Source organism: Hordeum vulgare, chromosome 7H (genome assembly GCF_904849725.1).
Source record: "Hordeum vulgare subsp. vulgare chromosome 7H, MorexV3_pseudomolecules_assembly, whole genome shotgun sequence".
In the NCBI taxonomy this organism is placed as follows: Eukaryota; Viridiplantae; Streptophyta; class Magnoliopsida; order Poales; family Poaceae; genus Hordeum; species Hordeum vulgare.
In genome coordinates this window covers 157,423,894-157,568,072 of record NC_058524.1, presented here as the reverse complement: position 1 = coordinate 157,568,072, position 144,179 = coordinate 157,423,894, and positions in this window count along the sequence as shown.

The following is a 144,179-nucleotide window of genomic DNA, read 5'->3' as shown; positions in this document are numbered from 1 at the left end:
ATACATGGATCCTCTCTCGGATTTCATGGTCTCCAGCCATTTGCCGGAATCCTAGCCCACCATCGCTTCTCCATAGCTCGTAGGTTCATTGTTGTTCAACAACATGACCTCCAAGACAGGGTTACCGTATCACTCTGTAGCAGTACGCGACCTTGTCGACCTACGAGGTTTGTAGAACTTGATCCGAAGCTTAATGATCACTATCATCATCAGTTTCCACTTTAATTGGCGTAGGCGCCACATGAACAACTTCATGCGCCCTTCTACACAGTGGTTGAAGTGACAGTTCAATAACCATATCAAGTTCCACCACCCTCCCACTCAAATCTTTTGAGAGAAACTTTTCCTCGAGAAAGGACCCATTTCTAGAAACAAACACTTGGATTCCGGATCTTAGATAGGAGGTATACCCAACTGTTTTGGGTGTCTTATGAAGATGCATTTATCCGCTTTGGGTTCGAGCTTATCATGTTGAAACTTTTCCACATAAGCATCGCAGCCCCAAACTTTTAAGAAACGACAGCTTAGGTTTCTCCAAACCATAGTTCATACGGTGTCATCTCAACGGAAATATGTGGTGCCCTATTTAAAGTGAATACGGTTGTCTCTAATGCATAACCCATAAACAATAGTGGTAATTCGATAAGAGACATCATAGTATGCACCATATCAAATAGGGCGCGGCTATGACGTTCGGACACACCATCACACTATGGTGTTCTAGGTGGCATGAGATGTGAAACAATTTTCACATTTGTCTTAATTGTGTACCAAACTCGCAACTCACATATTCATCTCTATGATCACGTCGTAGACATGTTACCCTCTTGTCACGACGATCTTAAACTTCACTCTGAAAATACTTGAGCCTTTCAATAATTCAGACGTTTCATCAAGCAAATACACTAGTATCTACTCAAATCATCTGTGAAGTAAGAACATAATGATATCCACTGCGTGCCTCAGCACTGATTGGACTACATACATCCAAATGAATTACTTCCAATAAGTTACTTTCTAGTTCCATCTCACTGGAAAACGAGGACTTCAGTCATCTTGCCCATGTGGTATGATTTGCATGTCTCCAGTGATTCAAAATCAAGTGAGTCCAAACGATCCATCTACATGGAGTTTCTTCATGCCTTTATACCAATAGGTATGGTTTGCATGTCTCAAACGTTTCAAAAATGAGTGAGTACAAAGATCCATCAGCATGGAGCTTCTTCATGCATTTTATACCAACATGACTCAAGCGGCAGTGCCACAAGTAAGTGGTACTGTCATTACTACTTTGTATCTTTTGGCATCAATATTATTAACATGTGTAGCACTATGATCGAGATTCAATAAACCATTGAAGGTACTTATTCAAGCAAATAGAATAACCATTATTCTCTTTAAATGAATAATCGTATTGCAATAAACATGATCTAATCATGTTCATGCTCAACGCAAACACCAAATAACAATTATTTAGGTTTAACACTAATCCTGAAGGTAGAGGGAGCGTGCGATGTTTGATCACATCAACCTTAGAATTACTTCCAACACACATCGGCACCTCACCCTTGCTAGTATCCATTTAATCCATAGCTATAATTTCGAGTTACTAACACTTAGCAACTGAACCGGTATCTAATACCCTGGTGCTACTAGGAGTACTAGTAAGGTACACATCAATATCAGGTATATTCAATATACGTTTGTCGACTTTGCAAGCCTTCTCATCTACCAAGTATCTAGGGTAGTTCCGCCTCAGTGTCCCTTCCCCTCATAACAGAAGCACTTAGTCTCGGGTTTGGGCTCAACCTTGGGTTTCTTCACTAGAGCAACAACTGGTTTGTCGTTTCATGAAGTATCCCTTCTTGCCCTTGCCCTTCTTGAAACTAGTGGTTTTACTAACCATCAACAATTGATGCTCCTATTTGATTTCTACTTTCGCGATGTCAAACATCGTGAATAGCTTAAGGATCATCATATCAATCCTTGATATGTTATAGTTCATCACGAAGCTCTAGTAGCTTGGTGGCAGTGACTTTGGAGAACCATCACTATCTCATCTGGAAGATTAACTCCCACTTGATTCAAGCGATTGTAGCACTCAGACAATCTGAGCACATGCTCAACGATTGAGCTTTTCTCCCTTACTTTGTAGACAAATAATCTTGTTGGAGGTCTCTTACCCCTCAACAAGGGCACGAGCATGAAATCCTAATTTCATTTCTTGGAACATCTCATATGTTCCGTGACGTTCAAAACGTCTTCGGTGCCTTAATTCTAAGTCGTTAAGCATTATGCACTGAACTATCACGTAGTCATCAAAAAACGTGTATGTCAGATGTTTCTTAACATCCACAGACGACGCTTGAGGTTCAGCACACCGAGCGGTGCATTAAGGACATAAGCCTTCTGCGCAGCAATGAGGACAATCCTCAGTTTACGGATCCAGTCCGCATAATTGCTACTATCATCTTTCAACTAAATTTTCTCTAGGAACATAAAAAAAGTAGAGCTACAACGCAAGCTACAACATAATTTGCAAAGACCTTTTGACTATGTTCATGATAATTGAGTTTACCTAATAATATTACTAATAACTCCCACTCAAATAGACATCCCTCTAGGCATTCGAGTGGCGCATGATCCAAATCCACTAAATCAAGTCCAATCATCACGTGAGTTGAGTATAGTTTCAGTGGTGAACGTCTCCATGTTGATCATATCAACTATATAATTCGTGCTCGACCTTTCGGTCTATTCTGTTCCGAGGCCATGTCTGTACATGCTAGGCTCGTCAAGTTTAACCCGAGTGTTCCATGTGTGCAACTGTTTTGCACCCATTGTATGTGAACGTTGAGTCTATCACACCCCATCATCACGTGGTGTCTCGAAACGACGAACTGTCGCAACGGTGCATAGTCGGGGAGAACACAATTTTATCTTGAAATTTGAGTGAGGGATCACCTTATAATGCTACCATCATTCTAAGCAAAATAAGGTGCATAAAAGGATTAACATCACATGCAAATCATAAGTGACATGATATGGCCATGATCTTGTGCTTCTTGATCTCCATCACCAAAGCACTGGAATGATCTTCATCGTCACCGGAGCCACACCATGATCTCCATCATCATGAGCTCCATCACTGTGCCGCCATCGAGGTTGTCGTGCTATCTATGCTATTACTACTAAAGCTAGTACCTAGCAATATAGTAAACGCATTTGCAAGCACAAACGTTAGTTTAAAGACAATCCTATGGCTCTTGCCAGTTGCGGTAGCATCGACGTGCAAGTCGATATTTAACTATTACAACAAGATCATCTCATACATCCAATATATCATATCATGTCTTTGGCCATATCACATCACATGCATACCCTGCAAAAGCAAGTTAGACGTTCTCTAATTTGTTGTTGCATGTTTTACGTGGCTGCTATGGGTATCTAGTATGATCGCATCTTACTTACGCAAAGCCACAATGGTGATATGAAAATTGCTATTTAACCTTCTCCAAGGACCGCCTCGGTCAAATCCGATTCAACTAAAGTTGAAGAAACAGACACCCGCCAGTCATCTTTATGCAACAAGTTGCATGTCAGTCGATGAAACCGGTCTCTCGTAAGCGTACGAGTAAACCGGTCAAAAAATTTCCTACGCACACGCAATACCTATCCATGGTGATGATCATCTACGAGCGGGAGATCGGATCCACATACCCTTCTAGATCGCTAGCGGAAGCGTTAATAAACACGGTTGATGTAGTGGTATGTCTTCACGATCCGTCCCACGAACTGTCTCACGATCCGTCCCACGATCCATCCCGATAAAGTGCTGAACGAACGACACCTCCGCGTTCCGCACACGTACAGCTTGATGATGATCTCCACCTTCTTGATCCAGAAAGAGGGGGCCGAGAGGTAGATGAGCTCTCTAGCACGGCGGCGTGGTGGTGGTCGTGCTATTCCAACAGGGCTTCGCCTAAGCACTGCTGAAACTAGAGGAGAAACAAATCTAGAGAGAGAGGGCAGCACGTGGCTGTTTTCTGTTGTGTCTAAAACCCTCAAAACCCTTAGTATATATAGGAGGAGAGGAGGGAGAGGGTTGATCCCTAGGGCAGCCCTTTCTTCCCTTGCGCAAGGGAGAGAGGAGGAGTCCTACTCCAATCCTATTTGGAGTAGGATTCCTCCTTCCCACTTGGAAACTCGTTCCACCATGTTTTTTCCTTCTCAACCCTTATGGGCCTTAGTGGGAACTTATTCCATCCCACTAGGGGTTGGTTTATCTCTTCACAAAGCCCATCAGGCCCCTTGGGGCGTGACACCCCTCCTGATGGTCCCCGGCACTCCCGGTACACTACTGATGAGCCCGAAACTTTTCTGGTGACCAAAACAGGACTTACTATATATCAATCTTTACCTCCGGACCATTTCGGAGCTCCTCGTGATGTCCGGGATCTCATCCGGGACTCCGAACAACCTTAGGTCACCAACACCTATAACTCAACTATACCAAAATGTCACCGAACCTTAAGAGTGCAGACCCTGCGGGTTCGAGAACTATGCAGACGTGACCTGAGACACTCTCCGGTCAATAACCAACAGCGGGACCTGGATGTCCATATTGGCTCCTACATATTCTACGAAGATCTCTATCGGTTGATCCTCTATGTCAAGGATTTATATAATCCCGTATACTATTCCCTTTGTCCTTCGGTATGTTGCTTGCCCGAGATTCGATCGTCGGTATCTCCATACCTACTTCAATCTCATTACCGACAAGTCTCTTTAATCGTTCCATAATACAAGATCCCATGACTAAATCCTTAGTCACATTGCTTGAAAGGCTTGTTGTGATGTTGTATTACCGAGTGGGCCCCGAGATACCTCTCCGTCACAAAGTGACAAATCCCAGTCTTGATCCATGCCAACCCAAGAGACACCTTTGGAGATACCTGTAGAGCACTGATACGTCTCCAACGTATCTATAATTTTTGATGGTTCCATGCTATTATCATGTCAACTTTGGATGTTTTGTATGCATGAATATGCTTTTTTATATCTTTTTTGGGACTAACCTATTAACTCAGTGCCAAGTGCCAGTTCTTGTTTTTCCGTGTTTTTGACCTTTTTCAGAGGAGAATATTAAACGGAGTCCAAACGGAATAAAACCTGCGGAATGATTTTTTCCATAACAGAAGACACGTAGGAGACTTGAGAACCAAGGCAGGGGACCGTTGAGGAGGTCACAAGCCACCTAGACCAGGCCTAGGGGGGGCCGGGCCTAGCAGGCTTGTGGCCCCCCTGTGGCTCCTGCTAGCAGTCCCCGACAACGACACTAGAAAAATGCTGTTGACGAGTTCCTGACTTGATGCCTCCACAACAACGGAGCCAGAACTGCTCCCAGTTGCTCAACAATTAGCAATTGTCTTGCAATGGCCCACCAGCGCGTGGGTTCAAGGCAGTTTTCGAGGGTAGAGTATTCAACCCAAATTTGTTGGTTCGCCCGACAGGAAGTGAAAGGATACTCTCAAGTATTAGCAGCTGAATGTGTCGGATTCAACAGCACCTGAAAGATTAGTATCTGCAAGCAAAGTAGTATGATAGCAACGGTGCCAGAAACGATCTGTTGATGGCAGACTATTCCTAACTGTTGTATCAATGGCGCCAGAAGTTGCCCGTGGACGGGAAATATTCTTTCCCGTCAACATCGAGAGAACAAGTATTGTAGCAGGTAGCAGCAGTGTAACGAGTAACAGCAGTAGCAAGGAACAACAGTAGTGACAGCAGTAGCAAGTAGCAACAGTAGCAAGTAATAGCAGTAGCAAGTAGCAGCAGAGCAAAGCAAGTAACAACAACAGCAACAGTAGTAACAACAGCAGAGAAAAACAAGTAACAACAGTAGTGGGACAAACTCGTAGGCAATGGGTCGGTGATTTGTTTGGATGACATTCATCATGCAACAGTTATAACACGGAGAGATATGTGGCTAGCTCCCGTTCGTCAATGTGATGTAGGCATGCATTCCGTGTGTCGTCATACGTGCTTAGGGAAAAGAACTTGCATGACATCTATTGTCCATCCCTCCCGTGGCAGCGGGGTCCAAAAGGATACTACGGGATATTAAGGTTCTCCTTTTAATAAAGAACCGGAAAAACGCATTAGCACTTGGTGAACACATGAACTCCTCAAACTATGGTCATCACCGGGAGTGATTCTGGTTATTGTCACTCCGGGGTTGCCGGGTCATAACACATAGTAGGTAACTACAACTTGCAAGATCGGATCTAAAACACACATATATTGGTGACAACATAATAATTTCAGATCTGAAATCATGGCACTCGGGCCCTAGTGACAAGCATTAAGCATGGCAAAGTAGTAGCAACATCAATCTCAGAACATAGTGGATATTAGGGATCAATCCCCATCAAAACTAACTCGATTACATGATAGATCTCATCCTACTCATCACCGCCCAGCGAGCCTACGAATAGATTACTCACGAACAATGAAGAGCTTCATGGAATTGGAGACGGAAGAAGGTTGATGATGACGATGGCGACGATTTCCCCTCTTCGGAGCCCAAAATGGACTCCAGATCTGCCCTCCAGATGAAGAACAGGATGTGGCGGCGCCTCCGTATCGCAAACGCGATGAAATCTTCTCTCTTGATTTTTTCTGGGACGAAAGTGAATTTTAGAGCTGAGTTTGGGGGCAGCAGAGCCACGTGGGCCCCACAAGCTTGGTAGCCGCCACCAGGGGGGCGGGGGCGGCGGCTATAGGGCTTGTGGCCCACTGGCCCATCCCCTCAGGTGGATCTTTACGCAGGTATTTTTCATTTTTTCCAGAAATATTCTCCGTAAATTTTCAGGACGTTCCGATAACTTTCATTTCTGCACAAAAACAACACCAAGGCAATTGTGCTGAAAACAGCGTAAGTCCAGGTTAGTTCCATTCAAATCATGCAAATTAGAGTCCGAAACAAGGGCAAAAGAGTTTGGAAAAGTAGATACGATGGAGACGTATCAACTCCCCCAAGCTTAAAACCTTGCTTGTCCTCAAGCAACTCAGTTGACAAACTGAAAGAGAAAGAAAAACTTTGACAAACTCTGTTTGATCTTGTTGTTGCAACTATGCCTAACTCATAACCAGAATTTCAGCAAGATCACAAGTTAACCACATAAGCAAGTGACACAAAGGTCTCACGGTAAACTAATATCAATGGCATAATCAGCTAGCGAGCAAATAATAATGAGTTTCAGATACCAACAATTCAATCAAAACAAGCATGAAGCAATATGAATAGGTGGTATCTCGCTAGCTCTTTCTGAGACCGCAAAACATAAATGCAGAGCACTTTCAAAGATCAAGGGCTGACTAAACATTGTAATTCATGGCAACGAAGATCCAGTCATAGTCATACTCAATATCAATCAAAAGCAAAGCATAAAAATGATAAAGGTGCTCTCCAATTGGTGCTTATACAAGAGGAGGATGACTCAATAGGAAAATAAATAGACATGCCCTTCGCAGAGGGAAGCATTGATTTGCAGAGGTGCCAGAGCTCATGCTTTGAAAACGGAGATAATAATTTTGGGTGGCATGCTTTCGTTGTCAACGCAATGACCAAGAGTTTTCAATATCTTCCATGCTAGTCATCCTATAGGCGGTTCCCAAATAGAAAAGTAAAGTTTTAACTCCCCCACCACCAATCAATCACACTCCACGGCTAGCCAAATCCTCGGGCACCGTCCATACTAACATCAATCTGTGGGGGAGTCTTGTTTTACAGTTATGTTTTCGATTTAGGCGTGGAACTGGGCATTCCAATTACCGGCCCCTTTCTCGTGAATGACAGTGAATAAACACATGTCGAGGATAACACGCCTAACATGGAAGATATCAATAGCCCTCTGTCACCACATGAGCAGTTCGGGCATGCAAAACAGATTATTTCTTGAAGGTTTAGAGAATGGCACATGCAAATTTACTTGGAACGGCAGGTAGATACCGCAAATAGGTAGGTATGGTGGACTCTCATGGAAAAAGTTTTGGGTTTATGGAAGTGGATGCACAAGCAGTATTCCGCTTAGTACAAGTGAAGGCTAGCAAAAGACTGGGAAGCGACCAACTAGAGGGCGACAACAGTCATCAAGATGCAATGAGTTTGACTAACATTGAGTGCAAGCATGAACAGGATATAAATCACCACGAATACAAACATCATAGAGGCTATGTTGATTTTGTTTCAACTACATGCATGAACACACTCCAAGTCAAGCCACTTGAATCATTCAAAGGAGAATACCATCCTATCATACTACATCATAGTCATCTCAAAATCTATGTTGGCATTCAAGACAAACCATTATAAGCTCTCAGCTAATTAAGCATGGCATCAGAAACTATGATCTCTAAGTTGTCATTGCAAACATGGTTCTCTCACAACAAAGCTGAATCTAGGACGACAAGCTAGTCATATTTACAAAAACAAAATAGATAGAGTTCATACCAGCTTTTCCTGTCTGAGTCACTTCATCATATATCATCATTATTGCCTTTCACTTGCACGATCAAACGATGTGAACAATAATAAGAGTGCTTGTGCATTGGACTAAACTGAATCTGCAGGCAACCACAAAGGAGAAGACAAAGTAATATGGCTCTTTGAAAGCTAAACAGGTATGCATGCAAGAGCCACTAAACATTGTAACCAATATCTTCTACCTTGACCCAAAGAAAAAGAAAACTATTTACACGGGAAAACTCCCAACAAGCAAAAGAAGAAAGGAAAATCTTTTTGGGTTTTCTCAAAGGGACACAAAACAAGAAAACGAAAATAAACTAGCATGGATAATACAATGGCAAAGTGTAAACACCGGCTAACAAAGTGAAAGCATAAGCAATGAATGTAAGGTCGGTGAGAACACGTACTCCCCCAAGCTTAGGCTTTTGGCCTAGCTTGGTCTACTCCCAAGGCGGGAAATAACCAGCTCCGGGATACTCCAAAGCGGACTGTGGATGCCACTGCTGTGTGAGCTCCTCTAGCTCCCACTGATAAACTCGCGTCTGGTACTCGACTGGCGGCTCGGGAACGGGCACCTGTGGTTGGGCCAAGCCCCAATATGCGTAGATGTCCGAGGGCATAATAATGTACCTGCCTGCATGAAGATCGAACAAAGTAGGAGCAGGCAAAGTAATAGTCTCTTGATTACCCTGACTAAATACGAGGTTATAAATCATCCGTCTACTAGCATCTCTATCCAGAAAATCATGGCGAACCATGCTGTCATAATCCAGATATTTCTCAGGAAGAAGCATCTCTCCTTCCTCCCCCACTCTAACGGGTATTTCAAAGTGTCTGGCAAGACGGGTAGCATAGATACCTCCATAGACGACACCCTTTGAACGGTTTGTGTTCAACCGCTGAACTACTATAGCACCTAGGCTATAAGTCTTATCGTTATAAAGGCCTTCGTGCAAAACTGCAAGGTCCGGAGAACCAAGTGATCCAGCCTCCCCACGACCGATCAAACATTTTCCCACAAATAATGAGAAGTACCGAAGCACAGGAAAATGTATGCTAGCAATTCTAGCGCGAGACACTCCTCTCTCCTCTCCAACAACAATAGTACCTATGAAATCCTCCAAGTCTCATGGACGAGGGTCACGAATATCCCCAACATAAGCTAATTTGCATACATTGCAAAAATCCTATAGTGTCATGCACTCGGGGGTGTCGTATAACATGAACTCAACCATGGGAGGATTCTTCCTCGGATAAAAGTTGAAGCTTTGAACGAAAATATTGGTGAGGAGGAGGTATTGTGAGAACTTATCTTCAATGAACGCGGTAAGACCTGCATTCTCCACCAAGTAATAAAAGTCTTCATAAAGCCTGGCGGTGCGTAAAAATTCATCACTTGGCCACTCGCACGCTCGAACTTCTGTGACTCGAGGAACCACGTACTTGGGGTGGTTCTTCTCATCCTCCTTGGGGTTACGGTTTGAAGAGCCTCTCAAGAACCTCCTCATCCTTTTCCTTTTCTAGCTCTGAAAAATTCTGAAATTTTTATAGACTTCGAAAGAAAAGTGAGTAAGGATTAACCCAACTCGTAGCAACTACTCCTACTAGTGCCTAGAGACCATATCACGCACTAAAACTACTTGGGACCAACTAAAATCAACATTTCAAGCTCAAGAACAGGGTCACCAAGGTAGCAAGAATACGCGAAGGATAAAGCACTAGAGCAAAAACTAATTGGACCAATGGAGGAGTCACTTACCAAGGAGTAATTTCCCCAAAACGGTTCGGAGAATGGTGCTTTGAGCAAGGAGATCGAAAATCACAGCCAAACGAGCAAGAACACGGGTTTGAGCTGCGAAACGGTTTTTTCTGGATGTAGAAGAAGAGGATGGGAGCTGGAATGAGTGGAGGGGGTCCCTCTGGGCCCCACAAGCTTGGTAGCCGCCACCAGGGGGGCGGCGGCTATAGGGCTTGTGGCCCACTGGTGTGGCCCCCAGGCCAGCTCTCAGTCCCAATATTTTTCAAATATTCCAGAAAAAATCATACTAGATTTTCAGGACCATTAGAGAACTTTTATTTTCGGGGTATTTTTTCTCCGGGACGCTAAAACAGAAAGCAAGAAAAACTAAACTAAATCTATCATTTTTCTTCTAAGCACCAGAAAGTGAAAGCTTAAAATAGAGGTATGTGACTCTTTGATTCATCCATTTCATGGTCATCGAAAGAAATCCGTCAATGGGGTTGATCAAATCCTCATGACAAACCTTTTCGAATCGCAAGAGGAAATGAAGAATTGTAGAATAGCCACTAAGTCACCTCAATGGGGATATGTATCTATCCAACAAGCAAATCATACTTCATCTTGACACGAGGAATAGGGCATTCGAAGCTCCCAATAAGAATCGATGAAGTTTTTTGATAGCATTGATGCAATGTACTTGATATCGTTTCTTCGGAAAGTGCACTATATGCTCATTACTGTTGACATGGAAAGTGACATTGCCTTTGTTGCAATCTATAACATCCCCTGCAGTGTTTAAAAAGGGTCTTCTGAGGATGACAACCATGGCATTGTCCTCGAGAATATCCAAGATAACAAAGTCTGTTAAGATAGTGGTGTTAGGAACCATGACAGGCACATCCTCGCAAATGCCGATAGGGAAAGCAGTTGATTTGTCGGCCATTTGCAGAGAAATTTCAGTGGGTGTCAACTTATCCAGTTCAAGTCTACGGTAAAGAGAGAGCGGCATAACACTAACACCGGCTCCAAGGTCAGATAAGGCAACTCTTACGTAGTTTCCTTTAATGGAGCAAGGTATAGTGGGCACTCTGGGATCACCAAGTTTTTTAGGAGTTCGACCTTTGAAAGTGTAATGGGCAAGCATGGCGGAGATCTAAAGATCTGGTATCTTTCGTTTATTAGTCACGATATCTTTCATGTACTTGGCATACGGAGACATTTTGAGCATATCAATTAACCGCATCTGCAGAAAGATGGGTCTTATCATGTGAACGAAGCGCTCAAAATCCTCATCATCCTTTTTCTTGGATGGCTTAGGAGGAAAGGGCATGGGTCTCTGAACCCATGGTTCCCTTTCTTTACCATGCTTCCTAGCAGCGAAGTCATTCTTATCGTATCTCTTAGGTTGTGGGTTTTCAGGATTAACCGTAGGTTTAATCTGCACATCCTTATCATTGCTAGGTTGAGCCTCATTATGAACATCGCTGTCCATATTGTCCCCAGGTTCATGTTCATCACCAGATTGTGTTTCTGCATCAGACGCAGAAATATCATTTGGTTCTTCAGGTGTGACAGTATTTGGTGAACTGACATGTAGGTTTATATCATCCTTCTTCTTCTCCTTAGGATGATTGGGTGTATCATCATTAATTCCTTGAGAATCTTGATCAATTCTCTTAGGATGGCCTTCAGGATACAAAGGTTCCTGAGTCATTTTGCCTCCTCTAGTAATGACTCTAACAGAGTTGTCATTTAATTCATTGAGCAAGTCATTCTGAGCTTTAAGTACTTGTTCTATCTGAGTAGTAATCATAGAGACATGTTTACTCAGAAGCTTCAGATCATTGACATTTCTGTCTACACAAGCACTTAAGTGACTAAGCATACGAGTACTTTGTTCCAAATGTCTGCTAACGTAATCATTGGAACTCTGTTGTTTGGCAACAAAGTTGACAAATTCATCAAAGCATAGGCTAGCAGGTTTGTCAAAAGGAATATCACTCTCATCGAACCTGCACAGAGAATTCACTTCTACTACCTGTATCGGGTTATCGAGACCATGGATCTCTTCGATAGGTGGTAGATTTTTGACATCTTCAGATCTAATGCCTTTCTCTTGCATAGATTTCTTGGCTTCTTGCATATCTTAGGGACTGAGGAATAGAATACCTCTTTTCTTAGGAGTTGGCTTAGGAGGTGGTTCGGGAATAGTCCAAGCATTATCGTTGATCAAGATGTTATTCAGTAGAATCTCAGCCTGTTCTATAGTTCGTTCCCTAAAAACACAACCGACACAACTATCTAGGTGGTCTCTAGAAGCATCGGTAAGTCCGTTATAGAAGATATCAAGTATCTCGTTCTTCTTAAGAGGGTGATCAGGCAAAGCATTCTGTAGCTGGATGAGCCTCCCCCAAGCTAGTGGGAGACTCTCTTCTTTGAGTTGAGCAAAGTTATATATTTCTTGCAAGACAACTTGCTTCTTATGGGCAGGGAAATATTTCTCACAGAAGTAATAGACCATATCCTGTGGACTACTCACACATCCAGGAGCAAGAGAAGTGAACCATGCTTTAGCATCATCCTTTAGAGAGAAAGGAAACAGCTTAAGGATATAGTAGTAGCGGATCTTCTCCTCACAAGTGAAAAGGATGGCTATATCGTGTAGTTTGGTAAGATGAGCTACAACCGTCTCAGACTCATAACCGTGGAAAGGATCAGATTCGACTAGAGAGATTATCTCAGGGTCGACAGAGAATTAATAATCCTTATCGGTGATAAAGATAGGTGAAGTGGAAAACTTCGGGTCGTATTTCATCCTAGCTTTCAGAGATTTTTCCTTCCACTTGAGAAGTAATTTCTCAGCGTCATAGGCATCCTTACACGCAAGAAAATCCTCAGCTATCTCTCCCTCCATAACATAACCCTCAGGTATATCAGGTAATTCATATCTAGGAGAGCTAGATCTAGCAGGAGCAAAAGCAGGTTCTATCTCAATAGTATCGGCAGTTTCAGAAGCATCACGAGCATTGGCGGTAACTTTAGCAATATGAGCATCAAGGAATGCCCCTAGTGGCATATCAGGCAAAGTAGTATCTCTAGCAGTATCAAGCATAGCATCATCAGGCAAAATAGCATCTCTAGCATCATCAGGCAAAGCAGTATCAAGCATAGCATGATCAGGCATAGCATCTCTAGCAGTATCAGGCATAGCATCTCTAGCAGTATCAGGCATACAATCATAAGCATCATCAATCACAGGAGACATATCAAGATTTCTAGCAGGAGGTGGTGTCACAAACTTACTCATAACTGAAGGTGAATCAAGTGCACACGTAGATGGCAGTTCCTTACCTCCCCTCGTAGTTGAGGGCAAGACTTTGGTTTTTGGATCTTTCAGATTCTTCATAGTGATCAGCAGATATAAATCCCAAGTGACTCAGGGAATATAGCAATCCACCTCCCCGGCAATGGCGTGAGTAAAATGCTGCTAGCAGTCCCCGACAATGACACTAGAAAAATGTTGTTGATGAGTTCCTGACTTGATGCCTCCACTGCAACGGAGCCAGAACTGCTCCCAGTTGCTCAACAATTAGCAATTGTCTTGCAATGGCTCACCAGCGCGTGGGTTCGCGACAATATTCGAGGGTAGAGTATTCAACCCAAATTTGTTGGTTTGCCTGACAGGAAGTGAAAGGACACTCTCAAGTATTAGCAGCTGAATGTGTCGGATTCAACCGCACCTGAAAGATTAGTATCTGCAAGCAAAGTAGTATGATAGCAACGGTGCCAGAAACGATCTGTTGACGATAGACTATTCCTAACTGTAGTATCAATGGCGCCAGAAGTTGCCCGTGGACGGGAAATATTCTTTCCCGTCAACGTCGAGAGAACATGTATTGTAGCAGGTAGCAGCAGTGTAACGAGTAACATCAGTAGCAAGGAACAACAGTAGTGACAGCAGTAGCAAGTAGCAACAATAGCAAGTAACAGCAGTAGCAAGTAGCAACAGAGCAAAGCAAGTAACAACAGCAGCAACAGTAGTAACAGCAGGAGAGAAAAACAAGTAACAACAGCAGTGGGACAAACTCGTAGGCAATGGGTTGGTGATTTGTTTGGATGACATTCATCATGCAACAGTTATAACACGGAGAGATATGTGGCTAGCTCCTGTTCGCAATGTGATGTAGGCATGCATTCCGTGTGTCGTCATACGTGCTTAGGGAAAAGAACTTGCATGACATCTTTTGTCAATCCCTACCGTGGCAGTGGGGTCCAAAAGGATACTATGGGATATTAAGGTTCTCCTTTTAATAAAGAACCGGAACAACGCATTAGCACTTGGTGAACACATGAACTCCTCAAACTATGGTCATCACCGGGAGTGGTTCCGGTTATTGTCACTCCGGGGTTGCCGGGTCATAACACATAGTAGGTAACTACAACTTGCAAGATTGGATCTAAAACACACATATATTGGTGACAACATAATAATTTCAGATCTGAAATCATGGCACTCGGGCCCTAGTGACAAGCATTAAGCATGGCAAAGTAGTAGCAACATCAATCTCAGAACATAGTGGATACCAGGGATCAATCCCCGTCAAAACTAACTCGATTACATGATAGATCTCATCCTACTCATCACTGCCCAGCGAGCCTATGAATAGATTACTCACGAACGATGAAGAGCTTCATGGAATTGGAGAAGGAAGAAGGTTGATGATGACGATGGCGACGATTTCCCCTCTCCGGAGCCCAAAACGGACTCCAGATCTGCCTTCCAGATGAAGAACAGAATGTGGCGGGGCCTCCGTATCGCAAACGCGATGAAATCTTATCTCTTGATTTTTTCTAGGAGGAAAGTGAATTTATAGAGCTGAGTTTGGGGGCGGCAGAGCCACGTGGGCCCCACAAGCTTGGTAGCGGCCACCAGGGGGGCGGCTACAGGGCTTGTGGCCCACTGGCCCATCCCCTGAGGTGGATCATTGCGCAGGTATTTTTCATATTTTCTAGAAATATTCTATGTAAATATCCCCTGAGGTGGATCATTGCACACCAAGGCAATTCTGCTGAAAACAGCGTCACTCCAGGTTAGTTCCATTCAAATCATGCAAATTAGAGTCCAAAACAAGGGCAAAAGAGTTTGGAAAATTAGATATGATGGAGACGTATCAGCTCCCCTGCCCTACTTCTTCCGCCTATAAATTCTCCAAAAATCTGAAACTGCCAGAGAGAGCCACGAAAATACTTTTCCGCCGCCGCAAGCTTCTGTCTCCGCAAGATCCCATCCGGGGCACGTTCTGGTGCCCTACCGGAGGGGGGATTCGGACACGGAGGGCTTCTTCATCAACACCATTGCCTCTCCGATGATGCGTGAGTAGTTCACCACAGACCTTCGGGTCCATAGCTAGTAGCTAGATGGCTTCTTCTCTCTCTTGGATCTTCAATACAAAGTTCTCCATGATCTTCATGGAGATCTGTCCGATGTAATCTTCTTTTGCGGTGTGTTTGTCGAGATCCGATGAATTGTGGATTTATGACCAGATCATCTATGAATATTATTTGAGTCTCTTCTGATCTCTTATATGCATGATTTCGTATCCTTGTAATTCTCTTCGAGTTGTGGGTTTTATTTGGCCAACTTGATCTATAATTCTTGCAATGGGAGAAGTGCTTGGTTTTGGGTTCATACCATGCGGTGTCTTCACCTAGTGACAAAAGGGGTAGCGAGGCACGTATCGTGTTGTTGCCATCAAGGGTAAAAAGATGGGGTTTATATCTATTGCATGAATTTATCCCTCTACATCATGTCATCTTTCTTAAGGCGTTACTCCGTTTGTTATGAACTTAATACACTAGATGCATGCTGGATAGCGGTCGATGTGTGGAGTAATAGTAGTAGATGCAGAAAGTATCAGTCTACTTGTCTCGGACGTGATGCCTATATGTATGATCATTACGTTAGATATCATCATGACTTTGCGCGATTCTATCAATTGCTCGACAGTAATTCGTTCACCCATCGTAATACTTGCTTTCATGAGAGAAGCCACTAGTGAACACTATGGCCCCCGGGTCTACTTCACATCATATTTTCAGCTCTAAACTTTACTTTGTTGCACTTTCCACCTTCAGATGTCACCTTGCAATTAATCGTGAAGGGATTGACAACCCCTTTATAGCGTTGGGTGCAAGTTTGTTTGTTTTTGCGCAGGTACATTGGAGACTTGTCTTGATACTCCTATTGGATTGATACCTTGGTTCTCAAACTAAGGGAAATACTTACTACTACCGTGCTGCATCACCCTTTCCTCTTCAAGGGAAAAACCAACGCAAGCTTAAGAGGTAGCAAGAAGAATTTCTGGCGCCGTTGCCGGGGAGGATCAAGTCAAGAATAGTCTCCCGTCAACGTGCCAATTTCTGGCGCCGTTGCCGTGGAGTATCAAGTCAAGAATAGTCTCCCGTCAACGTGCCAATTTCTGGCGCCGTTGTCGGGGAGTATCAAGTCAAGAATAGTCTTCCTTCAACATGTCAATTTCTGGTGCCGGGGACTATTCTAAGTGAAGCTTATCCAAGTAACTGTCGCAAACTCATCTCTTGCATTTACTTTTTTGCATTTCCTCTCCCCCACTTCTGAAAAAAGACAAAAAATTACAAATTTTTTGCCTTTTTCGTTTGCCTTTCCTTTGCTTGTGTGCTATGTGCCTTCAATATGCTTGCATCTTCGCTTGCTGAAAATCTATTGATATGGATCCTCATCCACTTGCTAATCTCTTTAAGAAATCCAATTATGCTGATCCAATTGCTAGTGAGTTGAGTGCACTTGACTATCTTTACGAAGTTTTGCTTGAGATGCGTGAATCTGGAAATTGTGATGAAGAAATTTATGAAGTGATTCACGAGGGCTCCTTGAATGAAAAGCATGATTGCAATGGTTTCACTATGAATTCTATTAATGTCAATCATGCTAAAAATATCAAAACCCTAAGCTTGGGGATGCTAGTTTTGCTATGTCCACTACTTGTTGCAATGATCATGATTGGGGTAATGATTTTTCTTATGATCTTGAAATTTTTTTTAAGCCTCATGATGAATATGATATTTGCAATAATATTGAAAGTGGGTTTGGAGAAGTCATGACTTTAGTTGATGATAATCCCACTATTTTTGAAGAGCGTCAACTTTGCATGCATGTGGATCATGAAAAGAATATCCTATGTGATAGTTATATTAATGATTTTGAATATGATCCCACATGTAATTGTTATGAGAGAGGAAAATATTGTGGTACAAACTTTCATGTTACTAAATTAGCTCTCGTTATGTTGAGATTGATATTTTGTCTTTCTTCTTCCTTGCATAGGGTGGTTATTGCTTGTCTTGATAATTTGTTTTCCTATAAAATGCCTATGCATAGGAAGTATGTTAGACTTAGATATGTTTGTCACATGTTTCATGATGCTCTCTTCGTGTCCGATTGCTATCTTTTATGTGAGCATCATTGAATTATCAATGCCTAGCTAAAAGGCTTTAAAGAAAAGCGCTTGATGGGAGGCAACCCAATGAATAAATTTATTTTTTGCTTTTTAATTTCTGTTTTGTTGTGTCCACACCATCATAATTCTGTTATGATTGTGTTTCTTTATGTTTCTTTTTGTGTTTGTGCCAAGTAGAACCTTTATGATCAGTTTTGGTGATGGTTGTTTGATCTTGCTGAAAAAGACAGAAACTTTGTGCTCATGAAATTATTTTTAATTCCTATCCAGAAAGAGATTTTGAGTTGATTCTTTTTGCTGCTGGTTGATATGCCAATTTCCCTAATTGTCATAGTTGTTCAGAAGTTTTGAGATAGAAGAAGTATGCTAAGTATACAGATTGCTATAGACTGGCCTGTTTTTGACAGATTCTGTTTTTGTTGTGTTGATTGCTTATTTTGATGAAACTATGGATAGTATCGGGGGGTACTAGCCATGGAAAAGTGAGAATATAGTAATCTAACATCAATCTAAATAGAAATCAAGTTTACTACAGTACCTAAAGAGTTGGTAGTTTGTTTTCTTATGCTAATGATATCACGAGTTTCTGTTTAAGTTTTGTGTTGTGAAGTTTTCAAGTTTTGGGTGATGTTCTCATGGAGAATGGGATAAATAGTGGAAAGAGGCTAAGCTTGGGGATGCCCAAGGCATCCCAAGCCAAATTCAAGGACACCAAAAAGCCTAAGCTTGTGGATGCCCCGGGAAGGCATCCCCTCTTTCGTCTTCAATCCATCGGTAACGTTACTTGGAGCTATATTTTTATTCACCACATGATATGTGTTTTGTTTGGAACGTCGTGTATTATAGGAGTCTTTTATTTTTGTTGTGTCACAATAATCCTTGCTGCACACCATTTTGAGAGGGACACACACTCATCGTGAATTTGCTAGAATACTCATTGAGCTTCGCTTATATCTTTTGAGCTAGGAAATTTTGCTCTAGTGCTTCACTTATCTTTTTAGAGCACGACGGTGTCATATTTTGTAGAAATAAAAAATCTCGATCTTCACTTATATATTTTTGAGAGTGCTATCTCTAAGTAACTTGGTAATTGGCGTGTGCTATGAAAGTAGTCCTAAAGATGATAGGCATCCAAAGAGGATATAATAAAAACTTCCATATTCAAGTGCATTGATTAGTAAGAGAAGTTTGATTCCTAACAATTAAGTTTTGAGACATGGATTTGGTAATATAGAGTTATGTTAGTAGGGTGTTGTGAGTCTAGAAATACTTGTGTTGAAGTTAGTGATTCCCGTAGCATGCACGTATGGTGAACCGCTATGTTAGGAAGTCGGAGCATAATTGATTTATTGATTGTCATCCTTTGTGTGGCGGTCGGAATCGCGCGATGGTTAACACCTACCAACCCTTCCCCTAGGAGTATGCGTTTAGCATTTTGTTTCGATTACTAATAAAACTTTCACAATAAGTATATGAGTTCTTCATGTCTAATGTGAGTCCATGGTATAGATGCACTTTCACCTTCCACCATTGCTAGCCTCTCTAGTGCCGCGCAACTTTTGCCGGTGCACAAACCCACCATATACCTTCCTCAAAGCAGCCACCATACCTACCTATTATGGCATTTTCATAGCTATTCCTATTGCCATGCAACTCCCACCGTTCTGTCTCATCACTTGTGTCGTCACTTTCATATTGCCTTTGCATGATCGTAAGATAGCTAGCGAGATGTTTCAACGTCATACGCTAAGCTAGATCGTTGCACATCCCGGTACACTACGAGAGGCATTTCCTATAGAGTCATCATTGCTCTAAGTATTGAGTTGTGAGTAAATAAAAGTGTGATGATCATCATTATTAGAGCATTGTCCCATGTGAGAAAAAAAAGAGGCCAAAGATGCCCACCAAAAAAATGAAAAGAGGCCAAAGAGCCCAAACAAAAAAAGCAAAAAAGAGAGAAGGGACAATTCTACTATCTTTTTCCACATTTGTGCTTCAAAATAGCGCCATGTTCTTCATGATAGAGAGTCTCTTGGTTTGACACTTCCATATACTTGTGGGAATTTTCATTACATAACTTGGCTTGTATATTCCAATGACGGGCTTCCTCAAAATTGCCCTAGGTCTTCGTGAGCAAGCAAGTTGGGTGCACACCCACTAGTTTTCCTTTTGAGCTTCCACACACTTATAGCTCTAAGTGCATCCGTTGCATGGTAATCCCTACTCATTCACATTGATATCTATTGATGGGCATCTCCATAGCCCATTAATACGCCAAGTCAATGTGACCATCTCCTCCTTTTGCCTCACAACCTCCACCACACTCTATTCCACCTATAGTGCTATATCCATGGCTCACGCTCATGTATTGCGTGAGAGTTGAAAAAGTTTGAGAAAGTAAGAGTGCGAAAACAATTACTTGGCCAATACTGGGGTTGTGCATGATTTAAATTCGTTGTGTGGGGATGATGGAGCAAACCCAGACTATATGATTTTGTAGGGATAACTTTCTTTGGCCTTGCTATTTCAAAAGTTCATGATCACTTTGCTAGTATGCTTGAAATATTATTTTCTTCATGTCAATAGTAAACTGTTGTTTTGAATCATACGAATCTGAACATTCATGCCATAAGAAAGAAGTTACAAAGGACAAATAAGTTAGGTAGCATTCCACATCAAAAATTCAGTCTTTATCACTTCCCTACTCGAGGACGAGCAGGAGTTAAGCTTGGGGATGCTTGATACGTCTCCAACGTATCTATAATTTTTGATGGTTCCATGCTATTATCATGTCAACTTTGGATGTTTTGTATGCATGAATATGCTATTTTATATCTTTTTTGGGACTAACCTATTAACTCAGTGCCAAGTGCCAGTTCCTATTTTTTCCGTGTTTTTGACCTTTTTCAGAGGAGAATATTAAACGGAGTCCAAACGGAATAAAACCTGCGGAATGATTTTTTCCATAACAGAAGACACGCAGGAGACTTGAAAACCAAGGCAGGGGACCTCGGAGGAGGTCACAAGCCACCCAGGCCCGACCTAGGGGGGGGGGGCGGGCCTAGCAGGCTTGTGGCCCCCCTGTGGCTCCCCTGCCCTACTTCTTTCGCCTATAAATTCTCCAAAAATTTGAAACTGCCAAAGAGAGCCACGAAAATACTTTTCCGCCGCCGCAAGCTTCTGTCTCCGCAAGATCCCATCTGGGGCACGGCCTGGTGCCCTGTCGGAGCGGGGATTCGGACACAGAGGGCTTCTTCATCAACACCATTGCCTCTCCGATGATGCGTGAGTAGTTCACCATAGACCTTCGAGTCCATAGCTAGTAGCTAGATGGCTTCCTCTCTCTCTTGGATCTTCAATACAAAGTTCTCCATGATCTTCATGGAGATCTATCCGATGTAATCTTCTTTTGCGGTGTGTTTGTCGAGATCCGATGAATTGTGGATTTATGATCAGATCATCTATGAATATTATTTGAGTCTCTTCTGATCTCTTATATGCATGATTTCGTATCCTTGTAATTCTCTTCGAGTTGTGGGTTTCATTCGGCCAATTTGATCTATAATTCTTGGAATGGGAGAAGTGCTTGGTTGTTGGTTCATACCGTGTGGTGTCCTCACCTAGTGACAAAAGGGGTATCGAGGCACGTATCGTGTTGTTGCCATCAAGGGTAAAAAGATGGGGTTTATATCTATTGCATGAATTTATCCCTCTACATCATGTCATCTCGCTTAAGGCATTACTCCGTTTGTTATGAACTTAATACACTAGATGCATGCTGGATAGTAGTAGATGCAGAAAGTATCGATCTACTTGTCTCGGATGTGATGCCTATATGTATGATCATTGCCTTAGATATCATCATGACTTTGCGCGATTCTATCAATTGCTCGACAGTTATTCGTTCACCCACCGTAATACTTGCTTTCATGAGAGAAGACTCTAGTGAATACTATGGCCCCCGGGTCTACTTCACATCATATTTTCAGCTCTACACTTTTACTCTGTTGCACTTTCCACCTTCAGATCTCACCTTGCAATTAATCGTGAAGGGATTGACAACCCCTTTATAGCGTTGGGTGCAAGTTTGTTTGTTGTTGCGCAGGTACATTGGAAACTTGTCTTGATACTCCTACTGGATTGATACCTTGGTTCTCAAACTGAGGGAAATACTTACTGCTACTGTGCTACATCACCCTTTCCTCTTCAAGGGAAAAACCAACGCAAGCTCAAGAGGTCGCAAGCACCTTTATAGTTACCCATTTACGTTGCGACGTTTGATACACACAAGGTATTCCTCCGGTGTCCGGGACTTGCATGATCTCATGGTCATAGGAACAGATACATTGACATGTAGAAAAATAGTAGCAATAGACTGACACGGTCATATGCTATGTTTATAGTTTGGGCCTTGTCCATCACATCATTCTCCCAATGATGTGATCCCGTTATCAAGTGACAACACTTGTCTATGGACAAGAAACCTTGACCATATTTGATCAACGAGCTAGTCAACTAGAGGCTCACTAGGGACAGTGTGTTGTCTATGTATCCACACATGTATTTGAGTTTCCAATCAATACAATTCTAGCATGGATAATAAACGATTATTATGAACAAGGAAATATAATAATAACCAATTTATTATTGCCTCTAGGGCATATTTCCAACAATCATTGCCATGAATAACATCATAAATTTTTGCTTTTCTATCAATTGCCCAACGTAATTTTTCTACCCACCACTTGCTATTTTCTCGAGAGAAGCCAATAGTGAAACCTACAGCCCCCGGGTCTACTTCACATCATCTATTTGCAATCTCTACCTTGCTATCTGCTTTTCTACTTTATTTTCTCTTTTGTTTTCAGATATATATTATAAAAAACACAAAAATACCTTATTGCGTTCTATTTGCTATGACTCTTATTTGCATCTATCAATCTGTCCTTACTTTACCCACACGGGATTGACAACCCTTGTACGCGTTGGTTTGCGAGGATTTGCTATTTGTGTGCAGGTGCTCCTTAGATAGTCTTGTGGATCTTCCTACTGGATTGATACCCTGGTTTATTAACTGAGGGAAATACTTGCCATCGCTGTGCTACATCATCCTTTATGCTTGGAGGGAGAACAATGCACTCACGAGGAATCAACCTCTGAGGTGGGCTCAACACTTGAGTCCCACGACGAGTTTAGTCCCATTTTCCAATCGGATCCAATCCAAATGGGTTGCAATCCCTTAAGTGTGTGACCTATAAGTTCATGTACACATGGACACGACCCGAGGCGACAGTCCGTAGTGGCTCCTAGGAGAACGTGCCAACTCCCATGTGTGCACAAAGTCGTTAGACGAATCTCGACAATGTGGCATTTACAAAATTCATTTTGTCTCATGATATATGTTGTCAATCTCAAGGCGAGTACTTGTAACCCTTATGGTAGCTCGACATCTCTTCTCAAAACCGTAATGGAGATTCCTAAACCGGGTTAACACTGTGTTAACCCATGTCGGATGGCCATGCTTTGTCAATCCGGCCAGTCGAGAGGGCCCATAGAATATCTCTCCTTACGGAGGGGCAAATCCCATCTTGGTCAACCATGTCTCGCGGCATGTCTCGCGATCACCCGAAAGCTACCTTTATAGCTACCCAGTTATGGAGTGGCATTTGCTAAACCCTAAGCGAGTCAATCGTCATCTTGAGAACATGGGAGGACCTCAGGTCTAGGACATGTCATATATATTGTACTTGAGACTAACAGATGACGATATCTTGTTGTGTCTCAAAGTGGGTCTATCTGACTCGGTGAGCTCAATCCCCGAGTCCATACTATCAGTTTAGCATCTCTATGCACATGACTTGTGAAACATAGTCATCAACTGAATGGTATACTAGTAAAGGATATGTGTCTACATAACCTTAACAACTAGGAACTATTAGAACAATCATCATACAATATATAGTCTCACAAGTAAGTCACATATTTATTGATACATATCACTGACGATGTTCATGGACAATATGAAATACTGATGAATACATAGGAAATGAAATCATCACATGATTGCCTCTAGGGCATATGTCCAACAGTGTCCCACTTGCACTAGAGTGAATCATCTAGGCCATGTATGCTCATGGACCTCATGTACGCCTTCATGCTTCAACTGCGGGGGAGGCTTTGTTAATGGATCAACAACATTTGCATCCATGTGTATCTTGCATATGTTTATATTACCTCTCTCGATAATGTCATGAATAAGGTTAAAATGCGTGAGTATGTGTTGGGTCATATGATGGTTCCCTGGTTCCTTGACTTGTGTGATAACACCACTATTATGACAGTAGAGGTCCAACGGATTGACGAGTCCCGTACCACTCCAAGACCAGAAATAAAACTCTTCACCTTATTTTGTAGCTTCAGAAGCCCCAATTTACTCAACCTCCGCTGTAGAGTGAGCTACTATATCTTGCTTGGAACTGCTCCAGCTCACATCTCCTCCGTTCAGAATGAACACAAACTCAGATTGCGACCGACTATCATCCCTATCCGTTTGGAAACTGGCATCAGTGTAACTCTTGACAACGAGCTCATCCTCACTTCCATAAACTAGGAACATATCATTTGTCCTTCTCAAGTAATTAAGGATATTCTTTACCGTTATCCAGTGAAACTCACCTGGATCAGCCTGGTATCTTCCCACTATGCTTAGAGCAAATCTAACATAGGGACGAGTACATACCATGGCATACATGATGGACCCAACAACCGAAGCATACATAATCCTCTTGATAACCCACAAGTATAGGGGGTCACGACGGTCTTCACGGGTGGTATTTCACCCTAATTTATTGATTTGATACAACAGGAGCCAAAGAATATAAATAGGCCTTGATAGTTAAGTTGTCAATTCAACCGCACCTGGGATATCTCTATGCAGCAAAGATTTAGTAGCACTGCAAATAATAGTAGTAGCAGAAATAGTGATAGGAGCAAATTTGGTAGCAGCAGTAACAGTGGCAATTGAGTAGCAGGTGTGATAGTAACAACAACTGTAGTAACTTAACAAGATTCAGTATATGAAAAGCGTAGGCACATGGATCGGTGGTGGAAAGATATGAATGACATCAACCATGTAACAGTTACACACCACAGCGACACAAAAGTAGCTCTGATCCATCAAAATAATGTAGGCATGTATTCCATATATAGGCATACGTGCTTGCGATCAGAACTTGCATGACATCTTTTGTCCTACCCTCCCGTGGCAGCGGGGTCCTATTGGAAACTTAGGGATATTAAGGCTTCCCTTTAATAGAGAACCAAAACAAAGCATTAACACATAGTGAAACAAAGCATAGCAAAGCCACAACAACATCAATCTCAGAACATAGTGGATACTAGGGATCAAGCCCTATCAGACTTAACTCGATTACATGATCAATCTCATCCAAACCTCATCACCATCCAGCGAGCCTACAAAGGAATTACTCACACCCGGTGGTGAGCATCATGGAATTGTTGATGGAGAAGGGTTGGTGATCACGGCGACGATGAATCCCCCTCTCTGAGGCCCCAAACGGACTCCAGGTCAACCCTCCCGAGGAAGAACAGGAGGTGGCGGCGGATCCGTCTCATAAAATACGATGAAATATTCTCTTTGATTGTTTCTCCAAAGATGTGAATATTTAGGACTAGAATTAGGGTCGAAGGAGCCACATGGGACCCACAATCCATCAAAGCGTGTCTAGGGTGGGTGGGCGCGCCCTGTTGTCTTCTGGACCACATGTAACCCCCTTCAGTGGATCTTTGCTTCAAAATTCATTATATATTCCAGCAATAATTCATCATATACGTGGATAAGCGTACTGATACGTCTTCGTCGTATCTACTTTTCCAAACTCTTTTGCCCTTGTTTTGGACTCTAATTTGCATGATTTGAATGGAACTAACCTGGACTGACGCTGTTTTCAGCAGAATTGCCTTGGTGTTATTTTTGTGCAGAAATCAAAGTTCTCCAAACGTCCTGAAAATTTACGGGGAGCAGTTTTGGAAAATATCAAAAATATCTACGCCAAGTTCCACCCAGGGGGTGGGCCAGTGGGCTAGAAGACCCTGCTCCGCCACCACCCCCTGGTGGCGGTGGGCAGGCTTGTGGGGCCCACATGCACCTACCGCCCCCAACTCCACCTCTATAAGTTGCCTTTCGTCCCAGAAAAAATAAAAAAAGAGAAGTTTTCGTCGCGTTTTCGATACGGAGGCGCCACCACCACCTGTTCTTCATCTGGAGGGCAGATCTGTAGTCCGTCTTGGGCTCCAGAGAGGGGAAATCGTCGCCGTCGTCATCATCAACCTTCTTCCCTCTCCAATTCATGAAGCTCTTCGTCGTCCGTGAGTAATCTATTCGTAGGCTCGCTGGGCGGTGATGAGTAGGATGAGATCTATCATGTAATCGAGTTAGTTTTGATGGGGATTGATCCCTAGTATCCACTATGTTCTGAGATTGATGTTGCTACTACTTTGCCATGCTTAATGCTTGTCACTAGGGCCCGAGTGCCATGGTTTCAGATATGAAATTATTATGTTGTCACCAATATATGTGTGTTTTAGATCCGATCTTGCAAGTTGTAGTTACCTACTATGTGTTATGATCCGGCAACCCCGGAGTGACAATAACCGGAACCACTCCCGGTGATGACCATAGTTTGAGGAGTTCATGTGTTCACCAAGTGCTAATGCGTTGGTCCGGTTCCTTATTAAAAGGAGAACCTTAATATCCTGTAGTTTCCTTTTGGACCCCGCTGCCACGGGAGGGATGGACAATAGATGTCATGCAAGTTCTTTTCCCTAAGCACGTATGACGACACGCGGAATGCATGCCTACATCACATTGACGAACGGGAGCTAGCCACATATCTCTCCATGTTATAGTTGTTGCATGATGAATATCATCCAAACAAATCATCGACCCATTGCCTACGAGTTTGTCCTACTGCTGTTACTTGTCTTGCTCTACTGCTGCTACTACTGTTGCTACTGCTATTACTTGTCTTGCTCTGCTGCTGCTACTACTGTTGCTACTGCTATTACTTGTTTTGCTCTGCTGCTACTACTGTTGCTACTACTGTCGCTTGCTACTGTTTCTACTTGCTACTGATGTCACTACTGCTGTTCCTTGCCACTGCTATTGCTCGTTACACTGCTGCTACCTGCTACACTGTTGATTCGCCAGACCGTTGACAGGAATTGACAACTTTCGTCAACGCGGCAACGGAAGCGCCATTGATACAATCGTTAGGAATAGTCTGCCATCAACAGATCGTTTCTGACACCGTTGTTATCATATTACTTTGCTGTTACTACTGTGCTTGCAGATACTAAGCTTTCAGGTGTGGTTGAATCTGACAAATTCAGCTGCTAATACTTGAGAGTATACTCTCACCTCCTGAGGCTTATCAACAAATTGGGTCGAATATTCTACCCTCGAAAACTGCTGCAAACCCACGCGCTGGTGGGCCATCAACAACATTCTTCAAGTTTCATTGCTGGGGAGTGCTAGCAGCATTCTTCTGGTGCCGTTGTAGGAGAAGGTTTGTTGTCATAAGCATTCGTCTAGTTAACGCCAGAGATTGCAGATCAGCATTTTTCTAGCGCCGTTGCCGGGGAGGTATTGCTATATTCTCTGAGTTACTTGGGATTTATATCTGCTGATCACTATGAAGAATCTGAAGGATCCGAAGACCAAAGTCTTGCCCTCAACTATGAGGGGAGGTAAGGAATTGCCATCTAGCTCTGCACTTGATTCACCTTCAGTTATGAGTAAGTTTGCGACATCACCTCCTGCTAGAAATCTTGATATGTCACCTGTGCTTGATGATGCTTGTGATACTATTGCTAGAGATGCTATGATTGATACTATGCCTGATGATACTATGCTTGATACTATGCCTAATTCTATGCTTGATACTATGCCTGATACTGCTAGAGATGCTATGCTTGATACTATGCCTGATGATGCTATGCTTGATACTATGCCTGGTACTGCTAGAGATGCTATGCTTGATACTATGCCTGATACTGCTAGAGATGCTATGCTTGATACCGATTTGCGTGATGATGCTAGAGATACTATGCCTGATGATGCTATGCTTGATACTATGCTTGATACTATGCCTAATACTGCTTTACCTGATACCGCTAGAGATGCTATGCTTGATACTGCTTTGCCTGATGATGCTAGAATTTCTATTTTTCCTGATGATGCTATGCTTGATACTGCTAGAGATACTCCTTTGCCTGATGTTCCACTAGGAGTGTTCCTTGATGCTCATATTGCTAGAGTTACTGCCAATGCTCGTGATGCTCCTGAAACTACCGATACTATTGAGATAGAACCTGCTTTTGCTCCTGGTAGATCTAGCTCTCCTAGATATGAATTGCCTGATATACCTGAGGGTTATGTTATGGAGGGAGAGATAGCTGAGGATTTTCTTGTGTGTAAGGATGCCTATGATGCTGAGAAATTACTTCTCAAGTGGATGGAAAAATCTCGGGAAGCTAGGATGAAAAATGACCCGAAGTTTGCCACTTCGCATATCTTTGTCACCGATAAGGATTATGAATTCTCTGTCGACCCTGAGATAATCTCTCTTCTCGAATCTGATCCTTTTCACGGTTATGAGTCTGAGACGGTCATAGCCCATCTTGCCAAACTATCTGAAATAGCCAACCTTTTCACTAATGAGGAGAAGACCCGCCACTACTATATCCTTAAGCTGTTTCCTTTCTATCTAAAGGATGATGCTAAAGTCTGGTTCAACTCCCTTGCTCCTGGATGTGTGCGTAGTCCCCAGGAGATGGTCTATTACTTCTGTGAGAAATATTTCCCTGCCCATAAGAAGCAAGCTGCCTTGCAGGAAATATACAACTTTTCTCAACTCCAAGAAGAGAGTCTTCCACAAGCTTGGGGGAGGCTGGTCCAGCTAAAAAATGCTTTGCCTGATCACCCTCTTAAGAAGAACGAGATACTTGATATCCTCTATAACGGACTTACCGATGCCTCTAGAGACCACCTAGATAGTTGTGCCGGTTGTGTTTTTAGGGAACGAACTGTAGAACAAGCTGAGTCCCTACTGAATAACCTCTTGATCAATGATAGTGCTTGGACTATTCCCGAACCACCTCCTAAGCCAACTCCAAAGAAAAGAGGTATTCTATTCCTCAGTCCCGAAGATATGCAAGAAGCCAAGAAATCCATGCAAGAGAAAGGCATTAGATCTGAAGATGTCAAAAATCTACCACCTATCGAAGAGATCCACGGTCTCGATAACCCGATACAGGTAGTAGAAGTGAATTCTCTGCGTAGGTTTGATGAGAGTGATATTCCTTTTGATAAACCTGCTAGCCTATGCTTTGATGAATTTGACAACTTTGTTGCCAAACAACAGAGTTTCAATGATTATGTTAGCAGACATTTGGAACAAAGTACTCATATGCTTAGCCATTTAAGTGCTTGTGTAGACAGAAATGTCAACGATCTGAAGATTCTCAGTAAACATGCCTCTATGATTACTACTCAGGTAGAACAAGTACTTAAAGCTCAGAATGACCTGCTCAATGAATTAAATGACAACTCTGTCAGATTCATTACTAGAGGAGGAAAAATGACTCAGGAACCTTTGTATCCTGAAGGTTATCCTAAGAGAATTGATCTAGATTCTCAAGGAATCAATGCTGATACACCTAGTCATCCTAAGGAGAAGAAGAAGGATGATAGAAGCCTACACGCTAGTTCACCAAATACCATCACACCTGAAGAACCTAATGATATTTCTGCGTCTCATGCAGAAACACAATCTGGTGATGAACATGAACTTGGTGACAATGTGGACAACGATGTTCATAATAATGCTCAACCTAGCAATGATGAAGATGTGGAGATTGAACCTACGGTTAATCCTGATAATCCACAACCTAAGAAGTACGACAAGAATGACTTCACTGCTAGGAAGCATGGTAAAGAAAGAGAGCCATGGGTTCAGAGACCTATGCCCTTTCCTCTTAAGCCATCCAAGAAAAAGGATGATGAGGATTTTGAGCACTTCGTTGAGATGATAAGACCCATCTTTTTGCAGACGCGGTTAACTGATATGCTCAAGATGTCTGAGTATGCGAAGTACATTAAAGATATCGTGACTAATAAATGGAATATACCGGTTCTTGAGATCTCCACCATGCTTGCCAACTATACTTTCAAGGGTGGAACTCCTAAAAAACTTGGTGATCCCGGAGTGCCGACTATACCTTGCTCCATTAAAGGAAACTACGTAAGAACTGCCTTATGTGATCTTGGAGCCGGTGTTAGTGTTATGCCGCTTTCTCTTTATTGTAGACTTGAGTTGGATAAGTTGACACCCACTGAAATTTCTCTGCAAATGGCCGACAAATCAACTACTTTCCCTATCGGCATTTGCGAGGATGTGCCTGTTGTGATTGCTAACACCACTATCTTAACAGACTTTGTTATCTTGGATATTCCCGAGGACGATGCCATGGCGATCATCCTCGGAAGACCATTTTTAAACACTGCAGGGGCTGTTATAGATTGCAACAAAGGCAATGTCACTTTCCATGTCAACGGTAATGAGCACACCGTGCACTTTCCGAAGAAACGATATCCAGTACATTGCATCGATGCTATCGAAAAGACTTCATCGATTCTCATTGGGAGCTTTGAATGCCCTATTCCTCGTGTCAAGATGAAGTGTGATTTGCTTGTTGGGGAGATTCATATCCCCATTGAGGTGACTTAGTGGCTATTCGAAAATTCTCCGTTCTCTCTTGCGATTCGAGAAGGTTTTGTCATAAGGACTTGATCAATCCCATTGACGGATTTCTTTCGATGACCATGAAACGGATGAATCAGAGAGTCACATACCTCTGTTTTGAGTTTTCATTTTCTTTTTCTTAGAAGAAAAATGATAGAATTAGTTTAGCTTTTCCTGTTTTCTGTTTTAGCGCCCCGGAGAAAAATATCTCGAAAATAAAAGTTCTCCGATGGTCCTGAAAATTTAGTATGATTTTTTCTGGAATTTTTGGAAATTTCTGGGCCTGAAAGCTGGCCCGGGGGCTTGACCAGTGGGCCACAAGCCCTCCCACCGCCACCTACCCCCCTGGTGGCGGGGTGCAAGCTTGTGGGGCCCACATGCACCCCTCCACTCATTCCAGCTCCCAGCCTCTTCTTCCACCTCCAGGAAAAATTGTTTCACAGCTCAAACCCGTGTTCTTGCTCATTTGGCTGTGATTTTCGATCTCTTTGCTCAAAGCACTATTCTCCGAACCGTTTTGGGGAAATTACTCCTTGGTAAGTGACTCCTCCATTGGTCCAATTAGTTTTTGCTCTAGTGCTTTATCCTTCGCGTATTCTTGCTACCTTGGTGACCCTGTTCTTGAGCTAGAAAAGTTGATTTTAATTGGTCCCAAGTAGTTTTAGCGCGTGATACGGTCTCTAGGCACTAGTAGGAGTAGTTGCTACAAGGTTTGGTGGGTCTTTATTCACTTTTCTCTTGAACTTAAAAAATTTCAGCAAAAGGAAATTATGTTCAGGAGGAAATTTCATGGTGGTTCCTCAAGTAAGAAGGGTCCTCGTCTCTCTTTTCGGGAGCCCGAACCTTTTCAACTAAGGGACGCACCGGTGCAACCATGTGAATGGCCTTCCGATGAGTTCATGATAGAAGCAGGCTTCAAGGATGAGTTTGATGCACTTGTTCGCAATGCCGGGTTAGAAGAATTCCTTTCAGATAAATGTGAACAGTATGCTATGCTCACTGCCTCTTTCGTGCGTAGATTTAAATTTTTAGCTGGCCGTGACTCATCCATACTGTTTGATCTTTACGATAAATCCTATACCATGGATCTAGAGGATTTCAATAGGATTTGCAAGATACCCGATGGGGGTAGTGTTAATGATCCTCCTAAGTCTTCGGTCAGAGACTTTGTCTCTAGTATAACCGTGGGAGAAACCAGAGATATCACGCAAGCCACCATAGGAAGCATCCATTTCCCTGCCTTGCACTACCTTGCCCTCCTCATAGGTAGGTGCATTAACGGCAACGGTGCACCTTGTCACCTATGCGCTTCCGAGCTTAGTATCCTTAAGAGCGCATTAACAGGTGACAGGAGCTTCAATATGGGAGCTATTATAGCAAGGAGTCTGAATAAAAATGCCAGCGAGGGGGATTTCTTTGGTGGAGTTTATGCTACATGCTTAGCAAATTTTCTTGGAGTATCCATCCGTCCAGAAGACCCTCCTCTCCGTACAGCCTACCTTGATCGTGTCGCTCTAACACGCTACCAGTTCCTTGAGAGAGATCATGGATCCCTCCTATACTGCTTCATATTTAACCGGCATCATGTTTTCCATATTACCCTTCCTGCTCCTGCTTTCTTTGACTTTCACGTTAAACGAAGATACTACATAACCATAGGAGAGGCAGAGGAGTATGAGAGGGAGGCGACGACTGCTCGACTTCGTGAGGCAGCTATTCAGGCAGTGGCTGCAGCACTCCCGTATAACACCCATTATGACTTTGGGTTTCGCCAGGGTCATCCTTGGGAGTAGACCAAGCTAGGCCAAAAGCCTAAGCTTGGGGGAGTACGTGTTCTCATCGACTTTACATTCATGCTTATGCTTTCACTTTGTTAGCCGGTGTTTACACTTTGCCACTGTATTATCCATGCTAGTTTCTTTTTGTTTTCTTGTTTTCTTGTTTTGTGTCCTTTTGAGAAAACCCAAAAATATTTTTCTTTCTTCTTTTGCTTGTTGGGAGCTTTCCCGTGTAAATAGCTTTCTTTTTCTTTGTGTCAAGGTAGAAGATATTGGTTACAATGCTTAGTGGTTCTTGCATGCTTACCTGTTTAGCTTTCAAAGAGCAATATTATTTTGTCTTCTCCTTTGTGTTTGCCTGCAGATTCAGCTTAGTCCAATGCGCTTATTATCGTTTTCATCGTTCGATCGTGCAAATGGAAGGCAACAATGATGGTATATGATGAAGTGACTGAGACTGAAAAGCTGGTATGAACTCTATCTATTTTGTTTTTGTAACTATGACTAGCTTGTCGACCCAGATTTAGCTTTGTTGTGGGAGAACCATGTTTGCAATGACAACTTAGAGATCATAGTTTCTCATGCCATGCTTATTTAGCTGAGAGCTTATAATGGTTTGTCTTGGATGCCAACATAGATTTTGAGATGACTGTGATGTAGTATGATAGGATGGTATTCTCCTTTGAATGTTTCAAGTGGCTTGACTTGGCGCATGTTCATGCATGTAGTTGAAACAAAATCAACATAGCCTCTATGATGCTCATATTCATGGTGATTTATATCCTCTTCATGCTTGCATTTAATGTTAGTCAAACTCATTGCATCTTGATGACTGTTGTCGCTCTCTAGATGGTCGCTTCCCAGTCTTTTGCTAGCCTTCACTTGTACTAAGCGGGATTACTTCTTGTGCATCCACTTCCATAAACCCAAAAGTTTTTCCATGAGAGTCCACCATACCTACCTATTTGCGGTATCTACCTGCCGTTCTAAGTAAATTTGCATGTGCCATTCTCTAAACCTTCAAGAAATAATCTGTTTTGCATGCCCAAACCGCTCATGTGGTGACAGAGGGCTATTGGTATCTTCCATGCTAGGATTGTTATCCTCGACATGTGTTTATTCACAGTCATTCAGGAGAAAGGGGCAGGTATTTGGGATGCCCAGTTCCACGCTTAAATCGAAAACATAACTGTAAAACAAGACTCCCCCCGGATTGATGTAGTATGGACGGTACCCGAGGATTCGGCTAGCCGTGGAGAGTGATTGATTGGTGGTGGGGGAGTTAAAACTTTAGTTTTCTGTTTGGGAACCGCCTATAGCATGAGTAGCATGGAAGATATTGAGAACTCTTGGTCATTGCATTGACAATGAAAGCATGCCACCCAAAATTATTATCTCTGTTTTCAAGCTTGAGCTCTGGCACCTCTGCAAATCAATGCTTCCCTCTGCGAAGGGCCTGTCTATTTATTTTCCCGTCGAGTCATCCTCCTCTTATATAAGCACCAATTGGAGAGTACCTCTGTCATTTTGATGCTTTGCTTTTGATTGATATTGAGTATGACTATGACTGGATCTTCGTTGCTATGAATTACAATATTTAGTCAGCCCTTGATCTTTGAAAGTGCTCTGCATTTATGTTTTGCGGTCTCAGAAAGAGCTAGCGAGATACCACCTATTCATATTGCTTCATGCTTGTTTTGATTGAAGTGTTGGTATTTGAAACTCATTATTATTTGCTCGTTAGCTGATTATGCCATTGATATTAGTTTACTGTGAGACCTTTGTGTCATTTGCTTATGTGGTTAACTTGTGATCTTGCTGAAATTCTGGTTATGAGTTAGACATAGTTGCAACAACAAGATCAAACATAGTTTGTCAAAGTTTTCTTTCTTCTCAGTTTGTCAACTGAGTTGCTTGAGGACAAGCAAGGTTTTAAGCTTGGGGGAGTTGATACGTCTCCATCGTATCTACTTTTCCAAACTCTTTTGCCCTTGTTCCGGACTCTAATTTGCATGATTTGAATGGAACTAACCTGGACTGACGCTGTTTTCAGCATAATTGCCTTGGTGTTATTTTTGTGCAGAAAACAAAGTTCTCCAAACATCCTGAAAATTTACGGGGAGTAGTTTTGGAAAATATCTGAGCCAAGTTCCACCTCAGGGGGTGGGCCAGTGGGCCACAAGCCCCTGCTCCGCCACCACCCCCTGGTGGCGGTGGGCAGGCTTGTGGGGCCCATAGGCACCTGCCGCCGCCAACTCCAGCTCTATCAGTTGCCTCTCGTCCCAGAAAAAATAAAAAGAGAAGTTTTCATCGCGTTTTGATACAGAGGCGCCGCCACCACCTGTTCTTCATCTGGAGGGCAGATCTGGAGTCCATCTTGGGCTCCGGAGAGGGGAAATCGTCGCCATCGTCATCATCAACCTTCTTCCCTCTCCAATTCCATGAAGCTCTTCCTCGTTCGTGAGTAATCTATTCGTAGGCTTGCTGGGTGGTGATGAGTAGGATGATATCTATCATGTAATCGAGTTAGTTTTGATGGGGATTGATCCCTAGTATCCACTATGTTCTGAGATTGATGTTGCTACTACTTTGCCATGCTTAATGCTTGTCACTAGGGCCCGAGTGCCATGATTTCAGATATGAAATTATTATGTTGTCACCAATATATGTGTGTTTTAGATCCGATCTTACAAGTTGTAGTTACCTACTATGGGTTATGATCCGGCAACCCTGGAGTGACAATAACCGGAACCACTCCCGGTGATGACCATAGTTTGAGGAGTTCATGTGTTCACCAAGTGCTAATGCGTTGGTCCGATTCTTTATTAAAAGGAGAACCTTAATATCCCGTAGTTTCCTTTTGGACCCCGCTGCCACGGGAGGGATGGACAATAGATGTCATGCAAGTTCTTTTCCCTAAGCACGTATGACGACACACGGAATGCATGCCTACATCACATTGACGAACGGGAGCTAGCCACATATCTCTCCGTGTTATAGCTGTTGCATGATGAATATCATCCAAACAAATCACCGACCCATTGCCTACGAGTTTGTCCTACTGCTGTTACTTGTCTTGCTCTGCTGCTACTACTACTGTTGCTAGTGCTGTTACTTGTCTTGCTCTGCTGCTGCTACTACTGTTGCTACTGTTGTTACTTGTTTTGCTCTGCTGCTACTACTGTTGCTACTACTGTCGCTTGCTACTATTGCTACTTGCTACTGCTGTCACTACTGTTGTTCCTTGCCACTGCTATTGCTTGTTACACTGCTGCTACCTGCTACACTGTTGATTCGCCAGACCGTTGACGGGAATTGACAACTTCCGTCAACGCGGCAACGGAAGCTACATTGATACAATTGTTAGGAATAGTCTGCCGTCAACAGATCGTTTCTGACACCGTTCTTATCATATTACTTTGCTGTTACTACTGTGCTTGCAGATACTAATCTTTCAGGTGTGGTTGAATCTGACAAATTCAGCTGCTAATACTTGAGAGTATACTCTCACCTCCTGAGGCTTATCAACAAATTGGGTCGAATACTCTACCCTCGAAAACTGCTGCGAACCCATGCGCTGGTGGGCCAACAACAACATTCTTCCAGTTTCATTGCCGGGGAGTGCTAGCAACATTCTTCTGGTGCCGTTGTAGGAGAATGTTTGTTGTCATAAGCATTCGTCTAGTTAACGCCAGAGATTGTAGATCACGTACTGCCGAAGGCCCTGGCGGTATGGTGTATGACCCCACCATCGTCGCCCCAGGCGGAAGGATTCTGAAATGGGTAAGATAGTAGGTTGGGGGTTGTGCCCCAACCCATTCATATACCCCCAACATACTCTTATTCCCCTCCCTGAGCACGACCCATCTTACACCTCTCTCCCTCACACAAGGCCCTCTCAAATATATCTCCAATGCTTGAGATCTGTCTAGTGGATTCTGGTCATTTTCGTGACTCAAGGTACCACTCTCACACCCCTTATTTTCGTTGGTTGGAATCATGTAGCGACCCGACTCAAAACGAGTCAAGGCTCTGTGTATCTATGCCATCCCTGGATCAGTATGCTGGCACACACAGTACATCAATGTATATATCAAAGTGCAATCACATGTAAATAGCGTAAAACTGATATATACCTTAAATATCTCAGCGGAAGCAGTCAAGGGAGTGGAGTCTCAATAAACACCAATGACAAGTTGAGTGCAGACCGTAACCCTGAATCGTACTCTTACTCGTCGAAGAAAATATCTGCAACATAAGACGTTGCAGCCGTGTAGGTCAGCATATTGAATATGCCGGCAAGTCACATATGAGAGGGGGTAAAATGTCATCTATACTATATGCATATATGGCAGGTGGGGTTGTAAGTTTTTAGCGAAAAGCAAGTTTTCTCCTACATCAAGAGAGGGCTAAAAGAAAAATGTTACTACATTGTTGGTTGTTAACGAGATGGTTCCACCAACCAATTCTCGTACCCATGTTGTCAATAATACCCACATCAATATTATTATTTGTGTTGAGAATTTCAGATAACTTCAGTTCCTTTGGCTCAAGTTGTCCATGACCGTGGACACGGCTAATCGATTAGGTTTGAGTACTCTGCAGAGTTTTGCACACATTCCCCACAAGATTTGATCGCCTCCGTGTATGTCCTCGCACTTCAGGGTCTTTGAAGACCGGATGATCAAAACATGGTCTTTCAACGGGTCCCTCTGAATCCCTGTCGGTGCCCATCCAATCCTACCGTTCTTCTACATCTGCTAGCACTGCCTGTCCAGAGTCGCCGTGTTGTCCAACCAAGCCAGATCCCATAATGACTTGTGGCTGTGCAGGTAAGCCTTGGGTCTTGAAAATATCTGTACGTCTCTTTGAGCCTGGGTGAAGCTTTCCGCAAGATGTCATGGCCGTCTCCAGCATCCCGGGTCATCCACTGGTTTCTCCAGGGAGCCAATCAACCGTCCTTCACCCAGAGTTGCATTGCATTACGAGGTCTTGAAAAATCTCGACTTAACCGGTCTTGGTTATTAAAGTATCCTCGCATCACTCGTGATAAACTCTCAACCAGAATCCCATCTACTCAAGCATAGCAATATGAAATTTGTCGTCCCGGGCCTAGTAACGGGGTTGTTGGGTGCCTACCACATGATACTACAATATATAACCATAATTTCCAAGTACCTAGTCAGCATGCAAATTGGGCATAGGATGGTAGAACTACGATGCATAAAACATAGGTGATACATGATCAAATGACTTGCCTGGTGAGGTTGATGAAGAAGAATTTCGTTCTCGAGGAATAACTTGATAGACTACTCGTCACTCTCCGATGAAATCTATATAACAACCATATCATTCACGTAAGCACTCATACTAGCAATCATTCTAGCAATCAAAACAAAGGAGAGAGCGAATAAGAATCCGAAAGAAACTTCAACTAAAACTAGGAGTCTTCTACTACCTCAACACTAAATAGTTTTTGTTCTAACTGAAAATAAAACATTATCATATCAGAGAACTAAGATATAAATTTAACCGAGATAAAAAAAAATATTTTTCATAAAACTATTTGAAGGTATTTTCAAATGGGAGTTAAACTAATAGAGAAATCAATTGCAAGTTATTAGAGAACTAGAATTGATTTCATAATAACAATTAAAAGAAAAATAAAAACTTTTTGAGAACCTACGGTTAACTAACAGAAACAAAACATAATCTTTCTGAAATATAAAAGAAAAAATAATTTAAAAACAAGTAAAGAAAGGAAATTAGTCACAATCCTAAAAGAGGTGAAACAGAAATTGTTTCACAAGAAACAATGAGCTAAAATACTCAAACAATTCTGAAATTTTTACCACTGATAAATAAGATCACTAGTGATCAGTACCAAAAAGAATTAATTTAAAAGCTATTTTTAAACTCCCAGAATAAGTAAAACAAGGTTTAAACTAAATCAGATCTAATTCAAATTTTAAAATTTCAAACATAGACAAATAATATGTATTTGAAAACTACAGGAACATTGTGATCTACTGGGAAAAGTTTCAACTCCATTGGAGCTGTGGATCAAAAGTTATGAGCAAAAGAAAATTGAATCTGCATCTGTTTTTGAATTAAAACTAAGAATAGAAAAATCTAGTTTGTGAACAGGGGGTGCACGTGGCGCGTTGTGGTTGGCTCGGGGGTGTGAGCTTCTGAGGCTAACTAGCGAACGGCCGTAATATAAATAAAAGTCCTTGGCTAAATCTTAAGTGGAGAAAAACCGTTTCGTTTTTTTTCTTTCTAAAAACCGAAGGGTTATTGCGTTCTAATCTACACCATTGAACTCCAATCGGACGGCTAAGGGAGAGATTGGGTTGCTCACAGTGGGTATTCTTCTCCGGCGAGAAGTCCGGCGAGGCCGAGAAGTGGCGGTGGTCGGGGTGGGCTCTCCGGCGATCTCCGGCGGCGTCCGAAGGTCCCGGAAGATGGCGGAGTTCCTCCTCCTTCGTTCGGTGGTGGCGGAGAGGGGCTCGGGGCGATGGAGCTCGAGCTCCTGGAGCTCCTGGTGGCGGCCGAATTCCGGCGAGGGGAGGCGCGGTGGCGTGGGGCTCGGGTGTAGGGGGAAGAAATGGGGCGCGGCGGCGGTGGCGAGCTCGCTGGTGGGGTCGAACGGGGTGGGGAGGCGAGGGTGGCGAGGCAGGGCGAGGAGGGGCTTCTCTGGAGCTTTTGCTCCGGCGAGCAGCAGGGCAGGGGCAGGGGTGGTGAGGGGCTCGGGCTGGGGCAGGGGAATGGGTGCGGTGGCTAGGGGGGAGCTTTATAGGGGAGAGGGGGTTCTCGGGAGGGCAAGTGGAGGGAGATCCGGCGAGGGGATCGGGCTCCGACGATCTCGGCTGAGAGAAGGATGGAGAGAGCGAGCAGGTGTTGGGGGTGACCGAGGGTGGGGGGAGGTTTTGGGTGGTGGGGCCCGCTGGCAGGGAGAGGGGTGCTGGGGAGCTTCGGTCGGTTGACCGATTTGGAAGGAGAGAGGGAATCACGGGCTGAGGGGGATTCGGCCCAGTGAGTTAAAACGTGCCCGAGCACTTTCCAAAAGAAAAAAATACCTTTCTAGATTTTGGTTTTTTGTAAAAACAGAAAGTAAATAAGTATAAAAAGGAAATAAATAAATACCAAATATAGAGGTATTATATACCAAAATTTTCAGAAAAAAAAATCTCTACACGATTAACATTTTTCCAAGGCAAAAATAAAAATAAAAAAAATGTTTTTTCAGAAAACCCTAAAAGCCTTATTTCCTTTTGCAATTATTTTCTCAATATAAAATTTGGTTTTCTTGGCTCAAAATATTTCAAAAATGCCCCTGGTTTTGGAGGGTCATATTCCTCCGCTCTTTCTTGCGTGCAAGAATTATCTTTGGGGTATTTTCTCGGGGAAGAAAAAAATAGAAAAACAAAAGAAAATATTTGAAGAATTCAAATGCAAACTCCATTCAAATTCTTTATAGTTGAAGAAGTCATGTCATCTTCTCTCATTGCTTTCGAATTGATTGAATTTGAATTCACCGGAGAAGGGGAAAGTCATTTTATTCCCTCTCATTCAAAAGTTTTGAAAAGTTTCAAATTTCACTCAAGTTTCAATCACTCAATCAAACAAACAATCAAGCTAATAATTATTTTAACATTCCAAAATTTGGGATGTTACAAATCATCTATTTTGTTTGCATTTCTCACATATTTGCAAATCCTAGCTTTGCTCTTCTTGTGGTTAAATCAATTGATATGATGCATTTTAGAGTTTTGCTTGTGCTTGACTATGTGTTGTATGCCTAGCACTGTTGTTGGTACCAAGATCTAGTTTTAGGGTTAGTGGTTTTGTTAGGGTTGGATAGTGGTGAAGGTTAAGGTTATGGTTATGATGATGATAAATATTACTCGAATTGTAGGATGGCACCGATTATCTTCTTTGAGTCATCAACTGAAGGAAGACAACCCATGAACACGTAGTCATTGAGGAAGAGATGCACAAGTGGGTGGACACCATCAATGGGTTGAATGAAGCTTCGAGGGTCTTTACATCGTGCTATTTCTCTGAGTACCCTCAAAAGGCGATCAAAGCTACAAAAAATATATCTGTGACCTCCTGATACTTGTGATCTGCGTTGGGTTTTCCGTGAAGAGGAATGGGTGATGCAACACAGTATAGATAAGTATTTCCCTCAATGAGAACTAAGGTTATCGAACCAATGGGAGTAACACGTAACTCCCGTGTTCAGCGACTGCACACAAAGAAACAAACACTTGCACCCAACGCGGGAAACAGGGTTGTCAATCCCCTTGGACCCGTTATTTGCAAGCAAGTAAAGTGTGTAGATGACATTTGATAATTGCAAAATAAATAAAAAATAAATAAATGAAGTGAGATAATTGTAGCGTTTGTAAATATATAAGCAAATAGAATCGGGGGCCATAGTTTTCCCTAGTGGCATCTCTCATAAAATAAGCATACGGTGGGTAAACAAATTAGTGTTGGGCAATTGATAGAAAAGCGCATAGTTATGTGATATTCATGGCAATGGTCATGTGTATATCACCATCGCGTCTATAAGAAAATAGGTCAACTCGTGCATGCACCTATTACTATTACTCCACCCATCAACCGCTATCCAGCATGCATCTAGAGTATTAAGTAAAACACACTAATTCTTGGAGAACAATGACATGATGTAGACAAAGCGAACTCAATTAATATGAATTAACCCCATTGTCTTATCCTTAGTTGCAACAACACAAAGATATGTCTTGTCCCCTACTATGTCACTCGGATATAGAGCACTGATACATCTCCAACGTATCCATAATTTATGAAGTATTCATGCCATGTTTACAATAACTCTATATGATTTTGGTATGATTTTATTAGAACTAACCCGGACTGACGTTGTTTTTAGCAGAACTACCATGGTGTCGCTCTTTGTGCAGAAATAAAAGTTCTCAGAATGGGTTGAAAATTTACGATTATTTTTTATGGACCAAAAGAGACCCCGAAGCACGAGAGCTGGGCCAGGAAGTGGATGAGGAAACCACAAGCCTACCGTGCGCGACCACCCCCTAGGTCGCGCCCCGTTGCTTGTGACTTCCTCAGGAACCTTCCGGACGTGAGACCGACGCCAAAAATTCCTATAAATACCAAAACCCCCCAGAAAGAAACCTAGATCGGGAGTTCCGCCGCCGCAAGCCTCCAGATCCACGAAACACCAATCTTGGCCCTCTCCGGTACCCTACTGGAGGGGGTTATCTTCATCATACCGACGGTCTCCATTATCGCCATGGAGGCCAATGACCAGAGGGCGAACCTTTCCCCACTCAGGGGGGAGGACATGGAGGAGGAAGCACAAGGGGGAAAACTTCTCTCTCTCTCTCTCTCTCTCACTGTGTGTGTGTGTGTGTGGCGTCGGAGTGCCATCGGGGGAACCATCGCCACGGTGATCGTCTTCATCAACATCACCATATTCATCACCATCCTCATCTTCTTTCAGCGGTCCACTCTCCCGCACTTCGCTGTAATCCCCTACTAGAACATGGTGCTTTATGCCACATATTATGATCCAATGATGTGTTGCCATCCTATGATGTTTTGAGTAGATTATTTTTGTCCTTTGGGTTGATTGATGATCTAGATTGGTGTGAGTTGTATATTTATTTTGGTGTTGTCCTATGGTGCCTTCCATGCCACCCACACGTGAAGGATTCCCGCAGTAGGGTGTTGCAATACGTTCATGATTCGCTTATGGTGGGTTGCTTGAGTGACACAAGCATAAACCCGAGTAAGGGGGTTGTTGCGTATGGGATAAAGGGGACTTGATGCTTTAATGCTATGGTTGGGTTTTACCTTAATGATCTTTAGTAGTTGGAGATGCTTGCTAGAGTTCCAATCATAAGTGCATATGATCCAAGTAGAGAAAGTATGTTAGCTTATGCCTCTCCGTCATATAAAATTGCAATAATGATTGTCGGTCTCGTTAACAATTGCCTAGGACAATTCTGCAAACCGACCCATCACTATTCGACGCTCGTTATTTGTAGTATATTGTAATATATTCTAACTTTATGATAACAACACCTATTTTATATTTTAGTTCTCCGTTGTCATGCAAAGCTATTCTCTTCATACCCACAACGTAGTTTTATTTCTCGTTGCTAGTTGGAAGCAAACGTTCGGCGTTGATAACCCACAAGTATAGGGGATCAATTGTAGCCTTTCTCGATAAGTAAGAGTGTCGAACCCAACGAGGAGCTAAAGGTAGGATAAATATTCCCTCAAGTTCTATCGACCACCGATACAACTCTACGCACACTTTACGTTCGCTTTACCTAGAACAAGGATGAAACTTGAAGTAGTTTGTAGGAGTGATAGGATAGGTATGCAAGAAAATAAAGAACACGTAAATAAAAACTAGGAGCTGGTTAGATAAAGAAGCAGTTAGCTTAACGAGTGTGGAAAAGTGGTGGTAGGAGTTGCGGAATTGTCCCTAAGCAATTGACTACGTCACTAGACCGATAGCAAGTTTCATGTGGGAGAGGCCACTGCTAGCGTGTCATCCCTTACTTGGAATTCTACGCACTTATGATTGGAACTATTAGCAAGCATCCGCAACTACTAACGTTCATTAAGGTAAAACCCAACCATAGCAATAAGATATATTGGTCCCCCTTCAATCCCGTATGCATCAATTTCTATGCTAGGCTGAAGCTTCTGTCACCCTTGCCCTCCAATACATAGTCCTATCAACATACTACTAACCCTATGGTGTGATCCACGCGCGCGCTCATATGATGGGCACCAAAGGACAACAACATAACCACAAGCAAAATAAACCAATCATAGCAATTCATCAATCACCGATAGGACAACGAAAATCTACTCAGATATCATAGGATGGCAACACATCATTGGATAATAATATGAAGCATAAATCACCATGTTCAAGTAGAGGGTACAGCGGGTTGCGGGAGAGTGGACCGCTGAATATAGATGGGGGAAGGTGATGGAGGTGTTGGTGAAGATGATGGAGGTGTTGGTGTAGATCACCGTCACACGACGATGTCCCGGGTGGCGTTCCGGCGCCGCCGGGAGAGAGGGGGAGAGAGCCCCCTTCTTCTCCTTCGTCCTTGACCTCCTCCCTAGATGGGAGAAGGGTTTCCCCTCTGGTCCATGGTGGCGGCGGAGGGGTGAGAGCCCCTCCGAGATTGGATCTCTCTCTGTGTGTCCTTCTGTTTCTGCGCTCCCAGATTCTGGCTTTCATCGTTTCTTAAATTCCCGGAGATCCGTAACTCCGATTGGGTTGAAATTTTAACACGATTTTCTTTCGGATATTATCTTTCTTGCGCGAAAGAAGGGCAGCAACCGCCTTAGGGATTGGTCACAAGCCTGCCAGCCGCGCCCTAGGGGGGGCGCCTCCTGGGCTTGTTTCCCCCTCGGGCATCGTTTCACGTTGATTCTTCTTCCCAAAAATCATAAATATTCCAAAAAAATCCCCGTAGCTTTATTATTGCGTTTGGACTTCGTTTGGTATGGATAATCTGCAAAACAGAAAACATGCAACAAACATGAACTGGCACTGGGCACTAAATCAATATGTTCGTCCCAAAAATAGTATAAAAAGTTGCCAAAAGTATATGAAGGTTGTAGAATATTGGCATGAAACAATCAAAAATTATAGATATGACGGAGACGTATCAGCATCCCCAAGCTTAATTCCTGCTCGTCCTCGAGTAGGTAAATGATAAAAAATATAACTTTTGATGTGGAATGCTACCTAGCATAATTTTGATCATATAATCTAATCATGGCATGAATACTAAAACACGAGTGATTCGAAGCAATAGTCTATCATTTTACATAAAGAAAATAATATTTCAAGCATACTAACAAAGAAATCGTGTCTTCTCAAAATATCATGGCCAAAGAAAGTTATCCCTACAAAATCATATAGTCTGGCTATGCTCCATCTTCCCCACACAACGTATTTAAATCATGCACAACCCTGGTTTTAGCCAAGCAATTGTTTCATACTTTAGTGTTCTCAAACTTTTTCAACTTTCACGCAATACATGAGCGTGAGCCATGGACATAGCACTATAGGTGGAATAGAATATGGTGGTTGTGGAGAACACAAAAAGGAGGAGATAGTCTCACATCAACTAGGCGTATCAACGGGCTATGGAGATGCCCATCAATAGATATAAATGTGAGTGAGTAGGGATTGCCATGCAACAGATGCACAAGAGATGTAAGTGTATGAAAGCTCAAAAGGGAACTAGTGGGTGTGCTCCCAACTTGCTTGCTCACGAAGACTTAGGGCACTTTTGAGGAAGCCCATCATTGGAATATACAAGCCAACTTCTATAATGAAAATTTCCCACTAGTATATGAAAGTGACAACATAGGAGACTCTCTATCATGAAGATCATGGTGCTACTTTGAAGCACAAGTCTGGTAAAGGATAGTAGCATTGTCCCTTCTCTCTTTTCTCTCATTTTTTTGGTGGGCTTCTTTGGCCTCTTTTTTTATTTGGGCTTCATTGGCCTCTTTTATTACTTCCTCACATGGGACAATGCTCTAATAATGATGATCATCACACTTTTATTTACTTACAACTCAATATTTAGAACAAAATATGACTCTATATGAATGACTTCGGCGGTGTACCGGGATGTGCAATGACCTAGCGTAGCAATGACATCAAAAAAGCGGACAAGCCATGAAAACATCATGCTAGCTATCTTACGATCATGCAAAGCAATATGACAATGATGGTGTGTGTCATACTAAATGGAATGATGGAAGTTGCATGGAAATATATCTCGGAATGGCTATGGAAATGCCATAATAGGTAGGTATGGTGGCTATTTTGAGGAAGGGAATATGGTGTGTGTAATGCGCCGGCGAAAGTTGTGCGGTACTAGAGAGGCTAGCAATGGTGGAAGGGTGAGAGTGCGTATAATCCATGGACTCAACATTTGTCATTAAGAACTCACTTATTGCAGAAGTCTATTAGTCATCAAAACAAGGTACTACACGCATGCTCCTAGGGAAAGGGTTGGTAGGAGTTAACCATCGTGCGATCCCGACTTCCACACAAAGGATGATAATCAATAAACAATCATGCTCCGGCTTCGTCACATAACGGTTCACCATACGTGCATGCTACGGGAATCACAAACCTTAACACAAGTATTTCTATGAATACACAATTACTCACTAGCATGACTCTAATATCACATCTTCATGTCGCAAAAGTATTGCAAGGAACCAAACATATCATATTCAGTGATCTACAAGTTTTATGTAGGATTTTATGACTAACCATGTGGATGACCAAGTCCTGTTAACTCTCTAAATAGGTATAAGTGAAGCATGAGAGTTTAATTATTTCTACAAAAGGTATGCCCCGCTCTAATAAATATAAGTGAAGCAAAAGAGCATTCTACAAATGGTGGTTTTCTATGTGTAGGGAAACAGGCAATTCAAACTTCAAATGATATAATTGAAGCACATGAAGCATTCTATAAAGCCATACTCAAAAAATATAAGTGAAGTGCAAAGAGCATTCTATAAATCAACCAAGGACTATCTCATACTAGCATGGTGCATAAAAGAAAAAGGAAAAAACACAAAAGACGCTCCAAGCATTTGCACATATCATGTGACGAATAAAAATATAGCTCCGAGTAAAATTACCGATAGATTGTAGACGAAAGAGGGGATGCCTTCAGGGGCATCCCCAAGCTTAGATGCTTGGGTCTTCCTTGAATATTACCTTGTGGTGCCTTGGGCATCCCCAAGCTTAGGCTATTGCCCCTCCTTATTCCTTCATCCATCATGGTCTCACCCAAAACTTGAAAACTTCAATAACACAAAACTCAACAAAACCTTCGTGAGATCCGTTAGTATAATAAAGTAAACCACCACTTTAAGTACTGTTGTGAACTCATTCCGAATTCATATTAGCATTATATCTACTGTAATCCAACTTCACCATGGTTCATACCCCCCGATACTACCCATAGATTCATCAAAATAAGAGAACAATGCATAGAAAACAGAATCTGTCCAAAACAGAACAGTCTGTAGTAATATGAACTTATACAATACTTCTGATACTCCAAAAATTCTGAAACATTATGATAATTAAGGAAATTTGTATATCAATCATCAGCAAAAATAATCAACTCAATAGCTCTCTCTGTATAGAAATAAGAAATGATTTCGTGAGTGCAAAGTTTGTGTCTTTTCAGCATGATCAAACAACTATCACCCAAACTAATCATAAAGGCTTTACTTGGCACATTATTTTTATAATACAATGGAATTGTACAAGGGGGTAATTATTTTTGCGAGAAACTTCCATGTAAAATTCTACATTGTTTCCATGAGCATGAACACAAGTGTTCAAGGTCGACCCTCACTTCCGCAATGCATCACCTTTCAATCGCTTCTCTTTTTGAATTTTTTTAAGTTCCCCTCTATTTTTTTTAAACTATATAAAAGAACTCAATAGAAATAAATGACTTTCTAAAACTTCCAGGTTGTCTCCCAGGCAGCGCTTTCTTTAAAGCCATTAAGCTAGGCATAAAGTTCTCAAGTAATGGATCCACCCGGATCCCAAGGTATATCAAAGCCAATTTTAATTAATAATGATTTGTAATTTAGTAGTGAGCACAAGGTAACATATATCATGCACTGACAAAGTCTAACTCTCTTCCTATGCATTGGCATGTCATAAAAGAACAATTCATGCACATCAAGTAAAGGCCAATACATAGCATAAGAAGTTTCTTGCAATTTTATCTTATTGGAAACATAGAGAGGTGGAGATGTAGTTCCTCTCTCATAAGAATTGAAGTAGGAGCAGCAAGCACATGCATATTATATTCACCAAAATCATCATGTGTAATAGTAGAAGGCAACCCATCTATGTAAATCCCTAATAAGAGCAAACTTCTCCAATATAGTGTAGTTGGGAGAGTTCAAAAAGATAATAGGACTATCATAAGTGGGTGCGATAGCAACAATTTCATGTTTAACATAAGGAACTATAGCAAGTTCATCTTCATAAGCATCATTCATATTGTCATCATGGCCACAAGCATATCAAGCATGAAGTTCATCAAAAAGGGATATTTCAAATGAATCCAAGGGATCATAGCAATCAACATAGCATTCATCCTTCGGTAAGAACGAAGGGAAATTAAACAATGTATGAGTTGAAGAGTTACTCTCATTAGAAGGTGGGCATGGGTAGCTAGTACGCTCTTCCTCCTTTTGTTCTTCGCTCTCCTCGTCATCTTTTTCATCTAATGAGCTCAAAGTTTCAGCATTTTCTTCTTCCATAGTTTCCTGCAAAATATTAATCTCTTCTTTGGCAGCGTAGAATTTCTCCATAAATTGATAAATATGGGCATTATATTCATAATGAGTATAACAATAACGAAGCATAACCAAATTTTCAGATCAGTAAGCAGCATCATCATTATCATCACACCCTTTAAATAGTGCTTCAATTTCATAAGCACCCATAAAAGCAACAAACTCTTCTATTTGTTCCACATCATAATAATCATATATACCATAAGCATAAGAGCCTAGGTTTCATTAGCATTAAATTTACAAGAAAAGGGAAGGTGTTTACCCTTCATCCTAGAGCAACAAGTAATATCATATCTCGAGCATAGCTCCCAAGCATACCATTTCAACATATGAATTTGATCCCATAATAGTTTCCCTTTTTAAGTCAAACGATAATCCCTAAAGTATTCACGTTGATCCAACGTGTATCCCATTATATAATTTAATGGGATTTTCTCAGGATTATTAAAGAAGTGCATAATATTTTCCACATAACAAGCATCGAGGGTTTTAGGAGGTTTCCCATCTCCATGAGTAGCAAGTACACCTAATTTTTTTGGTATTTCGTGTTCCATATCCATAACTAAAGATAGAGAACAACTTAGAACAGAAAATAAATCTACTTAGTGATACGTCCATTTTGCATCATGCTTTCATGTTGATATTTATCGCTTTATGGACTCTTATTATACTTTATGGAACCTTACTTATACCTTTTCTCTCTTATTTTGCAAGGTTTATTTGAAGAGGGAGAATACCGGCAGCTGGAATTCTAGACTGGAAAAGGAGCAAGTCTGAGTCCTCTATTCTGCGCAACTCCAAATGCCCTGAAAATCAACATGGGTTTTTTTGGGAATATATAAAAAATACTGGGCGAAAGAAGTGTCAGAGGGGAGCAACCAGGGGCCCACAAGCCTGGTTGCCGCGGCCTACCCCCTGGTCGCGGCAACAGGGCTTGTGGGCACCCTGGTGGCCCACTGGCCCCCCTCTTTTGCTATATGAAGGGTTTCGTCCGGAAAAAAAATCAGGGTGGAGCTCTTTCGTGGATTCTCCGCCGCCACGAGGCGAAACTTGAGCAGATCCAATCCAGAGCTCCGGCAGGACGATCCTGCCGGGGAAACTTCCCTCCCGGAGGGGGAAATCGTTGCCATAGTCATAACCAACACTCCTCTCGTCGGAGGGGAGTCATCTCCATCAACATCTTCATCAGCACCATCTCCTCTCCAAACCCTAGTTCATCTCTTGTAACCAATCTCCGTCTCGCGACTCCGATTGGTACTTGTAAGATTGCTAGTAGTGTTGATCACTCTTTGTAGTTGATGCTAGTTGGATTACTTGGTGGAAGAGTTTATGTTCAGATCCTTGATGCTATTCATTACACCTCTGATCATGATTACGATTATGCTTTGTGAGTAGTTACTTTTGTTCCTGAGGACATGGGATAAGTCATGCTAATAATAGTCATGTGAATTTGGTATTCGTTCGGTATTTTGATATGTTGTATGTTGTTTTTCCTCTAGTGGTGTTATGTGAATGTCGACTACATAACACTTCACCATATTTGGGCCTAGAGGAAGGCATTGGGGAGTAGTGAGTAGATGATGGGTTGCTAGAGTGACAGAAGCTTAAACCCCAGTCTATGCGTTGCTTCGTAAGAGGCTGATTTGGATCCACTAGTTTAATGCTATGGTTAGACGTTGTCTTAATTCTTCTTTCGTAGTTCCGGATGCTTGCGAGAGGGGTTAATCATAAGTGGGATGCTTGTCCAAGTAAGGGCAGTACCCAAGTGTCGGTCCACCCACATATCAAACTATCAAAGTAAGGAATGCGAATCATATGAACATGATGAAACTAGCATGACAGAAATTCCCGTGTGTCCTCGGGAGCGTTTTTCCTCTTATATGACTTTGTTCAGGCTTGTCCCTTGCTACAAAAGGGATTGGGCCAGTTGCTGCACCGTTGCTACTACTTGTTACTTGTTACTTTTCGCTTGCTACGTTTCACCTCACTACACCATCACTTGTTACCGCTACTTTCAGTGCTTGCAGCTATTACCTTGCTGAAAACCGCTTATCAGAGCCTTCTCCTCCTCGTTGGGTTCGACACTCTTACTTATCGAAAGGACTACGATTGATCCTGTCACATCCCTAACCCTTAAGCAAGATAGCATTGTGCTCATGTCTTCTTTGCATTTGCATCTAAGAAGTTTCAACAAAAACAACAAAGTGGCAAAGGAAAAACTCAAAACCCTAGCCACCATTTCAGTTAAAGGAAATTTCAATTAGTTCAAAATCAATGAACCCAAAATGGCCTCAAGAAATGTTCAGACTTTCTGATAAATCATGCAAGTAAATGAGCATTGGAGAAAACTATTTTCTTGACACTTTAAGCATTTTAAATAAATGCAAAAGCTACTGGTTTCAAATTTTAAAAATTGAAATCAGAAACTATAATTTTCCAAAAATGTTGAAAATCTTGGAAATGAGTGGGGATATTATAACAAATATTTCAGGAGGTCTAAAATAGTTTTTACTTTTTGTTTTGGAGCTGAATTAATTGGCAAAACAATAATTAGCAAAACAGAAAAACAAAAACAGAGAAAATGGAAAAAAACTTACCTGTCGCCCAAGCCTGGCCTGGCCCATCTCCCCGCTCGTCCCCTCCCTCGCGCCAGTAGGCAGCAGGAGGTGGCCGCCGCGGCCACGCACCTGCGTGCCTGCCTGGCCGCCGCCTCGCGCTGGCGACGACGGGGATAAGATCCCTAGAGCTTCCCCTATCCATTCCCGCCTCGGTTCTCCTCCTCCTCCCGGATCTCCTCCTCCTCCTTGCTGCCGCCATTAGAGCCGAGCTCGAGCTCGAGCTGCCCGTGCCCCTGGCCATAGGATCCCCTCCCAGAGCATGCCATTAGCTCCGCCTCGTCGCCGTGGTCGTCTCTACAGAAGCCGAAGCTTCCTCGAGCCCTGCAACGCCCGCAACACCGTCGTCTTCCACCTCCGGCCGCCAGAACTCTCCCGTCGATACGTCGCCCCCAGGACTTCCCCGAGCCGTCTAAGCTCTGCTCTGCACTCCCCGTGAGCATGCGGTCATTTCCCCTAAGTTTTCCCCGTCGATCCCCTCCTCTAGCCCTAGTTTCACCGGAGTCCGACGAGGACCGCCGCTGCCGCTCGTCGCCGGTAGCCCTCCGATGATCAGCTCGTCCGTCTGAGAGCACCAGCAGCTCCAGGACGACTCGTAGATGCCGTAGCAGCTAAGAACCGAGCGTAGATCCCTCTGATTCAAAGACCTCGAAGACGCCCGAGCTTCGGCCGCCGCTCCGGCTCGTCGCCGACGTCTCTTCCGGCGACCCTAGCCTCCCCAGTTGGTCCTGCCAGATCGGCCACTTCGCGAGCATGCTGTAGCTGCCAACCACGTGCGTTTTGGTGCTGTGCAGCGCCGTCTAGGTCGCCCCCGGTGAGCCCTCCGCCGCGGGTCTGGTCGCCGGCGACCACCCTCCGGTGGCCGTCGACGTGGCCGACCATTAGGGCGTAATCGCCCTCCCCTCAGTCGCTGCCAGAGGGCCCCACGCCTGGTCAAACCCCAATTAGGGGCTGGTCAGCGCGGGATTAGTCCCAGAGAGGCTGACCAGTGGGGCCCCCCTGTCAGGTTTGACCTGAACAGGTCGGCTGACCTGCTGACGTCAGCCTGACGCAATAAATAGAATTTCCAGTATAAAACTAATTCAGGAAATTGCTAAAAATTGTAAAAATCATAGAAATTAATCTGTAACTCCAATGAAAATAATTTATATATGAAAAAGTATCAGAAAAATTCAAGGATTCTGATTATGCTAATTTCAACTATGTTTGAAAAAGTTACAGAACCCTAAATTGTGAAATAAGGAATAATTCAATTCTTTTAATCACTTTATAAATGGAATTTGCAAAAATATTCAAATTTCATTATATATGCAATGATCACACACTGCCTTAATTACAATTCAGTATCATAACATGACATTCATGCATGTTAACACCAAGTTGATCTGAGCATCAGGTCGAATCAATTAAACCGGTATCCGAGAATACCCCGTTTGAATTGCTATTCCAATGTGATTCAAATCAACTCTAAACCTAATACATGTTGAAAATAATAACTTATCACTTGCATTCTCATGCCATGCTCATGCATCATTTTGAGTGCATATGATTGTTATTGAATGTTGCCATTCTCTTCGGTAGGCTCCGCACCCCCGGATTCCACCGAATATCCGTCTGACGGATATCGTTCCTCCTCTGAGCAACAAGGCAAGCAACCCTTTTGATCATCCCGATAATTCCCATGTTCTTGCTTCTGCACTTATTTATTGCATTAGGATCAAATGCTTCAACTGCTTTTGCCACGATAGTTGAACCCACTTCCTTTGCATGACCTAACCTTGTCACAGTAAATAGCCGAACCTTGCAACCTAGCATACCTGGTAGTTGTTTGAGCTATGATGTGCCTTATCCTGCTATGCATGCTATGCTTAGAGTTGTGTATGGTCTGTCATCTGGGAGATGAACAGAAATGTGGAATGTGTTCGGTGAGCAAAGGTTGTGTGTTGAACTTGATTGGTAAAGGTACCGGTGAAAGCCTGTGTAGGAGTACATGGCGGGTTGTTTCATTGGAACCGTCCTTAGGAACTGAGTTCCGTGTATGTAATCCAAGACTAGATACTACCACATGCTAGGCCCTGAAATATGACCCCGCTCGGCCTATTAATCGCGTAGTACTCGGTCCAGGAGTTGCAAGTAGTTTCTGGTGTTTATAGTAATGCTGGAGGCCGTGCATGGTGCTGACCTGAGAGGTGGACCGTGATGCGGTAGGCAGTGGCACGGTGTACCAAGTGGCACCCGGATGGTGGGCTTGGGAACCCTGCGCACATCGTTTGAGGCCGTGGCGGAAACCCCGGCCGGACTTCCGTACGGGTTACTCTCAGATAGGCGATAAACCTGGATTAGGTACTAGTGTGGTTAACGGTCGTGGACGACTCCCTCGCTGGGCTTCCGCTTGAAGGTTGCCGAGGTGCATGACGTGCACATGGCGATAAGTGGCGAGAGCGTGTGTGACGAAGTACACCCCTGCAGGGTTATGATCTATTCGAATAGCCGCGTCCGCGGATATGAACTACTTGGAGACATATGTTGTTCATAGATAACTTCAATGGCTACTCATAAAATTGTCAAGATAAGCGTGAGTGTCGTGGACGGCATTTCCGTATGGAGACGGAATGATTCGTGTATTGTTGTGGTGTTAGTGGACTCGTGTGCGAGAAATCAAGTTCTCAAAACTAATTTCAAAAAAACAAGTTGTCTAGCCACGAGTCAAATGCTGGCTTCCCGCATGAAACCCCACAATACTCTTTGATACCTTGCATGAGTAGTTAGTTCTCCTAAAGTCTTGCTGAGTACCTTCGTACTCATGTTTGCTTAATAAATGTTGCAGAGGTTGCTAATGACCCTAATGGAGGGTTCTTCGTAGACATCGACGACGACGAGTAGCTGGTGTCCCTGCTACGATCTGGCCCTACGTCGGCTCTGTAGTATAGTCAGGCCATGTGCCTTCTAGTTGCTCTGTCTGTACCCACACAGTTTATAACTCTTCCGCTGGCTTGTATTTGTATGACTGCTATTATGGGTCGAGAGACCTTAATGTGTAATATTATGTGTGTGGCTCTTCCGAGCCTCTTGAATAAAGGTTGTATGTTTATGGTTATGTTGTGATGCCATCGATGTATCTATACATATCGGTATGCCATGCGTACGTGTGTCTTACTTGGTATGTATGGGGTTCGAATACCTAGCCGTGAACTTTAGTAGCACTCCTTACAAGGAAATGCCCCTTTGTGATCCAACGAGCCTTGGTAGTTCGCTACTGCTCCGGACACATTGGTTGACCGGCATGTGTCCTTCTTAGCTGCTGTGTCTGTCCCCTTTGGGGAAATGTCACGCGATGTAATGGAGTCCTTGTAGCTTGCTACGACTCGTCTACATTCGCCGATGACCGACACCTGCTTTGTTGGGTCATGTATGCTTGTCCTTGTGCGGTACTGCCACTTTGGTTCATGACTAGACATGTCGATCCGGGTTCTTTGACATTGGATTGCTAGCGACACTATCGCATACGTGAGTCAAAAGACGCAAACGGTCCCGGCTAAGGTAAGGCTGCAGCCGTGGAGTTAACCGTGCGTGAGACCACAAAGGGATGCGATGTGTTACAGGCTAGATTCCTATGGCTTAGGATCAGGGTCCCGACAGCGTTGGTATCACAGCCTGACTGACTGTAGGATTACCAAGCCAAACTGGTCGAAGTTGAGTCTAGAATTGCTTTAGTTATATATAAGGGAATTGTTTGTGGAAGGGAACGTAAGACTCCTGTTCTCTTCTCAAGTTATTCCATTCTGGTCATCCTCGTCTTTTCTGCGGGAATTAAGGACTAGGTTACTCATCTTCTCCTAGGCTCGTGTTTCCGATCGGTAGCTTATAGGACTACGGGTCAAGAGATATTGGGATCTTTTATTCCTAGGAAAAAGGAAGTAAGTTTGATGATCATAGAGTTGAACTTGATAGTTGAGTGGTTACGCTATTCCACTTTGGGTTGTCTCAAATTTGTTTTGAGCATTTACAGCCGTTATGCTGCCCAATTTTGCATTCAGAGCTCTAATGCTTTTGCATTACTCTCTATTTACAGATGCCTGGCCGTCCTTTTCGTCAGGTGGTACGTCTGACCAGGTGCATTGATGTACCGGGTCATACGGCCATGCTGGTCAGGGTGATTTCGGTGTGCGGTTACCGCTGGTACCCCGAGTACACAGTGGAGGAACAGTACCGAGACTTCAACCAGAGCCAGTACATCTGCACTGTTAGGGTATTTCCAGACTACCCTGGAGCTGAGGAGCCAATCCATTGGTCCTATGGGTTGGGGGTCAGTGTTGACATGGCAGTACAAGATGCTGCCTATTCAATGCTGACTATTATGAGAGCGAGTCATGCACCGCTGCAGAATTCAGAGTTCTGCTATGTTCCGGCCTCTCAGCCTGGTGAAGAGGGATACCTCAGTGGAGTCTATTTTGATTCTTCTATGGAGGATCCACTTCTGCAGTCCACTGTTGAGATGCTAGAGAACAGAGACAAGGATGCTCGTGCTCTCCGCATGGAGCTTTATGCTACCCGTGCCCGTCTGTGGACAGCTTTGACGCAGCTGGCACCGGTAGTCCAGACAGGGTATGGAGAGATGGAGATGCTGAACCCTGTTAGGAACCATCTTCCGGCCCACGTTGACTGGCCAGCTATAGGAGGAGCCACACCTCTTCGGGGACCCCTCTTACCACCAGTCAGGGGACCAAGGCCACATCCGTGTCCTTATAGATCCCAGGGATCTCAGGCTAGAGTGTTTCCTGATCCGCAGGTTGAGCTTCCAGGTCATGGAGGTAATCTCTATGAGATGTTCTATGCGGATGCCTGAGCTGTGAGCGGAAGGATAGTATGGTAGTAGCCGTACGTTCACAGTCCTGCGTGACTTGTGAAGTATGGTAGTAATGTGAAACGAATTCCGGAGGCCTAGATAAATAATGTATAGGAAGCTTGTAAGCCTCTGATGAGTAGTTCCACCATTTCAGTAGTTTGCGCTTCGGGTAAGTTTGTACTGAACTATGTAAGGGTGTGTATGAACCATGGTGTATATATAGCAGTTGCTTGTTGCCATGTTGTTCGGATATTCATTTCCGCATTCCGTGTGTTCAGTACATTCTTAATCCATAGCTAGTATTGATATGATATTAGTCTAAGCTATGAGTTTGTTTGTCAGGATGGTGTTCACCAGGTTGAACCGTGCCCCTGCTCATGAGCAAGGTGAGGGTAGTCCAGCGTCGCAGGAAGACCTGCCTCACCCACATTCTCTGGCAGAAGTGATGCTTGAGGCAGAAAGAAACAAAAGGGAGACCAACCGACTGCTAGAGCGTATTGAGCAGAATACGGCTCGACAGCCTAGGAATGCTGCAGTGTCCCTCAATGACTTTGTGAAGCTGAATCCTCCAAAGTTTCATCATTCCGTCGATCCCCTCGACGCTGATGACTGGCTGAGCAGCATCTCACGCAAGATTCGCTCGGCGAATGTGTCTGAGGCCGACAAGGTGACCTTCGCGACGTATTTCCTGGAAGGACCCGCCAATCTGCGGTGGGAGAATTTTGAAGGTATGCATCCCGCTGAACCAGTGGCGACGTGGGCAGACTTCAGTGCATCTTTTCGTCTGCACCATATTCCAGAGGGCCTGATGGACAGAAAGAGAGAGGAGTTTTGTGCCTTCACTCAGGGCAAGTTGTCTGTGGATGCCTATAGCTGCGAGTTCGGTAACCTCGCCCGCTATGCAACAGAGGAGGTGTCTACTGACGCCAAGAAGCAAGCAAGATTCCGTAAGGGTCTGAGCCCTGAGCTCCGTCGTGACCTGCGCCTTCATGAGTGTGCAAGTTTTCAAGCCCTAGTCAACAAAGCGATTAGTGCGGAGACTGGTCATACTGACTTCGAAGCCACAAGGAAGCACTCCCGTGACTTTGGCTCATCTTCTGGTTCCGCGTTTCCAAAACGCAAGCTGTGGGTTCCAAACAGTTCTCTGCCGCCAAGATACACTCCGAGGCCATCTTACGTGGCGCCTCAGACGGATCAGGCCAACCCTCCAGCAAAAGCTTATGGTGGTCCAGCTAGCAATGCTGCACCACGTGCCAACCAGGTGATATGCTACAAGTGTGGAGAACCAGGGCATTATTCCCGTGAGTGTCCTCAGAATGTGGGTGCCAAGCAACCCGGAAAGTCCGTCGGGCAAGCCAAGTCGGTCAAAGCTTTTTATGTGAAGCCAACTCCTGCACGTGGCCGTGTGAACTATGTGTCAGCAGAAGAAGCTGCAGAGGATCCCGACGTCATGCTGGGTACACTTCTTGTTAATCATCACCCAGCGTCCGTTCTCTTTGACACTGGGTCTTCTCATTCCTTCATTTCAGAAAGTTATGCACAGTTGCATAACATGTCATTTTGTGATATGCCAATTCCATTGGTTGTACAAACCCCTGGTAGTAAATGGCAAACCTCTAGGATAACCTATGATAATGAAATTCTAGTAGACAGGCTAGTTTTTCTAGCCTCATTGATAGCATTGAAATCTTCGGATATTAATATCATCTTGGGCATGGACTGGATGTCAGCTCACTATGCCAAGATTGATACTCACTCTAGAAATGTCCAGCTTACCCATCCCTCGGGTGAGATAGTAAATGTCTCTACTCGAGTTGCCAAATGCCAGCTCTATTCCTTAAATTCCAACCCTCTTCCGGAACTTGAAGACATTCCGGTAGTCCGTGACTTCCCAGATGTTTTTCCAGAGGAACTGCCAGGAACTCCACCTGACAAAGATGTAGAGTTTGTGATAGTTCTTGTTCCGGGAACTGTCCCAATAGCCAGAAGACCTTATAAGATGGCACCCCTAGAGCTAGCCGAACTTAAGAAGCAATTAGATGAGGCCTTGAGCAAAGGTTTCATTCGTCCTAGCTCTTCTCCTTGGGCTTGTCCCGTCCTCTTCGTCAAGAAGAAAGACGGAACGGATCGGATGGTTGTAGATTACCGACCAGTTAACCTGGTCACCATAAAGAACAAGTATCCGCTCGCTAGGATCAACGATCTATACGATCAGCTCGCTGGATCCTCAGTCTTCTCCAAAATGGATTTGAGGTTGGGATACCATCAAATCAAGATTAAGAACGGGGACATTCCAAAAACGGCTTTTGTTACTCGTTATGGCCAATATGAGTACACCGTTATGTCCTTCGGTTCAACCAATGCCCCAGCCACCTTCTCTCGGCTGATGAATTCAATCTTTATGGAGTATTTGGATAAATTCGTCGTAGTATACCTCAATGATATTCTCATCTACTCAAAGAATGAACAAGAACATGCCGAGCATCTAAGGCTGGTATTGATGAAACTTCGAGAGCATCGCCTTTATGCCAAATTTTCAAAATGTGAATTCTCGTTACCAGAAGTGACCTATCTAGGCCACGTAATCTCTTGTAAGGGTATTGCTGTCAATCCCGAGAGAGTTCAAGCTGTCCTTGATTGGACTCAACCTGAATCGGTTAAACAAGTTAGGAGTTTTCTTGGTCTAGCGAGCTATTGTCGCCGCTTTGTCGAGAATTTCTCCAAGGTTGCAAAGCCTCTAACTGAACTCCTCAAGAAAGATAAAAAGTTCGAGTGGACACCACAGTGTGAGCATAGTTTTCAGGAACTGAAAAGATGCCTGACTTCCGCACCTGTGTTGCTACCACCAGATTTTTCTAAGGACTTTGTTATCTATTGCGACGCCTCGCGACAAGGATTAGGTTGCATTCTCATGCAAGATCGTCATGTGATTGCATACGCATCTCGACAGTTGCGTCCACATGAGGATAATTATCCCACACATGACCTTGAGCTTGCAGCTGTGGTCCATGCACTAAAAACGTGGTGACATTACCTTTTGGGTAATCGTTGCAAAATATTCACTGATCACCAAAGTCTGAAATATATCTTCACCCAGCCGGATTTGATTCTCAGGCAAAGACGATGGGTTGAGTTGATCTCGGATTACGACTTAGGGATAACTTACACCCCGGGGAAGGCCAATGTTATGGCCGATGCACTAAGTCGTAAATCTTATTGTAACAATTTGATGCTACAACAAGGTCAACCACATCTCCATGAGGACTTTCGGAAGTTGAATCTTCATATTGTTCCTCAAGGATTCCTTTCTACCCTGGTGGCGAAGCCTACTCTTAAGGATCAAATTGTAGCTGGCCAAAAGCGTGACAAGGGTATATCACGGATCAAGGAGAATATTTTTAGCGCAAACGCTAAAGAATTTTCCATGAATGATCAAGGTGTTGTGTTCTTCTAGAATCGTTTAGTGGTTCCTAAGAACCCACATCTAAGGCAGTTAATCCTTAAGGAGGCTCATGATTCTCCTCTCACCATTCATCCCGGTAGTACTAAGATGTATCAGGACCTACGCCAGAGGTTCTGGTGGACTAGGATGAAGAGAGAAATTGCTGAGTTCGTTGCTAACTGCGACGTTTGCCGCCGAGTTAAGGCAGAACATCAAAGGCCTGCTGGCACCCTTCAACCTTTAGCTATTCCTGAATGGAAATGGGATAAGGTTAGCATGGATTTCATTACCGGATTTCCCAAGACCAAGAAAGGAAATAATGCTATCTTTGTGGTCATCGACCGTCTTTCCAAAGTGGCTCATTTTCTTCCTGTACGTGAGAGTATAACAGCTAGCCAGCTAGCAGAGTTATATATCTCTCGAATAGTGTCTCTTCATGGTGTTCCCCTGGAAATTAACTCGGACCGTGGGAGTATCTTTACTTCTCGCTTCTGGGAAAGTTTTCAGAATGCCATGGGGACTCACTTATCTTTTAGCACTACTTTCCATCCTCAATCAAGTGGTCAAGTAGAAAGAGTGAATCAAATCCTAGAAGATATGCTCCGAGCTTGTGTTATTTCGTTCGGTATGAATTGGGAGAAGTGCCTTCCATTCGCCGAATTCGCTTATAACAATAGTTATCAATCAAGCTTAGGCAAAGCCCCTTTTGAAGTTCTCTATGGATGAAGATGTCGAACCCCTCTTAATTGGTCAGAAACCGGAGAGAGGAAACTCTTTGGCCCGGATATGATCCAGGATGCAGAAGAGCAGGTTCGCATTATTCGTGAAAAGTTGAAAACAGCCCAGTCTCGTCAAAAGAGCCAATATGATCGTCATCATAAGGTTGTGACCTTTGAAGTTGACGAGAAGGCTTACCTTCGGGTTACACCTTTGAAGGGTACCCATCGATTCGGTATCAAGGGCAAATTGGCTCCTCGTTACATTGGACCCTTTCGCATTCTTGCCAAACGAGGAGAAGTTGCCTACCAGTTGGAACTTCCTCCGCATCTTTCCAAGGTTCATGATGTTTTCCACGTCTCGCAACTCAGGCGTTGCTTTTCGGATCCTATCCGTGAAGTGGACCACGAAACGCTTGATCTACAAGATAACCTTTCTTACCGAGAATACCCCGTGTGTATTCTTGATCAAGCTGAGCGTACCACTCGACGTCGAAACCTCAAGTTTCTTAAAGTTCAATGGTCAAATCATTCTGAAAAGGAGGCAACTTGGGAAAGAGAGGATCGTCTCCGACTCGAATATCCTGCGTTATTCCCGACGACTTCTAAATCTCGGGACGAGATTCTTTTGAGTGGGGGTGAGTTGTCACATCCCTAACCCTTAAGCAAGATAGCATTGTGCTCATGTCTCCTTTGCATTTGCATCTAAGAAGTTTCAACAAAAACAACAAAGTGGCAAAGGAAAAACTCAAAACCCTAGCCACCATTTCAATTAAAGGAAATTTCAACTAGTTCAAAATCAATGAACCCAAAATGGCCTCAAGAAATGTTCAGACTTTCTGATAAATCATGCAAGTAAATGAGCATTGGAGAAAACTATTTTCTTGACACTTTAAGCATTTTAAATAAATGCAAAAGCTACTGGTTTCAAATTTAAAAAATAGAAATCAGAAACTATAATTTTCCAAAAATGTTGAAAATCTTGGAAATGAGTGGGGATATTATAACAAATATTTCAGGAGGTCTAAAATAGTTTTTACTTTTTGTTTTGGAGCTGAATTAATTGGCAAAACAATAATTAGCAAAACAGAAAAACAAAAATAGAGAAAATGGAAAAAAACTTACCTGTCGCCCAAGCCTGGCCCGGCCCATCTCCCCGCTCGTCCCCTCCCTCGCGCCAGTAGGCAGCAGGAGGTGGCCGCCGCCCCCTCCGGCGCGGCCACGCACCTGCGTGCCTGCCTGGCCGCCGCCTCGCGCTGGCAACGACGGGGATAAGCTCCCCAGAGCTTCCCCTATCCATTCCCCGCCTCGGTTCTCCTCCCTTCCCGGATCTCCTCCTCCTCCTTGCTGCCACCATTAGAGCCGAGCTCGAGCTCGAGCTGCCCGTGCCCCTGGCCATAGGATCCCCTCCCAGAGCACGCCATTAGCTCCGCCTCGTCGCCCTGGTCGTCTCTGCAGAAGCCGAAGCTTCCTCGAGCCCTGCAACGCCCGCAACGCCGTCGTCTTCCACCTCCGGCCGCCGGACCTCTCACGTCGATACGTCGCCCCCAGGCCTTCCCCGAGCCGTCTAAGCTCTGCTCTGCACTCCCGGTGAGCATGCGGTCTTTTCCCCTAAGTTTTCCCCATCGATCCCCTCCTCTAGCCCTAGTTTCACCGGAGCCCGACGAGGACCGCCGCTGCTGCTCGTCGCCGGTAGCCCTCCGATGATCAGCCCGTCCGTCTGAGAGCACGAGCAGCTCCAGGACGACTCGTAGATGCCGTAGCAGCTAAGAACCGAGCGTAGATCCCTCTGATTCAAAGACCTCGAAGACGCCCGAGCTTCGGCCGCCTCTCCGGCTCGTCGCCGACGTCTCTTCCGGCGACCCTAGCCTCCCCAGTTGGTCCTGCCAGATCGGCCACTTCGCGAGCATGCTGTAGCTGCCAACCGCGTGCGTTTTGGTGCTGTGCAGCGCCGTCTAGGTCGCCTCCGGCAAGCCCTCCGTCGCGGGTCTGGTCGTCGGCGACCACCCTCCGGTGGCCGTCGACGTGGCCGACCATTAGGGCGTAATCGCCCTCCCCTCAGTCGCTGCCAGAGGGCCCCACGCCTGGTCAAACCCCAATTAGGGGCTGGTCAGCGCGGGATTAGTCCCAGAGAGGCTGACCAGTGGGGCCCCCCTGTCAGGTTTGACCTGAACAGGTCGGCTGACCTGCTGACGTCAGCCTGACGCAATAAATAGAATTTCCAGTATAAAACTAATTCAGGAAATTGCTAAAAATTGTAAAAATCATAGAAATTAATCTGTAACTCCAATGAAAATAATTTATATATGAAAAAGTATCAGAAAAATTCAAGGATTCTGATTATGCTAATTTCAACTATGTTTGAAAAAGTTACAGAACCCTAAATTGTGAAATAAGGAATAATTCAATTCTTTTAATCACTTTATAAATGGAATTTGCAAAAATATTCAAATTTCATTATATATGCAATGATCACACACTGCCTTAATTACAATTCAGTATCATAACATGACATTCATGCATGTTAACACCAAGTTGATCTGAGCATCAGGTCGAATCAATTAAACCGGTATCCGAGAATACCCCGTTTGAATTGCTATTCCAATGTGATTCAAATCAACTCTAAACCTAATACATGTTGAAAATAATAACTTATCACTTGCATTCTCATGCCATGCTCATGCATCATTTTGAGTGCATATGATTGTTATTGAATGTTGCCATTCTCTTCGGTAGGCTCCGCACCCCCGGATTCCACCGAATATCCGTCTGACGGATATCGTTCCTCCTCTGAGCAACAAGGCAAGCAACCCTTTTGATCATCCCGATAATTCCCATGTTCTTGCTTCTGCACTTATTTATTGCATTAGGATCAAATGCTTCAACTGCTTTTGCCACGATAGTTGAACCCACTTCCTTTGCATGACCTAACCTTGTCAAAGTAAATAGCCGAACCTTGCAACCTAGCATACCTGGTAGTTGTTTGAGCTATGATGTGCCTTATCCTGCTATGCATGCTATGCTTAGAGTTGTGTATGGTCTGTCATCTGGGAGATGAACAGAAATGTGGAATGTGTTCGGTGAGCAAAGGTTGTGTGTTGAACTTGATTGGTAAAGGTACCGGTGAAAGCCTGTGTAGGAGTACATGGCGGGTTGTTTCATTGGAACCGTCCTTAGGAACTGAGTTCCGTGTATGTAATCCAAGACTAGATACTACCACATGCGGGGCCCTGAAATATGACCCCGCTCGGCCTATTAATCGCGTAGTACTCGGTCCAGGAGTTGCAAGTAGTTTCTGGTGTTTATAGTAATGCTGGAGGCCGTGCATGGTGCTGACCTGAGAGGTGGACCGTGATGCGGTAGGCAGTGGCACGGTGTACCAAGTGGCACCCGGATGGTGGGCTTGGGAACCCTGCGCACATCGTTTGAGGCCGTGGTGGAAACCCCGGCCGGACTTCCGTATGGGTTACTCTCAGATAGGGGATAAACCTAGACTAGGTACTAGTGTGGTTAACGGTCGTGGCTGACTCCCTCACTAGGCTTCCGCTCGAAGGTTGCCGAGGTGCATGACGTGCACATGGCGATAAGTGGCGAGAGCGTGTGTGACGAAGTACACCCCTGCAGGGTTATGATCTATTCGAATAGCCGCGTCTGCGGATATGGACTACTTGGAGACATATGTTGTTCATAGATAACTTCAATGGCTACTCATAAAATTGTCAAGATAAGCGTGAGTGTCGTGGACGGCATTTCCGTATGGAGACGGAATGATTCCACGATAGTGTATTGTTGTGGTGTTAGTGGACTCGTGTGCGAGAAATCAAGTTGTCAAAACTAATTTCAAAAAAACAAGTTGTCTAGCCACGAGTCAAATGCTGGCTTCCCGCATGAAACCCCACAATACTCTTTGATACCTTGCATGAGTAGTTAGTTCTCCTAAAGTCTTGCTGAGTACCTTCGTACTCATGTTTGCTTAATAAATGTTGCAGAGGTTGCTAATGACCCTAATGGAGGGTTCTTCGTAGACATCAACGACGACGAGTAGCTGGTGTCCCAGCTACGATCTGGCCCTACGTCGGCTCTGTAGTATAGTCAGGCCATGTGCCTTCTAGTTGCTCTGTCTGTACCCAGACAGTTTATAACTCTTCCGCTGGCTTGTATTTGTATGACTGCTATTATGGGTCGAGAGACCTTAATGTGTAATATTATGTGTGTGGCTCTTCCGAGCCTCTTGAATAAAGGTTGTATGTTTATGGTTATGTTGTGATGCCATCGATGTATCTATACATATCGGTATGCCATGCGTACGTGTGTCTTACTTGGTATGTATGGGGTTCGAATACCTAGCCGTGAACTTTAGTAGCACTCCTTACAAGGAAATGCCCCTTTGTGATCCAACGAGCCTTGGTAGTTCGCTACTGCTCCGGACACATTGGTTGACCGGCATGTGTCCTTCTTAGCTGTTGTGTCTGTCCCCTTTGGGGAAATGTCACGCGATGTAATGGAGTCCTTGTAGCTTGCTACGACTCGTCTACATTCGCCGATGACCGACACCTGCTTTGTTGGGTCATGTATGCCTGTCCTTGTGCGGTACTGCCACTTTGGTTCATGACTAGACATGTCGATCCGGGTTCTTTGACATTGGATTGCTAGCGGCACTATCGCATACGTGAGTCAAAAGACGCAAACGGTCCCGGCTAAGGTAAGGCTGCAGCCGTGGAGTTAATCGTGCGTGAGACCACAAAGGGATGCGATGTGTTACACGCTAGATTCCTATGGCTTAGGATCGGGGTCCCGACAGATCCCCTATACTTGTGGGTCATCAAGACTCTTTTCTGGCGCCGTTGCCGGGGAGGAAAGCGCCTTTGGTAAGTGGAATTTGGTAAGGAAACATTTATATATTGTGCTGAAATTTATTGTCACTTGTCACTATGGAAACTGTTCCTTTGAGGAGTTTGTTCGGGGTATCTTCACCACGAACGGAAGCACGAGGAGTTGTTCCTCAACCTGTGATACCTACTGAAAATATCTTTTATGAAATTCCTTCGGGTATGCTTGAGAAACTGCTGGCTAGTCCTTTTACAGGAGATAGATCCTCACATCCAGACTTGCATCTAATATATGTAGACGAAGTTTGTGGTTTATTTAAGCTTGCAGGTTTGCCCGAGTATGAGGTAAATAAGAAAGTCTTTCCTTTATCTTTGAAGGATAAGGCGTTGACATGGTATAGGCTATGTGATGATACTGGATCATGGGACTACAATCGGTTGAAATTGGAATTTCATCAAAAGTTTTATCCTATGCATTTAGTACATCGTGATCGGAATTATATTTATAACTTTTGGCCTCGTGATAGGGAAAGCATAGCTCAAGCTTTGGGGAGGCTTAAATCAATGCTATATTCATGCCCCAATCATGAGCTCTCGAGAGAAATTATCACTCAAAACTTTTATGCTCGGCTTTCTCATGAAGATCGTACCATGCTTGACACTTCTTGTACCGGTTCTTTTATGAAGAAGGATATTGACCACAAGTGGAATTTATTGGAAAGAGTCAAATGTAATTCTGAAGATTGGGAGCTTGAAGAAGGTAAGGAGTCAGGTATGAATTTCCAGTTAGATTGCGTGAAATCTTTTGTTGAAGCAAACACTTCTAGAAATTTTAGCGCTAATTATGGACTTGACTCTAAGATAGTAGCTTCTCTATGTGAATCTTTTGCTGCTCATGTTGATCTTCCCAAAGAGAAGTGGTTTAAGTATCATCCTCCTGTAGAAGTCAACATAGTTAAACCCAATCTAGTTGAAGAGAAAGTCATTGCCTTTAGTGATCGTATTGTTCCTTGTGCCTACGTTGAGAAACCACCTTACCCTGCTAGGAAAAAGGATTATTCTAAAGCTCCAACTATGATACGTAGGGGTTACATTAGATCACTTGCATCCCGTGAGGAAATTAGAGTTGAACCTAGTGTTGCTATTATCAAAGATCTCTTAGCTGAAGACATAGATGGGCATGTTATCAAATTCTGTGAGGACTTCGCTAGAATAGCTAAACCTCATGCGAAAGACAAATACAAACCTGTAGTTGGCCTGCCCATTGTTTCTGTCAAGATAGGAGATCACTGTTATCATGGTTTATGTGATATGGGTGCTAGTGTTAGTGCAATACCTCGGTCCCTTTATGATGAAATTAAAGATGAGATTGCACCTGCTGAGTTAGAACCCATTGATGTCACTATTACGCTAGCTAATAGAGACACTATCTGTCCCCTGGGAATTGTGAGAGACGTAGAAGTCCTGTGTGGTAAGACGAAGTATCCTACTGATTTCCTCGTCCTTGCTACTGCACAAGATAGCTTCTGCCCCATCATATTTGGTAGACCCTTTCTCAACACCGTCAATGCTCATATTGATTGCGTTAAACAGACTGTCACTGTTAGTTTCGAGGGTGTGTCTCATGAATTTAACTTCTCCAAGTTTGGAAGACAACCCCATGAAAAAGAGTCATCTGGTAGGGATGAAATCATTGCTCTTGCCTCTATTGCCGTACCTCCTATGGATCCTTTAGAGCAATACCTGCTTGAGCATGAAAATGATATGCATATGGATGAAAGAGATGAGATAGATAAAATTGTTATAGAACAATACCCTATTCTCAAAAATAATCTGCGTGTTGAACTGCTTTGGGATCCTCCCCCACCAAAGGGTGATCCTGTGTTTGAGCTAAAACAGTTACCAGATACTCTTAAGTATGCCTATCTTGATGAGAAGGAGATATATCATGTTATTATTAGTGCTCACCTCTCGAATCACGAAGAGAAGAAGTTATTAAAGACTTCGAGGAAGCACCGTGCTGCTATTGGATATACTCTTGATGATCTAAAAGGTATTAGTCCCACTTTATGCCAGCACAAGATTAAAACCGATCCTGATTCTAAACCAATTGTTGATCATCAACGAAGACTAAATCCGAGGATGAAAGAGGTCGTGAGAAAAGAAATATTAAAGCTTCTGGAAGGAGGAATCATCTATCCTGTTGCTCATAGTGATTGGGTAAGTCCAGTACATTGCGTACCTAAGAAGGGAGGTATCAGCGTCGTTCCTAATGATAAGAATGAACTAATCCCACAGAGGATTATTACTGGCTATAGGATGGTGATAGACTTCCGGAAACTGATCAAGGCAACCAGGAAAGACCATTATCCTTTGTTGTTTATCGACCAAATGCTAGAAAGGCTATCTAAACACACACACTTCTGCTTTCTAGACGGTTATTCAGGTTTCTCGCAAATACCTGTTGCACAATCTGATCAAGAGAAAACCACCTTCACATGCCCCTTCGGTACCTTTGCTTATAGACGTATGCCTTTTGGCTTGTGAAATGCACCTGCCACCTTTCAAAGATGTATGATGGCTATATTCTATGACTTTTGTGAAAAGATTGTTGAGGTTTTCATGGATGATTTCTCCGTCTATGGTTCTTCCTTTGACGATTGCCTCAGCAACCTCGATCGAGTCTCACAGAGATGCAAAGTACCAACCTCGTCTTGAACTGGGAGAAGTGCCACTTCATGGTTAATGAAGGCATCGTCTTAGGACACAAAAATCTCTGAGAAAGGCATTGAAGTTGATAAGGCTAAGGTAGATGCAATTGAGAAAATGCCTTGCCCCACAGATATTAGAGGTATATGAAGTTTCCTAGGTCATGCTGGTTTCTATAGAAGGTTCATTAAGGACTTCTCTAAGATTTCTAGGCCTCTTACCAACCTCTTGCAGAAGGATGTTCCTTTTGTTTTCGATGGGGATTGTGAGGAAGCTTTCAAAATACTTAAGCAGGCCTTAATAACCGCACCTATTGTTCAACCACCTGATTGGAACTTGCCCTTTGAAATCATGTCCGACGCTAGTGATTATGTTGTTGGTGTTGTTCTTGGACAAAGAGTTGACAAGAAGTTGAATGTCATTCACTACGCTAGTAAAACTCTAGACAGTGCCCAAAGAAACTATGCCACTACGGAGAAGGAGTTTTTAGCAGTCGTGTTTGCATGTGAAAAGTTCAGATCTTATATAGTTGACTCCAAAGTCACTATTCACTCTGATCATGCTGCTATTAAGTACCTCATGGAGAAGAAGGACGCTAAGCCTAGGCTAATCAGATGGGTTCTCTTACTACAGGAATTTGACTTGCACGTCGTTGACCGAAAGGGTGCTGATAACCCTGTAGCAGATAACTTGTCTAGGCTAGAGAATGTCCTTCATGACCCACGACATATTGATGATAGCTTTCCTGATGAGCAATTGAATGTCATCCGCGCTTCACATAGTGCATCGTGGTATGCTGATTACGCAAACTATATCGTAGCCAAATACATACCACCCAGTTTCACCTACCAACAAAAGAATAAATTTTTCTTTGATTTGAGACACTACTTCTGGGATGATCCTCACCTTTATAAGGAAGGAGTAGATGGTGTTATTAGATGTTGTGTGCCTGAACATGAACAGGGACAGATCCTGCAGAAGTGTCATTCCGAGGCCTAAGGAGGACACCATGCTGGAGATAGAACTGCTCATAAAGTATTGCAATCAGGTTTCTATTGGCCCACTCTCTTCAAGGATGCCCGTAAGTTTGTCTTGTCTTGTGACGAATGCCAAAGAATACGGAATATCAGTAAGCGTCAGGAAATGCCTATGAACTATTCACTTGTCATTGAACCATTTGATGTCTGGGGCTTTGATTATATGGGACCTTTCCCGAGTTCCAATGGGTATACTCACATCTTAGTTGCTGTGGATTATGTCACTAAGTGGGTAGAGGCTATCCCCACTAAAAATGTAGATCACCACACCTCTATTAAGATGCTTAAAGAAGTCATTTTCCCAAGATTTGGAGTCCCTAGATATCTGATGACTGATGGCGGTTCACACTTCATTCATGGTGTTTTCCGCAAGATGCTCGCTAAGTATGATGTCAACCATAGAGTTGCATCTCCTTATCATCCTCAGTCTAGTGGTCAAGTGGAGTTGAGTAATAGGGAGATCAAATTGATCTTACAAAAGACCGTCAATAGGTCTCGAAAGAATTGGTCTAGCAAACTTGTTGATGCACTATGGGCTTATAGGACTGCTTATAAGAATCCCATGGGCATGTCGCCGTATAAAATGGTTTACGGTAAGGCCTGTCATTTACCCCTTGAGATGGAACACAAAGCTTATTGGGCAATCAAAAAGCTCAACTTCGATTTCAAACTTGCCGGTGAGAAGCGGTTGTTTGATATCAGCTCATTAGATGAATGGAGGGCCCAGGCATATGAGAATGCCAAGTTGATCAAGGAAAAGGTTAAGAGATGGCACGACAAAAGAATACAAAAACGAGAGTTCATTGTAGGTGATTATGTCCTGCTATACAATTCTCGTTTAAGATTCTTCGCAGGCAAGCTTCTCTCTAAATGGGAAGGTCCTTACGTTGTCGAGGAAGTATATCATTCCGGTGCCATCAAAATCAATAACACAGAAGGTAATTTTCCTAGAGTGGTAAATGGGCAAAGAATCAAGCATTACATCTCTGGTACTCCCAGAAATGCTGAGACCAATATCATCAATATCATAACTCCAAAGGAGTAAATAAGTGATGTTTATCAGCCTCTTTCAGACCCTGAAAACGAAGAGGTATCTGTTTTGGTAAGTAATTGGACTCCGAAACTTTTCCAATAGGAAATTTTCTCCGTTTTGGAATTTTTGGAAAATTAGAAAAATAAAAAGCAGTCCGGAGAGCGCACGAGGCGGCCACAAACTTGGTTGCCGCGGCCTCCCCCTGGCCGCGGCAACAGGGCTTGTGGGCACCTCGTGTGCCTCCCGGACTCCGTTTTCTTGCGGAGCACTCCTTCTGGTCCAGAAAAAATCATTATATATACACTCGAGGGTTTTGATCTCCGTATCGCACAGTTTTCCTCTGTTTTTGTTTCGAGCCTGTTGTCTGCCGCAGATTTAGGTCAAGATGTCTTCTCAAGATTCAGAAGAAGAGATCTATGTGGCCGATGATCATGCTAACTCCAGGATTAATGGGGACTTGGAACCATATGGCTGGACCACTGACGAGGAAGAGGACTATGAGCCCAAGGGGAAGGAACAAACGAGTTCTGATGAAGAGGAGGCTCCTCTACCTCAACCTGGACGCACTCATGTGGAGTTCAAGAATTCAAGCCTCCCTGACCAAAGGAAGAAGCCTAAGACCTTGTTTATCCCTTCTCGTTTCTTCCAGGAGAGTAAGCAGGAACTTTGCCTTAGAGTGTTGAAGCTTGAGGAGGAAAATGACGATCCGAGGGAGCAGAACTTTATGCTCAAGTGGAAATTAGACAAGCTCAAGACTGCTTCAACAACACCACCACCATCACCACCAAAGGAAGACAACTAAGCATTGGTATGGGCAACTCCCTTGGCTTATGCCAAGCTTGGGGGAGTTGCCCTCGTATCGTATCACCTTTATATATTTTGCTTTTACCTTTGTTTTAGTTCTTTCCTTTTCAGTTTTATTTCTTCTCTTAGTGGAATAAGTCTTTAGTGTTTGGTTTGAGTCTTTTGCCTTGTGTCTCCCCCAATGTATTCGAGCTTGCGAGCTATATAATAAAGAGTATCTTAGTCAAGGTATTTGTTTTGTGCCGTGATCAAAAGTATGAAAAGAACGATAGCATGAAAGATCATGAGATGATCCTATGGAAAGTGATAGCTTCACATATAACAAGTATGATGATTGAAACTTGTTGAGAATAGACCAACATAGACCCCAATCATTGTTGCAATTAATAAGAAGTAATAAGGAAAGAGAGGTTCACATATAAATATATCATCTTAGACACTTTCTATAATTGTGAGCACTCACCAAACTATTACATGCTTAGAAGTAGATGTTGGACAAGGGAGACAACATAATGAATTGTATTTGCTTAGTTCCAAACAATGTTATATGATTAGAGATCCCTTAGCATGTGACGATTGATTCCACCTCATATTAGCCAAAACTCCCGCACCAAGTAGAGATACTACTTGTGCATCCATAAACCTTCAACCCAGTTTTGCCTTGAGTGTCCGCCATACCTACCTATGTATTGAATAAGATTCCTCAAGTAAGTTGTCATCGGTGCAAGCAATAAAAATTGGTCTCTAATATGTATGATCTATTAGTGTGTGGAAAATAAGCTTTGTACGAACCTGTGATGAGGAAGACATAAAAGCGACAGACTGCATAATAAAGTTCTTTATCACATGAGGCAATATAAAGTGACGTTCCTCCGCACTAAGAGGACACACATCCAAACCTCAAAAGCGCATGACAACCTCTGCTTCCCTCTGCGAAGGGCCTATCTTGTACTTTTACTTTTTGCCCTTGTAAGAGTCATGGTGATCTTCACGAATTCCTTATTTAGCCTTTTTATTGGTGAATGTCATATGCTTGGGAAAGATCTATATTCATATATCAACTTGGAACTGAGTACTTATGCTTTATTATTGTTGACTTTACCCTTGAGGTAAATGGTTGGGAGGCAAAATTATAAGCCCCTATCTTCCTCTATGTCCAACTGAAACTTTGATATCATGAGTACCACGTGAGTTGTAACAATTGTGGAAAACAAAAGAGATGATTGAATATGAGGATTTTCCTTACAAGCTCTTATTTGACTCTTTCTGATGTTATGATAAATAGCAATTGCTTCAATGACTATGGACTGTTGTTCGCTACTTCTCGGTAAGGTTTTTGTTCCATACTTTGCTTTGTGAAGGAATTGTTACTTTCCCATAAGAATCTCTATGATGTACTGATGTTCTATGTGTGAGCATGATGCCCTCATGTCCGTATTATGTTTTATTGACACCTTCATCCCTAAACAAGTGGACATGTTTTGGGTCTTGGTTTTCGCTTGAGGACAAGCGGGCTCTAAGCTTGGGGGAGTTGATACGTCCATTTTGCATCATGCTTTCATGTTGATATTTATCGCTTTATGGACTGTTATTATACTTTGTGGAACCTTACTTATGCCTTTTCTCTCTTATTTTGCAAGGTTTATTTGAAGAGGGAGAATACCGGCAGCTGGAATTATGGACTGGAAAATGAGCAAGTATGAGTCCTCTATTCTGCGCAACTCCAAATGCCCTGAAAATCAACGTGGATTTTTTGGGAATATATAAAAAATACCGGGCGAAAGAAGTGTCAGAGGGGAGCAACCAGGGGCCCACAAGCCTGGTTGCCGCGGCCTAACCCCTGGCCGCGGCAACAGGGCTTGTGGGCACCCTGGTGGCCCACTGGCCCCCCTATTTTGCTATATGAAGGGTTTTGTCCGGAAAAAAATCAGGGTGGAGCTTTTTCTTGGATTCTCCGCCGCCACGAGGCGGAACTTGAGCAGATCCAATCTAGAGCTTTGGCAGGACGATCCTGCCGGGGAAACTTCCCTCCCGGAGGGGGAAATCGTCGCCATCGTCATCACCAACCCTCCTCTCGTCGGAGGGGAGTCATATCCATCAACATCTTCATCAGCACCATCTCCTCTCCAAACCCTAGTTCATCTCTTGTAACCAATCTCCGTCTCGCGACTCCGATTGGTACTTGTAAGGTTGCTAGTAGTGTTGATTACTCTTTGTAGTTGATGCTAGTTGGATTACTTGGTGGAAGAGTTTATATTCAGATCCTTGATGCTATTCATTACACCTCTGATCATGATTATGATTATGCTTTGTGAGTAGTTACTTTTGTTCCTGAGGACATGGGATAAGTCATGCTAATAATAGTCATGTGAATTTGGTATTCGTTCGGTATTTTGATTTGTTGTATGTTGTTTTTCCTCTAGTGGTGTTATGTGAACGTCGACTACATAACACTTCACCATATTTGGGCCTAGAGGAAGGCATTGGGGAGTATTAAGTAGATGATGGGTTGCTAGACTGACAGAAGCTTAAACCCCAGTCTATGTGTTGCTTTGTAAGGGGCTGATTTGGATCCACTAGTTTAATGCTATGGTTAGACGTTGTCTTAATTCTTCTTTCGTAGTTGCAGATGCTTTCGAGAGGGGTTAATCATAAGTGGGATGCTTGTTCAAGTAAGGGCAGTACCCAAGCGCCGGTCCACCCACATATCAAACTATCAAAGTAACGAACGTGAATCATATGAACATGATGAAACTAGCATGACAGAAATTCCCGTGTGTCCTCGGAAGCGTTTTTCCTCTTATAAGAATTTTTTCAGGCTTGTCCCTTGCTACAAAAGGGATTGGGCCACTTGCTGCACGTTGCTACTACTTGTTACTTGTTACTTTTCGCTTGCTACGTTTCACCTCACTACACCATCACTTGTTACCGGTACTTTGAGTGCTTGCAGCTATTACCTTGCTGAAAACCGTTTATCACAGACTTCTCCTCCTCATTGGGTTCGACACTCTTACTTATCGAAAGGACTACGATTGATCCTCTATAATTGTGGGTCATCACTTAGTGATAAAGCAAAAAAGCACACACGAGAATATTCACCCCACGCTATTGCTCCCCGGCAACGACGCCAGAAAAAGGTCTTGATAACCCACAAGTATAGGGGATCAATTGTAGCCTTTCTCGATAAGTAAGAGTGTTGAACCCAACAAGGAGGTAAAGGTAGGACAAATATTCCTCAAGTTCTATCGACCACCGATACAACTCTACACACACTTTACGTTCGCTTTACCTAGAACAAGGATGAAACTAGAAGTACTTTGTAGGAGTGATAGGTTAGGTTTGCAAGAAAATAAAGAACACGTAAATAAAAACTAGGGGCTGGTTAGATAAAGAAGCTGTTAGCTTAACGAGTGTGAAAAAGTGGTGGTAGGATTTGCGGAATTGTCCCTAAGCAATTGACTACGTCACTAGACCGATAGTAAGTTTCATGTGGGAGAGGCCACTGCTAGCATGTCACCCCTTACTTGGAATTCTATGCACTTATGATTGGAACTATTAGCAAGCATCCGCAACTACTAATGTTCATTAAGGTAAAACCCAACCATAGAAATAAGATATATTGGTCCCCCTTCAATCCCGTATGCATTAATTTCTATGCTAGGCTGAAGCTTCTGTCACCCTTGCCCTCCAATACATAGTCCTATCAACATACTACTAACCCTATTGTGTGATTCACGCCCGCGCTCATATGATGGGCACCAAAGGGCAGCAACATAACCACAAGCAAATTAAACCAATCATAGCAATTCATCAATCACCGATAGGACAACGAAAATCTACTCAGACATCATAGGATGACAACACATCATTGGATAATAATATGAAGCATAAAGCACCATGTTCAAGTAGAGGGTACAACAGGTTGCGGGAGTGTGCACCGCTGAATATAGATGGGGGAAGGTGATGGTGGTGTTGGTGAAGATGACGGAGGTGTTGGTGTAGATCGCCGTCACACGATGATGTCCCGGGTGGCGTTCCGGTGCCGCCCGGAGAGAGGGGGAGAGCCCCCCTTCTTCTTATTCTTCCTTGACCTCCTCCCTAGATGGGAGAAGGGTTTCCCCTCTGGTCCATGGTCTTCATGGCGACGGAGGGGCGAGAGCCCCTCCGAGATTGGGTCTCTCTCTCTGTGTCCTTCTGTTTCTGCGCTCCAAAGATTATGGCTTTCACCGTTTCTTAAATTCCCGGGGATCCGTAACTCCGATTGGGCTGAAATTTTAACACGATTTTCTTCCGGATATTAGCTTTTTTGAGGCGAAAGAAGGGCACCAACCGCCTTAGGGATTGCTCACTAGCCTGCCAGCCGCGCCCTAGGGCGGGCGCGCCTCCTGGGCTTGTGACCCCCTCGGGCATCATGTCGCGTTGATTCTTCTTCCCAAAAATCATAAATATTCCAAAAAAAAATCCCCGTAGGTTTTTTATTGCGTTTGGACTTCGTTTGGTATGGATAATTTGCAAACACAAGAAACATGCAACAAACAGGAACTGGCACTGGGCACTGGTTCAATATGTTAGTCCCAAAAATAGTATAAAAAGTTGCGAAAAGTATATGGAAGTTGTAGAATATTGGCATGAAACAATCAAAACTCATAGATACGACGGAGACGTATCTGGCGTACGTAGAGTTGTATTAGTGGTAGATAGGACTTGAGAGAATATTGATCTTACCTTTAGCTCCATGTGGGTTCGGCACTCCATACTTATCACTTCCACCTTTGTAAATTGCTACGATGATTCCTTGCACTTCGGGATTATCAAGGTCTTTTATAGTGCCGTTGCCGGGGAGCAATAGCGTGGGGTTGGTATTCTCGTGTGTGCTTGTTTGCTTCCTTCACTAAATAAATTTTGTTATCCCTTTTTTATTTCTTTAGTTATGGTTGAAACAAACAAAAAATAAATAAAAAATGAAAGTATAAAAATAATTACTTTCCACTTATGCCTAAGAAGTTTTCAAAAAGAGAAGTGATTGGAAGGTTGTGCATTGGAGAAGTGAGGGTCGACCTTGAACACTTGTGTTCATGCTCATGAAACAAATGTAGATTTTTTTCATGGAAGTTTCTCAAAAAGAAATATCCCCTTTTATATATCCATTTTATTATTAAAATAATGTGCCAAGATTTGGTTTTAGGATGATTACATAGCTTGTTTGCTTTGTGCGGTGCAAAAACAGAAACTTTGACTGTAGTGCATGAATTTACATTTCTTACTATACCGTCAAAAGTTTCTGAAAGTTTTACACAGTACTTCTATGAAAATTATTTTTTGTCCTAATTTTTCAGATTTTTTTGAGTTACAGAAGTATATGAAGTTTCCAGATTGCTACACACTATGCTGTTTTGGACAGATTTTGTTTTCTATGCATTGTTCTCTTATTTTTATGAATCTATGGGTTGTACCGGGGGGTATGAACCATGGTGAAGTTGGTCTACAAAAGATATAATGCTAATATGAATTCGGAATGAGTACAGAACTGTACTTAAAGTAGTATTTTGCTTTATTATACTAACGGATCTCACGAGGGTTTTGTTAAGTTTTGCATGAATGAAGTGTTCGAAGATCGAGGAGGTATCGAATAAGAAGAATACGGAGAGACAACAGTTCAAGCTTGGGGATGCACAAGGCACCCCAAGTAAATATTTCAAGGAGACTCAAGCATCTAAGCTTGGGGATGCCCCGAAAAGCATCCCATCTTTATTCTTCAACAACTATAGGTATACCTCGGTTTTTGTTTTGTTCACATGATATGCATCTCCTTTTGTGCACCCTTTTAGTATGAGATAGTCCTTCATTGATTTATAGAATGCTTAATGCGCTTCACTTACATATTTTGAGTATGGCTTTGTAGAATGTTCTTTGTGCTTCACTTAATTCTTTTGAGTATGGCTTTATAGAATGCTCTTTCTGCTTCACTTAAATCGTTTGAGTATGGCCTTATAGAATTCTTCATGTGCTTCACTTATATATTTCGATCTTGGATATTGGTTGATCTATTTTAATTGTAGAATGTTCTATGAACTTCACTTATATCTCTTAGAGTATCAATAAAATTTCCATCGGAATTGGGCTTGGAAGTGTATCAATGTCATGCCTAGCTAAAACGCAATAAAGAAAATAGCTTGTTGGGAGACAACCCAACACTCTTACCTTCTTTTTTATGAGTTCACATGATTAATCTACTGTAGTAATCATGTTTTGTGTCTTTTATTTCAATCAAGTGCCAAGTAAGGCCTTTAGGATGACTCACAAGATGAGTAAAATTGATGCTGGACCAAAACAGAAACTTTTGACTCAAGTACATGAATTTTAATTTTTTTAATGGAGCGTGATAATGATCTGAAATTTTTACACAGTCTTGATATACAGATTTTTTTGGTTTTCCTAATTTATCAGAATGTTTAGAGACAAGGAAGTATGGCTATACTACAAATCTTCACACACTGTTCTGTTTTTGGATTCTGTTTTGCATGCATAGTTTGCTTATTTTAGTGTTCCCATAGATTATATTCAGTAATATAAATTATGTGAATGATAGAATACAGTAGGCATCATGTGGGAATAATTGTTAATCTTGTCTTGATAGTACCTAGTGAATGATCTATATTTATTACACTAACCCTTCTCACGAAGTTCTGTTAAGTTTTGTGTGATTGAAGTATTCAAGTTTTGGGTGAGACACCGATATGAGGATAACAAGTAGTGACAAGAACCTAAGCTTGGGGATGCCCAAGGAACCCCCAAGGTAATATCCATGTAAGGCTCAAGTGCCGAATCTTGGGGATGCCCCGGAAGCATCCCCTCTTTTGTCTTCAACATTATCGGTATATCTTACTTGGAGTTATATTTTTATTCGTCACATAATATGAGTTTTGCTTGGAGCATCATTTTATTTTATTGTTCTCTGTTAGGTGTTATTTATAATCTTGTTTTCAATAAAAAAGTTTCAAGAATTGCATTAGGATGCTTGCATTGCATGGTTTGATGTCTGCTGTGTAAAAACAGAAACTTTTGCTGTAGTGTTTGAATTTTCATATTTTACTGGAACATGGAAAGTTTCTGAAATTATTATACAGTGTTTTCATATAAAGTTTATAGCATGTCCTAAATTTTCATAGTAGTTTGACTTACGAAAGTACACTGTTTTCATAAATTGCTACAGACTGTTCTGTTTGGACACATTGTTGTCATAGTTTTGTTATATACTTATCCTATAGTTTCCATAGCCTATATTGATAGATATAAATTGTGTAAATGATAGTAAACATGAGATTATGTTTAAAATTATTATGCAACTCATCTTCGCAGTACATAAAGAGTTGATTTATTATTATGTGCACTAACCTATCTCACAAGTTCTTTTTGAGTTTTGCGTGGATGAAATTTTTGAGAATAGGTGAAACCGGGATACGAGAGGATTGAACATGGTACAGAATCTCAAGCTTGGGGATGCCTAAATATTTCAAGAACTCTCAAGGATCTAAGCTTGGGGTTGCTACGCATCCCACCTCTCTTCATCAACAATTATCAGTTAGCCTATGTTGAGCCTAAATTTTTATTTGTTCACATGCTGCGTGCTATTCTTGGAGTGCTAGTTTTATTTTGTTTTGCTATGTGAATAAAATATTTGGATCTGAAAATATTTATTAATAGAGAGAGATAAAGTCCTCACATAGCTACTTAATTGTTTGACTACTCATTGATCTTCACTTATATGCTTTTGAGTAGTTTTGTCATTTACTTTCGTGCTTCACTTTTATCCTATGAGTAAATGGTTGAATGAATTGAATATCATAAATATGAAATTAAATATGCTTCATATACTTATCCCATGGGGAGTAATGACATCACACATAATAAGCATAGGTGGTAAAATTTATTGAAAGTTAGCAAACACCGCATTGGTCACTCGAACAATTCATGAAAGAGTACTGAAGGAAGAGAAATTCCACATATAAATATACTATCTTGGACATCTTCTATGATTGTGAACCCCATCAATTATTTTCAAACTTGAGCAAATTAGTTGAAGTTGGACAAGGAAGACAACTTAATGAGTTATATTTGGGTATATTTGTATAGAAGTTATATTATTATGGATCCTCGAACATGTGGTGCTTGCTTCCACCTCATACTAGCCAAAACTTCCGCACCAAGTAGAAATACTACTTGTGCATCCAAACACCCTTAAACCAGTTTTTCCATGAGAGTCCATTATACCTACCTATGTATTGACTAAGATCCTTCAAGTAAGTTGTCATCGGTGCAAAAAAGCAATAAAGATTGCTCCTAAATATGCAAGATCTTTTATTGTAAGGGAAAATAAGCGTTGTACGAACTTGTGATGGTAAAGAAATAAAAGCGACGGACTGCATAATAAAGGTTGCTATCACAAAGGACAATACAACATGATGTTCCTTTGCATTAAGGGTTCGCACATCCATAAACAAAAAGTGCATGCCAACCCCTGCTTCCCTCTACAAAGGGACTATCTTTTACTTTCTAGTACTTACCTTTATGAAAGAGTCATGGTGATCTTCACCACTTCCTATATTTTTGCCTTTTTTCTCTTGGCAAGCGTCATGTGTTGGGGAATGATCTAGACATATGTATGCACACAAATATATTTGATCATGAATTATTATTGTTGACAATTATCTATATGATAAATGAGTTGGGATGCGAGACACTAAGCCCCTATCTTTCTCTGTGTTCGATGGAGGCTATTTTCTCTAGAAATATGCTTTGAGTGTTAGCAATCATGGAAGACTACATGATAGTTGTGTTGGGGAACTTTGCATGGGAAACAAAAAATTTCCTACGCACACGAAGACCTATCATGGTGATGTTCATCTACGAGAGGGTGATCGGATCCACATACCCTTGTAGATCGCTAAGCGGAAGCATTATTAAACGCGGTAGATGTAGTGGTACGTCTTCACTATCCGTCCCAAGAACCCTCCCACGATCCATCCCACGAACCGTCTCGTGATCCGACCCGATCAAGTGCCGAACGGACAGCACCTGTGCGTCCCGCACACGTACAGCTCGATGACGATCTCTGCCTTCTTGATCCAGCATGAGAGACGGGGAAGTAGATGAGTTCTCTGGGGCGTGACAGCGCGCCGGTGATGGTGATGATCTACTCCTGCAGGGCTGAGCCCGAGCTCCGCAGAAAACCGATCTAGAGGAAGAACTACGAACTAGAGGAGAGGGCAGCACGTGGCAAAGTTGTGTCTCAAAAGCCCTAAACCTCTAGTATATATAGGAGGAGGGGAGAGGCAGCCTTGGCACGCCAAGGAAGGCCTCCTTGGGTCGGCCGAAGTGGGGAAGGCAGGAGTCCTGCTCCAATCCCACTTGGATTAGGACTCCTTCCTTACTTTCCCACCTCTTTTGGATTTTCCACTTTTTCCTCATGGGCTTTCCTTGGATGACTTTGTCAGCCCATTATACCTTATTGCGCATCCAATAAACCCACGTGGACCTCTTGGGACGTGGTGGGCCCACCCACTGGGCCCCCGGAACCCATTCGTCACTCCCGGTACACTGCCGGCCATGCCCGAAAATCTTACGGAATCCAAACACCAACTTCCTATATATCAATCTTTAGGTGATTGTAATGAATCTAACACCCATACAGTTCTGGGGTTCAATCATGTCTTGCTTGTGAGAGAGGTTTTAGTCAACGGTTCTGAACCTTTAAGATCCGTGTGTGCTTTACAAATCTTTCTGCTACTACGTGCGATTTGGAAATATTCCAAATGACTGCTCTACTATACGAATCCGGTTTACTACTCGGAGTTATTCGGATTAGTGTCAAAGCTTGCATCGACGTAACCCTTTACGACAAACTCTTTAATCACCTCCGTAATCAAGAAAAATTCCGTAGTCCATTTGATACTAAGGATAACTTTGATCGATGTCCAGTGATTCAATCTTGCATCACTCTTTGTACCCCTTGACAGACTCATGGCAAGGCACACATCAGGTGCGGTACACAGCATGGCATAATTTAGAGTCTACGGCTAAGGCATAGGGGACGACCTTCGTCCTTTCTCTTTCTTCTGTCGTGATCGGGTTTTGAGTCTTACTCAAATTCACACCTTACAACACAACCAAGAACTCCTGCTTTGCTGATTTATTTTGAACTTCTTCAAAAACCTGTCAGGGCATGCATTTCATTGAAAATTCTATTTAGCGTTTTGATCTATCTCTATAGATCTTGATGCTCAATGTTCAAGTAGCTCTATCCAGGTCTTCCTTTGAAAAGACTCCATTCAAACAACCCTTTATGCTTTACAAAAATTCTACATTACTTCCGATCAACAATATGTCAACCACATTTATTTATCAGAAATTCTATAGTGCTCCCACTCACTTCTTTGGAAATACAAGTTTCTCATAAACCTTGTATAAACCCAAAATCTTTGATCGTCTCATCAAAGCGCATGTTCCAACTCCGAGATGCTTGCACTAGCCCATAGAAGGATCGCTGGAGTTTGCATACTTGTTAGCATCCTTAGGATCGACAAAACCTTCTGGTTGTATCGAATACAACCTTTCCTCAAGGAAACCGTCGAGGAAACAATGTATTGACATCCTATGTGCAATATTTCATAAATAATGCATCAACTGCTAACATAATTCCAACAGACTTTTAGCATCGCTACGAGTGAGAAAGTCTCATCATAGTCAACTCTTTGAACTTGTCGCAAACATCTTTGCGATAAGTCGAACTTTTCTTAATGGTTACTTTTCACCATCATCGTTTGTCTTTCTTATATAGATTCATCTTTACTTAATAGGCTTATGACCATCAAGTAGTTCTTACAAAGTCTACACTTTGTTTTCATACATGGATCCTCTCTCGGATTTCATGGCCTCCAGCTTTTTGCCGGAATCCGGGCCCACCATCGCTTCTCCATAGCTCGTAGGTTCATTGTTGTTCAACAACATGACCTCCAAGACAGGGTTACCGTACCACTCTGTAGTAGTACGCGACCTTGTCGACCTACGAGGTTTGTAGTAACTTGATCCAAAGCTTAATGATCACCATCATTAGTTTCTACTTCAATTGGTGTAGGCGCCACAGGAACAACTTCCTGCGCCCTGCTACACACTGATTGAAATGACGGTTCAATAATTTCATCAAGTTCTACCATCCTCCCACTCAATTATTTTGAGAGAAACCTTTCCTCGAGAAAGGACCCGTTTCTAGAAACAAACACTTTGCTTCCGGATCTGAGATAGGAGATGTACCCAACTGTTTTGGATATCCTATGAAGATGCATTTATCCGCTTTGGGTTCGAGCTTATCAGACTGAAACTTTTTCACATAAGCGTCGTAGCCCCAAACTTTCAAGTAACGACAGCTCAGGTTTCTCCAAACCATAGTTCATACTGTGTCATCTCAATGGAAATACACGGTGCCCTATTTAAAGTGAATGCGGTTGTCTCTAATGCATAAACCATAAACGATAGTGGTAATTTGATAAGAGACATCATAGTATGCACCATATCAAATAGGGCGCGGCTATGAAATTCGGACACGCCATCACACTATGGTGTTCTAGGTGGCATGAATTGCGAAACAATTTCCACATTGTCTTAACTGTGTACCAAAACTCGCAACTCAGATATTCATCTCTATGATCATATCGTAGACAGTTTATCCTCTTGTCACGACCATCTTCACTCTGAAATAGATTTGAAATTTTCAATATTTCAGAATTGTGATTCATCAAGTAAATACTCGTGTATCCACTCAAATCGTTAGTGAAGTAAGAACATAACGATATCTACTGCGTGCCTCAGCACTCATTGGACCGCACACATCAAAAATTTATTACTTCTAACAAGTTACTTTCTTGTTCCATGTGGTATCATTTGCATGTCTCAAGTGATTCAAAATCAAGTGAGTTTCTTCATGCGTTTATACCAACAGGTGTGGTTTGCGTGTCTCAAACGTTTCAAAATTGAGTTAGTACAAAGATCCATCAGCATGGAGCTTCTTCATGCATTTTACACCAACATGACTCAAGTGGCAGTGCCACAAGTAAGTGGTACTATCATTAGTACTTTGTATCTTTTGGCATCAATAATATGAAAATGTGTAGCACTATGATCCAGATTCAATAAACCATTGAAGGTAATTATTCAAGCAAATAGAATAACCATTATTCTCTTTAAATGAATAATCGTATTGCAATAAACATGACCCAATCATGTTCATGCTCAGCGCAAACACCAAATGACAATTATTTTGGTTTAACACCAACCCCGATGGTAGAGGGAGCGTGCGATGTTTGATCACATCAACCTTAGAATTACTTCCAACACACATCGTCACCTCACCCTTGCTAGTATCTTTTTAATCCATAGCTATAACTTTGAGTTACTAACACTTAGCAACTTAACCGGTATCTAATACCCTGGTGCTACTAGGAATACTAGTAAGGTACACATCAATATCTGGTATATCCAATATAATTTTGTCGACTTTGCCAGCCTTCTCATCTACTAAGTATCCAGGGTAGTTCCGCCTCAGTGATCGTTCCCCTCATGACAGAACTTAGTCTCGGGTTTGGGTTCAACCTTGGGTTTCTTCATTAGAGCAGCAACTAGTTTGTCGCTTCATGAAGTATCCCTTCTAGCCCTTGCCCTTCTTGAAACTAGTGGTTTTACTAACCATCAACAATTGATGCTCCTACTTGATTTCTACTTTCGCAATGTCAAACATTGTGAATCGCTCAAGGATCATCATATCTATCCTTGATATGTTATAGTTCATCACGAAGCTCTAGCAGCTTGGTGGCAGTGACTTTGGAGAACCATCACTTATCTCATCTGGAAGATTAACTCCCACTTGATTCAAGCGACAGTTGTACTAAGACAATCTGAGCACATGCTCAACGATTAAGATTTTCTCCTTTACTTTGTAGACAAAGAATCTTGTCGGAGGTCTCATACCTCTCAACAAGGGCACGAGCATGAAACCCCAATTTCATCTCTTAAAACATCTCTTATGTTCCGTGACGTTCAAACCGTCTTCGGCGCCTTGCTTCTAAGCCGTTTAAGTATTACTCACTGAACTATCACGTAGTCATCAAAAACTTGTATGTCAGATGTTCACAACATCCATAGACGACGCTCGAGGTGCAGCACACCGAGTGGTGCATCAAGGACATAAGCTTTCTACGCAGCAATGAGGACAATCTCTAGTTTACGGACTCAGTCCACAAAGTTGCTACTATGATCTTTCAACTAAATTTTCTCTAGGAACATATAAAAATAGTAGAGCTACTCCGCAAGCTACAACATAATTCACAAAGACCTTTTGACTATGTTCATGATAATTAGTTCAATTAATCATATTACTTAAGAACTCCCACTCAAAATATACATCCCTCTAGTCATTTGAGTGGCGCATGATCCAAATCCACTAACTCAAATCCGATCATCACGTGAGTTGAGTATAGTTTCAGTGGTGAACATCTCCAGGTTGATCATATCAACTATATGATTCATGCTCGACCTTTTGGTCTCTTGTGTTCCGAGGCCATGTCTGTACATGCTAGGCTCGTCAAGTTTAACCCGAGTGTTCCGCGTGTGCAACTGTTTTGCACCCGTTGTATGTGAACGTTGAGTCTATCACACCCGATCATCACGTGGTGTCTCGAAACGACGAACTATCGCAACGTTGCACAATCGGGGAGAACACAATTTTATCTTGAAATTTTAGTGAGGGATCACCTTATAGTGCTACCGTCGTTCTAAGCAAGATAAGGTGAATAAAAGGATTAACATCACATGAAATTCATAAGTGACATGATATGGCCATGATCTTGTGCTTCTTGATCTCCATCACCAAAGCACCGACATGATCTTCATCGTCACCGGCGCCACACCATGATCTCCATCGTCATGCCGCCAACGAGGTTGTCGTGCTATATATGCTATAACTACTAAAGCTACAACCTAGCAATATACTAAACGCATGTGCAAGCACAAACGTTAGTTTAAAGACAACCCTATGGCTCCTGACGGTTGCGGTAGCATTGACGTGCAACTCGATATTTAACTATTACAACATGATCATCTCATACATCCAATATATCACATCATGTCTTTGGCCATATCAAATCACATGCATACCCTGCAAGAACAAGTTAGACGTGCTCTAATTTGTTGTTGCATGTTTTACGTGGCTGCTATGAGTATCTAGTATGATCGCATCTTACTTACGCAAAACCACAACGGTGATGTGCAAATTGCTATTTAACCTCTCTCCAAGGACTACCTCGGTCAAATCCAATTCAACTAAAGTTGAAGAAACCGACACCCGCCAGTCATCTTTATGCAACAAGTTGCATGTTAGTCGATGAAACCGGTCTCTCGTAAGCATACGAGTAAGGTTGGTCCGGGCCGCTTCAATCCAACAATACCGCCAAATCTAGAAAAGACTAAGGAGGGAAGCAAATCGAACATCAACGCCCACAAAAACTTTTGTGTTCTACTCAAGATTACATCTACGCATGAACCTAGCTCTGATACCACTGTTGGGGAACGTTGCATGGGAAACAAAAAAATATATACGCACACGAAGACCTATCATGGTGATGTTCATCTATGAGAGGGTGACCGGATCCACATACCCTTGTAGATCGCTAAGTGGACGTGTTATTAAATGCGGTTGATGTAGTGGTACTGTTGGGGAACGTTGCATGGGAAACAAAAAGTTTCCTACGCACACGAAGACCTATCATGGTGATGTCCATATACGAGAGGAGATTAGATCCACATACCCTTGTAGATCGCTAAGCGGGAAGCATTAAGAAACACGGTTGATGTAGTGGTACATCTTCGTGATTCAAATCACCATCGTCCCACGATCCGTTCAGATCTAGCGCCGAACGGACGACACCTCCGCGTTCAACACACGTACAGCTCGATGACGATCTCGGCCTTCTTGATCCAGCAAGCGAGACGGAGAAGTAGATGAGTTCTCTGGCAGCATGACGATGCTCTGGTGGTGGTGATGATCTACTCCTGTAGGGCTCCGCCCGAGCTCCGGAGAAATCTGATCTAGAGGAAGAACTACGTGGTATTGGTTTGAGTTGCACGTGGCAAAGTTGTGTCTCAAAAGCCCTAAAACCACCAGTATATATAGGAGGAGGGGCGGGCTAGCCTTGGGGCTCAAGGGATCCCCAAGGGCGCCAGCGGAAGGAGGAGGTGGACTCCCACCCCAATACAGTTTGGGGGAAGGAGTCCACTCCTTCCTTCCCACCTCCCTCTTTCCTTTTTTCTTTCCTTTGGTATTTTTCCCTTGTGGCGCCATGGCCCTATTGGGCTGGCCTCACCAGCCCACTAAGGGCTGGTAAACGACCCTAGGGTCACTGGGCTCACTCCCGGGTGGGTGAGCCCCTCCCGGTGAATACCCGAAACCCATTCGTCACTCCCGGTACACTGCCAGTAATGCCCGAAACTTTCTGGTGACCAAATGAAACCATCATATATATCAATCTTCGTATCCGGACCATTCCGAAAACCCTCGTGATTTCCGTGATCTCATACGGGACTCCGAACAACCTTCGGTAACCACACATATAACTCAACTATACTAAAGCATCATCGAACTTTAAGTGTGCAGACCCTGCGGGTTCGAGAACTATGTAGACATGACCCGAGAAACTCCTCGGTCAATATCCTATAGCGGGACCTGGATGTCCATATTGGATCCTACATATTCTTCGAAGATCTTATCAGTTTAACCTCTGTGCCAAGGATTCATATAATCCCGTATGTCATTCCCTTTGTCCTTCGGTATGTTACTTGCCCGAGATTCGATCGTCGGTATACGTATACCTATTTCAATCTCGTTACCGGCAAGTCTTTTTAATCGTTCCGTAATACAAGATCCCGTGAGTTACACTTAGTCACATTGCTTGCAAGGCTTGTTTGTGATGTTGTATTACCGAGTGGGCTGATACGTCTCCAACGTATCTATAATTTTTTATGGTTCCATGCTATTATCATGTCAACTTTGGATGTTTTGTATGCATGAATCTGCTATTTTATATCTTTTTTGGGACTAACCTATTAACTCAGTGCCAAGTGCCAGTTCCTGTTTTCCGTGTTTTTGACCTTTTTCAGAGGAGAATATTAAACGGAGTCCAAACGGAATAAAATCTACGGAATGATTTTTTCCATAACAGAAGACATGCAGGAGACTTGAGAACCAAGGCAGGGGACCTCGAAGGAGGTCGCAAGCCACCCAGGCCCGGCCTAGGGGGGCAGGCCTAGCAGGCTTGTGGGCCCCCTGTGGCTCCCCTACCCTACTTCTTCCGCCTATAAATTCTCCAGAAATCTGAAACTACCGGAGAGAGCCACGAAAATACTTTTTTGCCGCCGCAAGCTTCTGTCTCCGCAAGATCCCATCTGGGGCACGTTCTGGTGCCCTGCCGGAGGGGGGATTCGGAAACGGAGGGCTTCTTCATTAACACCATTGCCTCGCCCATGATGCGTGAGTAGTTCACCACAGACCTTCGGGTCCATAGCTAGTAGCTAGATGGCTTCTTCTCTCTCTTGGATCTTCAATACAAAGTTCTCCATGATCTTCATGGAGATCTATCGGATGTAATCTTCTTATGCGGTGTGTTTGTCGAGATCCGATGAATTGTGGATTTATGATCAGATCATCTATGAATATTATTTGAGTCTCCTCTGATCTCTTATATGCATGATTTCGTATCCTTGTAATTCTCTTCGATTTGTGGGTTTTGTTTGGCCAACTTGATCTATAATTCTTGCAATGGGAGAAGTGCTTGGTTTTGGGTTCATACCATGTGGTGTCCTCACCTAGTGACATAAGGGGTAGCGAGGCACGCATCGTGTTGTTGCCATCAAGGGTAAAAATATGGGGTTTATATCTATTGCATGAATTTATCCCTCTACATCATGTCATCTTGCTTAAGGCGTTACTTCATTTGTTATGAACTTAATACACTAGATGCATGCTGGATAGCGGTCGATGTGTGGAGTAATAGTATTAGATGTAGAAAGTATCGGTCTACTTGTCTCGGACGTGATGCCTATATGTATGATCATTGCCTTAGATATCATCATGACTTTGCGCGATTCTATCAATTGCTCGACAGTAATTCGTTCACCCACCGTAATACTTGCTATCATGAGAGAAGCCTCTAGTGAACACTATGGCCTACGGGTCTACTTTAGATCATATTTTCAGCTCTACACTTTTAATTTATTGCACTTTTCACCTTCAGATCTCACCTTGCAATTAATCGTGAAGGGATTGACAACCCCTTTATAGCGTTGGGTGCAAGTTTGTTTGTTTTTGCGCAGGTACATTGGAGACTTGTCTTGATACTCCTACTGGATTGATACCTTGCTTCTCAAACTAAGGGAAATACTTACTGCTACTGTGCTACATCACCCTTTCCTCTTCAAGGGAAAAACCAACACAAGCTCAAGAGGTAGCAAGATGAATTTCTGGCGCCGTTGCCGGGGAGTATCAAGTCAAGAATAGTCTTCCTTCAACGTGTCAATTTATCGCGTCGGGGACTATTCTAAGTGAATCTTATCCAAGTAATTGTCGCAAACTCATCTCTTGCATTTACTTTTATTTGCCTTTTGCCTCTCGTTTTCCTCTCCCCCACTTCTGAAAAACAAAAATTACAAAAATATTTGCCTTTTTCGTTTGCCTTTCCTTTGCTTGTGTGCTATGTGCCTTCAATATGCTTGCATCTTCGCTTGCTGAAAATCTATTCATATGGATCCTCATCCACTTGCTAATCTCTTTAAGAGATCCAATTATGTTGATCCAATTGCTAGTGAGTTGAGTGCACTTGACTATCTTTATGAAGTTTTGCTTGAGATGCGTGAATCTGGAAATTGTGATGAAGAAATTTATGAAGTAATTCACGAGGGCTCCTTGAATGAAAAGCATGATTGCAATGGTTTCACTACGAATTCTATTAATGTCAATCATGCTAAAAATATGCAAAACCCTAAGCTTGGGGATGCTAGTTTTGCTATGTCCACTACTTGTTGCAATGATCATGATTGGGGTAATGATTTTTCTTATGATCTTGAAAATTTGTTTAAGCCTCATGATGAATATGATATTTTCAATAATATTGAAAGTGGTTTTGGAGAAGTCATGACTTTAGTTGATGATAATCCCACTATTTTTGAAGAGCGTCAACTTTGCATGAATGTGGATCATGAAAAGAATATCCTATGTGATAGTTATATTGTTGAATTTGAATATGATCGCACATGTAATTGTTATGAGAGAGGAAAATATTATGGTAGAAACTTTCATGTTACTAAATTACCCCTTGTTATGTTGAGATTGATATTGTCTTTTTCTTCTTCCTTGCATAGGGTGGTTATTGCTTGTCTTGATAATTTGTTTTCCTATAAAATGCCTATGCATAGGAAGTATGTTAGACTTAGATGTGATTTTCACATGCTTTATGATGCTCTTGTTGTGCTTCAATTCTTATCTTTTGTGTGAGCATCATTGAAATCGTTAAGCCTAGCTAAGGGCGTTAAACAATAGCGCTAGTTGGGAGGCAACCCAATGAATTTATTTTTGCTTTTTTCTTTCTGTTTTGTTGTGTCCACACCATAATAATTCTGTTATGATTGTGTTTTTTGTGTTTTTTTTTGTGTTTGTGCCAAGTAAAACTTTTATGACTAGTTTTGGTGATGGTTGTTTGATCTTGCTGAAAAAGACAAAAACTTTGTGCTCACGAATTTATTTTTAATTCCTATCCAGAAAGAGATTTTGAGTTGATTCTTTTTGCTGATGGTTGATATGCCAATTGCCCTAATTATCATAATTGTTCAGAATTTTTGAGATACCTAAGTATAGGAAGTATACAGATTGCTACAGATTGGTCTGTTTTTAACAGATTATGTTTTTGTTGTGTTGATTGCTTATTTTGATGAAACTATGGATAGTATCGGGGGGTACTAGCCTTGGAAAAGTGAGAATACAGTAATCTAACATCAATATAAATATAAATCAAGTTTACTACAGTACCTAATGATTTGGTAGTTTGTTTTCTTATGCTAATGATATCACGAGTTTCTGTTTAAGTTTTGTGTTGTGAAGTTTTCAAGTTTTGGGTGATGTTCTCATGGACAATGGGATAAAGAGTGGAAAGATATTAAGCTTGGGGATTCCCAAGGCATCCCAAGCCAAATTCAAGGACACCAAAAAGCCTAAGCTTGGGGATGCCCCGGGAAGGCACCCCCTCTTTCGTCTTCAATCCATCGGTAATGTTACTTGGAGCTATATTTTTATTCACCACATGATATGTGTTTTTCTTGGAGCGTCGTGTATTATAGGAGACTTTTTTGTTGTTGTGTTACAATCATCCTTGCTGCACACCTTTTTGAGAGGGACATGCACTCATCGTGAATTTGCTAGAATACTCATTGAGCTTCGCTTATATCTTTTGAGTTAGGCAATTTGGCTCTAGTGCTTCACTTAAATATTTTTAGAGCACGACGGTGTCATATTTTTTAGAAATAAAAACTCTCGATCTTCACTTATATCTTTTTGAGAGTGCTCTCTCTCAATAACTTGGTACTTGGCGTGTGCTATGAAAGTAGTCCTAAAGATGATAGGCATCCAAAGAGGATATAATAAAAACATCCATATTCAAGTGCATTGATTAGTAAGAGAAGTTTGATTCCTAACAATTAAGTTTTGAGACATGGATTTGGTAATATTAGAGTTATGTTAGTAGGGTGTTGTGAATCTAGAAATACTTGTGTTGAAGTTAGTGATTCCCGTAGCATGCACGTATGGTGAACCGCTATGTTAGTAAGTCGGAGCATAATTGATTTATTGATTGTCATCCTTTGTGTGGCGGTCGGGATCGCGCGATGGTTAACACCTACCAACCCTTCCCCTAGGAGTATGCGTTTAGCACTTTGTTTCGATTACTAAAAAACTTTCACAATAAGTATATGAGTTCTTCATGACTAATGTGAGTCCATGGTATAGATTCACTTTCACCTTCCACCATTGCTAGCCTCTCTAGTGCCGCACAACTTTTACCGGTGCACAAACCCACCATATACCTTCCTCAAAACAGCCACCATACCTACCTATTATGGCATTTTCATAGCCATTCCAAGATATATTGCCATGCGACTCCCACCGTTCCGTCTCATGACTTGTGCTGTCACTTTCTTATTGCCTTTGCATGATCATAAGATAGCTAGCGAGATGTTTCAACGTCATACGCTAAGCTAGATCGTTGCACATCTCGGTACACTGCTGGAGGCATTTCCTATAGAGTCATCATTGCTCTAAGTATTGAGTTGTGAGTAAATAAAAGTGTGATGATCATCATTATTAGAGCATTGTCCCATGTGAGGAAAAAAAGAGGCCAAATATGCCCACCAAAAAAATGAAAAGAAGCCAAAGAGCCCAAACAAAAAAAAGAGAGAAGGGACAATGTTACTATCTTTTTCCACACTTGTGCTTCAAAATAGCGTCATGTTCTTCATGATAGAGAGTCTCTTGGTTTGACACTTCCATATACTAGTGGGAATTTTTATTACATAACTTGGCTTGTATATTCCGATGATGGGCTTCCTCAAAATTTCCCTAGGTTTTCGTGAGCAAGCAAGTTGGGTGCACACCCACTAGTTTTCTTTTTGACCTCCCACACACTTATAGCTCTAAGTGCATCCGTTGCATGGTAATCCCTACTCATTCACATTGATATCTATTGATGGGCATCTCCATAGCCCATTAATAAAGTCAATGTGACCATCTCCTCCTTTTTGCCTCACAACCTCCACCACACTCTATTCCACCTATAGTGCTATAACCATGGCTCACGCTCATGTATTGCATCAGAGTTGAAAAAGTTTGAGAAAGTAAGAGTGCGAAAACAATTACTTGGCCAATACCGGGGTTGTGCATGATTTAAGTTCGTTGTCTGGGGATGATGGAGCATAGCCATACTATATGATTTTGTAGGGATAACTTTCATTGGCCTTGTTATTTCAAAAGTTCATGACCACTTTGCTAGTTTGCTTGAAGTATTATTGTTTTCATGTCAATAGTAAACTATTGTTTTGAATCTTACGGATCTGAACATTCATGCCACAAGAAAGAAGTTACAAAGGACAAATATGTTAGGTAGCATTCCACATCAAAAATTCAGTCTTTATCACTTCCCTATTCGAGGACGAGTAGGAGTTAAGCTTGGGGATGCTTGATACGTCTCCAACGTATCTATAATTTTTGATGGTTCCATGCTATTATCATGTCAACTTTGGATGTTTTGTATGCATGAATATGCTATTTTATATCTTTTTTGGGACTAACCTATTAACTTAGTGCCAAGTGCCAGTTCCTGTTTTTTCCGTGTTTTTGACCTTTTTCACAAGAGAATATTAAACGGAGTCCAAATGGAATAAAACCTGCGGAATGATTTTTCCATAACAGAAGACACGCAGGAGACTTGAGAACCAAGGAAGGGGACCTCGGAGGAGGTCACAGGACACCCAGGCCCGACTTAGGGGGCGGCCCTAGCAGGCTTGTGGGCCCCCTATGGCTCCCCTGCCCTACTTCTTCCGCCTATAAATTCTCCAAAAATCTAAAACTGCCGGAGAGAGCCGCGAAAATACTTTTCCGCCGCCGCAAGCTTCTGTCTCCGCAAGATCCCATCTGGGGCACGTTTTGGTGCCCTGCCAGAGGGGGGATTCGGACATGGAGGGCTTCTTCATCAACACCATTGCCTCTCCGATGATGCGTGAGTAGTTCACCACAGACCTTCGGGTCCATGGCTAGTAGCTAGATGGCTTCTTCTCTCTCTTGGATCTTCAATACAAAGTTCTCCATGATCTTCATGGAGCTCTATCCGATGTAATCTTCTTTTGCGGTGTGTTTGTCGAGATCCGATGAATTGTGGATTTATGATCAGATCATCTATGAATATTATTTGAGTCTCCTCTGATCTCTTATATGCATGATTCGTATCCTTGTAATTCTCTTCGAGTTGTGTGTTTTGTTTGGCCAACTTGATCTATAATTCTTGCAATGGGAGAAGTGCTTGGTTTTGGGTTCATACCGTGCGGTGTCCTCACCTAGTGACAGAAGGGGTAGCGAGGCACGCATCATATTTTTGCCATCAAGGGTAAAAAGATGGGGTTTATATCTATTGCATGAATTTATCCCTCTACATCATGTCATCTTGCTTAAGGCATTACTCCTTTTGTTATGAACTTAATACACTAGATGCATGCTGGATAGGGGTTGATGTGTGGAGTAATAGTAGTAGATGCAGAAAGTATCGGTCTACTTGTCTCGGACGTGATGCCTATATGTATGATCATTGCCTTAGATATTATCATGACTTTACGCGATTGTATCAATTTCTCGACAGTAATTCGTTCACCCACCGTAATACTTGCTATCATGAGAGAAGCCTCTAGTGAACACTATGGCCCCCGGGTCTACTTCACATCATATTTTCAGCTCTACACTTTTACTTTGTTGCACTTTCCACCTTCAGATCTCACCTTGCAATTAATCGTAAAGGGACTCACAACCCGTTTATAGCGTTGGGTGCAAGTTTGTTTGTTTTTGCGCAGGTACATTGGAGACTTGTCTTGATACTCCAATTGGATTGATACCTTGGTTCTCAAACTAAGGGAAATACTTTCTGCTACTATGCTGCATCACCCTTTCCTCTTCTAGGGAAAAACCAACGCAAGCCCAAGAGGTAGCATGGGCCCCAAGATACCTCTCCATCACACAGAGTGACAAATCCCAGTCTTGATCCATACTAACTCAACGAACACCTTCGGAGATACCTGTAGAGCACCTTTATAGTCACCAAGTTACATCGCGACGTTTGATACACACAAGGTATTCCTCCCATGTCAGTGAGTTATATGATCTCATGGTCATAGGAAGAAATACTTGACACGCAGAAAACAATAGCAATAAAATGACACGATCACATGCTATGTTGATAGTTTGGGTCTGGTCCATCACATGATTCTCCTAATGATGTGATCCAGCTATCAAGTGACAACACTTGCATATGGTCTGACAACCTTGACCATCCTTGATCAACTGGCTAGCCAACTAGAGGCTTTCTAGGGACATTGTTTTGTCTATGTATCCACACGTGTATCTATATTTTCATTCAATACAATTATAGCATGGATAATAAACGATTATCTTGAAACAGGAAATATAATAATAACTATTTTATCATTGCCTCTAGGGCATATTTTCAACAGGTACGTCTTCACAATCCGTCCCACGAACCGTCCCACGATCCGTCCCACGAACCGTCTCGTGATCCGTCCCGATCAAGTGTCGAACGGACAGCACCTCTGCGTCCCGCACACGTACAGCTCGATGACGATCTCCGCCTTCTTGATACGGCAAGAGAGACGGGGAAGTAGATGAGTTCTCCGGTGGCGTGACGGCGCGCCAGTGATGGTGATGATCTATTCCTGCAGGGCTCAGCCCGAGCTCCGCAGAAAACCGATCTAGAGGAAGAACTACGAAGTAGAGGAGAGGGCAGCACGTGGCAAAGTTGTGTCTCAAAATCCCTAAACCTCTAGTATATATAGGAGGAGGGGAGATGCAGGCTTGGCACACCAAGGAAGGCCTCCTTGGGTCGGCCGAAGTGGGGAAGGGAGGAGTCCTCCTCCAATCCCACTTGGATTAGGACTCCTTCCTTATTTTCCCACCTCTTTTGGATTTTCCACTTTTTCCTCATGGGCTTTCCTTGGATGACTTTGATCAACCCATTATACCTTATTGCGCATCCAATAAACCCACGTGGACCCCTTGGGGCATGGTGGGCCCACCCACTGGGCCCCCGGAACCCATTCGTCACTCCCCATACACTGTCGGCAATGCCCGAAAACCTTCCGGAATCTAAATACCAACTTCCTATATATCAATCTTCATTTCCGGACCATTCCGAAAACCCTCGTGACGTTCGGGATCTCATCCGGGTCTCTGAACAAAACTTCGGACACCAACACATATAACTCAACTATACCTAAACGTCACCGAACCTTAAGTGTGCAGACCCCGCGGGATCGAGAACTATGCAGACATGACCTGAGACACTTCTCTGGTCAATAACCAACAGCGGGACCTAGATGTCCATATTGGCTCCTACAGATTCTATGAAGTTCTCTATCGGTTGAACCTCTATGTTAAGGATTCATATAATCCCGTGTACTATTTCCTTTGTCCTTCGGTATGTTACTTGCCAGAGATTCGATCGTCGGTATCTCTATACCTAGTTCAATCTTGTTACTGGCAAGTCTCTTTACTCATTCCGTAATACAAGATCCCGTAACTAACTCCTTAGTCACATTGCTTGCAAGGCTTGTTGTGATGTTGTATTACCGAGTGGGCCCCAAGATACCTCTCCGTCACACGGAGTGACAAATCCCACTCTTGATCCATGCCAACCCAACAGACACCTTTGGAGATACCTGTAGAGCACCTTTATAGTCACCCAGTTACGTTGCGACGTTTGATAACCCACAAGTATTCCTCCGGTGTCCGGGAGTTGCTTGATCTCATGGTCATAGAAATAGATACATTGACATGGAGAAAACAGTAACAATAAACTGACACGATCATATGCTACGTTTATAATTTGGGTCTTGTCCATCACATCATTCTCCCAATGATGTGTTCCTGTATCAAGTTACAACACTTGTCTATGGTCAGGAAACCTTGACCATCTTTCATCAACGAACTAGTCAACTAGAGGCTCACTAGGGACAGTGTGTTGTCTATGTATCCACACATGTATTTGCGTTTCAAATCAATACAATTATAGCATGGATAATAAACGATTCTTATGAACAAGGAAATATAGTAATAACTAATTTTATTATTGCCTCCAGGGCATATTTCCAGCAAGTTGAGTATGTGGAATTTGCTAAATCAAAGCTCTTACATAGACCCTTCCTAAAAATAAGATGAATTGCAATTATTCGATGACTAGGATTATGGTTCGTTAGTTTTCAAGAAACTTTTTGGTCTATACTTTAACATGTGAATAGCTTGTTACTTGATCATGAGAAATTAAATGAGATGATCTGCTGTTTATGGTTTGTATTGATGCTATAAAAAAGTGATTGGAAGTATCATTTGTCAAACTTGTGCACTTGTAGCATTCACACTTCATAAACTATTTCTTTTATCATTTACCTACTCGAGGATGAGCAAGAATTACGCTTGGGGATGCTGATATGTCTCCAACACATCTATAATTTAAGAAGTATGCAAGCCATGTTTACAATAATTCTATATGATTTTGGTATCATTTTATTAGAACTAACCAGGACTGGCGTTGTTTTCAGCACAACTACCATGTTGTCATTTTTTGTGCAGAAATAAAGTTCTCAGAATGGGCTGAAATTTTACGGTGATTTTTTGTGGACCAAAAGAGACCCCTGAAGCACCAGAGCTGGGCTAGGAAGTGGATGAGGAATCCACAAGCCTGCTAGGTGCGGCCACCCCCTAGGTCGCGCCCCCTGGCTTGTGACTTCCTCGAGAACCTTACGGACGTGAGACCAACGCCAAAAATTCTTATAAATACGAAAACCCCCAGAAAGGAACCTAGACCGGGAAATCCGCCGCCGCAATCCTCCAGAGCCACGAAAAACCAATCTTGGCCCTCTCCGGCACCCTGCCGGAGGGGGTCATCTTCACTGGAGGCCATCTTCATCATTTCGGCGGTCTCCATAATCGCCATGGAAGCCAAGGAACAGAGGGAGAACCTTTACCCACTCAGAGGGGAGGACATGGATGAGGAAGCACAAGGGGAAGAACCTCTCTCTATCTCGGTGGCGCCGGAGTGCCATCAGGGGAACCATCATCGCGGTGATCGTCTTCATCAACATCACCATCTTCATCACCATCCTCATCTTCTTTCAGCGACCCACTCTCCTGCACCTCGTTGTAATCCCCAACTTGAACATCGTGCTTTATGCCACATATTATGATCCAATGATGTGTTGCCATCCTATGATGTTTTGAGTAGATTATTTTTGTCCTTTGGGTTGATTGATGATCTAGATTGGTGTGAGTTGTATATTTATTTTGGTGTTGTCCTATGGTGCCTTCTGTGCCACGCACACATGAAGGATTCCCGCTGTAGGGTGTTGCAATGTGTTCATGATTTTCTTATAGTTGGTTGCTTGAGTGACAGAAGCATAAACCCGAGTAAGGGGGTTGTTGCATATGGGATAAAGGGGACTTGATGCTTTAATGCTATGGTTGGGTTTTACCTTATTGATCTTTTAGTAGTTGCGGATGCTTGCTAGAGTTCCAATCATAAGTGCATATGATCCAAGTAGTGAAAGTTTGTGTAACAGCCCAAATGCCTTCTTTCCTCTTTTGTAAGCTTTTCCAATTGTGGCAACCTTGTTGAACCTATGTTATGGAGGTGGTTATCATTTCATGTGGTTGTCATTTCATGTGCATCTCATGCATCATGCATATCTTGCATCTTCCTTGTGCTAGTCTTGTTCTTGTGGTGGTGCCTACCTTGGTGATGTGATTGCATGTGGTTTGTGCAGTTATTGAGAAGTGTAGTGTGGTGGCAAAAAGGGCCTTCAAATCTTAGTTGCATCATACACCAAACAAACCCCCCCCCCCCCCCTCTCCTTTATATTTTGAGGCAGAATTAAGTTTCTGTTTTGGGGCATTAAAAATGTTCATCTTCTTTGGGAATTCTTTTAAATATTTATGGGTGACAACCCTCACTTATTTGAAGTTATTTTTCCTTTTGTTTTAATTTAAAACAGGGACAGATTTAATAAAACAACTAATTTTACTTTACGCTAAAAATGTCTCCTCTATTTTTACAAATAGGAGGAGCATTTTAGAGACTTATATTTATTTTCAGTTTTATTCCTTTTTATTTTTTTCTTCCCTAGCTTTATTCCAAAACTGGTTGACTTTTTTTAAAGAGAAAACCAACTTCTGTTTTAAAAGAGGTGTGAGGGAGTTGGATGGGCCCTGGCCCATTTCCTTTTTCTCTCGCGCCTGAGCCGACTCCCCTTTCCTTCTTCCTCCTGACGGCGTCTCCTCCCGTGCGCGTTTTCCGTCAGACGCGAGAGAGAACACAGAGCCGCGCGGCTCACGGACGTCGAGGCCGTCCCAATCCATGCCTATTTAGTCCCCTTGGCGTGCGTGCCCCGGTAGGGTTTCCCTCTTCTTATCCATGACGGCGCCAGCCTCGTTCCCCTCTCCTTTCCTTCCCCCTCAGGTAAGGTTTCAGAGAGAGATTCAGAGAGAAGAAGGTTTAGAGGCAGTGTTGTCGTCGTCACCGCCGTCCCTCCCCTCGTTTTCGGTGCTTCCCCGTCGAGTCCAAGCACGCAGGGAGGATGCTGGATCCTCCCTCGTCCCGTTCCCGCTGGTAGAGAGGCGATTCCCCTCCTCTATTGGTCCCTCCTTGTCATCTTCGTCAGGATCGAAGAGGAGCAGTGACGTCGCCGTCGCCCCGCCTCTTCTTCGTTCTTCTCTGCGTCAAGCGTGCCTCCGAGCCCCTCAGGGTGAGCCATCGCCGTCTCCTTCCCCTCTTCGCTTCCCCGTAGGATCTTGTAGCGTAGGTGTCGTGCAGTCCTCGCCGCCGTGGCCGAGTGGTGCCGCATCGTCGAGCCGCCATTGCAGGCTCCCTCCCATGGAGTTAGGCATGGGAATGGAACCCCTTAGGGTTCCCGCAACCCCACCGATCTCTGGTTGCAGCCGCCGTCGCCGCATCATCGCCGGAGTCGAGCTCCTCCTTCCCTGTTCTGGAGGTAGAAGAAGACACGGTGCCGTATATCTTAGCCTATCTGGGTCAGAACCCCTTCTTGTTCAGGTTCCCCTCCGAGCCCGACTGGTTGAGCGTTGTGTATGCAAGCCCTGGTGTCGTGGGTTCGAATCCCCGACGGCCCTTTTATTTTTTCTGGCATTATTTTCCCCTGAGATGGATTTGGCAGCAGTGTTACCTGTTCTGATGCTCTTGTTAGTGCATCAACCAAAGTGCTAGCCCAGTGGTGGGGGTAGCTAGCTCCACCAAAGAGGTGGTTGGTTCGATCCCCCCTCTGACACCTTTTATTTTCTGTGTGCAAGTGTGTGTTGATGTATGTATGATAGTGGGCCACTGCCAGGTCCCACATGTCATCCTGTGTGAGGACCACTGCCAGGTGGACCCCCCTCGCTATATATTTTTTCCTATGTTTGTTTTGATTGTTTGTGGATGTAATGATTTTCCCTAAGGGTTGCAACTTGTGTTTTCTTGCCCTGTTCGGATCCTCATAATATGTAGAGTGATGTTCTCTTGGGCTGATTCATATGTAAATATGGTACTGGGTGAACCCCTCTACAACTTGGGACATATATTTTGTTCATAGGTTCTTGCATGTTATTATTGCACCTTGTCAAAGTGGGCACTTGACTGAAAATGACAGTTTTTAGAAAAGCTGTGAATTTCACCAAGTCTGGGAATCTGGGGTTTTTTTCTTGCCCTGTTGTGTTGTTCATATCTGCTCCTCTATTGGGAATTACCCCAAGAAACAAACTAATGTTTGTTTGTTGTTATGTTTGTCTAGCTCTGTGTAAAATTTCATGCCCAGATACCTCGTGTAGATATCATTTTGGAGGCTGCCAAAATGCTTCAGAGTATAAGGAGCTGGTGAAAATCTGTATTTTTCACTAAGTCCCAATCTGTGATATTTTGTCCAAGTTAGGGCTTGTATATCGGCTGATGTGTGATCCCTTTGCCTTAGCTACTTGTTAAAGGTTGAAATGCAGTTGGATGGCTTCAGGTTGATGTCTTTTTTGAAATATATGAAGGGTTGTAGCTGCTATAGATATTGTAGTCAAAGTGCTATGTTGCTGTTAAAAAAACAGATTGGTGTCAAACTGGTTTTTGAGCTTGTGTGAGCTATGGGGGATGATTTTTTGTGTTCTCAAACACCATCCCACTTGTATTTTGGTGATTGCTCATTTGGCAACCTGGTTACACCAGTGAGTGCCCATATAATTGTGTTTGTGGTTGTTTTGAACCCGTAGGCCTTCGTAACTTGTTTTGTAATTTCCGGTTGATCCGAGACTCCGTTCACGACGTTCTTTGTAGGTTTTTGCATTGTTTTCTCATGATGCGTATGATCATGTCATGTTCATGCATGTCAAGATAACTAAAAATGAGGTTCTCTCCAGAATATAAAGAACTCAACTAATGCATGTGAAAGTGACTAGAATAGTGGTGCATGCCTTCTTCTTCACACATGCATCATATTGGTTGTTGCATTATGTTTTGCTGGTGTTTATTTTCTGTTATCTTATCTTTGGGTAGCATTGGGAATGCAGAGCGAGTATGTGGATTCTGGAGAGTTCGTGCTGGAAGAACAAGAGCGGTTCCAGTCTGAAGAGATCACATGCAAGATGACCGTGACCTTGACACCGTTTCTATCTTTGTTATGCTTAGAGTTACGTTTCCTTCGTTACATGCCCGCTACCTACCACATGATACATATGCCATCAAACTTTGCCTTGAACCTCAAACACTTCCCTTTCCTAGCAAATATTGTTTGGCTAAGTAGGCTTGCTCAACCACTAATGGATAGCATTGCTAGTTGCAGGTGCCAGCTGTCGGGTGATTTATTCCGTTGTTGCCGCCTTAGTTTCGGCTACTGGTGTTTTATTCCATAACTGAGCGCTCCTAACACGTTCGGGGTTGTTATGGGGACCCCCTTGATAAACCGCATAGTGTTAAGGCTTGTCTGGCAGGACCCAACATTGGTTTTAATTGCTATAACTTAATAATAAAATGCATAGGGAATAGCTACCCCGAGGAATTAATCAACAACCCGTGCCAATGCTCCTCATGAGTGTTGGTCCAAATTGCGCAGACTACGGGGCCACCGCAAGGAAACTTGAGGTCTGGTACCCTATCGCTTTCCCATCCGTCATGTCCTGAGACTGAGATAACCGGCTCTTATCGGGGTCGTCGACACGCCAGGCGGTCTTGCTGGATTTGTCTTACCTTAGCGATATATCTTGTGCATTGGGATTCCGGTGAAACTTTGGGTCTCCTCAAAGTTGAGGTTTTCCTCTAAGGAATCCGACGAGATCACGAGTTTCGTGATAGAGGATTACTATGCGGCCTGTGGTAATTTGTAATGAACTAGTTGGAGCACCCTACAAGGTTTAATCTTTCGGAAAGCCGTGCCCGCAGTTATGTGGCAAATATGGATATTTTGTTAACATCCGGTTCTAGACAACTTAAAGTAATTCTAATAAAACCGCCAACTGAGTGCGTAACCGTGACTGTCTCTTTCAGAGCCCATTCTTTGATCGGGAACATGGTGGGGTTATGTTTGACGTAAGTAGGTGTTCAGGATCACTTAGTGATCAATCTAGTCCTCGACCGACTTGCGTAGACCACCATATGTTTTCTCTGCTCATCGTAAGGTATCCACCATATATGCTTAGGTTGCTGCAAACCCATACACTTAACCTTCCTCACCCATTAACTCGGCTAGATTCGATACCAAGGTCATTCGATTGTTGAGTCCTCGTGGCTCACGGTTTACTACAAACACCCACAGGTACAGGTACGCCTGATGCAGGAGATCCCGATGACAGCCAGTTGAAGTGAGAGTTCGATGAGGACTCTGGCAGACTGTACGTGACTTATCCGGAGGACTAGAGGTCGTGGTCGTGATCGTGGGGCCAGCATGCAGGATATCATAACTTTATCTGTTTTCATCTTGTTCGTAGCTGGACCATACCATGTTCTAAGTAAGTGTGACTGTATGACTATATGACTATGTTCTTATCAGATGGCAAGTGTATGCCCTACTTGTCACTCTTTCATTTATGTAATGTTATGATTATCTCACTTGCGAAACGTGTAGATGCGCCCCTTTCCCTTTTGAGTCCTCACCCCCAAATAAGGAAAGGGCCACATCTTAGTCATTACAGTATGTTAGCTTATGCCTCTCCCTCATAAAGAATTGCAATAATGATTACCGATCTCGTTAACAATTGCCTAGGACAATTCCGCACACCGACCCATCACTATTCCACACTCGCTATTTGTAATATATTCTAACTTTATGATAAAAGCACCTATTTTATATTTTAGTTCTCCGTTGTCATGCAAAGATATTCTCTTCATACCCACAATGTAGTTTTATTTCTCGTTCCTAGTTGGAAGCAAAAGTTCGGCCTATGTAGAGTTGTATCACTAGAAGATAGGACTTGAGAGAATATTGATCTTACCTTTAGATCCTTGTGGGTTTGACACTCCATACTTATCACTTCCACCTTTGGAAATTTCTACGATGATTCCTTGCACTTGGGGATTATCAAGCACCACCAGATTGAACCCACTACAATGCAAACCTCCCACTGAAGAAGGATTAATCTAGTTGACCAAACCAAATTAATAGATCCGAGAGATTTATGAAGCTATAATAATCGTGCAAATAAGAATGAAAAATAGAATTAAGAGAAGACTCAAATCTTTTATCATTAATAATCTAAACATAAACCCATAATTCCTCGGATCCCAACAAACACACCGCACAAATGAATTACATCACATAGATCAAAGTGAAGATGTGATGATCATTGTATTGAAGATCAAGAGAGAGAGAGAGAGAGAGAGAGAGAGAAAGATAGCCGTCTAGGTACTAACTACGGACCCGTAGGTCTGTGGTGAACTACTCACACATCACTATGGGAGCAACAAGGTTGATGTAGAGGCCCTCCATGATCGCCCCCCTTCAGGAGGGCACTGGAACATGGCTCGAGATGGGAACACAATGAAACAGAGACTCGTGGTGACAAAAAAAGTGTTTTGGGAGGCTCCCTAGGGGTTTTGGGATATTAGGGAATTTATAGGATAGAGAGGGACGTCGGTAGAAGCCAGGAGGGGCCAGGACACATCAAGGCGCGGCCACCCCCTGGGCACACCCTGATGTGTGTTGCCTCTCTCATGCAGCCTTCGGTCTCCTCCCAAAGCTTCGAGGTCTTCTATTGGTCCAGAAAAAATCATCAAAAAGTTTCATGTCAATTGGACTTTGTTTGGTACTGTAAACCTGAAAAGCCAAAAACACACAGAAAACAGCAACTGGCACTAGGCACTGGGTTAATAGGTTAGTGCTCAAAAATAATATGAATCGGCAAATAAATGCCCAAAAAGTATCCTAGAATAATAATATTATTGCATGGAACAATGAAAATTATAGATACATTGAAGATGTATCACCTCAAGATGAACGAAAAGCTTCATCGACGTGATCTTGCAAGGCACATTGCATTGTGTGCAACAAGGGAAGAATTGGCCTAGATGGACTTGGATAACCTTGGTGAGGTCATTAACTGGGTAATTAAGCAATTATCATCGCCCATACCGATACATGTTGCTCGTTGGGCTTGGGTCCTTTAAAGAAATATGTATTTTTTTGCAACATGGGACCATACTACGAAGATACTGTCTTGGAGCATGTGCCACGGCGTACTCGGAGTCATACAGTGATATGTCCATTTTGCATCGTTTTCCTACTATTATTTATAGTGTTTTCATTCAATATAAAACTTTGTGGAGTAATTCTAATGCCTTTGCTCTCATAATATGCAACGTTTACACAAAGAGGGAGATTACCGGCAGCTGGTATTCTAGACCTAAAAAGCTATATTAGAGATATCTATTCTGCACATCTCCAAATAAGCTGAAACTTCACGGAGATTTATTTTGGAATATAAAAAAGTTACTGGAGAAAATAAATACCAGACGGGCCCACCCAGATGCCCACTAGGCACGAGGGCGCACCTACCCCCTAGTGTGCCCTGGTGGGGCCAGCCCCCGGTGCCCATCTTCTGGTACATAAGCCCATTTGAACTGGGAAAAATCAAGAGAGGACTCGTGATACGTCTCCGTCGTATCTACTTTTCCGAACTCTTTTGCCCTTGTTTTGGACTCTAATTAGCATGATTTGAATGGAACTAACCCGTACTGACGCTGTTTTCAGCAGAATTGCCATGGTGTTGTTTTTGCGCAGAAATAAAAGTTCTCGGAATGACCTGGAAATCTACGAGGAATTTTTGTGGAATATATCAAAAATACTAGCGCAAGAATCAACTAGAGGGACGGAACCAGGAGCTCACAAGCCCACCGGGCCCGCCCCCCTGGCCGGGCTTGGCAGGCTTGTGAGCCCCTCGGAGCTCCGCCGCCCCCAATTCCAGCTCTATATAACCTCTTTCATCCAGAAAAAAATCGAGGATAAGAGTTCATCGCGTTTTACGATCCGGAGGCGCCGGCACCTTCTGTTCTTCCTGTGGAGGGCAGATCTGGAGTTCGTTTTGGGCTCCGGAGAGGGGAGATCATCGTCATCGTCATCATCAACCTTCCTTCATCGCCAATCCCATGATGCTCTTCACCGTTCGTGAGTAATCTCATCGTAGGCTTGCTGGACGGTGATGGGTTGGATGATATCTATCATGTAATCGAGTTAGTTTTGACGTGGGTTGATCCCTAGTATCCACTATGTTCTGAGATTGATGTTGCTACTACTTTGCCATGCTTAATGCTTCTCACTAGGGCCCGAGTGCCATGATTTCAGATCTGAACCTATTATGTTGTCGCCAATATATGTGTGTTTTAGATCCTATCTTGCAAGTTGTAGTCACCTACTATGTGTTATGACCCGGCAACCCCGGAGTGACAATAGCTGGAACAACTCCCGGAGATGACCATAGTATGAGGAGTTCATGTATTCACCAAGTGTTAATGCGTTGGTCCGGTTCTTTATTAAAAGGAGAACCTTAATATCCCGTAGTTTCCATTAGGACCCCGCTGCCACGAGAGGGATGGATAATAGATGTCATGCAAGTTCTTTTCCCTAAGCACGTATGACTACATACGGAATACATGCTTACATTAGATTGACGAACTGGAGCTAGTTGCTTATCTCTCCGTGTTATTACTATTACATGATGAATAGCATCCGGCATAATAATCCATCACCGATCCAATGCCTACGAGTTTTTCCTACTGGTCCTTGCTACGTTACTTTGTCGCTACTGTTGTCACTGCTGCTACTGTTACTCTGTTGCTACTGCTGTTACTTTGCTGTTACTGGTTACTGTTGCTACTGCTGTTATCATACTACCTTGCTACTCATACTATGCTGCACACACTAAATCTCTCAGGTGTGGTTGAATTGACAACTCAACTCCTAATACTTGAGAATATTCTTTCGCTTCCCCTTGATTCGAATCAATAAATTTGGGTTGAATACTCTACCCTCGAAAACTGTTGCGATCCCCTATACTTGTGGGTTATCAAGACCTTTTTCTGGCACCGTTGCCGGGGAAGCACAGCTATATTCTCTGAGTCACTTGGGATTTACGTCTGCTGATCACTATGAGGAATCCGATAGATCCAAGAACTAAAGTCTTGCCCTCAACTACGAGGACATGTAAGGAACTGCCATCTAGCTATGCACTTGATTTACCTTCAGTTGTGAGTAAGTTTGCGACATCACCTCCTGCTAGAAATCTTGATATGTCGCATGTGCTTGATGATGCTACTTCTGTTGCCCATGATGCTTATGATGATGCTATGCTTGATACTGCTTTCCCTGATGATGCTATGCTTGATACTGCTTTGCCACTAGGTGCATTCCTTGATGCACAAATTGCTAGAGTTGCTGCTAGATGTGACGATACTTCTGAAACTGCTGATACTATTGAAGTAGAACCTGCTATTTTTCCTGCTAGAACGAGCTCTCCTATGCCTGAATTGCCTGTTATGCCTGAGCATTATGTTATGGAGGGAGAGATACCTGAGGATTTTCTTGCGTGTAAGGATAGCTATGATGTTGAGAAATTACTGCTCAAGTGGAAAGAAAAATCTCTGAACGCTAGGATGAAATATGACCCAAAGTTTGCTACTTCGCCTATCTTTGTGACCGATAAGGATTATGAATTCTCTGTCGACCCTGAGTTAATCACTCTGGTCGAATCTGATCCTTTTCATGGTTATGAGTCTGAAACGGTTGTAGCCCATCTTACCAAACTGCAGGATATAGCCACCCTATTCACTAGTGAGGAAAAGATCTGCCACTACTATATCCTCAAGCAGTTTCCTTTCTCGCTAAAGGATGATGCTAAGACTTGGTTCACTTCTCTTGCTCCTGGTTGTGTGCGTAGCAACCAGGACATGGTCTACTACTTCTCTGAAAAATATTTCCCTGCCCATAAGAAGAAAGCTGCCTTGTAGGAAATATACAACTTTGCTCAAGCTGGAGAAGAGAGTCTCCCACAAGCTTGGGGGAGGCTCATCCAGCTATTGAATGCTTTGCCTGATCACCCTCTTGAGAAGAATGAAATACTTGATATCTTCTATAATGGACTTACCGATGCTTCTAGAGACCACCTAGATAGTTGTGTCGGTTGTGTTTTTAGGGAACAAACTGTAGAACAAGCTGAGATCCTGTTGAATAATATTTTGTGCAATGAGAATGCTTGGACTATTCCCGAACCACCTCCTAAGCCAACTCCGAAGAAAAGAGGTATTCTATTCCTCAGTCCCGAAGATATGCAAGAAGCTAAGAAAATATGAAAGAGAAAGGCATTAAATCTGAAGATGTCAAAAATCTACCACCTATCGAAGAGATCCATGGTCTCGATAACCCGATACAGGTAGTAGAAGTAAATTCTCTATGTAGGTTTGATGAGAGTGATATTCCTTTAGTTAAACCTGCTAGCCTATGCTTGGATGAATTTGATAACTTTGTTGCCAAACAACAGAGTTTCAACGATTATGTTAGCAGACAATTGGAACAGAATGCTCATATGCTTAGTCATTTAAGTGCTTGCGTGGACAGAAACGTCAATGATCTTAAGCTTCTGAGTAAACATGCCTCTATGGTTACTACTCAAGTAGAACAAGTACTTAAAGCTCAGAATGACTTGCTCAATGAGTTGAATGACAATTCTGTCAAAGTCGTCACTAGAGGCGGTAGAATGACCCAGGAACCTTTGTATCCTGAGGGTCATCCAAAGAGAATTGAACCAGATTCTCAAGGAGTTAGCACTGATGCACCTAGTCATCCTAGAAAGAAGAAGAAAGATGATAGGAACCTGCACGCTAGCAACCCAGATGCTGCTTGATGACCCACAAGTATAGGGGATCAATTGTAGTCCTTTCGATAAGTAAGAGTGTCGAACCCAACGAGGAGCAGAAGGCTCTGATAAATGGATTTCAGCAAGGTAATAACTGCAAGCACTGAAAGTAGAAGTAACAAGTGATTGTGTAGCGAGGTGAGACGTAGCAAGCAAAGAGTAAAAAGTAACAAGTAGTAGCAACGGTGCAGCAAGTGGCACAATCCCTTTTGTAGCAAGGGACAAGCCTGAACAAAGTCTTATAGGAGGAAAAACGCTCCCGAGGACACACGGGAATTTCTGTCATGCTAGTTTCATCATGTTCATATGATTCTCGTTCGTTACTTTGATAGTTTGATATGTGGGTGTACCGGCGCTTGGGTACTGCCCTTACTTGGACAAGCATCCCACTTATGATTAACCTCTCTCGCAAGCATCCGAAACTACAAAAGAAGAATTAAGACAAAGTCAAACCATAGCATTAAACTAGTGGATCCAAATCAGCCCCTCACGAAGCAATGCATAGACTGGGGTTTAAGCTTCTATCACTCGGGTTCCTCTAGGCCCAAATATGGTAAAGTGTTATGTAGTCGACATTCACATAACACCACAAGAGGAAAAACAACATACAACATATCAAAATACCGAACGAATATCAAATTCACATGACTATTATTAGCATGACTTATCCCATGTCCTCAGGAACAAAAGTAACTACTCACAAGACATAATCATAATCATGATCAGAGGTGTAATGAATAGCATCAATGATCTGAACATAAACTCTTACACCAAGTAATCCAACTAGCATCAACTACAAAGAGTAATAAACACTACTAGCAACCTTACAAGTACCAATCGGAGTTGTGAGACGAAGATTGGTCGCAAGAGATGAACTAGGGATTGGAGAGGAGATGGTGCTGATGAAGATGTTGATGAAGATGCCTCCCCTCCGACGAGAGGAGTGTTGGTGATGACGATGGCGATGATTTCCCCCTCCGGGAGGGAAGTTTCCCCGGCAGGATCGTCCTGCAGGAGCTCTAGATTGGATCTGCTCAAGTTCCGCCTCGTGGCGACAGCGAAACCACGAAAAAGCTCCCGATTGATTTTTTCTGGACCAAAACCCTTCACATAGCAAAAGGGGGGAGCTAGTGGGCCGTCAGGCAGCCCACAAGCTTGCCCTGCGCCACTAGGGGGGTGGTGGCGGAGTGGGGGCTTGTGGAGCCCTGGTGGCCCCCCTCCGGTAGTTCTTTCGCCTAGTGTTTTTTATATAATCCAGAAAAAATCCACCTAACTTTTTAGGGCATTTGGAGATGTGCAGAATAGTGGACTAGGATTTGCTCCTTTTCCAGTCCAGAATTCCAACTGCCTGAATTCTCCCTCTTCAAATAAACCTTGCAAAATAAGAGAGAAAAGGCATAAATATGGTCCCACAAGTAATATAACAGCACAAAAAGCAACAAATATCAACATGAAAGCATGATGCAAAATGGACGTATCACTGCTACACCTGAGATTCCAAACGATGTCTTTCTCTCTGATGCCGAAACGCAATCTAGGATGAACATGAGCCTAATGATAATATCAATAGTGATGTTCATGATGATGCTCAACCTAGCAATGATATGGATGTGGAGATTGAACCTATTGATCTTGATAACCCACATCCTAAGAATAGAACATACGATCAGAATGACCTCGCTACTAGGAAGCATGGTAAATAAAAGGAACCTTGGGTTCACAAACCCATGCCCTTTCCTCCCAAACCATCCAAGAAAAAGGATGATGGCGATTTGCTCCTTTTCCAGTCTAGAAAAAGGAACCTGTCTTTCTGCAAATGCGTTTGACAGATATGCTCAAAATGTCTCCGCATGCTAAGTACATGAAGGATATTGTGACTAATAAGTGGAGGATACCTGAGGTTGAGATTTCCACCATGCTTGCTAACTACACCTTCAAGGGTGGAACTCTCAAGAAACCAGGTGATCTCGGTGTGCCCACTATACCTTGCTCCATTAAAGGCAACTACGTTAGAACTGCTTTATGCGACCTTAGAGCCGGTGTTAGTGTTATGCCTCTCTCTCTTTATTTTAGACTTGAACTGGATAAGTTGACACCCACTGAAATCTCTCTACAAATGGCTGACAAATCAACTTCTTTCCCTATCAGCATTTGCGAGGATGTGCCTGTAGTGGTTGCCAATGTCACTATCTTGACATACTTTGTTATCTTGGATATCCCCGACGACGATGCCATGGCGGTCATCCTCGGAAGACCCTTTTTAAACACTGTAGGGGTTGTTATAGATGCCAACAAAGGCAATGTCACTTTCCATGTTAACGGTAATGAGCATACGATTCACTTTCCGAAGAAACAATATCGAGTACATTGCATCAATGCTATCGAAAAAACTTCATCGATTCTTATTGGGAGCTTTGAATGCCCTATACCTCCTGTTAAGATGAAGTATGATTTGCTTGTTGGGGAGATACACATCCCCATTGAGGTGACCTAGTGACTATTCGAAAATTCTCTGTTCTCTTTTGCGATTCAAAAAGATTTGTCGAGGAGACTTGATCAACCTCATTGACGGATTTCTTTCGATGACCATGAGATGGATGAATCGAGAAGTCACAAACCTCTATTCCCAGCTTTCACCTTCGGTTGCTTAGAAGAAAAATGATAGGTTTAGTTTAGTTTTCCCTGTTTTCTGTTTTAGCGTCCCATAGAAAAGTACCCCGAAAATAAAAGTTCTCCGAACGTCCTGAAAATCAAGTATGATTTTTTCTAGAATTTTTGAAAAATACTGAGACGAATAGCTAGTCTGGGGGATGCGCCAGTGGGTCACAAGCCCAGGAGGCTCGGCCACCCCCCTGGCCGGGCCTGGCAGGCTTGTGGGGCCCACATGCACCCCCTCCACTCATTCTAGCTCTCATCAACTTCTCCTACCTCCAGAAATTTCATTTCGCAGCTCAAACCCGTGTTCTTGCTCCTCTTGCTGGGATTTTCGATTTCCTTGCTCAAAGCACCATTCTCCGAACTGTTTTGGGGAAATTACTCCTTGGTACGTGACTCCTCCATTGGTCCAATTAGTTTTTTCTCTAGTGCCTTATACTTCGCGTATTTTTGCTGCCTTGGTGACCATGTTCTTGAGCTTTGCATGCTAATTTTAGCTGGCCCCAAGTGGTTTTGATGCGTAATATGGCCTCTAGGCACTTGTGGGAGTAGTTGCTACGAGTTTAGGTGAGCCTTGTTCACTTTTCCTTTGGGTCATTGAAAATTTCAGAAAAGGAAGATGTTCAGGAGAAACTATCATGGTGGTTCCCCAAGCATGAGAGGTCCCCGTCTTGCAATTCGGGAGCTCGATCCTTACCAACCGAGGAACGCACCGGTACAACCATGTGAATGGCCTTCTGATGAATTCATGATTGAGGCAGGTTTCAAAGACGAGTTTGATACACTTGTTCACAACGTCGGACTCGAAGAATTCATCTCGGATAAATGTGAACAGTATGTTATGCTCACTGTCTCTTTTGTTCATAGATTCAAATTTTCAGTTGGCCGTGATACATCCGTACTATTTGATATCTATGACAAATCGTATACCATGGATTTAGATATTTCAATAAAATTTGCAAGATACCCATTTGGGGTAGTCTCAATGATCCTCCTAAATCTTCGGTTAGAGACTTTTTCTCTAGTGTAACTGTTGGAGAAACTAGAGATATTATGCAGGCTACCATGGGGAGCATTCATTTTCCTGCCTTATATTACTTTGCCCTCTTCATAGGTAGATGCATTAATGGCAAGATTGATCATTGTCATCTCTGCGCACCAGACCTTAGTATCCTTAAGAGCGCAGTAACGGGTGATAGAAGTTTCAACATGGGAGGTATAATAGCAAGGAGGCTAAATAATAATGCTAATGAAGGGGATTTCTTTGGTGGGATCTATGCCACTCGCATAGTGAATTTCCTTGGAGTACCCATCCGCGAAGGAGATCCCCCACTCCATACAGCTTTCCTTGACCGCGTCGCTTTGACACGCTACCAGTTCCTTGAGAGGGATGATGAATCCCTCCTATACCGTTTAATATTTAACCGGCAACGTGTTTTCTATATTACCCTTCCTGCTCCTGCCTTCTTTGACTTTCAGGTAAAAAGGAGATATTACATAACCAGAGGAGAGGCAGAGGAGTATGAGAGGGAGGCAAAGGCTGCTCGTCTCCGAGAGGCAGCTAATCAGGCAGTGGCTACAACGCTCCCGTACAACCCCCAATATGATTTCGGATATAACCCGGACCATCCATGGGAGTAGACCAACTTAGGCCAAAGGCCTAAGCTTGGGGGAGTACGTGTTTCTCACCGACTTTACATTCTTGCTTATGCTTTCACTCTGTTTGTCGGTGTTCACACTTTGCCACAATATCATCCATGCTAGTTTATTTTCTTTTTCTCGTTTTCTTTTTGTGTGTCTGTCTAGTTTGAGAAAACCCAAAAAGATTTTTTTGTTCTTATTTTGCTTGTTGGGAGCTTTTCTGTGTAAATAGTTTTCTTTTTCTTTGGGTCAAGGTAGAAGATCATGGTTACAATGTTTAGTGGATCTCGCATGCATATCTGTTTATCTGTCAAAGAGCCCTATTATTTTGTCTTCTCCTTCGTGTTTGCTTGCAGATTCCAGCGTAGTCCAACGAACGAGCACTCTTATTATTGTTCACATCATTCGGTCGTGCAAGTGAAAGGCAATAATGACGATATATGATGAAGTGACTAAGCCTGGAAAAGCTGGTATGAACTCGATCTATTTTGTTTTTGTAAATATGACTAGCTCATCGTTCCTGATTCAGCTTTGTTGTGAGAGAAACATGTTTGCAATGAAAACTTAGAGATCATAGTTGCTTATGCCATGCTTACTTAGCTAGGAGCTTATAATGGTTTGTCTTGGATGCACACATGAATATTGAGATGATGTGATGTAGTATGATAGGATGGTATCCTCCTTTGAATGATTCAAGTGGCTTGACTTGGCGCATGTTCACGCATGTAGTAGAAACAAAATCAACATAGCATCTATGATGTTCATGTTCATGGTGATTTATGTCCTACTCATGCTTGCACTCAATGTTGGTTAATCTCAATGCATTTTGATGACTGTTGTCGCTCTCTAGTTGGTCGCTTCCCAGTCTTTTGCTAGCCTTCACTTGTACTAAGCGGGAATACTGCTTGTGCATCCACTTCCCTAAACCCAAAGTTGTTCCATATGAGTCCACCATACCTACCTATATGCGGTATCTACCTGCCGTTCCAAGTAAATTTGCATGTGGCACTCTCTAAATCTTCAAGAAATAATCTGTTTTGCATGCCCGAACCGCTCATGTGGTGACAGGGGGCTATCAGTATCTTCCATGCTAGGCGTGTTATCCTCAATATGTGTTTATTCACTATCATTCACGAGAAAGGGGCCGGTAATTGGAATGCCCAATTCCATGCTCAAATCGAAAAGATAATTAAAAACAAAACTCCCCCTGGATTGATGTTGGTATGGACGGCACCCGAGTATTTGGCTAGTCGTGGAGTGTGATTGATTGGTGGTGGGGGAGTCATGTCACACCCAAGATGCGACCCCATCCTCAATTTGGCACGAGGGCCTCGTCAGGGATAGAAGTGCATCTCGTCGTGTCGCAAGAAATGGATATCGTTACAAGTACATGTACTAAAAAGAAGAGATATATATAGAATTGGCTTACACTCGCCACAAGCTACATCAGAGTCACATCAGTACAATACATAAGCATCATGAAGAAGAGCAGGGTCCGTCTATGGACGAAATCAAGCAAGAAAAGACGAACGACGTCCATCCTTGCTATCCAGGCTGCTGATACGTCCATTTTGCATCATGCTTTCATGTTGATATTTATTGCTTTTGGGGCTGTTATATTACTTGTGGTACCATATTTATGCCTTTTCTCTCTTATTTTGCAAAGTTTATTTGAAGAGGGAGAATTCAGGCAGCTGGAATTCTGGACTGGAAAAGGAGCAAATCCTAGTCCACTATTCTGCACATCTCCAAATGCCCAGAAAAGTTACATGGATTTTTTCTGGATTACATAAAAAAAACTATGCGAAAGAACTACCGGAGGGGGCCACCAGGGCTCCACAAGCCCCCACTCCGCCACCCCCCCTGGTGGCGCAGGGCAAGCTTGTGGGCTGCCCGACGGCCCACTAGCCCCCCTCTTTTGCTATATGAAGCGTCCTGGTCCAGAAAAAATCATGAGGGAGCTTTTTCATGGTTTCGCCGCCGCCACGAGGCGGAACTTGAGCAGATCCAATCTAGAGCTCCGGCAGGACGATCCTGCCGGGGAAACTTCCCTCCCAGAGGGGGAAATCGTCTCCATCGTCATCACCAACACTCCTCTCGTCGGAGGGGAGGCATCTTCATTAACATCTTCATCAGCACCATCTCCTCTCCAATCCCTAGTTCATCTCTTGTAATCAATCTTCGTCTCACGACTCCGATTGGTACTTGTAAGGTTGCTAGTAGTGTTGATTATTCTTTGTAGTTGATGCTAGTTGGATTACTTGGTGGAAGAGTTTATGTTCAGATCCTTGATGCTATTCATTACACCTCTGATCATGATTATGATTATGCTTTGTGATTAGTTACCTTTGTTCCTGAGGACATGGGATAAGTCATGCTGATAATAGTCATGTGAATTTGATATTCGTTGGGTATTTTGGTATGTTGTATGTTGTTTTTCCTCTAGTGGTGTTATGTGAACGTCGACTACATAACACTTCACCATATTTGGGCCTAGAGGAAGGCATTGGGAAGTAGTAAGTAGATGATGGGTTGCTGGAGTGACAGAAGCTTAAACCCAGTCTATGCGTTGCTTCGTGAGGGGCTGATTTGGATCCACTAGTTTAATGCTATGGTTAGACTTTGTCTCAATTCTTCTTTTGTAGTTGCGGATGCTTGTGAGAGAGGTTAATCATAAGTGGGATGCTTGTCCAAGTAAGGGCAGTACCCAAGCGCTAGTCCACCCACATATCAAACTATCAAAGTAACAAACGTGAATCATATGAACTTGATGAAACTAGCATCACAGAAATTCCCGTGTGTCCTCGGGAGCGTTTTTCCTCCTATAAGACTTTGTTCAGGCTTGTCCCTTGCTGCAAAAGGGATTGGGCCACTTGCTGCACCGTTGCTACTACTTGTTACTTGTTACTCTTTGCTTGCTACGTTTCACCTCGCTACACAATCACTTGTTACCGCTACTTTCAGTGCTTGCACTTATTACCTTGTTGAAATCCGCTTATCAGAGCCTTCTGCTCCTCGTTGGGTTCGACACTCTTACTTATCGAAAAGACTACGATTGATCCCTTATACTTGTGTGTCATCAAGACTCTTTTCTGGCGCCGTTGCCGGGGAGGGAAGCGCTTTTCGTAAGTGGAAATTGGTAAGGAAACATTTTTATACTGTGCTGAAATTTATTGTCACTTGTCACTATGGAAACTGTTCCTTTGAGGAGTTTGTTCGGGGTATCTTCACCACGAACGGAAGCACGAGGAGTTGATCCTCAACCTGAGGTACCTATAGAAAATATCTTTTATGAAATTCCTTCGGGTATGCTTGAGAAACTGCTGGCTAATCCTTTCACACGGGATGGATCTTCACATCCAGACTTGCATCTAATCTATGTAGATGAAGTTTGTGGTTTATTTAAGCTTGCAGGTTTGCCCGAGGATGAGGTAAAGAAGAAAGTATTTCCTTTATCTTTGAAGGATAAGGCATTGACATGGTATAGGCTATGTGATGATACTGGATCATGGGGCTACAATCGGTTGAAATTGGAATTTCATCAAAAGTTCTATCCTATGCATTTAGTACATTGTGATCGGAACTTTATTTATAACTTTTGGCCTTGTGATAGGGAAAGCATAGCTCAAGCTTGGGGTAGGCTTAAATCAATGCTATATTCATGCCCCAATCATGAGCTCTCGAGAGAAATCATCACTCAAAACTTTTATGCTCGGCTTTCTCGTGAAGATCGTACCATGCTTGACACTTCTTGTGCCGGTTCTTTTATGAAGAAGGATATTGATCACAAGTGGAATTTATTGGAGAGAATCAAACGCAACTCTGAAGATTGGGAGATGGAGGAAAGTAAGGAGTCAGGTATGAATTTCCAGTTTGATTCCGTTAAATCTTTTGTTGAGACAAACACTTCTAGAGATTTTAGCGCTAAGTATGGACTTGACTCTGAGATAGTAGCTTCTCTATGTGAATCTTTTGCTGCTCATGTTGATCTTCCCAAAGAGAAGTGGTTTAAATATCATCCTCCTGTAGAAAGCAACATAGCCAAAACTAATCTAGTTGAGGAGAAAGTCATTGCTTTTAGTGATCCTGTTGTTCCTTGTGCTTACACTGAGAAACCACCATACCCTGCTAGGATAAAGGATTATCCTAAAGCTCCAACTGTGATACGTAGGGGTCACATTAGATCACTTGCACCCCCTGAGGAGATTAGAGTTGAACCTAGTGTTGCTATTATCAAAGATCTCTTAGCCGAAGACATAGGGTGGCATGTTATCAAATTCTGTGAGGACTCCGCTAGAATTGCTAAACCTCACGCAAAAGACAAACACGGACCTGTAGTTGGCATGCCCGTTGTTTCTGTTAAGGTAGGAGATCACTGCTACCATGGTTTATGTGATATGGGAGCTAGTGTTATTGCAATGCCCCGTTCTCTATATGATGAAATCAAAGATGAGATTGCACCTGCTGAGTTAGAACCCATTGATGTCACTATTATGCTAGCTAATAGAGACACTATCTACCCTCTGGGAATTGCGAGAGACGTAGAAGTTCTGTGTGGTAAGACAAAGTATCCTACTGATTTCCTCGTCCTTGGTACTGCACAAGATAGCTTTTGTCACATCATATTTGGTAGACCCTTTCTCAACACTGTCAATGCTCACATTGATTGCATTAAGCAGACTGTCACAGTAAGTTTCGAGGGTGTGTCTCATGAATTTAACTTCTCCAAGTTTGGAAGACAACCCATGAAAGAGAGTCGTCTGGTAGAGATGAAATCATTGCTCTTGCCTCTATTGCCGTACCTCCTACGGATCCTTTAGAGCAATATCTACTTGAGCATGAAAATGATATGCATATGGAGGAGAGAGATGAGATAGATAAAATTGTCTTAGAAAAATATCCTATTCTCAAGAATAATCTACTTGTTGAACTGCTTGGGGATCCTCCCCCACCAAAGGGTGATCCTGTGTTCAAGCTCAAACAGTTGCCTGGTACTCTTAAGTATGCCTATCTTGATGAGAAGGAGATATATCTTGTCATTATTAGTGCTCTCCTCTCAGAGCGCGAAGAGAAGAAGTTACTAAAAACTCTGAGGAAGCACCGCGCTGCTATTGGATATACTCTTGATGATCTTAAGGGTATTAGTCCTGCTCTATGTCAGCACAAGATTAAAACCGATCCTGACTTTAAACCAGTTGCTGATCATCAAAGGAGATTAAATCCTAAGATGAAAGAGGTCATTAGAAAAGAAATATTAAAGCTTCTGGAAGTAGGAATCATTTATCCTGTTGCTCATAGTGATTGGGTAAGTCCAGTACATTGCGTACCTAAGAAGGGAGGTATCACCGTCGTTCCTAATGATAAGGATGAACTAATCCCACAAAGGATTATTACCGGCTATAGAAAGGTGATAGACTTCCGGAAACTGAACAAGGCAACTAGGAAAGATCATTATCCTTTGTCATTTATCGACCAAATGCTAGAAAGGCTATCAAAGCACACACACTTTTGCTTTCTAGACGGTTATTCAGGTTTCTCGCAGATACTTGTTGCCCAATCTGATCAAGAGAAAACCACGTTCACCTGCCCTTTCGATACCTTTGCCTATAGACGTATGCCTTTTGGCTTATGTAATGCACCTGCCACCTTCCAAAGATGTATGATGGCTATATTCTCTGACTTTTGTGAAAAGATCGTCCAGGTTTTCATGGATGACTTCTCCGTTTACGGGTCTTCCTTTGATGACTGCCTCAGCAACCTTGATCGAGTCTTACACAGATGTGAAGAAACCAACCTTGTCTTGAATTGGGAGAAGTGCCACTTTATGGTTAGCGAAGGTATCGTCTTAGGACACAAAATTTCTGAGAGAGGCATTGAAGTTGATAAGGCTAAGGTTGATGCAATTGAGAAAATGCCTTGCTCCACAGATATCAGAGGTATAGGAAGTTTCCTAGGTCATGCTGGTTTCTATAGAAGGTTCATTAAAGACTTCTCTAAGATTTCTAGGCCTCTTACCAATCTCTTGCAGAAGGATGTTCCTTTTGTTTTTGATGAGGATTGTGAGGAAGCCTTTGAAATACTTAAGAAGGCTTTGATAACCGGACCTATTGTTCAACCACCTGACTGGAACTTGCCCTTTGAAATCATGTGTGACGCTAGTGATTATGCTGTTGGTGCTGTTCTAGGACAAAGAGTTGACAAGAAGTTGAATGTCATTCACTACGCTAGTAAAACTCTAGATAGTGCCCAAAGAAACTATGCCACTACGGAGAAGGGATTTTTAGCAGTCGTGTTTGCATTTGAAAAGTTCAGATCTTACATAGTTGACTCCAAAGTCACTATTCACTCTGATCATGCTGCTATTAAGTACCTCATGGAGAAGAAGGACACTAAGCCTAGGCTGATCAGATGGGTTCTCCTGCTATAGGAATTTTACTTGCATGTCGTTGACCGAAAGGGTGCTGATAACCCTGTAGCAGATAACTTGTCTAGGCTAGAGAATGTCCTTGATGACCCACTACCTATTGATGACAGCTTTCCGGATGAGAAATTAAATGTCATCTGCACTTCACATAGTGCACCGTGGTATGCCGATTATGCAAACTATATCGTAGCCAAATACATACCACCCAGTTTCACCTATCAACAACAGAAGAAATTCTTCTTTGATTTGAGACAGTACTTTTGGGATGATCCTCACCTTTATAAGGAAGGAGTAGATGGTGTTATTAGACGTTGTGTGCCTGAACATGAACAGGGACAGATCCTGCAGAAGTGTCATTTCGAAGCCTACGGAGGACACCATGCTGGAGATAGAACTGCCCATAAGGTATTGCAATCAGGTTTCTATTGGCCCACTCTATTCAAGGATGCCCGTAAGTTTGTCTTGTCTTGTGACGAATGCCAAAGGATAGGGAACATCAGTAAGCGTCAGGAAATGCCTATGAACTATTCACTTGTCATTGAACCATTTGATGTCTAGGGCTTTGAATATATGGGACCCTTCCCGAGTTCCAATGGGTACACTCACATCTTAGTTGCTGTGGATTACATTACTAAGTGGGTAGAAGCTATCCCCACTCAAAATGCTGATCACCACACCCCTATTAAGATGCTTAAAGAAGTCATATTCCCAAGATTTGGAGTCCCTAGATACTTGATGACTGGTGGCGGTTCACACTTCATTCATGGTGTTTTCCGCAAGATGCTAGCTAAGTATGATGTCAACCATAGAGTTGCATCTCCTTATCATCCTCAATCTAGTGGTCAAGTTGAGTTGAGTAATAGGGAGATCAAGTTGATCTTACAAAAGACCGTGAATAGATCTCGAAAGAACTGGTCTAGCAAACTTGACGATGCACTATGGGCTTATAGGACTGCTTATAAGAATCCCATGGCCATGTCATCGTATAAAATGGTTTACGGTAAGGCCTTTCATTTACCTCTTGAGCTGGAACACAAAGCTTATTGGGCAATCAAAGAGCTCAACTTTGATTTCAAACTTGCCGGTGAGAAGCGGTTGTTTAATATCAGCTCATTAGATGAATGGAGAGCCCAGGCATACGAGAATGCCAAGTTGTTCAAGGAAAAGTTTAAGAGATGGCACGACAAACGAATACAGAAACGAGAGTTCAATGTAGGTGATTATGTTTTGCTATACAATTCTCGTTTGAGATTCTTTGCAGGCAAGCTTCTCTCCAAATGGGAAGGTCCCTATGTTGTCGAGGAAGTATATCGTTCCGGTGCCATCAAAATCAATAACACGGAAGGAAATTTTCCTAGAGTGGTAAATGGGCAAAGAATCAAGCATTACATCTTTGGTACTCCCATAAATGTTGAGACCAATATCATCAATGTCATAACTCTAGAGGAGTACATAAGGGATGTTTATCAGCCTGTTTCAAACCTTGAAAACAAAGATATATCTGTTTCGGCAAGAAATTGGACTCCGATACTTTTCCAATAGGAAATTTCTTCCGTTTTGGAATTTTTGGAAAATTAGAAAAATAAAAAGCAGTTCGGAGACCGAACGAGGCAGCCACAAGCCCTCCCACCGCCCCCTACCCCCTGGTGGCGGAGGGCAAGCTTGTGGGCACCTCGTGTGCCTCTCGGACTCCGTTTTCTTGTGGAGGACTCCTTCTGGCCCAGAAAAAATCAATATATAGTCGCCCGAAGGTTTTGATCTCCGTATTCCGTAGTTTCCCTCTGTTTTCGTTTCGAGCCTGTTTCTCTGACAGAGCTAGCTCATCATGACTTCTCCAAACGCTCCTAAGGACAAGATCTTCGAGAAGGTCATCAATCCCTACCTCACGGAAGTGCTAAAACACCCTCAATCTATCAAGATGAGTGAGGGGATGTTGCACTTCCGTGATGTTGAGGGGTCTAAGAAGACCGGAAGCGTGGAGACGAGGCTCAAGGCAATGGAGCAACAAGTCTTCAAGTGCCAAGGGATGGTGGAGCGTGGACTCAACGCCAACCACACGATGATCACAGAGTTCACTAGCAATCACAAGATGGATGCCATTGATATTGGGAAACGCCTCTCCAGGCTCTACGATAGGGTTGATCAACTTCAGGGCCAGATCTATGACCTGCAGAATCAAAACTGTGAGTATGAGTACAGATTTAAATCAATAAGGTTGGTTGCAGATTTGAGGATTCCGGTGACTCGTTCATCCTGCCATGATGGAGCACCTATGCCTTGGAAGACGGAGGATCAAACTACTCCGACAACAACACCACCACCACCAAAGGAATACAACTAAGCATTGGTATGGGCAATCCCCTTGGCTTCTGCCAAGCATGGGGGAGTTGCCCTGGTATCGTATCACCTTTACATCTTTTGCTTTTACCTTTGTTTTAGTTCTTTCCTTTTCTGTTTTTGTTTCTTCTTTTAGAGGAATAAGTCTTTAGTTTTTAGTTTGAGTCTTTTGCTTTTGTCTCTCCCCCAATGTATTCGAGCTTACGAGCTATATAACAAAGAGTGTCTTAGTCAAGGGCTTTGCTTTGTGCCATGATCAAAAGTATGAAAAGAACGATAGCATGAAAGATCATGAGACAATCTTATGGAAAGTGATAACTTCACTTATGACACGTACGATGATTGAAACTTGTTGAGAATAAATCAACATAGACCTCAGTCATTGTTGCAATTAATAAGAAGTAATAAGGAAAGAGAGGTTCACATATAAATATACCATCTTAGACACTTTTTACAATTGTGAGCACTCACCAAACTATTACATGCCTAGGAGTAGATGTTGGACAAGGAAGACAACATAATGAATTGTGTTTGCTTGGTTCCAAACAATGTTATATGATTAGAGATCCCTTAGCATGTGACGATTGCTTCCACCTCATATTAGCCAAAACTCCCGCACCAAGTAGAGATACTACTTGTGCATCCATAAACTTCCAACCCAATTTTGCCATGAGAGTCCACCATGCCTACCTATGGATTGAATAAGATCCTTCAAGTAAGTTGTCATCGGTGCAAGCAATAAAAATTGCTCTCTAATATGTATGATATATTAGTGTGTGGAAAATAACTTTGTACGAACCTGTGATGAGGAAGACATAAAAGCGACAGACTACATAATAAAGTTCTTTATCACATGAGGCAATATAAAGTGATGTTCCTGCGCACTAAGAGGACACGCATTCAAACCTCAAAAGCGCATGACAACCTTTGCTTTCCTCTGCGAAGGGCCTATCTTGTACCTTTACTTTTTACCCTTGTAAGAGTTATGGTGATCTTCACCAATTCCCTTATTGCTTTTGTCTTGGCTACCGTCACATGCTTGGGAAAGATCTATATTCATATATCAACTTGGAGTTGAGTACTCATGCTTTATTGTTGTTGACTTTACCCTTGAGGTAAATGGTTGGGAGGCAAAACTATAAGCCCCTATCTTCCTCTGTGTCCAGCTGAAACTTTGACACCATGAGTACCACGTGAGTTGTAACAATTGTGGAAAACGAAAGAGATGATTGAGTATGTGGGTTTGCCTTACAAGCTCTTATTTGACTCTCTCTGATGTTGTGATAAATTGCAATTGCTTCAGTGACTATGGACTATTGTTGGTTACTTCTCGGTAAGGTTTTTGCTTCATGCTTTGCTTTGTGAAGGAATTGTTACTTTCCCATAAGAATCTTTATGATGTATTGCTCTTCTATGTGTGATCATGATGCCCTCATGTCCGTATTATGTTTTATCGACACCTTCGTCCCCAAACATATGGACTTGTTTATGGGACTTGGTTTTCGCTTGAGGACAAGCGAGGTCTAAGCTTGGGGGAGTTGATACGTCCATTTTGCATCATGCTTTCATGTTGATATTTATTGCTTTTTGGGCTGTTATATTACTTGTGGTACAATATTTATGCCTTTTCTCTCTTATTTTGCAAGGTTTATTTGAAGAGGCAGAATTCAGGCAGCTGGAATTATGGACTAGAAAAGGGGCAAATCCTAGTCCAATATTCTGCACATATCCAAATGCCCTCAAAAGTTACGTGGATTTTTTCTGGATCATATAAAAAAATACTGGGAGAAAGAACTACCGGAGGGGGGCCACCAGGGCTCCACAAGCCCCCACTCCGCCACCACCCCCTGGTGGCGCAGGGCAAGCTTGTGGGCTGCCTGACGGCCCACTAGCCCCCCTCTTTTGCTATATGAAGCGTCCTGGTCCAAAAAAATCATAAGGGAGCCTTTTCATGGTTTCGCTGCCGCCACGAGGCGGAACTTGAGCATATCCAATCTAAAGCTCCGGCAGGACGATCCTGCCGGGGAAACTTCCCTCCCGGAGGGGGAAATCATCGCCATCGTCATCACCAACACTCCTCTCGTTGGAGGTGAGGCATCTTCATCAGCACCATCTCCTCTCCAATCCCTAGTTCATCTCTTGTAATCAATCTCCGTCTCATGACTCCGATTGGTACTTGTAAGGTTGCTAGTAGTGTTGATTACTCTTTGTAGTTGATGCTAGTTGGATTACTTGGTGGAAGAGTTTATGTTCAGATCCTTTATGCTATTCATTACACCTCTGATCATGATTATGATTATGCTTTGTGAGCAGTTACTTTTGTTCCTGAGGACATGGGATAAGTCATGCTGATAATAGTCATGTGAATTTGATATTCGTTCGGTATTTTGATATGTTGTATGTTGTTTTTCCTCTAGTGGTGTTATGTGAACGTCGACTAAATAACACTTCACCATATTTGGGCCTAGAGGAAGGCATTGGGAAGTAGTAAGTAGATGATGGGTTGCTGGAGTGCAAGAAGCTTAAACCCCAGTCTATGCGTTGCTTCGTGAGGGGCTGATTTGGATCCACTAGTTTAATGCTATGGTTAGACTTTGTCTTAATTCTTCTTTTGTAGTTGAGGATGCTTGCGAGAGAGTTTAATCATAAGTGGGATGCTTGTCCAAGTAAGGGCAGTACCCAAGCGCCGGTCCACCCGCGTATCAAACTATCAAAGTAACGAACGTGAATCATATGAACATGATGAAACTAGCATGACAGAAATTCCCGTGTGTCCTCGGGAGCGTTTTTCCTCCTATAAGACTTTGTTTAGGCTTGTCCCTTGCTGCAAAAGGGATTGGGCCACTTGCTGCACCGTTGCTACTACTTGTTACTTGTTACTCTTTGCTTCCTACGTTTCACCTCGCTACACAATCACTTGTTACCGCTACTTTCAGTGCTTGCAGTTATTACCTTGCTGAAATCCGCTTATAAGAGCCTTCTGCTCCTCGTTGGGTTCGACACTCTTACTTATCGAAAGGACTAGGATTGATCCCCTATACTTGTGGGTCATCAGCTGCCGACCTGGGACCCATCCTAGATCGATGAAGAAGAAGAAGAAGAAGAAGAAGCAACTCCAAATGAACAATCAACGCGCTCGCATCAAGGAATCTTTACCTGTACCTGCAACTGGTGTTGTAGTAATCTGTGAGCCACAGGGGACTCAGCAATCTCATTTCCTAAGGTATCAAGACTATCAAAGCTTAAAGGGTCAGGCATGGTTAAGTGGTGAGGTTGCAGCAGCGACTGAGCATATATATCTGGTGGCTAACTTACGAGTACAAGAATAAAGAGGGGGATGATCTAAGCATAACGGACGTGAACTACTAATGATCAAATGAATGATCCTGAACACTTACCTACGTCAGACATAACCCCACCGTGTCCTCGATCGGAGAAGGAACTCACGAAAGAGACAGTCAAGGTTACGCACACAGTTGGCATGTTTTAATTAAGTTAACTGCAAGATATCTAGAACCAGTGTTAAACAAAGTTTCCACGTTGCCACATAACCACGGGCACGGCTTTCCGAAAGATATAACCCTGCAGGGGTGCTCCAACTAGTCCATGACAAATTACCACAAGCCGCATAGAAATCCTCGATCACGACACTCGCGATCTCGTCGGACTCCTTAGTGGAAAACCTCAACTCTGAGATTACCCAAAGCATCACTGGAACCCCGATGCACAAGATATCTCGTCAAAGGTAAAAATAATCTAGCAAGGCCGCCCGACGTGTCGACGATCCTGATAGGAGCCGCGTATCTCGTTCTTGGGACACGACGGATGGGTCACACTAGGAGAAACCAAACCTCGGGTTGCCCCGCGGTGGCCCCGTAGTGTGCCAATTTGGACCAGCACTCATGAGGAGCATTGGCCCGGGGGTTGATTAAATTTCCTCGGGTTAATTACTCCCTATGCAGTTTATTAGTTATTAGGAAATGTAGTACCAAAGTTGGGCCTTGCCAGACTAGCTTTAATCTAAAACGAATTATCAAGGGGGTCCCCATAACAACCCCGATCGTGTTAGGAGCACTCAATTATGGTGCACAACAACCTACACGGATGGAAACCCCAAATGAGGAACGAACATGGTCAAACCTTACGAACGAACACGTGGACTTGGGAGAGAGGGAACCAAACGCGAGGGGAACGGAGGAGATACATGTACACGGATCCCTCGGAGGAAGAAGAGGAAGAAGAGAAGGATCCGCGGAGGAGATCAGGCAGATCTCGGGAGTGGCGGCGCGGGCGAGCGCTCCTGGAGCTGGCGGCGGCGGCTCCAGGGGAAAAAAGGGGGCCCGTGAGGGCTAGGGCAAAGCCCAGCCCCGCGACCATCTATTTATAGGCCCCGATGTGTCGGACGTCCGACGTCCGGAGAGAATTTTGCCGTCGGACGTCCGGAATGAGGTTAGCCGCCGGACGTCCGAGACACGTCGGACGACCGAGAAAGAGGAGGAGGTAAAGGCTGATTCTGGAATTTTTGATGATGAGGTGATACTAAGTATTCTCGCATGTGTAGCAGCCAAAGGGACCTCTCAACTAACATATTTTGGACATGGTCTGATGTAAGTCTTTTAATACAATTACTACGATAAATGTGGGTCCAAAATACGTCAAACGCATGAGTGCATAGAATCATGCACAAGTTATCCTCTTATAAGAGCAAGGCACATGACACAAGGGTCATGGCACAAATTTGTCTCATTCATATGACCATGAAGAGCTAAGAGAACACCAACACTAAGCATTTCATCAATGTGATTGACAAGGACATGCAGGAAATTACAAAGTGGAAAAAGTATTATGTTCATGCCATGATGCAACCTACACAGTGTTGACTCTAATATTGTACATGCATGAAGTAAATACTTGTTACCGGAAAAGCATTGGTATGGTGTAGAAGTAGTCGAGTCCTGTCTTCACTCTAATTTCTTCATGACTAGCACCATCTTTTTCTCAGAATAAGTCAAGATAGCAATGCTTCTCCAAAGTACCTAAACCACCAATTAAGCACAATATAGTCCCCAAACTTATTGGGTCCGAAGTAGTTAGTCCAACTACAATATATATAGGGTAAGATCACTCAATTATGTGCATATAGATATAAGTTTTACTTTCAAGCATACCCTAACCTTTTTAATGGATACATCTAATTTACCATATACATATATTGGATCAAAGATACGATAGACACGGCATGTGCATCTACACATAGTAGATATGCCTACACAATCCTATCAAAATCCAAGGATACACAATTTGGACAAATGAACACATAATTTTCTATTACAGAACATTCATGTCATCCAAAATGGATCAGGGTGACAAATCAGCACATGGTAGCACCCCAAGTTCAACACATGAACTGGTCAAGGCATCAAGCCATGTAAGGCATGCATTTTGCACAACCTTACATTCATGTCTCACCCCAGCAGATTTATAAGTGTAGGTAATATGATTATAACTCCCACAACATTATGAAATAAGTAGTGCGAGCTCTACCGGGAGACACATGAATTTCTCGGCACATTATGTAGGTTAACTGAAGATAGAGCCGAAATAAAAATGACCATGAAAAACACTACCAAGCCAGAGATACCATGTGTGAGAGAACATAATGACATTTAGAGTTATCAGTGGTGGTAGGTGCCAAACAAGCACAAGAATCGATTTATACTCACACAAGTGTGATATGGGAGTTCAACCATAAGCATAATGTTTAGATGACATAAGTTAACATCCCAATTAGTTAGATCATAGTGTGGAGGATTAATTCGAAAGGCATGCATCAACAATGCCCTTCTTTTAGATACGATCTAGCGGCTAAGCCATGAGCATTGGTGTAGTAGGACATTATACTCACACACATCTAAGGAATTTAGATACCAACAGGGCTTATTATGCGAATTAAGATATGTGGAGCATGACACACCACACAGTTATAGGATAACCACATGTGGTGGATTCTGAGTGGCATACATCGGATGTTTTGTCTTACCAGGGGATGTGACATGCACAAAGCATATCATCCTCACATAATGTGATAATCCATGTATTTATCATACAAGGCAATCAATCATCCAACTAAGGTGATAAGTGGATGCCATTTTAAACTTCGGATGGCCTTGACATCAAACTAATTGATTGGATAATCTTGCACTGAATACTACATGGAGTCCAACACATATGTACACATTTTGGGTTAGTGGTGTGCGTAGAGCAGAACACTCCCCCTTAATGTGATGAGCTATTAACGTCGCAAAAGACCCACACAACGGTGCAACTAGGATGCAAGTAATGATCAGGACTACACACAACTATATGACATACATAACGACCTACACATGATAGATAACATATAACAATCATACTAGTAGGCACAACATGTCAAAGTACATGCTAGGAACCAAACCTAAACATGAGAGGGAGTGGGGCAGGCAACTTTCAATGTAAACAATTTAAGTACAAGTCACCGCAAAGAGGCACATTGGATATGGGATATGGGCTCGATAATCCAAGTGACTTGGCTTGAGATGATACGAATGATGAAGAGTCCTCAAATCTTCATTGTGTATCCAAGTCTCCAGTGTCCTCCAGAGTCACCTATTGATCAAGTTTGAGCTTGTTGGTCCCCAACTACGTTGGGTCCTAAGAGGTTAGTCACAATAGGCTTGGAAACCCAAATGGTTCTTTTCTTGACACCATTTTGAGTTCCAACAAACTTGGCAAACACATTGCCAACCTTATCCTTCCCAAGGGAATAGCTATCATCAATAGTGATTGGGTTGGATAAGTTACCTCTCGTGCAAGACGAAGCGACGTGACCCTTCTCACGACATAAGTAGCAACATCTACCCTTTGTTTTCTTCCCAGTTGATTTCTCACCTCGGGGAGTGTTGGCTTGGGTCTTATTGGGAAGAGGCCTTCCTTCAACTTGTAGCTGAATATGTGATTGAGTTTGTGGCCGCTTCCCTTGTTGCTTGTGACTTTGAGACTTCGTCTTCAGAGGGCAAGATCTAACATGGTGCCCTTTAACTTTGCACTTGAAGCAAATGATTTTGTCCGAATTATTGACTTGTTCTAGGCCCCTCTTGTTCTTGTTTGAGTTTACTCCAGCATCATTTTTGTCATTCGGAGATGATTGCTCACACAGGACGTTGTTGAGTGTGGACATCCCTTCATGACACTGTTCCAAGTCTTTCTTCAAAGAAGTGACTTGGGCCTTGAGCTCTTCGATTTCCTCTGCACGGTTAGTATCAATGCAAGTACTAGAGGAAGTGTAAGCTTCAATGTTAGAGCAACAAGGCAAGGAAAGTAATTCATCACACGAGATAGCAACATCATGAGTAGACGAATTACGAGGACTAGCACATGGAAATATAGTACTTTGACTAGAAATAGTGCCATTGTACACAAGAGGCTCACTTGATGTTACCTTGGTGATGATAGCCTCATGAGCTAACTTTTGCACATTATAGGATGTTAGAAGATCGGCATGAGAGCTTGTGAGCATTACATGGTTTTCTTCCAACTTCCCATAATTGCTACTTAGTAAATCAAGTTGAGCACGTAGCTCAATATTCTCCTTAAATGTTGATACTTCAAATGAGGTAGAGTTAGATGTACAAGTATCATCAACAATATGAGAGGAGTAAGTAGCAAATAGAGACTTCTCATGAGTAGATTGAAGCTCCTCATAGATCTTAGAGGTTTTGATGAGCTCTCCCTTGACATTATTGCATTCAAGGAGAAGGACCTCAAAATCCTTTTTAAGTTTATCATGAGCAACTTCAATCTCTCCTTTTGAAGATCTTAAGTCTCTACATGCTTGATGACTCTTCTCAAGTTCATGTTCAAGTTGTTCACTTTTAGCTTGTTCATGATTAAGTGAATCATTACAATTTTCAAAGTAAGCAAGAACATCTTGGAATCTTTGAAGAGCGTTATTTTTAGCTTTATGAAGAATTTTACTGATCACATAGATATTTTCAGTCAAGTCATCATCATCGTCCTCATCGCAAATATCATCGTTATTGCACAGGGAAGATGATACCTCATTATTACCTCTTGCCATGAGGCACATGTGAACTGGAGGAGTTGATGATGATTCTTTTGGTGAATCATATTCTTCATTAGTCAAAAGTACTTCATATTTCTTGATTTCCCCTAAATGATTAGTCATAGAGAAACTAGTGAGAAACAAGATATTTTGATCAAGAGGACACGAGGAAGCAGGCATATCACCACAGACATTTGTCGAGCGATCTTTAGGTGAAATGCATGACCTATCAGCACAATAATTTACACTATGTGTGGTGCTAGATATGCTCGTGTCCATAGAGGCTATGACATTTTCATCAACATATATTTCTTCACTCACCATTTCATTACCTTGTGAGATTGAAGATGTTGAGGTGTGCAAGCAATCGGATATGGAAGTAGTGGTGGACTCTTTAAGATCGAAAAGAGTCAAGAGCTCATGCACCAACTCCTTCATCATAATACCGTCTTCATCAAGATTGGACCCACCATATATATCTTCAAGTTTAGTCCAAACTTCATGAGCTCACTTGCAAGTCGAGATAGACTTAAACACTTCAGGACTTATGGTTCGATGAATGGCAAGAAAAGCCTCACAATCAAGATACATTTCATTAGTAGATGAAGATGCATCATCCTTTTTGTCGGCAATCCCTACAAGAACAATTCGTAAAGTATTTGGGCCCATGGCCCGAAAGTGATGAAGCATATGAATTCTCCATAGGGTATAATTTGTGCCATCAAAGTCAAAGGTGTCATTGTGCACTAATCCAATAGTCGACAGCAATACTCTCTAGGTCGTGAAACCTAATTAAAGAGAGACCTTGCTCTGATACCAATTGAAAAGACCTCGATGACGCCTAGAGGGGGGTGAATAGGCTATTTAAAAACTTCTTCGGATTTGGCTTAAACCTAATGCGGAAATAAACTAAGAGGATACTTGTCAAGCACAAATCCTAAATGCACTAGGCACTGCAACGTGTATCAACAACACGATCTACCAAGATGGACACAATATAGTTACTAACAAGCACAAGTAAGTTACACAAACTTACTTGAGCTATATCACACGACAAGTAGGTGAACGACACAAGATACTAGATCACACTAGCACACGATATATCAAAAGATGCAAGTGTGAATGTGTGGATATATAAGGTATGCTTGAATGATTAATCTTGTACAAGAAATAGCCAACACAATATAATGAGCATAAAAAATATGCAATGTATGTATGCTCAAGTAACACAAGTAAACCACAAGTAAGGAGTTAGGGTTAAGGATAGCCAAGGTCACTGAGACGAAGATCTAACCCGATGTTCACTTCCTTGGAGGGAAGCTAGTCACCGTTAGAGAGGTGGATGTTACCACGAAGGCACACCAACACCATGAAGGCTCACCCTATTCTCCCTTTGAGATAACACCACGAAGGCGTTTCTCAACCACTAGTGGTAAGCCTTTGAGGTGGCTTCCAAACCCTCACAAACTTTTCCGGGGGTAATCACGCGGATTGATTCCTCTCTGAAGAAATCCTACCGCCTAGGAGTCTCCAACCTCCAAGAGTAACAAGATCACGGGGAATGCTCAAAACTTTTTCAAATCTCAAATAGCTTGGGTTGAGAGAAGGAGAGGGAGACGATCTATCTTTTGATTGGAACAACTCTCAAAGGGGCTCACAAATGCTCTTGGGATCTAAGATTTGGTGTGATCAAATGTGTGTGAGGTAGAAATGTGTTCTTATGAGGATATGGCTATGTTGGACACCCTCTCACGAAGTGGGAGGGGGTATATATAGTGGGGAGTGTAAAAACAGCCGTTGGGGACACTTTAAGTCACACAGGGTTCGGACGTCCGGCAGTTTACGGAAGTTTGGGCGTCCGCAAGGGGTTGGACGTCCGACAGGGGTCGGTCGTCTGAGAGGTGTAGATATGTCTGGAAACACTGTGAGTTGAACAGGGACCGGACGTCCGGAGAAGGCCGGAAATCCGAGTTATTCGACTCAACTTCTTCTGGTGCAAGGTTCCGGATTTCCGAAGGGGTCGAACGTCCGGCCCTCGGACGTCCGGAGGGAGCCGAAAATCCGAGTTATAGAGCTCACGTTCTTCTGGTGCAAGGCTCCGGATTTCCGAAGCTGGTCGGTCGACCGGCCCTCGGATGTCCGGAGGGAGCCGGAAATCCGAGTTATAGGGCTCAAGTTCTTCTGGCGCAGGGCTCCGGATTTCCGAAACCTGTCGGTCGTCCGACCCTTGACCGGCCCTCGGACGTCCGGAGGGAGCCGGAAGTCCGAGACATTAGACCTGTTTTGACATAGGAGCAGAGTAGAGAATATGTGGTATTGAGCAGAATAGTGGATATCTAGTTTGAGCAAGTTCATCACAAAAACCTGTGATCCCCTCTTAATAGTGTGGGATCCCTAAAGACTCAAGAATTGTAAAAGGGATACCGATGATCCATACTTGAGTGCGTACTTTTATTCGCTGATCATCACTCCGCACCGCTAACATCAAAGTAACTGATACCTTGAGTTAGCCCTTTCACTTGAGCTTGATGTTGTTGTTCCTTCTTGGCTCAATGTTGAAAGCAAGACATGATGAAGTCTTCAAGTAGCTCTCCCATACACAATGTGGAAAGCCTAGCTTATATATTTATCTTCATTTGTCCACCATGTGAACATCCACAAGGATCAAGCATGTAGTGCTCAGGAATGCTTATCTTGATCTTGTCCTTGTTAGCACATGAGCTTGTCCTTATCAACACATGATCATTCACAATAGCTTAAAAAGGGTTAGTGATTAATTATCTATATGTGTGTTGTCAGCAACACCAAAACACGATTAAGGGCATGACTGCACTTTCGACCCTCCTTCTGGATCGATACCTTGGTTCTCAAACTGAGGGAAATACTTATTGCTCCTGTGCTGCATCACCCTTTCCTCTTCAAGGGAAAAACCAACGCAAGCCCAGCCTGTGTCAGCGTGTCAATTTTTGGCGCTGTTGTCTGTGGGAAAGTAGAAGAATTTCTGGCACCGTTGCTGGGGAGGAAGATCAAGTCAAGAACTCATCCAAGTAGGTGTCGCAAACTCATCTCTTGCATTTACTTTGTTTGCCAGTTGCCTCTCGTTTTCCTCTCCCCCACTTCACCAATTTGCCTTTTTCATTTGCCTTTTTCGTTCGCCTTTTCGTTCACCCTTTTTATCGCCTGCTCTTTGTTTGCTTGTGTGCTTGCTTGCTTGCTGAAGTCACCATGAACGAAAACACCAAACTTTGTGACTTCTCGAATAATAATAATAATGATTTTATTAGTACTCTGATTGCTCCCGCCACTAGTGCGGAGTCATACGAAATCAATGCCGCTTTGCTGAATCTTGTTATGAAAGAGCAATTCTCTGGCCTTCCTAGTGAAGATGTCGCATCCCATCTCAATACCTTCATTGAGCTTTGCGATATGCAAAAGAAAAAAGATGTGGATAATGACATGATTAAATTGAAGCTTTTTCCTTTCTCGTTGCGAGATCGCGCAAAAACTTGGTTTTCTTCTTTGCCCAAAAATAGTATCGATTCTTGGGATAAGTGCAAAGATGCTTATATATCCAAGTATTTTCCGCCGGCTAAGATCATCTCTCTCCGTAATGATATCATGAATTTCAAGCAACTTGATCATGAACATGTTGCACAAGCTTGGCAGAGAATGAAATTAATGATTAGAAATTGTCCCTCTCATGGCTTGAGCCTTTGGATGATTATTCAAATCTTTTACGCTGGCTTGAATTTCGCTTCTAGAAATATCTTGGACTCCGCCTCAGGTGGAACGTTCATGGAAATCACGTTAGGGGAAGCCACAAAGCTCTTAGACAACATCATGACAAACTACTCTCAGTGGCACACTGAAAGGTCACCTACTAGTAAGAAGGTACACGCTATAGAAGAAATTAACTCGTTAAGTGCTAAGATGGACGAGTTAATGAATTTGGTTGCTAGTAGAAGTGCTCCTTTGGAACCTAATGATATGCCTTTGTCTTCTTTAATTGAGAGTAGCAACGCTAGCTTGGACATTAATTTTTTTGGTAGGAATAACTTTGGTAACAACAATGCTTTTAGAGGAAACTATGTTCCTAGGCCTTTTCCTAGTAACTCCTCTAATAACTTTGGCAACTCCTACAACAATACTAATGGAAATTACAATACATTACCCTCTGATCTAGAGATTAATATCAAAGAGTTCATCAACTCTCAAAAGATTTTCAATGCGTCCATAGAGGAAAAACTACTCAAAATTGACGATTTGGCTAAGAGCGTGGATAGAATTTCTTGTGATGTTGATGCTTTGAAAGTTAGATGTGCTCCTCCCAAAATCAACATGGATGATACTTTGAAAGCTATGCGTGTTTCCATGATTGAGAGCCAAGAAAGAACCGCCAAAATTCGTGCTAGACATGAATGGCTTAAAAAGGCGTGTTCTCGTGATGAGAGTCACGAAGATCTTAAAGTGCTTGGTGTGACTCCCATTGAATCTTTGTTTTCTTGTGTCAAACGTAATGATGATGGGGCTGGATATGAGTCCACTTTGGTTGAAAAACGCCCCAATGATTCAGAGTCCATCTATCTTGATGCTAAAAGCATTGAAAGTGGAGTAAAAGACATTAAAACTTTGAGTAGTAATGAAATTACTACCGTGGATTTCAAGGAATTCAATTATGATAGTTTCTCCTTGAATGAATGCATTTACTTGATGCAATCCATGCTAAACTCTCCACACGCTTATAGCCAAAACAAGGCCTTTACGGATCATATCATCGAAGCTATGATAAAATCTCTTGAAGAGAAACTTGAATTGGAAGTCTCTATCCCTAGAAAGCTTCATGATGAGTGGGAAACTACTATCAAAATCAAAATCAAAAACTATGAATGCAATGCTTTGTGTGATTTGGGTGCTAGTGTTTCCGCGATTCCAAAGTCTTCATGTGATGTTCTGGGTTTTAATGAGATTGAAGAGTGTTCTCTTAATTTGCATCTTGCGGATTCTATTGTCATGAAATCCATGGGAAGGATCAATGATGTTCTTATTATTGCAAATAGGAACTATGTACCCGTGGATTTCATTGTGCTCGACATTGATTGCAATCCTACATGCCCTATTATTCTTGGTAGACCTTTCCTAAGGACTATCGGTGCTATCGTCGATATGATGGAAGGGAATATTAGATTTCAATTTCCTTTAAAGAAGGGCATGGAACACTTTCCTAGAAAGAAAATAAGATTGTCTTATGAATCCATGATGAGGGCCACTTATGGTTTGAGCACCAAAGACGACGATACGTGATTCTATCGCTTCTATGCCTAGCTAAGGGCGTTAAACAATAACGCTTGTTGGGAGGCAACCCAATGAATTTATCTTTTTCTTTCTATTTTGTTGCATCCACACTTTCACAATTCTGTTGTGATTGTGTTTTTTTGTGTTTCTTTTTGTGTTTGAGCCAAGCAAAACCTTTATGACTAGTCTTGGTAATGCTTGTTTGATCCTGCTGGAAAAAGACAGAAACGTGTTGCTCACGAGATGCTATTTCATTTTTATTCAGAAAGAGATTTTGAGTTGATTCTTTTTGTTGCTGATTGATATGCTTTTTTCCCAGGCCGTCGTAATTTTTCGTATTTTTTGAGGTACCAGAAATATACGAAGCATACAGATTACTACAGACTGGTCTGTTTTTGACAGATTATGTTTTTGTTGAGTTGGTTGCTTGTTTTGATGAAACTATGGTTAGTATCGGGGGGTACTAGCCATGGAAAAGTGAGAATACAGTAGTCCATCATCAATATAGATGGAATTCAAGTTTTCTACAGTACCAAAAGAAGTGGTAGTTTGTTTTCTTGTACTAATGTTATCACAAGTTTTTGTTTAAGTTTTGTGTTGTGAAGTTTTCAAGTTTTGGGTGATGTTCTCATGGACAAAGAGATAAGGAGTGGAAAGAGCTCAAGATTGGGGATGCACAAGGCATCCCAAGCCAAATTCAAGGACACCAAAAACCTTAAGCTTGGGGATGCCCCGGGAAGGCATCCCCTCTTTCGTCTTCAATCCATCAGTAACATTACTTGGAGCTATATTTTTATTCACCACATGATATGTGTTTTGCTTGGAGCGTCTTGTATCATAGGAGTCTTTTCTTTTTGTTGTGTCACAATCACCCTTGCTGCACAACGTTTTGAGAGAGAGAGAGACATGCACTCATCGTGATTTTGCTAGAATGCTCATAGTGCTTCACTTATACCTTTTGAGCTAGATACTTTTGCTCTTGTGCTTCACTTATATCTTTAGAGCACGGCGGTGCGTGATTTGGTACTTGGCTTATGCTATGAAAGTAGTCCCAAATGATCTAGGTACCCAAATAGGATGTAAAAACCTCCATCTTCATGTGCATTGAGTAGAAAGAGAAGTTTCGATTCCTCTCAATTAGTTTTGAGACGTGGATTTGGTAATATTGAGAGTTGTGTTAGTAGGGTGTTGTGAATCTAGAAATACTTGTGTTGAAGTTAGTGATTCCCGTAGCATGCACGTATGGTGAACCGCTATGTTAGAAAGTCGGAGCATAATTGACCTATTGATTGTCATCCTTTGTGTTGAGGTCAGGATCGCGCGATGGTAAACACCTACCAACCCTTCCCCTCGGAGTATGCGTTTAGCACTTTGTTTCGATTACTAATAAAAACTTTCGCAACAAGTATGTGAGTTCTTCATGACTAATGTGAGCCCATGGTATATATGCACTTTCACCTTCCACCATTGCTAGCCTCTCTAGTGCCGCACAATTCTCGCCGGTACACAAACCCACCAAATTCCTTCCTCAAAACAGCCACCATATCTACCTACTATGGCATTTTCATAGCCATTCCGAGATATATTGCCATGCAACTCCCACCGTTCCGTTTCCTGACTTGTTCCGTCACTCTAATATTGACATTGCATGATCGTAAGATAGCTAGCGAGATGTTTCAACGTCATACGCCATGCTAGATCGTTGCACATCCCGGTACACTACCGGAGGCATTTCCTATGGAGTCCTCATCATTGTGATCTTTGATCCGTGAGTAAATAAAATTTTGATGAAAATCATTATTAGAGCATTGTCCCATGTGAGGAAATAAAAAAAAGGGAGAGGCCAAAGAGCCCAAAAACAAAAAAGAGGCCTAAGAGCCCAAATGAAAAAAAAATGAAAAAGAGAGAAGGGACAATGCTACTATATTTTTCCACACTTGTGCTTCATGTTAGCACCATGGTCTTCATGATTGAGAGCTTCTTGCTTTGCCACTACCATATGCTAGTGGGAATCTTCATTATATAACTTGGCTTGTATATTCCAATGATGGGCTTCCTCAAAATTGCCCTAGGTCTTCGTGAGCAAGCAAGTTGGATGCACACCCACTAGTTTTCCTTTTGAGCTTTCACATACTTATAGCTATAGTGCATATCTTGTATGGCAATCCCTACTCATTCACATTGATATCTATTAATGGGCATCTGCATAGCCTATAGATACACCGAGTCAGTGTGACCATCTCCTCCTTTTTGTCTCACAACCACCACCACACTCTATTCCACCTATAGTGCTATATCCATGGCTCGCGCTCATGTATTGCGTGATAGTTATAAAAAGTTTGAGAAAGTAAGAGTGCGAAAACAATTACTTGGCCAATTCCGGGGTTGTGCATGATTTACATTAGTTGTGTGAGGATGATGGAGCATAGCCAGACTATATGATTTTGTAGGGATTACTTTCTTTGGCCTTGTTATTTTGAAAGTTCACGATTACTTTGCTAGTTTGTTTGAAGTATTATTGTTTTCATGTCAATAGCAAACTATTGTTTTGAATCTTATGGATCTGAACATTCATGTCACGTGAAAGAAGTTGCAAAGGACAACTATGCTAGGTAGCATTCCACATCAAAAATTCATTCTTTATCACTTCCCTACTCGAGGGCGAGCAGGAGTTAAGCTTGGGGATGCTTGATACATCTCCAACGTATCTATAATTTTTGATGGTTTCATGCTATTATCTTGTCAAACTTTGGATGTTTTGCATGCCTTTTATATATTTTTTGGGACTAACTTATTAAGTCAGTGCCAAGTGCCAGTTCCTGTTTTTTCCATGTTTTTGACCCCTTTCAGAGGAGATTTTGAAACGGAGTCCAAACGGAAGAAAATCCCCGAAAAGATTTTTTTGGAACGGAAGAAGATCGGGGAGCTTGGGAGCAAAGGCAGGGGAGCCCCAGGGGCCCCACAAGCCTCCACCCCGCGGCCAAGGGGGCCGCGCCATCCAGGCTTGTGGGCCCCCTGGACGCCCTTTGCCCTAGGTCTTTCGCCTATATATTCCCATAAATTCCCAAAAAAATCAGGAGATCATCGCAATCACTTTTCCTCCGCCGCAAGCTTCTGTCTCCGCAAGATCCCATCTGGGGCATGTCCTGGTGCCCTGCCGGAGGGGGATTCGGACACGGAGGGCTTCTCCATCAACACCATGACCTCTCTGATGATGCGTGAGTAGTTCACCATAGCGAGTAACTAGGTGGCTTCTTCTCTCTCTTGGATCTTCAATACAAAGTTCTCCATGATCTTCATGGAGATCTATCCGATGTAATCTTCTTTTGCGGTGTGTTTGTCGAGATCCGATGAATTGTGGATTTATGATCAGATTATCTATGAATCTTATTTGAGTTTCTTCTGATCTCTCTTATGCATGATTTCATATCCTTGTAATTCTCTTCGAGTTGTGGGTTTTGTTTGGCCAACTAGATCTATGATTCTTGCAATGGGAGAAGTGCTTGGTTTTGGGTTCATACCGTGCGGTGACCTCACCCAGTGAAAGAAGGGTAGCGAGGCACGCATCATGTTGTTGCCATCAAGGGTAAAAAGATGGGGTTTTCATCATTGGTTTGAGATTATCCATCTACATCATGTCATCTTGCTTAAAGCGTTACTCTGTTCGTCATGAACTCAATAAACTAGATGCATGCTGGATAGCGGTCGATGTGTGGAGTAATAGTAGTAGATGCAGAAAGTATCGGTCTACTTGTATCGGACGTGATGCCTATATGTATGATCATTGCCTTAGATATCATCATGACTTTGCGCGGTTCTATGAATTGCTCAATAGTAATTTGTTCACCCACCGTGATACTTGCTATTTTGAGAGAAGCCTCTAGTGAACACTATGGCCCCTAGGGTCTACTCCACACCATATTTTCAGCCTTACACTTTTTACTTCGTTGCACTTTCCGCCTTCAGATCTCACTTTGTACACAATCTTGAAGGGAATGACAACCCCTTTGAAGCGGTGGGTGCAAGCTTGTTTGTGTTTTTGCAAGTACTCTGGACTTGACGAGACCCTCCTTCTGGATTGATACCTTGGTTCTCAAACTGACGGAAATACTTACCGCTCCTGTGCTGCATCACCCTTTCCTCTTCAAGGGAAAAACCAACGCAAGCCCAACCTCTGTCAACGTGCCAATTTCTGGCGCTGTTGTCTGTGGTAAAGCACCTATGCATCACATGTTACAAAGTCAAGGTAGTTCCATTAACCATGAGCGGGGTTGAGCCAACTAAATTTATTAAAGCACTGTAAGAATCAACGGTATGGCTACCCAAGAAATTTACGCCTACGATGGTGTCAAGAACATACCTATTCCAAGGGAAAATACCCACATAAAAGCTGCGAAGTAGGACGGTAGTAGATTGCTTACGAGTAGATCTATTCTGAGCATTGCAAATCCTATACCAAGCATCCTTTAAGTTTTCTCCCTCAGTTTGTTTGAAATTAAGAAATTCGCTCTCGGGAGTATAGTTCGAAGCGATAGGTCTAGCCATAAGGATAGGTATACTATCCCACACAAGCAAACAGAAAGCAAGCGAAAGAAAAGGGCGAACGAAAAAGGCAAATATTTTTGTAAATTTTTGTTTTTCAGAAGTGGGGGAGAGGAAAACGAGAGGCAAAAGGCAAAAAAAATTAAATGCAAGAGATGAGTTTGCGATAGTTACTTGGATACGCTTCTCTTAGAATAGTCTCACAACGACGCCAGAAATTGGCACGTTGAAGGGAGACTATTCTTGACTTGATACTCCCCGGCAATGGCGCCACAAATTCTTCTTGCTACCTCTTGAGCTTGCATTGGTTTTTCCCTTGAAGAGGAAAGGGTGATGCGGCACAGTAGCAGTAAGTATTTCCCTCAGTTTGAGAACCAAGGTATCAATCCAGTAGGAGTATCAAGACAAGTCTCCAATGTACCTGCGCAAAAACAAACAAACTTGCACCCAGCGCTATAAAGGGGTTGTCAATCCCTTCACGATTATTTGCAAGGTGAGATATGAAGGTGGAAAGTGCAACAAAGTAAAAGTGTAGAGATGAAAATATGATGTGAAGTAGACCCGAGGGCCATAGTGTTCACTAGAGGCTTCTCTCATGATAGCAAGTATTACGGTGGGTGAACGAATTACTGTCGAGCAATTGATAGAATCACGCAAAGTCATGATGATATGTAAGGCAATGATCATACATATAGGCATCACGTCCGAGACAAGTAGACCGACACTTTCTGCATCTACTACTATTACTCCACACATCGACCACTATCCAGCATGCATCTAGTGTATTAAGTTCATAACAAACAAAGTAACGCCTTAAGCAAGATGACATGATGTAGAGGGATAAATTCATGCAATAGATATAAACCCCATCTTTTTACCCTTGATGGCAACAACACGATGCGTGCCTCGCTACCCCTTCTGTCACTAGGTGAGGACACCGCACGGTATGAACCCAAAACTAAGCACTTCTCCCATTGCAAGAATTATAGATCAAGTTGGCCAAACAAAACCCACAACTCAAAGAGAATTACAAGAATACGAAATCATGCATATAAGATATCAGAGGAGACTCAAATAATATTCATAGATAATCTGATCATAAATCCACAATTCATCGGATCTCGACAAACACACCACAAAAGAAGATTACATCTGATAGATCTCCATGAAGATCATGGAGAACTTTGTATTGAAGATCCAAGAGAGAGAATAAGCCATCTAGCTACTAGCTATGGACCCGAAGGTCTGTGGTGAACTACTCACGCATCATCGGAGAGGCAATGGTGTTGATGAAGAAGCTCTCCGTGTCCGAATCCCCCCTCCGTCAGGGCACCAGAACGTGCCCCAGATGGGATCTTGCGGAGACAGAAGCTTGCGGCGGCGGAAAAGTATTTTCGTGGCTCTCTCTGGTGGTTTCAGATTTTTTGAAGAATTTATAGGCGGAAGAAGTAGGGCAGAGGAGCCATGGGGAGCCCACAAGCGTGCTAGCCCCCTCCCCCTAGGTCGGGGCTGCTGGGCTTGTGACCTCCTCCGAGGTCCCCTGCCTTGGTTCTCAAGTCTCCTGTGTATCTTTTGTTATGGAAAAAATCATTCCGCGGGTTTTATTCCGTTTGGACTCCATTTAATTTTCTCCTCTGAAAAAGGTCAAAAACACAGAAAAGTTAATAGGTTAGTCCCAAAAAAGATATAAAATAGCATTTCATGCATACAAAACATCCAAAGTTGACAAGATAATAGCATGGAACCATAAAAAATTATAGATACATTGGAGACGTATCACTTAGTAACATAATAATTTCTCTCCTTGTCCTCTATAGTTAATAAACCACCCAACTCAGTGAGTTTGGTAAGGTGTGCAATAGTGTCGTCATTTTCTGTGCCATAAAAGGGGTCAGCTTCAACTGTGGATATAAGTGAAAGGCCGACAGAGAAATCAAAATCAGCATCCTCAATGCAAATAGGAGATGAAGCAAATTTAGGATCAGGAGTAAATATGTTCTTCATAGAATGCTTTTCAAGCAGCTTCTTAAGAGCAGCAGGGTCAGAGTCAGCACACTCTGTAAGCTCCCTGCATAAATCATCATCAAGCTCAATATAATCATCATCAAGAATTCTTTCCTTGAGACCACTCAAGTCCGGGTAACCAAAGGATCTACCAATGGGGTAGCCTATAATAGGAATTTCAATTCCAGACTGCTTCGTAGCCTTAGCAATCTGAGACTCAATAAAATAACAAAGTAAACCAGTCTCATCAAGAGTAGTAGAAGCATCATCAAAAGTATTAGCCATAGTCACGGACTCGGTAGAAGCAGCATGTGGTGGTGGTGAAGCAAACTTACTCATAACGGAAGGTGAATCAAGCGTAGCACTAGTGCTAAGAACAGTACCTTTTCTTGTAGTGGATGGTAAAATCGGAACCTTAGGGTCTCCTTTCTTACCCATAGCGGATAAATCGCAGCAAGCAAAATAACTCAAAGTAGACTTGCAAATAAAGCTATGCTCCCCGGCAACGGCGCCAGAAAATAATCTAGATAACCCACAAGTGTAGGGGATCGCAACAGTCTTCGCTCGTAAGATAACCCAATTTATTGATTCAACACAAGGGGGGCCAAAGAATGCTTATATGCTTTAACAGTTGAGTTTTCAATTCAACCGCACCTGAAAGATACTTGCTTGCCAACGAAATATTAATAGCAACGGTGATATGGAAGTGATGGTGGCAACAGAAATACTGGTGGCAAAGCAACGGGAGTAAAACAGCAAAAGCAAAGCAACTTGTAACCAACAGGATTAAAACACTGTAGGCTAGGGAGATAGATGGTTGGTCATGTATGAGAGATATCATGTATTTAACTTGGGGCAAGGCACACAGAAAAGTAATGATCATCTAGGCAAATATCAAACATTAGGCATTTATCCCAAGGTAGTCGTGCGTTCTTGCAATAAGAACTTGCACAACATCTTTTGTCCTACCATCCCGCTACCAACGGGGCCAAAAGGAACTGATGGAGATTAAGGTGCTCCTGTCAAAGAGCACCGGAACAAAGCATTAACAATCAATGGATACATGGAATCCTCAAATTATAGTCTATCCCCTTTGGTGTCCCAAGCTGTCACCGTTGGGATCGCCGGTTCAGGACTATAATAGGTACATACTACTCATGGATATGATCAAGAACACAAATATATTCATGAAAGCATAATGGGTTCAGATCTGAAATCATGGCACTCTGGCCCAAAGTGACAAGCATTAAGAGTAACAAGTAGTGGCAACGATGATAAACACCATAGTAGATGATAGGCAACATGCCCCCAACAATCTGACAAACTATTACATGATCTAACTCATCCAATTCCTATCATCCCCTTCGCCTACAGCGGGGAATTAACCACACATGAAAGGGGAAGTCATGGAAGGATGACGGAGTGGCGATGGCGACGATTTCCCCTCTCCGGAGGCCAAGGCAGCCTCCAGATTAGCTCTCTCGGAGAAGAACCGAGGGTGGTGATGACCCACAAGTATAGGGGATCTATCGTAGTCTTTTCGATAAGTAAGACTGTCGAACCCAACGAGGAGCAGAAGGATCTGACAAGTGGTTTTCAGCAAGGTATTCTCTGCAAGCACTAAAATTATCGGTAACAGATAGTTGTGTGGTAAGATGATTCGTAGCAAGTAGCAAGAAACAAGAAGCAATTGTAACAAAGGTGCAGCAAAGTGGCCCAATCCCTTTTGTAGCAAGGGACAAGCCTGGACAAACTCTTATAGGAGGTAAAGCGCTCCCGAGGACACATGGTGTTGGGGATATTACCTGTTAATAACCCGCCCTAGTTGGGCCGGGTCACCAAATCAGGCGATTCACCTAAACAGTGATTTGGGCCTTGGCCTGGCCGGATCAAGGTCATATGGCGGTTTATGATTTCTAGAAGGTCTCCAATCTTTGAAGGACGGCGACTTAGAGACCACAGGGGTCACGATTTGTAGAAAGAAATGTATTCTTGTAAACCCTAAGGGTTCGACCTGTATATATAGGCGAGTCCCAGGGAAGGAGAGGGCAGGTTAGAAATCATCAAGTGCTAGGTTTGGCGAGTCACGCCCTCCTTATAATCGAAACCACATCAATACAAACCAAAGCAGGACATAGGCCTTTACCTCCTCACGAGGGGCCGAACCTGGGTAAATCGCCGTGTCTCTCCTGCCTAACCCCTTTGAGTCTCCACCAAGGTGCGATGGCTCCAGTACTAAGTCCTTTCACGAGGACATCTGCCATGACAAAACCACGACAGTTGGCGCCCACCGTGGGGCCTACGCACGGTGGAGTTGAGTTCTCAAAGGGAGCCCTACCAGGGTTTGGGAGTTACGCGACGGGGCTCATGACCCGGAGCCGCCGCGAGAAAATCTACATCGACAACCAGCGATGGGGGCCTGAAGCGGATTCGATTGAATCTGGCTACAGGGTCCCCTTCGGCAAGATCAACATCTTCATCGGCATGATCGGATCATCCGTCCCTGAGCCGGACATCTCCATCGACATCGTCGAACCGGCCAGGTACGTCCGCCCAGTAATAACGCCAAATCTTACTCGCCCGGTCTTTGTGGGGTTCACGCAGGGATCGGAGGAGCCAGAGCGCTCAGCGACTCAGGAAACTACACCGGTCAACTCTGATGACGAATCATCCATGGGCGATTCAGATTCAATCCGGTCTCTGCATGGGGATTGTCTCGGGGGCTTCTTGCTGGCCATGGACCCCGAAGTCCTTGACCGAACCCGCCGCCAGATCGCCATCTACATGGCAGGGGCGACTCAACCCACACAAAACCCTACCGGAGGCGATGGAGCCGGCGAGACGTCCAGAAGCCCGACCGCAGTTCTGGTGGATTTAGCGCGGAGATCACAAGGCTGATGGCGACTCCCCTCACACCAGAAAACCAGGAGGAGATAAACACGGAGCTGGCGAAACTCAGAGAGGCAGTGGCAAAGGCTCATTGGGATGCCGAGGTGGGGTCCGCCAGGATCGAGACTCGGCAAGCTCAAATTACGGCCGAAAGGATGCGTTTAAACACTGACAACTGGCGGCTCGAAAGACAGCAGCGCGCATCTGACGCCGTCCATCAACGGAGACACCAGGGTCGCCTGCCCCATGATCTCAACCCGACTCGCCTGTTCGACACTCCACGAACCCCTGGGGCGGGAGCCGCCCCGGGGGGAGGACCGGGTCGCCCGCCTAACCCGCCGGTTCAGCCGACTGAGGATCGCATTCCCCGATTTCGGACGCCTCAAGGCCACTTTTCCAACCCGGTGGACAACGTCCTTGCCGCGACTCGCCATCTGGAATCTCTTCCCATTCACGGCAACACTCCTGCCGAGATAGAAGCAAGGAACGCCATCGAGATGTTGAAGACGGCAGTGGTTCAAAACGCCCAGTTCTCACACAGCCTCGAGAGGCTGCATTCCACTCCCCAGGCAAGCTACACCAGGAGTCGGCCAGAGGACCAGCCCGCCGTAAACAGCGGGCCGCGACACGTCCCACAGGACAACCCGCCTAATCAGAACCCGTCGGGCCGGGATCTCCCAAACACCCAAGATGCCCCGGCCCCCCTCGTCGGGGGCGGTGGATGAGTGGGGGTGCCATGCTTGGCCCCCGCCCTTCGTAACGAGAGGATGCCCAAAGATTTTAAGGGACCAAGAAGGGTGCCTAATTACACCCCGGACCTTGAGCCGGCATCGTGGATCGAGAGTTATGAAATCGCCATGGACATGCTCGACGTAAACGAGGCGGTTTGCGCCAGATACTTCACGATGATGCTCGAGGGGTCAACACGTACTTGGTTGAAAAACTTACCTCCCAACTCCATCCATACCTGGGCCGAGTTAAAAGAGCGTTTCATCAAAAACTTCCGAGGAACTTGCAAACGTCCGATGACGATCGTCGATCTACAGCACTGTGTTCAGCGCCCTGATGAGTCGGCTCACCATTGGTCACGGCCGGTTGCGGAAATTATCCATTCGTCAGATGGTATTACGGTGGCTCAAGTTGTGCTGATCCTCGAGCAGAATTGCCATTATGAACCCTTGGTGCAAAAATTGGGGCGACTCAAGCGAAAGGTCCAAGACATGGGAGAGTTGATGGACACCCTCACTAGGTACGCTGAGGCAGATAACACCAAAGATCCCGGTGAGGACGGTAAGGCTAATTCGCCCAAGAAGGGCGAGTCATCCAAAAACCATACCCGGTTCCAGGGACGTAACCGCCACAATCAAGGGGCCAGCGGCAAGCGAAGACCGCAAGAGGAGCCCTCGGCCTTAGTCACCAATACCAACGCCAACAATGGCAACCAACGCCAGAAGAAAAACAGGGGGTTTAGCGGGAAGAGGCCGCGTAACTATGAAGAGCTACTCAAAGGCCCTTGCCCGCACCATGCCATGGCAGACGGTCCGGCGACTCACTCCTGGGAGAACTGCTTCGTAATGCGGGAGTTTCGGGCGGAAGCGATCAAGAAAAGTCAAAACGACGACCCGGTCCAGCGCCAGGAGCAGTTCGCCGCACCCAACCAACGACAGAACCCCTTCGGCGGCTTTCCTGAACAGGGGGCTCAGGGAGGCCCACAGCCAGGCGGCGGCCAATACCCGGTGCACCACCAGCGGCGGTATAACCCGCCAGGAGCCTTTCAGCAGCCACCCCCACAGGGGGCTCCGCAGGGTCAGGATGATAACGGGGGCTTCCGCAGCAACCCCAAACAGTTAAGTAATGGGTAGTATCATGTTTTCACCACCAATGCTTGCAGGCGCGATAAGAAGGTGAGTCACCGGGCGTACAGTGTATCTGAACCGGCGCTTCCCAGATACCTCCATTGGTCTGAGCAAACCATAACATGGAGCAGGGAGGATCACCCGCCAAGAGTTGACAACCCACGCGATTCAACGTTGGTCGTGGCCCCCCAAGTTGGGGGTTACACCCTGTCCAAAGTGCTAATGGATGGTGGCAGCAGCATTAATATCTTATATTTTGACACTTTCCAAAGGATGAACCTATTGGAAAAGGACCTGATGCCTTCCACCACGGTTTTCCACGGAATCGTCCCGGGCAAGTCGGCCTA